This window comes from Poecilia formosa, unplaced genomic scaffold, assembly GCF_000485575.1.
Source record: "Poecilia formosa unplaced genomic scaffold, Poecilia_formosa-5.1.2 Scaffold8, whole genome shotgun sequence".
In the NCBI taxonomy this organism is placed as follows: domain Eukaryota; kingdom Metazoa; phylum Chordata; class Actinopteri; order Cyprinodontiformes; family Poeciliidae; genus Poecilia; species Poecilia formosa.
This window is the reverse complement of record NW_006799947.1, coordinates 5,370,628-5,495,115: the sequence shown is the minus strand read 5'-3', so window position 1 is coordinate 5,495,115 and position 124,488 is coordinate 5,370,628. Positions and strand designations below refer to the sequence as shown.

At 40.5% G+C, this 124,488-nt stretch overlaps 6 protein-coding genes and 2 long non-coding RNA genes across 16 annotated transcripts; 5 read left to right on the top strand and 3 right to left on the bottom strand.

The window, feature by feature from the left end:
• Nucleotides 1-14,775: 14,775 nt before the first annotated feature.
• Nucleotides 14,776-58,244, top strand: LOC103155287 (single-stranded DNA-binding protein 3). 3 transcript variants are annotated; one of them, XM_007576935.2, is made up of 18 exons: nucleotides 14,776-15,079; nucleotides 25,683-25,755; nucleotides 27,577-27,638; nucleotides 30,966-31,050; nucleotides 43,209-43,298; nucleotides 48,147-48,230; nucleotides 49,330-49,389; nucleotides 49,478-49,541; nucleotides 50,093-50,157; nucleotides 50,255-50,316; nucleotides 51,297-51,342; nucleotides 51,877-51,912; nucleotides 51,997-52,048; nucleotides 52,313-52,383; nucleotides 52,592-52,670; nucleotides 52,768-52,796; nucleotides 52,904-53,005; nucleotides 55,356-55,385. In XM_007576935.2, the coding sequence occupies exons 1-18, from the start codon at nucleotides 15,024-15,026 to the stop codon at nucleotides 55,383-55,385; spliced, it is 1,146 nt and encodes a 381-aa protein (XP_007576997.1). In that variant the 5' UTR covers nucleotides 14,776-15,023. The 3 variants fall into 3 exon arrangements, with proteins under 3 accessions (XP_007576997.1, XP_007577006.1, XP_007576989.1); XM_007576927.2 differs by having other exon boundaries at nucleotides 15,024-15,079; nucleotides 51,997-52,051; nucleotides 55,356-58,244; XM_007576944.2 differs by lacking the exon at nucleotides 48,147-48,230 and having other exon boundaries at nucleotides 14,777-15,079; nucleotides 51,997-52,051.
• LOC107833576 (uncharacterized) lies at nucleotides 16,152-37,496 on the bottom strand. The gene is made up of 3 exons (XR_001659340.1): nucleotides 37,485-37,496; nucleotides 37,279-37,283; nucleotides 16,152-17,883 (listed from the first exon to the last, which is right to left on the bottom strand). It is a non-coding gene; the product is annotated as an uncharacterized LOC107833576 (long non-coding RNA).
• Nucleotides 58,245-58,498: 254 nt separating the features above from the next.
• Nucleotides 58,499-64,138, bottom strand: LOC103155280 (ankyrin repeat domain-containing protein 34B). 3 transcript variants are annotated; one of them, XM_007576920.2, is made up of 5 exons: nucleotides 62,735-64,138; nucleotides 61,920-62,137; nucleotides 60,930-61,112; nucleotides 60,624-60,840; nucleotides 58,499-59,845 (listed from the first exon to the last, which is right to left on the bottom strand). In XM_007576920.2, exons 2-5 carry the CDS (start codon nucleotides 62,130-62,132, stop codon nucleotides 59,133-59,135), a joined length of 1,326 nt encoding a protein of 441 aa, XP_007576982.1. In that variant the 5' UTR covers nucleotides 62,133-62,137; nucleotides 62,735-64,138; the 3' UTR covers nucleotides 58,499-59,132. The 3 variants fall into 3 exon arrangements, with proteins under 3 accessions (XP_007576982.1, XP_016518697.1, XP_016518698.1); XM_016663211.1 differs by having other exon boundaries at nucleotides 58,499-59,842; XM_016663212.1 differs by lacking the exon at nucleotides 62,735-64,138 and having other exon boundaries at nucleotides 60,930-61,108; nucleotides 61,920-62,006.
• Nucleotides 64,139-66,459: 2,321 nt separating this feature from the next.
• On the top strand, nucleotides 66,460-77,471 carry LOC103155270 (RNA polymerase II elongation factor ELL-like). Of its 2 annotated transcripts, none has more exons than XM_016663175.1 (12): nucleotides 66,460-66,779; nucleotides 69,166-69,210; nucleotides 69,295-69,416; nucleotides 70,425-70,585; nucleotides 72,850-73,148; nucleotides 73,269-73,393; nucleotides 74,468-74,956; nucleotides 75,052-75,149; nucleotides 75,231-75,297; nucleotides 76,162-76,333; nucleotides 76,438-76,482; nucleotides 76,582-77,471. In XM_016663175.1, exons 1-12 carry the CDS (start codon nucleotides 66,645-66,647, stop codon nucleotides 76,708-76,710), a joined length of 1,887 nt encoding a protein of 628 aa, XP_016518661.1. In that variant the 5' UTR covers nucleotides 66,460-66,644; the 3' UTR covers nucleotides 76,711-77,471. The 2 variants fall into 2 exon arrangements, with proteins under 2 accessions (XP_016518661.1, XP_007576972.1); XM_007576910.2 differs by having other exon boundaries at nucleotides 66,461-66,779; nucleotides 74,468-74,957; nucleotides 75,056-75,149.
• Nucleotides 77,472-78,190: 719 nt separating this feature from the next.
• On the top strand, nucleotides 78,191-84,301 carry d2hgdh (D-2-hydroxyglutarate dehydrogenase). 2 transcript variants are annotated; one of them, XM_007576892.2, is made up of 10 exons: nucleotides 78,191-78,367; nucleotides 78,684-79,004; nucleotides 79,098-79,155; nucleotides 79,830-79,969; nucleotides 80,048-80,241; nucleotides 81,029-81,197; nucleotides 81,277-81,420; nucleotides 82,095-82,237; nucleotides 83,371-83,536; nucleotides 83,616-84,301. In XM_007576892.2, exons 1-10 carry the CDS (start codon nucleotides 78,355-78,357, stop codon nucleotides 83,876-83,878), a joined length of 1,611 nt encoding a protein of 536 aa, XP_007576954.1. In that variant the 5' UTR covers nucleotides 78,191-78,354; the 3' UTR covers nucleotides 83,879-84,301. The 2 variants fall into 2 exon arrangements, with proteins under 2 accessions (XP_007576954.1, XP_007576961.1); XM_007576899.2 differs by lacking the exon at nucleotides 78,191-78,367 and adding an exon at nucleotides 78,397-78,593.
• An 892-nt stretch (nucleotides 84,302-85,193) lies between these two features.
• On the bottom strand, nucleotides 85,194-91,893 carry acvr1l (activin A receptor, type 1 like). 3 transcript variants are annotated; one of them, XM_016663197.1, is made up of 11 exons: nucleotides 91,679-91,893; nucleotides 91,300-91,459; nucleotides 89,865-89,948; nucleotides 89,261-89,503; nucleotides 88,944-89,149; nucleotides 88,754-88,853; nucleotides 87,966-88,112; nucleotides 87,600-87,875; nucleotides 87,248-87,445; nucleotides 86,990-87,120; nucleotides 85,194-86,526 (listed from the first exon to the last, which is right to left on the bottom strand). In XM_016663197.1, exons 3-11 carry the CDS (start codon nucleotides 89,935-89,937, stop codon nucleotides 86,395-86,397), a joined length of 1,506 nt encoding a protein of 501 aa, XP_016518683.1. In that variant the 5' UTR covers nucleotides 89,938-89,948; nucleotides 91,300-91,459; nucleotides 91,679-91,893; the 3' UTR covers nucleotides 85,194-86,394. The 3 variants fall into 3 exon arrangements, with proteins under 3 accessions (XP_016518683.1, XP_016518688.1, XP_007576919.1); XM_016663202.1 differs by lacking the exon at nucleotides 91,300-91,459 and having other exon boundaries at nucleotides 89,865-89,943; XM_007576857.2 differs by lacking the exon at nucleotides 91,300-91,459 and having other exon boundaries at nucleotides 91,679-91,892.
• On the top strand, nucleotides 87,229-109,055 carry LOC107833573 (uncharacterized). Its single transcript, XR_001659337.1, has 3 exons — nucleotides 87,229-87,248; nucleotides 97,059-97,063; nucleotides 108,027-109,055. It is a non-coding gene; the product is annotated as an uncharacterized LOC107833573 (long non-coding RNA).
• Nucleotides 100,971-107,644, top strand: otomp (otolith matrix protein). Its single transcript, XM_016663223.1, has 10 exons — nucleotides 100,971-101,078; nucleotides 101,287-101,403; nucleotides 101,519-101,655; nucleotides 101,928-102,030; nucleotides 102,502-102,687; nucleotides 103,099-103,273; nucleotides 104,002-104,069; nucleotides 104,870-105,054; nucleotides 106,250-106,421; nucleotides 106,608-107,644. Exons 2-10 carry the CDS (start codon nucleotides 101,322-101,324, stop codon nucleotides 106,616-106,618), a joined length of 1,119 nt encoding a protein of 372 aa, XP_016518709.1. The 5' UTR covers nucleotides 100,971-101,078; nucleotides 101,287-101,321; the 3' UTR covers nucleotides 106,619-107,644.
• Nucleotides 109,056-124,488: the final 15,433 nt, after the last annotated feature.

Sequence of the window (124,488 nt, the reverse complement as noted above, 5' to 3'; positions counted from 1 at the left end):
TAGGCTATACAAAACAGAAACTATTCCCCCAACACCCGTCCCAAAAAAAAAAACAATCATTCTCGCATTATGAGATTTTTACCTGGTTAGTTCTGCCTATTTTGAGCTTCTTCCACAATGAGCTGTTTTAGACCTCTGTCACTTTTATGCAAATAAGCTGCTGCTGGTCACGCCTCCAACTTCACGTTTACAATTTATGCACATGAACATGGCTACAAACAGATACAATTGTACAGCTGTACATCTGAATAAGCAGTTTCTGAATAATAAGTCAATATTCAGTGCAAAGGTAAAGGTGTCTGTTTTGTTATTCATTTTTTAAATTTAATTATGTATCTTTCGTGGTTTTTACTTGCAGCCAACATCAAGAATTTTTTTTTTCTAGTAGCCATTGAATAGCATACAGCAGTAAAACCAGCTGACCAAATGTGCTGGAGCTCCGTTTGGGTTGCTAGGCGACTGTTTGGGCTGGCTGGGGTTGCTAGGTAACAGTGTAGTACCCAATGGTACTTTATACTGAAAAGTCTCATTTCTGAACATCAACGAAGCATTTAGTTATTGCCAAAAAATAGCTGAATGTTTTTTTAAATTTTTTTTTAATTTTTTTAGCGCTTGAAATATTTCAAGAAGCAACAAATGGAAGTAATAAAATGTACAAAAAGACAAAATTTTGCATATTAGATCCCCTTTGAAAAACATCACAAACCTCACACAGGCACTTTTCCTCCAATTTTCCTGATAATTGACTAAATTCATTATGCTACATGCTTCAGATTTCCTGTGCCAGTCAAAGTAAAACAGTGCCAGGGCATTACTAAACCTCTGCCTTGCTTCAGTGTCAGCAGATTTTGCTTTTCAGAGTACTCTTCATCCCTCCTCCTCAGCGTCGGCCTGAAAACTTCCAGTTTAGCTACATCAGGCCACAGAACATGACTGGCAAAACCGCTCTGGGTTTTTCATGTAGTTTAAAGCAAATTAGAGTTGACTGTTCCCGTGCCTTTTGGGTCAGTCGTGGTGTAGGTCCTGGAGTTCGGTTTCCATTTGGTACGCGTCTCGCTGTGGCAACTGAGACGTCGGTGGCCGCTGAGAGCCTTTGCTGTCGTTTCGAATCCGTTTCCTTGTTTCTGCAAAGGAAGGATATTTCTCCTGAAGTTTGTGGACTGTGATTTTTTTTTTGACTCAGCAATATTTTAGCACACGGTCCAGGTGTTGGAAGTGTTCAATCTCAAGCACACCATGCAGCTATCAGCTCTGGATTGACTGCCTCAGGTGTTCCTGATGTTGTCTTCTTTGGGAGAATTTGATTCGGACGGTTCTGGTGCCAACCTGACGTGGCGGCACCAAAAATATTTGGAATTAGAATTCACTTCACCATTTTGCTTATGCAATTAAAATATTATAATTAATAATCAATCATTAATTGAAATTATTGATCAAATTAACTTAAAGTTGGTTATGCAGAGAGCTTTTTCAAGTTCGAAGGTTTTAAAAGTCCTCTATTTATGTCCAGCAGGTTCGTAGGAAACATGTGCAGAGCCGATGTGTCTCTGTTGGAGGCTGACTCCAAAGACGAGGCTTTTTCCGCCCAGGTCTTTATCCGCTCTTATCTGATCAGCTTTGAGTTTTATTGCAGGGAGGGAGTTTTGGCTCCAGCACAAGGAATGACCAGCTCGCGAATAAAAATGGAGTCCAACAGGGTTGAGCAATTAAAACTCGCCGTCTTATCTACGTTATGTACAGTTGTTGAAAAACTAGATTAAGTTAAAGGAAAAAAACTTTTAGTTGCATTGTTGCAGTCAAAGGTTAATAAGTGATAATTCTGACATTACACCAGTTTCATAATCCCCCCCCCCCACATCCCCTAACCATCAATGTTTCATTCATTTTTAAAAGAAGTTTATAAACTTAAGAAGACACAGTTTCATGTATTTCATGAGCTTTTTGGGATAGATGTTCATGTCTGCGTTCATTTTGACAGTTATGATAATTGTTAAAATGGACAAAATCATAATGCAAAGAAAGTTATTGTGTTTGCGTCTCTAAGAGAGAAATCAGACATTTAACTGCTTCACAGCACATTGGACGCTCACTGATTAGCTCAGCTGTTTGCTCCTACATGTGAGAAATATTGTTCAGAGAGTATGGCTGTATTGTTGTTAGATGGTGAGAGTTCAGAGCCATCAAAAACTTTGTCTTTTTTTTTTTTTTTTTTTTCCAAAAGCTGCATTTATGTAACCGTTTCATCTAATAATACATAATGGAGAAATGCTGTGGGTGGAGATCACAGTATTTACTCCAAATTACATTTTTCACAGTAATGATGGAGGGAATTTGTATGATAGGAATGTCTTCTGTAGCTGTCTGCATGCTGGGAGATAAACTTGAGATTATGTTTTTTTGTTTTTTTGCTGTTGGTTCATCTTATTAAACAGCCCTTCAGATAATTATGCAGTCAATGATGCCAAGGTTCTTATTTCTGAATGTTTCTTTCAGATTCTGGGGTTATTTGAGTTGAAAAAACAAAACAAAAAAAAACCCAAACAGCTGAAGCCAAGTCAGAAGGTTGCAGTTATTGTTAAGGTGTTATTATTTAGGCATTGAACATATGACATTATCTTTCCACATAAAAACATGAGGTTGGTGCTGAACCTTTGTGCTACATTTTAATGGAAACACCAAGTCCAATAAGTCCAAAGTTTTACTTAAACATTGAAGAAAAGACACAACTTTTTTTGTTTTTACTTTTTTTTCCACGTTTCGCTAAGCTATGCAGTTGCTCAGTCTGCCTCAGTGAAAAATCATGAGCATTCAGCAAGCTTGGAGTAGCTATTACCGATTACCTATTTTATAATTAATTCAACAAATAACTACTTGACCATTTAGAACCACACACTGAATGCTGATGGAGCACTGAATGTTCACACATTCTGTGTTTTCCAAGTGACAAATATTTAAAAACAACGGTTACAGCAGGACCTGGGATTTCTGACTTTATTGTGTTTTTGTCAATAAAAACATAAGAATAATGTTTAAATGTTCCTTCTCAGACGTCGTATTTTCAAGATGGATAACTAGGCTGTCTGAGATCAGATTTCAAATGAAAAGTCACCAAACCAAACTACAAAATCTAACATTATATTATGCATTTTAAGAACTCTGTGACACTTCTTTACTTCTTCTTCTTTGTCTCTAGGTCTCCAGTGTTCGTCCAGTCTTAACATTACAGAGACATTTAAAATTAGAAAATGTCATTCAATAATTGCTACCTTAAAAAACAAAACCTTGGTTGTTTTCTGCTTGGAGCTGGTACGACGCTTTGAGACTAAGTCCTAGAATTTGGTTTTATATAATTACTGATCACTTTGTTGTATTAACATTCAAAATAAAGTTTATTACAGGACATGCAGAGATGTTATTTTTCTGATGCCACTGATCTCATATCATCTATAAATGATGTGAAATGCCTGGTTTTCAAAAAGGCATTGCTTGGCTGCTTTTCAGCTGTTATCTCCTTTCATGCTGCTTTCCTAACGTACACTGAAGTTGCTGTGCTCTTGCACAATAACCAGCAGGTAAGTTTGTGACTACAAGCCATGAGAAGAGACTATAAAATAAAAGGACAACTGTGAGATCTCTCGATGACCTTTGCTCCTCTTCCTAGGTGAGTTTTAAGAGGTCTGAAATAATTCAAAGCGAGACTCATCAGAGAAAAAGATGCTGAAACTCCTATTATTGTCCAGTCATTAAACTTTCTGCCTCTTTCAGGCAGAGGGTTCTTTGCCATCCCTTTGCTCACACTGGCAACACCATTGATTAGCTAAACTCTATAGGGTGCAGTCTCTGTGGATGCAATCTTACTTACCTTGAAGTTTTTGATGGTCCAGAAAACCTTCCACATGAGGCACATCATATAAAGTGAGGAATGGTTTACCTTTTTCTTTTATAACTTTCTAGAACTCTAAGCAACTTCTTGCTGGTATTATTGGAATTACAAAACCCCTTTTCCCTGTGGAAAAGAACATGGAAGGTAACTTTGAATTATTGTGCGTCAAAGCAAGTTTGAAATGTAATCCTTGCTACAATGAACCAATGCATTGTCAGTTTGACGTATCCAAAGAGACTAAAACTGCAAGGAACTGTATGAAACAATAATTACGTGCAGGCAACAAGCAGCAGACTTTAGAGCGCTTCTCTCAGGGTTCCTCTGTTTATTTCTTTTGGTTGCATGTCTGCGTGGACATCGTCTCCGAAAACATCCAACAAACTCAGGTCGTTTTTGCGAGAGTCAAGCGTGGACGTCCGTTGTTCTAAACACCGGTGTTCTGTGATGAAGTTCCCCCGTTTCTCAGACAATGTCAGCAGGGACGGGACCGCCTGACCTTCTTCGAGGTAAAAGAATTTCTCCTTGCCCGACCTCACAAAGGGAAAGACTGTTTTTTACAAAAGCTCGCGCACAAGGAGAAGGAAGGAAGCGGCTCCAAAGTGCTGGAAGGAGTCCCGCGTCTCTGTAAGAAGCCAGTGAGCTCCGATAGAGACATCCCAACAAACCCGGCTGATTGGCATGCCAAAAGACGCCATTCATTTAGAAATTGAACATGCGAATTGGAGGCTTCTGAGAGGAAGCTGGAGTGATGAAAAATACAGGTTTGGCATGATTGAGCTCCAACCTGTTTGGGGATTGCACATGTGTATGGGATTGTGTGTGCATGCGTGGTGTGTGTGTGTGTGTGTGTGTGTGTGTGTGTGTATACACTCTCGCTGATAGGATGGGGGGGCTTCGTTAGGGTAATTACAGCTTTGCTATGTAAATAAGCCCGTCATAGTGGAGAGAGACACACCCACCTCTTTTTCAGACCCAATTAACCTAACTCCCCTGGAATTTGCATACCTAACAATCTCAATACGCCCATATGTACACAGAAGAATCCACCCCTTTCACGTTTATACACTTTATTAAAGCCGAATTATGCCTATCAGTAAATTTATACACGTGCTAAACTTCTTGTTTCTACTCAGTAGTCGCACCAGGGAGCACGAAGTGTGAACTTGAGGAGTATTTTGTGTGTGTTTTGTTGATCTTGGACGAGCGAGGAGACTACAGGCAGCCAGGTGATATCTGTATGCATAAGGCATCACCCGGGGCTAACTGGCTGCTGGAGTTGTGGTGAGCAGCATCTATCATCTCAGGCCACTGATGAATGTCTTTCCTGAATGGCTCTCTGGCGTAGTTGAGGGGAGCAGAGATAAAGCACGAAATGAGTCGCGGTGGAAAGAGAAAAGGGAGAAGCTGGAGGAAGCAAGGTGGGAAGACGAGGAAGGGTGTAGGCGAGGAGGGAGGAGAGAAGGAGCAGCAGACAAACGTATGAGAGAGGTAGGAGAAGAAGAAGAAGAAGAAGAAGAAGAAGAAGAAGAAGAAGAAGAAGAGGAGAGACCGAGAATATCCAATGACTTCGGAGGAGATGCAAAGGAGTGACAAGCAGGAGATGATGCAGGGGAAGAGAATTAGAAAATGTCGGGTGGTGGAAAAAAGACACTTGGAGAGCCTGAAATGACTGCAGAGGAGAAGAGGAAGGAGGAAAAAGTAAGAGATGGGGATGGAAGGGTGAACAAGGAGAACTAAGAGGATGACAGCATGTCAGAAATAAAAGAAGAGGTGGACAAAGGGATGACGTTGGAATAACAAAAATTTGAATGGCAAGACGCAGTATTATTGAAATAAAGGCTTTCACAGAAAATATTCAAACATATTTGTAAACCTGATTAATTTTACTTTTTCGAATCTGAAACATTTTCATGTAAGAGTGTCTGATGGTTGCTAACCAGAGACTGGATGGCCTTTCTAAACTGCCACTTAGCCTGAAATGAGCAGTTTTGACCTTGTCCACACTGACAGGGGTATTTTTAAAAAGCATCCATAAGCAAACTGAGTTTTCATTAAGAAAAAGAAAGAAAAAAAACACTTTCCATAGTGAAGATTTTTACTCTGTGGAGCAGAAGTCAAACTGTTACCCTTTAAATACAACATGAAGAAGTTATTGACTGAAACAAAGGTCAATAAACACGAGCTACAACAGTGACTGGGTGAGAAAGTCTGTTGGCACCACTGAGAATCTTCTTCTAAATTTTGGTGTTGGTGATGTTGACACCGTTGCTGCCGACTTTCACAACGACAAAACAATCATTTTTGACATTCCAGAAACTGTGTTAATGTAAAAGTTTCGAAAAGGAAACGATGTCCACAGTAATGAAGCCAGTTTTCAGATTAATACTTGTGATTTCTTGAGATAACGCTTTGCTGATGTGACCATGACGACCCACCAGGGGTGGAAAGTAACTACTGGAACTTCCCGACTACAAGCTGCTACTTTTTTCACTAATACACGTTTCTGAAAGTCTGGACTCCTGCACGATGAAGAGGCAGTTTAAGTTTAATTAAGTTTAAATTAGTTTAATTTATACTTAGTTAGATTGGACCAGTCATCCAGCGCAGAATTATTGTGGTGTATATTAAATACTGTGACCATGTAAACATTAACAACAAATGTAAAAATCGGTTTCATCTTTTGCCAAAAATTTCTATTGAGTAAAGCTGACATCAGAGGACAAACTGCTTCTTTTGGAGTGAGTTATTTAAAACTATTAGAAAGGAGGGATGGTGAATAAGTTTGGACAAAATGACTGGATGAAGGTCAGAACCGCCTGTTTCTGAGGAAGAGGAAAACCACAGAGTAGCTTCGTAGTGAAGGTTGGAGTGGAAAGGTGCTGAGATGGGTACAAAAGACATGAGAAATTTATTTCCCATTGAAATATTCATGGTTTTATGTGCTAACATGTTTTATTTTGTGTTGCATTTTTATTTAAGAAGGTAATCCTTTAATTAAAACTGTTTGAGAACAATATGTTCTTGTTTCTTTCTCCTGCTCACAAAAAAACTAAGTAACGTGAACAAGAGTAAAATTTTAATGAGTTTTCTGCTTTTATTTGAGTAACATTTTACACTGGTAACTTTACTTATATTTATTTATTTATTTATTTTTTTATATAATTACACTTCACTTTTACTGGAGTTGGTTATTTTTCTGCTCTTTCCATCTCTGCTGCTACTTTGTTCTGTCCACTTGTTCAATGGCTTTTTATTACAAACGAGGAATCAGCCAATCATTTTGCTGCGACTCAACGAACTGAGGCATCTGAGACAACCTCCCGAAGTTCAAACCGAGCATCTGACTCGAGTATTAAGGAGATTTAAAATCAAACACAAAGCTCAAGAGCCATTCACTACAACCCAGGTATGCAGAATACAGCCTCTAAATGCACATGTTGAACCCAGATGGGCTACAACAGCAGAAGATCACACCTGGTGCCCTTATTGTCAGCTGAAACCTGGAGACTGAGGAACCAGCTTCCTCAGGCTCACTAAAACTGAACAACAGATTGGAATACAAGCGAACAAACAGAAAAAAAAAAACACTTTGCTTGAGCCATTATTTAACCACAGTATTCCAACGTTAAGGTCAGGATTTGTCATAAACGAGATGAAAGTACGGATCGTCCTGCCTTATTTAATTGTTCACGGTGGTTTGAAGGTATGCAAGGGATTTTACGGGCAATTCTGGCGACGTGTGTAGAGTAATTGTCCTGCAATTGAAAAGTCGTGGGCTTGATTTCAGCTTGCTGTCCTCGTATGTTGACGTGTCCCAAGGCACCAACTCGCCTACCAATAACTTTTTATTTCTTTAGTGTGAATGTGGACCTATAGTCTAAAGTGCTCTGGGTAGTAATTAGGACTTGAAAAGCATCACATAAATTTGGTCCTTTTAGCTTTGGCACCTTGATATTGATGCCCTGCCTTCTCGCTTTTCTGTTTTATTTATTTATTTATTTTCTTGTTCTGATCTTGTTTGTTTTGGATTAGTTACATTTTATGTGACTGACAGGGTTTTTTATATATATATATAAATTTGTACAGTTTTTATGAACGTATTACAGAAAAAAATATGTTAGGTTTTACTCTTAATTCATGCACCAGTGTTGTGTTTTGCTGTGCTCTGTTCTATCATTTTGCCAAAACTTGACATTAGTTACTATAGTAACTAATGTATATATATATACATTTGTGTTGTAAAGCATTTTGAACTGCTTTCTTGCTTAAAAAGTGCTACACAAATAAACTTGACTTGATTTTTTAGTTGGTAAGTGTAATTTTATTTACAGGTATTATAACACATCCAAAGTTATTTCTGTAAACTTTGTTTGAATTCAACACTTCACTTTAACAAAGATTAACAAAAAATATGCTTGAGGTTCCTTAATGGTTGATTCAAACAAGAAAAAAAAACATATTTTTGTAAACTTACTGTGCTGATTTTATTTTATTTTTTTCTTTAACAATTCAAACCCACATTATCTCTGTAAAATATACCAGCTACATATGGGGAAGATGTACAAAACAGCACAAGACTGAGAGAAACAAGAAACAATGGACGAAATGGAACATTTTGAAATCAAATGGACGCCAAGGGGACAAAACGCTAACATCCCGATCTGTGTCTTTGTATAACAGAAAAAGCAGAGACAGAGAGAGCACACAGTGTCCTTGCTTATCTCAACTCTGTGCAAAAGACGAAGAGCCAAGGTTCCCCAGGAATTATTGGGTTCTTGGATCAATAGTGGTGCTATGATAAGACAGTGATAGAGTTTGTGATCTAGGGCTTAAAACACAGGGGTGCACTATCTCTTCTTCTTTCTCTGCTTCTTTTTTTTTCCACAGCAGAGTCAGCTGAATGTAAGCTTTTTAATAGAAACAGAAAAACAGAAAATCACAAATAGTTCATTTAAGTCTCGATGAGAAAGGTAAGTAGTATAAAGAATAGACTTACAAATTATTATAGCGTGTATGTAAGATCCAATATGGTGACAAATGTTCTAATATAGCATAATTTTCATGATAGGTTTTAGTAGAAATGCAAAGGTTTCACATTTTTAAAAAAGGAATGTACACTAACATGCAATCCCTACTGCTGCTAAACTAAAATAAGAATAAAACAGTTTTACCTTAATAGGATTGAGGGGTGGCAGTTCTACAGTTTGTAAACGATTCTGCCTGTTAATGACTGGAAATGTAAGTAACCAAATTTGTCTGACTTGTAAGACAGGGTAATGTGTAGGAGTCTTCTTGCAGCCAGCTGAGTGGTAGTGTGCAGCAACAAGTGGCTCCAAAGCAGCACTCTGCACAGAGGAAACTCCAGAATCACGTTATTTATAACGAGGAGGGTTTGCCAAACAGCTGGATGTGTCCCTCATGTAAGTCTAGCAGCCTTTTTTCAGCCGTCTAACCAGCAGAGCAGATGTGTCAGAAAACTCTCTGGTACAGTCACTGTCATTTTATTATAAGGACTTTAAACTGTAGAAATTGTTTGAAATTATACATTGATACTAATAAGTGATTCATTAGCTAATATACAAACAGCTTATAACTACACAGCAAATTTGGAAGTGTCAGATTTCCAGTGCAAGTGTTTGTATGTTAAAAATAGTGTTAATTCTACAACATGAGTGTTAGTATTAGTTTCCCTAACACTCACTAAAGAGTTCCAAAGAGTTAAACAAAAAGCAATCCAGTCCAGTGTTGATTTCTAAACTAACTCCAACAGTCTAACTCAACACTCAGTCTGGTGTTGATTTAGAAATCATCATTAGACAGTTCCTCCCACAATTGTAACATATTTGTGACATCACAACAGGGAAGGAGCAACAGATAGGGTGGGGGTTGCTGCACGTCTCTATCTTGGACCTACAGGGGGCCCATATGGGAGGCAAAACATGCCTTCAGGGATTCAGATTTTCTTTATAACATCTGATGAGAACTGTAAAGGAAAGCCCTCTGAATGATACCCCCAGTAGGTGATATAGTAGGGTGCCCCATTGTTGACTCATGGTTGCTAAAAACCTTACCAGACTGATTGATTTTAGTGACATAGTGAGTGTAAAATATTGAATAAAATGTTGTGCCACATGACTGGCTTTATTTTCACTCTTATATTTAACTTTATGACACACAAAACTACAAATGAATCATCCTTATTGTCTCCAGGTGCATTCTGGGTAAAGCTTGTCACCAACGTCATCATCAGTCACTTGGCAACAAATGGCAAACTATCTAGAGCTACGGAACGTTAACATGTTTTGAATTTGCGTTGTTTCATCATTAGTGACCAGTAGCCTGATGTTTCTGTTCTTCTCTTGGTTTGTTGAACTTCATGTCAGATGGATTTCAAAATGACAGTCGCTCTCTGTGGTGATGAAACTTGTTAGCTCTTATCGTGAGCTTTATTATTTGAGCCCGGTCATTAGCCCCGCCCCCCGGCCCACGCCGGCTTGTTCCGCTAATGTTTTTTCTTTGTTAGTGTGTCATGTTGGTGACTGAAGCATGTTATGATGACTCCAACACATTTCTTCAGACAGGTTGGCACGACTTTTATTGCTGTCCAAAATTTTTTCTATAAGTTGACTAATTTCTTTAGTAATTATTTCTGACTTTTTTATGCTTTAGCTTGTAAACCAGGAGGGCAGAGTAATTTGAATGAATATGACGGAGATACACACAGGTGAGTCTGATTAGTTTTGGTCACACTACTTTTTAAAATATTTATTTATTATCCTAATGTTTCTGCTATATTTCTTGTTTTTCCTTCCAGGCTGGAAGTCTTCCTCCTTCATGTTGGCGAAAACAAGAGCAGCACCAAAGACACTTCACCATCAGTGATCACAAGACCATCCATGGCCGCTTCCAATGAACTTTCAAAGCACACTTCACCTTCAGTGCAAAGTACCATGAATGTATGACCTTTGTTATATATTGCTGTCAGTGCTGTTTGATGTTTTGAAATAAAAGTGATTACATACTGCAACTGTTGCTGGTGTTTTTGTAGCATCTAATGCAGCATCTAATGTCTTTTAAAATGAATTTGGGGATTATTGATGGCCAATAGTTTCTGGGGGAAAAAGGTTTTAATTGCTCTAATGGCTTTTATTTGGTAGTAAGTTGACAAAAAAAGTGGGTAATGAGAGAAGGGGAGGACAGGGAATTGAACCCATGACAGCTGCATTGAAAACTAGAGCCTCCATATGTGGGTTGTGCTTAACCCCTGCACCACCACAGAATACCCTGCCAGCAGTACTTTAAAACTCAGATATCTATATTAATATGTACTTTACACCGTTCTGTGTTAGATTAACACTTTCATAGTGTTAACTTTTGACAATATACACTAGTGTTGGGTAGATTAACACTGAAGTGTGTTTGATTTCAGCTACTGAGTGTTGATTCAACTCTATCACAAATAACACTTTCAAAAGTGTAACTTCTCCGCCATCCAGAGTGGACCAGTATAGACACTTTCAAAGTGTTGAATTTAACTCTGTAGGAGTTGATGGAACACTTCCAAATTTGCTGTGTACTTCCAGATAAAAAGACAGTATTTAATCTGGGTGATAAAAATTAACACTTAAAATATTTATTTTCAGTTTATGTGTGCGTTTAGGTTAGTAAAAACAAATATCAGATTTTTGCATTCAGTTGTCATTTTTGACATGGATTATAAGGCTCACTGCCCAGGGCAGCACAGATTTCTCAACTAGGTTATTGCGTTTTTTTATTTGTATTTTTTTTAACATCATAACCACCCAACAGGTTTGCCTTTTATCAGTTTATCTGTTTTGAATAAATGTCACAAAGTTTTCAAATTATTTATCATGGTCTCAATTTTTACAGCACAAAAACCTTTTTTAACAGGGGTACATATACTTTTGCATGTACGCTTCAGAGGGGCGGCATTACGTAAGATTAACTTTTTTGAGCTTTTACACCATTTCGTTCCCTGTTGCTTTGACTTTCATGCAAGTTTGAGAAGTCTTTTAATCTCCATGGCAACCGTTCAGCTGTGCAAAACGCCTGGGGAGACCAAGCGCCGTCTTTGCCGCCTCTTTGGAGCCGCAGTTTCCAAGCCATGCTTTCGCATTACGGTGCACCGCTCCAGCGCAACTTCCTCACTCAGTTCCTTCAGACTAGCCAGCAGCATTAGCAAACACCTGGTGGAAACCCACACCCGCTGAGCTCATTACACAAGCTATTTTTCAGTGAAACGCTGATAAAAACGTTAAAGGATTAATAGAGCAGCGTTGTTGTGATGACTTCCTGAAGGTGGAGTGCTAGAGCAGGAATTTTTAAAGAGACAAAGTCTTAAATTGTGAATTAAAATGTATTTTAAGTCATATTTGTTATGTGCAGCATTTTTATAACAAATGAATGCAGCATAGTTACTTGATTGTTCTATAAGATGATACTATGTGGCTGGAAAACACATACTAATGAACTTTTAAAATAATATCTACCTTACTTTCTATATTTATTAAGCTAATTACTCAGATTTTTTTATAAATAAAGGATGGGTGTGTTAACTTTGTGCTCAAAGTAAAATCCAAATAATTTTCTGTAACTTGGAAGATAAAACAAAAAAACTTCAGCCAATAACATTGTACAACCGTTCCCCACTTTGGACTCTGTACAAATTAGAATCTACATCATGTTATAGTGGAGCATAAGGAACTCGTAAAATCCTACTCTGTTTAAAGTATATCTGTTCCATAACTGAGGCCATCTGCGCACTTATTTGTTATATAAACAAGATTATTGGGAAAATGTTGATCCTTTATAAAATGATGCCCCTCGCTCCTTTTCTATCTCTTTTGTTCCTCTATTCTTTTATGAAAATGTCTGCTTGCGAGAGCAGGTGTTTGTATCCTCATATAGTAGAAAGCTTTAGCGCTCTCCCTCTTTTTCTCTTTCTCTCTCTCTCTCTTTCTCTCTCTTGCAGACAGAAATACATGTGCATGTCCAAGCACATATACACACAGGGGCGTGCGTGCAGACAGACAGTCAGCTGTGCCCTTCCCACAGCAAGTAGCACGAAAACAGAGCGCTGCCTATCCCTGCCTTACATACATACACACACGCACACACATATATATACACACACACACACACACACACACACACACACACACACACACACACGGACACACAAACTCTACAAAGAGCTCTCCACATACTCTTAAAGGGACATGACACACAATTAAACTTAGCCGTCAAGAGCCGGCACCACACCTGGACAACAACAAAGTGCATGAGTTACAGCCGCGTCGTCACTTATATCTGTTAAATGTGACTATTTGTGATTCTGTACTCAAACAGAAGAGCATGTTTGTATTCCAAAAAGTTGATTTAAGTAGACTTCTATCACTTTTTTCTTTCAGGTTTTGCATGTTCATAGTTTAGATTGATTGCAAGATGTAAAAAAACAAGCAAAAAATCACTCAAAATCAGCCTGTTAAGAGCTGTAGTTGTGACACCACAATCTGTTAAAGCGCAAACATTTATGTTCAAATCAAGAAATGTTGTCTGGATTTAACTGTAAACGTGCTGAAAATTAAGCCATCTGAGCAGCAAAAATAGCAACTCATAATGATTGTGAGCAGTTTAATGAGGAAATTTTGGAGATATATGAAACATATCTTCAAATTTCACATGCAGTTCAATTGAATTGTAAATTATTTTCTACAACATGCCCATTAGAACCTTTTCCTTTCACTGTAGCTCTTGTTCCCATTTGGGCTGGCTTGACTCTCATTGAGAATGACCCCTGATCAAGCCAAAATAACTCCAAGTGACCTTCTGCTGTTAATATGTGTTGAATCAACGTGCTCACATTTTCTTACAACAGTAAAGCAATAAGCAATAAATCATTACTGTCCAATGCAGGTTTGAATCTTCCACCTGGTGGGCACAAATTAATAATCAGAATGAAATGTAAAGTGTAGGAAGGTTAGGGGCCAGAGAGAGTGGAGCAAAAAGAGTCTAGTGGAAGCACACTAAAACCGGTTTGATCAAAAACTGTTTTTTTATTACCTATTATAAGCTGGGTTCAGGCTGTTAAGTTTCTATGTAGCAAATAAATTAGTTGACGTCATCAATTGAAACTTGTTATTTAGCACCTGCAGATTTTTGTATGCATTGACTTAAAAATATAGAAATTCACCTAATTTTTGACCTAAATAGTTAGCGTGATCCTGCAATCACTTGAGAGAGAGAGAGAGAAAGAGAGAGAGAGAAAGAGAGAGAGAATGATCAGGAGTGAAGGAAATACATTTAAAGAGAAGAAACCAAATAAATAAATAAATAAATAAATAAATATTGATAATCATTGATTGATTTTCTTTTCTTTCTTAAATAAAATAATAAAATGTTATAAAAATGTATAATATAATCTGATCAGGAGGTCAGTGGTGCTGCTGTGGTTGATGGGCCCCAAACTATATTCTGCCTAGGACCTCATTCAGCCTGGAGCTGGATGGGTCTGTGAACATCAAGATTTAGCTTTAAATTAATTTATGAGGTAAATTTTTAAATTGAAGGTGGTTAATTATTGTTTAGGGTGCACAAATATGACCAAAGTCACCCATTACTTCCTGTTAATATTATATATTTAGTACATTCTACTGTTTAGAATGATTAAACATAATAGTAATAGTTAAATGCAACAGTGTGACGCTGTAGATTGAAAAAAAGGGAAAAGTTGAACGAAGGCCTGAAGAATAGAACTTGAACTTGAGCGAAGTCTGTACAAACTTGGACACTGTGCCTTTAAGAAGCCCCCACCATCTCACAACAGGGGGGGCGTGAGCTGAATCCAGGAACAGCGATTGAAAAAAAAAAAAAAAAAAAGCTCCACCACTGCACTGTTTCAAGTTCCCCTCTCCGGCTGAAACCCTGCCTGATTTGTGGGCAATGTTGGGGATGTAGAAAAAAAAAAAGAGAAAAGGAAACCGGAGCAAAGAGAGCGTAAGGAAGGGAGAGATAGAGAGACAACACTAACTGGGTAGCTATGGAGATAGTAGGTTTTCCTGGTTGCTTTCTTTGACAGGTGTCGAGTGGGATAAAATAAAGTGTGAGAACAGCCTCCAAGATGTACGGCAAGGGTAAAGGAGCTGTGGTCCCCTCCGATAGCCAAGCGAGAGAAAAGTGAGTAAATTATCGCAGTGTCACAACAGCAAACCCCAGTACAGAGAGAGGAGTGTGCTAGGTGGCTAAACTTGCTAACTGATGTCGAAGCAGTTCAGCAACTTCAGACTCATGCACAAGTTTGTTACTTTAACTTTTCTTCTGTTTCTTGCAAGTGAAGCCGTGCTGCTTGTGTTTTTGCCACTTCTCCTGTGTGTGTTGTTGCCTTTTCTCGCCTCTTCTTCTTTAGCATCCTCCAACTTGCAGGCATGTCTGCTAAGTTAGCCCCAGCAACTAGCTGCAGCCAGTTTCACTCTTGTATTTAATTGTTTTGTTGCTCATGTTCAACCTAAAGCGGCTGCTAAAGTTGCGCCACTTTCTTTCCCCTCTTCTTTACACGCGTGTGTGCTTTAAATATCCAATAAGGAGCATGGAAGTGGGGAGGGATCCCACTCGAGTTTCTTCCTTTCTCCTCAGCCCCCCCACCATGGGGGAACAATGCATTTGGATTTATTGTAGCTGCGCATTTGGTATTGTATCCGATTGCCTTTTGTGTGCGTGTGTGTGTGCATATGTTTGTCTGCTCTCGGTAAAAATAGGATACAGCTGTTTTGTGGGGGGGCTTTGTTACACACTAGCCGTGTTCGTGGCTTGTTCGCGCAGGGGTTGCGAGTCTGCTGGCGCTCGGCTGCATTGGATCCACGCGTGTTTTCGGCGACTCTTCGTGCAAAAGCGGAGCGGCGCTTTGTAACTTTTGTACCCCGCTCCGTGCAGATCTTCCCCCTGGCAGCGAAAGCGACCCGCGCTGCTGCCCGGAGTAGGCGCTGATCGGCGGGGTCTTTGCAAGGGAAGCTGCAGCCCCCTCTGAGCCTCTTTGTCTGCATGCCTCAGTCTCGCCCAGCACGCAGCTCCCCTTCTCAACACTTCAACAAGACAGATCGCTTCCAGATTGACCTTAAATATCAATTCAATAATCACCCGGTGCATTAGCGGGCCAATCAGGGGCCACTGACCCGGGTGAGCCTCCCTTGATGTCATCCTACTGCTATCCCGATTTGGTTGGTGTTAAAACTTTGTTGGACTGAACTTTTTTTTTTTTTTTTTTTAATGCATTTGCAATCAAACCGGGACAGAACCTGAGTTTAGATCAACAGGCACCTCTTTGTTTTCTCAAAGCTCTTCCTCATCTCTTTCTTCATCTGCTGCACCTCAGTCCTCATCCCTCACATTGCTGTTGAATTATTGAGACTGACCGAAGCAGCTGCTCTCAGCTTTGCGTCAAGAGTTGAGAGAGAGATGGAGGAGAGAAGAAGAAGAAGAAGAGGAGGAGGAAGATGTGGTGGGCAGACTCATCCATGTTTAAAGAGGGGGTTTTGTCGCGAGCCCTGGGCGAGGTGTCAGATGTACTGATGGAAGAGAATGCGTTTGCGCGCCGATGTCTCCCATCCTAGAAGTTTCGAGGGAGAGAGGGGGGACGGGGAGGTCAAAGGGCACCGTGCTTTCCTCTGTTCTCCGCGTTAACTTTTAAACTCGCTCCGCTGCTTCGTTTGTCCTGCAGGAAGTGGAATCTTTCTCCTCCTCTTTGCTCCTGGAGTGGCTCATCTCCTCAAACTTCTCCTGCTTTTCAGTGAGCCAGCTCGCAAGCTTTAATAATGCAGCAGGCCAGGTGCATGCACAAGCAGCCCCTTACACAACACACACACGGACACGCACGCATGTCGACACCACGCATAAAATTTTCATCGTAGGTCTCATGAAGGATGGGAGGGCATCGGCAGCATGATCCTCCCATCCCCAAACATGCGAATGGAGTCCTTAAACATCTCCTACTGCGGGTCAAACTCCTCTAAGGATGCACATGTATCAAGCCTGCACAGAGCAGGGAGATGGTATCAATATTTGAAGACTTTGCTGGATCCTGCGAGCTTTTGCCAGGCATCTCAAAACTCCTCCAAATCACTTTAAATCTATAGGTGTTTAAATGAGATTGGGCACCAGTATAGTTGCTTGAAGGGTGTAATGTGTGTGTGTGTGTGTGTGTGCGCGTGTGTGTGTGTGTGGGCCAGTGCTAGACTGACCTGCAAGTGGCAGTGACTTACACTCTACACCAGCGGTCAAAGAGAGCTTTGTGACCTACAAATTGCTGGAAACCTCAGAAAGTGGTCAGATTCCCCTGGCTGCAGTGGTCAAGTGTTTTTGTTGCTCAGCGGAAGGGAAGTCTCCATCCTCCTGCCTTTACTGGTCATTTCTAGTTACGAACTCTGACCCTTGTTCAATCGGGTAGTAGTTAAAGTAGTTGCAGCGATGATTAGCTTGAATTATTCTGGGAAGTAAGGAATTCAAGACGGCTTCTGCGTTGTCTCGAAGGCGTAGTCCACATGTAGCCGGATATCTCAGGAAACAAAAATAATTTTTATGCTTTATTCATTTAATATCTCTAAAAATAATTGTGAATAAAAACTCTGACCAAAATGGAGTTTTGGATAAAACTCCCAGTTTGTGTGGACATGGGAAAATGGAGATTTAGGGCCCCGTGCATTACAGTCTGTGACAAATAGTGCACGGATATATCGGCATGTTTGCTTTGACGTGATTCCCAATCAACATCGTCTTGTATTTTACTGACTTTATATTCTAATCCACTATTTAAAAGTAGTTCAACCTATAAACCTTTATATATATCTTTCCGCACAAATGAACCTCCTACCGTCATGTTAAGTTCCTACTAGGAAGTCGTGGTGGTTTTGAAGCGATATGATTGGCTGACATAGGTTTTAGCTTTGCGCTACACTGCCCCCTGTGGGTTTGGCATGTTTAAAACAACGCTCAGGTGTTAAACAATGCGGCGGAGATATTTGTTTTAATAAAGACCCAGCTACATGTGTACATTTCCTAAGTTTGAACTGCCTTGTTGCTGAAAAAGTGCTTTATAAATAAAACTTATTCTTCTTAAGTTTGCCTATTTGTATATCTTTTTTTGTATGTTAGTGTGAAAGCGAACCCTCTGACAGACAGTTCATGGTGTCTATGTATATAAACATGGACAGATTGAATCTATCAATGCATGACACTAAAGCCTACTAATGTTTAACCTGAACTGACCCATTTACAGCCAAACACTGTTGTCAGTGTTATTATGGAACTGTAGTCGTCCAGATAGAGCGGGAGCGTTCAAACGTTTTGTCACAAGGGATCAAAATCGTCCCCTCAAAAGTACCTGCTAGCCAAAAATATATAAGTTTTAAGAACTAACATCACCAAAAATATTTTTCTTTTTTTACCTAGTCAGCGACAAACTATAAACCATGTTAATGAATGGAATAAAGTAATTGTTTTTCTTTGTAGGAACAGGATCATTCATCCAAAACCTCAAATAATTTCATGTTTTCCTTGTTAAATGAAAGGCAACCAGTTTATTTTGTGCCAAATTGAAGAAAACTGTACAAACCCCCCCCCCAAAAAAACCCACATTTCCGCAATAAAAACAGGATTTAGGTCAGTCTTAATTTGAAAACACTCACCAGGTTTTCATACAGCAATTGAATGCAGATTTGGCTGAACCAAGGTGTACTTTAGGGTATAAGGCAATGAGTAGTTGTGGTCCTATTTACAACAAAAATTTGAAGGAAAACAGAAAGCTTGGAAAAGAAAACTTTTTTGGGGTATTTTTATGAGCAGATTTTAATTTAAAAGTTATGGTTTTGTCCTAATTTGTAAATTTATTTGTTGAATTGTGGTCTGGAGGAATAGGGAAAAAAAAAAAATAGTCCAGGTGCCACAAATAGCTGGTTGGTCACATTACGAACACCCTTGACCTGGAGTACCGCATGGCACTGTTATTTCGAATCTTGTTAAAAATAATCTTAATTTTCCACTTGATTCAACGTTAAATCACATTTGGATTTGAAAGCTAGTAAATACAGAACCAGTGGTCAGTTTTGGGGTTGATTTCTGAACACTGATTTTTGTAGAACATTGACCTGTTATATATTAAGAAGAATAATCTTGACTTTTGACTTGGCCTTCTCGTGTCAGGGGTCAAATTATTTACACCGTTTTTGACTTTTTGTCGTTTAAAACAAAAGCTGCATTGTTCTGGAGTTTACACTTTAAGCAGTCTTTAGCTATTTATATTAGCAACTAGAATAAGTAGTGTGTCTAGACGCACTAATGTAGATTCCTACTATAAAGCTGATATTTCCAAACATATCCAGCAGGCCTCGTAACAGACTCTACTGGATGAAACGGAGCAACTTTGCTGTAATCCATTCAGCCTCCCTATTATCTACTAAAAGCCTCGCTCTCCCTCGGACCCTCAGTAAACAGCGGACATGCCTGGACATATAGTCATATAGTGGAAATAGAACAGTTTCTATTTTTTTTTACAACTTTTTGTTTCTCTGTGTTTTACTTTAAGTTGTCACTGTTACTTTCTCTTTCTATGCCAGCTTCCATATTGAAGCGAGTTATTGTAAAAGCAACCTGGTTGCCCTTGGGTGTGGTGCGTTCGCTGGTTGCCCTTGGCTGTGGTGCGTTCGCTGACAAAAAAAAAACAAAACAAAAAAAACAGATATGTTTTTCCCTGACATTCCAATTACTGTTTAGGACAGATCAAGCTAAAAATTTACTAATTACAATGCCTTGCTGATTTTCCAATAGTATGCACATATTTCATTTAGTTATCTCAAGGGATTTTTTGCAGTGTGACCTTTTATAAACCAGTTTGATATTCATTACATGCACAAGGTGGCATTGGAGAAATGTCCTCACGAGGACCAAACTGCTTGTGAAGGAACGCTATTTTAGCTTTTTAACATCTTGATCAATAAAAATCAGTTTCCGTTTCCTCCAAACAGTTTTTTTCCCCCCAATACAAACTTAAATAGCGATTTATCAATCAATCCACTGGTAATCAAAATTTGAAACATCTTATAATAATAATGATAATGAACATTTTATTCTTTTATCAATTACATCAAAATTAAAATTCACACTGTTCTCAGTCTGTTAACACAAAGGTTGTGTTTTTTCATTTCCCACCTGATTCAAGGACACTCACTCTCAGTATTCTTGATTAATGTTTACTTTTTTTGTTGGACTAAAATGAGAAAATCCTAATTTGGCAGGTCAGAACTAAGAGAAAACAAATAAAAGCCTACTCGGCACATTCCTGAAACATCTAAAATGTGAATCAGAACCAGAGTTGTGGTCCGTTTTCACGATAACATCGCTCTGTAAATGGGCAGAAGCAAACTGGACAGTTTAATAATCAGCTTTTTGAAAAGTCAAAACATAGATCTTCAGTGTCGGAGTTATCAATTAAACCTGTTTTCCATAATTGTGCTCAGTTTATAAATAAATTGGGTCATGCCAATGATTGATTTTAAGGTTAAACAAACTCTGGGATAATTATATTGAAACAGAACTGAAAACAAAACCCTCTTAAATAGAAACTCCATTGCTTCTAGATGCAGGTCATTTTTGCTGTTAAATCTTTAAACATATAATTTAGTTTTATCTTAAATTACTGAGAAACAGACTCTGATATTGGCCTGTTTGTTGGAAATGCCTGTGATTCTGTCTAGGGCTAAGATATCATCATGTAGGAATCATTGGCTCGGTGTTTGCCTATTCATATCTTCCGCAGACTACATTTGCATACTAACAACGTATTTGCATACTATTGGTAGTAAGTACAGGTCAGGCATGGGTCGTGTCTGTTGTAGCACTTTGGAGCAGTGTTCATTTCTCCTCCCCTGTGGCAGAAATACGCAGCATTCACGACACAAAGATTCAGCTGGAGTCTTACAGAACCTGCGCTCTTGTTTTACTGCGACACGTGTGAACAGTTATTTTGTGTTTCCTTCATACATGAATGTCATCTGATGTTTCAGCAAAGATAGTTTTTTTCAGAATCTTGGATTAAACGGGTGTACTTGTGATTAGTAGAGGCAGGTGAGAAAAATTGATTGACGTTGCTGTTCCTGTTAGCTTCAATGTTCCGAATTGACTCGCCGGTGCTGCAGATCGTTTTTTGTTAATGACTTTCTGTTGGTGCGATGAAAACCCTGAATGTCAACTACAAAAGTGGAGTGCTGAAGGTTTGCGGTTTTAACACTTGGTTATTGTACACCATGCAAATACGGTCTTTATTAAAAATATTGAGGAAGATGCCCTTCCTTGTTGGTGTTATGCCAGACTTCATCAAACACGGTGGAGCTCTCCACATCCTAACTTGAGTCATGGCAAGATTTGGGGAATATACATTTATTTCTCCAATATTAGTTTATAACTCTACTTTTTTACAACAGATGCCTCCTGCTTTGCAAAAAGAATTGGAGCATTCGACATAAAACCCGACGTTCTTAGCAAATATTCAAAAGTTTTCAAATCTTACTGCTGAAAGCTACCAGTTTTCACTGCTCGGGTTTTAGCTGTTCTTTCAGAACCACATTGAGGGTGATGATGACATAATAATAACATGGGGTAGGCGGTACCTGTCTCTCATGGTATCTGCTACTGGGAGAGGCAAAGCTTCACACTTTATCTACTAAGTCGGACTTGTTTCCGGTCAGAGTTGTTCTTTGTCACCGATTCTACTCGTAACCTTTACCGACAAAATTTCTTGACTCAACCGAGTTGTTGAGAGGATCCATTTTTCTGACCTCAGGATCGTCTTTTTGCAGATGATGTGGTTCTTTTGGCTTCGTCGGGTCGTGATCTCAAGCTTTTACAGAGCGGTTTGCAGCTGAGTGTGAAGTGACCAGAATGAAAATCAACCCCTCCAAACGTAAAACCATCGTCCCGAGCCCAAAAAAGGGTAGAGTGGCTTCTCAGTCCCAAGTGGAAGAATTTTAAGTTTCTCAGGGTTCTGTTCACAAATTAGGGGAAAAATTGAGTGGTACATTGATGGACCTGTGGACGGCACAACAGTGGTGTTGTTGAAATGGCTGGTCAGGATTCCTGTTCTGTGGGCGACCCACTGGGTCGGAGACCCAGAGAAAGATTTGGGGCACGCTGGAGGCGCTATGTTTATAAAAACAAAACTTAGTAAATTAAGAAGAAGTTTGTCCTTTTCATTTAAGTCTTAATTAAAATGAAAAAAACAGATGTTGAAGGTAGTATAAGTGCAATGATAAGAATCAATGCAGAATCAAATTCCAGTCGTTATTGCGGTATCAGTGTGGGCAATGCTCAGTCGCATCTCTAGATGCAGTGTTTGGTAGGACAGACTAGTTTGGGTGCATTGAACCTGGCTTTCCATTGTTATTTGCTCTGTTTGATGGTCTTTTATGTAACTAATGTTTGTGTCCAAGATTCAAAAATTTTAAGGGGAAGAAAAGAGTGAAAACATGTTTGCTCTCAAGAAGCAAACTGATGAAGACATTAAGGCAGTATTACAGTTAATAATCTCTCTTGTAGTCATGAAGATTATCAATGCGCTTTGCATTTGATTGTATTGCAGCCATGTTTCAATTCAGCAGATAGGAAAGCAGAAGATGTCTTTTAAGTAGCTGTAAATTGAGTCTCTATACGGTGCAGTACAAAGGGAAATCCAAAGAGCTATCATTGTTTAAAAGCAAAGCTCACAACAGCCTGATTATCTCAGAAACCATGTTTCATTGATCAGCTCATTGACTGCTGATGGTGACAATGACACTGAGCTACTGTCCTTCTCATTAGGACCTTATTGGCCTGTCAGAGGAGTGTCTGCTGTGGGCACACAGGGCACTGTCATATCCACACTCCGGGTCGATTGATGGTCCATTAACAGCCTATTAAACATGACTAAGTGAAGGAGTTTGGAGTACAATGTTGGGCCAATGGGGGTTTCCCACTCTGCCTGATAAGATTGGTGGATTTCCATTTTTTAAGTTTTGTTGGGCTTTTCTAGCAATGATTTATTTTATGTCTCTTTTTAATTGTCAGACCAGAGCTTTTTCTTTTTTAATTGTTGGTAATGGCTGTTTGTCTTGCTGCAGTGAATCATTAAATTAAATTATAGTTATTGCATGACTATCAGTTTTGCATTTATTGAAAGTTGGAGAAAAATAAATGTTCTCATAATGTTTTTTTTCACCATCTGTCTGAGTTGACCTAGTTATGGAGATTATGTTGTTTGAAAAGTCTTTAACATAATGCCAATGCCCTGTCTGCTGCTGTGGTGTCTCATGGCATTTTAGAGCTACTTGACTATAATCAGAATCACAATTTTACCCAATCTGAGCAATAATAAAATGGCAAAGCTCTGATTGGTGCAACATTCGGTACAATCTTTATAGCAACGCAATAAAAAATGTGCTTGCCAATAACAGATTTGTTAAATTGGATGGGCTATCACTCTTTTATCACATCTAGGTGACCTAGATGGTAAAGGTCAAGTAGAAGGTTATGGACTAGAAAGTGGCTTAAATTCAATCCTCTTGGATTATGTGTGTCATTCAGGATTGATATCCTCATCCTACATTTAACAATAATGTTGCATTTTTATGTGTTTCCAATCACGTGCAGCTCTGTTCCAGCTACGGTATTTGTTTGGGAATAGAGACATAGTTTACATTCGGTAGCTGTAGCAACCTCTTGCAGATGTTTTCTACTTTTAACTTAGTGTTGGGGAAATTATAATTTAATTTAAAGACTTTTTTTTTGTAGGAGGGGCAGGAAAATAAGCAAGACGACAGACACGTCAGACAGTTTTATAAGAGATATTCTAACTGGCTATATTGTGATTGTATGGGCGCATCTTGTAAAAACTTGAGATAAGACATTCCTGGTGTGTATCATAGTGATAGCTGACATCAAAGATTTTTCACAGATGCAGAATTTTTCTAAACATGATGAAGTGGATTTTTGTTCTGGAACGTTATCTGAATTATTTCACTTCAGTCCAATAATACTCATCTATCCAGCTCATGTACTTCATGTACCAGTAGAGGAAACCATCTTTGTGCTGCTGGTGATCTCTACTCAAACCCTTCAAACTCAAAGACTTATTCATCATCCTAAATTGACTTTTATCTACTACAGTTAACTAAGTATTTGCATGAAAAAGAAATTAGAAAGGTGGTGTCATTTTTTCACTATTTCAAAAGGGTTGGGGAAATATTTAGAACATTGTTAAATATTGGTTATCAGCCACAACGGCGAAAATATTGTACATCGATATCGGCCCAAATGTTCAAATTGGTGCATCCCAAATTCACACCAGTATAAGAATAGGTGCTTCTTTCGAAAAGCAGTTGTTTTTTGAAACAAAAGATTGTTTTTTTTTTTTTTTTTATTAACTTGTATCTGTACCTACTACTCAGAAAACTTCCAGTTGGGAAAACCACATAATAAATCTCTATTCTTTCCAAACCAGGCGAAATCACCACATGTTGACAGCATCTCAATATTAGCAGGATATTGAAACAAAAATGTAGAATATGAGCATATATTTGTCTGAAACAGAAAAGCACTGAAACATTTATTGCTGCTGATAAAATAATCTAAAATTCAGATTTTTTTTCTTTTATGGTTAAAGAAATCGTATATGTCGTCTTAATCCACAGGCCACATTCACAGAGGAATTTCCAGCTACTCCAGTACTTTCAGGTGTCTCTTTAATGGGGTTTTAAAGAGGAATGCACCAAATAAATTAAGATTTGTATCGGTCGGTGTTTTTAACAAATCAGTTCTGAGAGTAAAGCTGGGCTGACATTATGCGCTCTGTTTTTTTTATTTATTTATTTTTACAATGTCAAAAGGATGGTGAAATATATAAAAATATATACTGGTAAACATCAGTTATTGGCGATAAAAGCATAATTTACATCTGATGGAGACACTGACCTAAATTTTCCTGGATAAGGTGGTTCAGTTGAGGGAACTAAAGAAACAAATTAAGGAAAAGAAAATAAGACATTCCAACAAGTAAAGAATATTATTTGAAAATGACAAAGTTTTGATTGAACCAGAGATGTTTCTCATCTTGCTGCTAATCTGTCCGTCTGGTTTTAGGTAGTAGCTTTATGGAAATTTTCTTATCGTTCCTGTAATATTGTTTTTATGTTTTTGGCTTTACAAGCTCGACTTGTGAACAAATGTTTTTTGTTTGCAAAAAGTACCAGAAGCTGTCAAATACAATTTTGACCTAACTTGTGATTTACTGGTGCATCAGAAAGGCATTCTGTGTTGTCAGAGTTCCCATGCAGATTTGGAAATTCTTGAAAAGAATTTACTTTTATAGTTTTCTAGCTCTGGATACAATTTGATACGGTGGTTTTCGTCAGTAGTTTTATTCACTACAGTGGAAAAAATGCACACTCGAGTTTAACAACAACTTTAAAAAGCTGAAGCCATTTTCAGTATTCTCTTGTTTTTTAATTTGTGAAACCTACAGAAGATGAGACCCGATTACTAGTGAAGAAGTTACAGGTTTCCATTTTATACCTGGCACTCTGTCTAGAATATTGTGACAACTTCAGGAAAAAAAAAAATCTAGAAATTTTAGTCTGGAACGGTATTTTAATTTTGAAATTAAAATGATTTTGAAAGTATGCTTTAAATCGTTCCCTTCCGATTTCCAATTCTTGTTTTGCGCAACTCTTAAATCTATAATTTCTTTTTTTTTCTCTCATTTCAGGTTAGCGTTATATGTGTACGAGTACCTGCTACATGTGGGAGCACAGAAGTCAGCACAGACCTTCCTGTCTGAGGTAAGACGGCGTCTTCGACTCGGAACACATTTAGCTCCGACCGAACGTTCAAAGTCCTCCCGAAATGTTGTCTTTCATTGGAAATCACCTCTGCTTTAAGTTCAGCCGGCTCCTGTTGAAACATGTTACCTGCAAAGTGGGCCCAAGTGCTTCTGAAGGCAAACGGCTCTCTACATTCCTCAGTCTTAATGCAGATCTAAGCAAATACACACTCTTTCAAGTTTTAGCTTTTACACAGCAGGATAAACACCAGTAAGGACATAATTAAATGAACAGCGTGTCAATATTTATTAAAAGCTCCGGGCAGGTGCTGGTAATTTATAGCTAAACCAAACAACTTTTTACCAACCAAAATGTACTGAACAGGCTGTGAAGATGTGGCCAATTATCTCAGAAGACATAAGTGTGGGAAAGGCTAAGAAGGACATTTTGGACAATTTGGATTCCTAAGTGAAAAATGCATGGTGTAGTATGAAAGATTATTCACAAAAAATGTAAAAATGTCACAAGTTATTGTTGCATCGACCCGTTGACCATTGATTGAAGTCTTCAGTCTTTCTAGCTGCTTTTCAGCATATCTGTTACAGAAATAAATTCAATTGATTCGATATATCTAAGCTAAAAACATGTTTGTCTATAAGAAAATCAACAACCAGTGTTCTTTGATGCTCTTTGTTTAGAGTTTAGTGGAAATCGTATAAAGGTAGGAACATATGCTTTGATGAATAAATAAGGATAACCTTGTATCTGTTTGCTCTGCAGCACGTTTCCCTGATTATTTTTGTTCTCATGTTGCCGTGAAATAAAAACAAAGTTTGCTCAAATAAAACCGAACCTTTTTCATAGACCGCTAAGAGAGAATTGTCATTGTTCAGTAAAACATGACCAGTTCATCTATACCTGCATATTTTCTCAGAAGTTTTTCCACAGCTTCATGTCCTTTAGAGGGAACTTTTATAGAGTTGTACATGAACAAATAGCTGGTGGTGTTAATGAGCCGAGGCAACGTTACATAGGAAGAAAAATCAAACCTGTGCAAGAATGTGATTGACAGAAAATATGAAATAATGATGTTACTTCAAGTATTATCAAGGATGGAATATATATATATATATATATAAACAGAATAATTGTTGTGCAGGTTATTTTCTAGAGTTTGATTTTTGAATCCTTACGGAAATCGAGGGAATTACAAGATTGCCCTAGTTATGCACGCAAACATGTTCCTAACCTTTTGTTTTTTTATTAAACTCCAGATAAAAAAAGTTCTTACATTTAACTGATTTAACGACCTTTTGATCACCCGTCGGAACCAAGGGGAAAAATTTTCAGATTTAAAAAATATTTTTATTTCTTGACTTTTCTCTCTCACAATGGTCTGATTAAAAAAAAAAAAATTGTTAAGTCGGGTTTATTATTTCTGTCTCAGTAATGTTTTTTGGTTTTGTTTCTGTGCGGTCAGTTCAAGGATCTAAACATGATCTCCTGGTGCAAGTTGTTACGTAATGCTTTAGTTTTACACCAGATCCTGCCGACTCTCCGCCAATGAAATCTGAAAACCAAAAACAAAACCGAAGTTCTTTTGGAGAACTCCATTTTTAGATGTTTGCATCAAAATACTTTCTCAAAGCGTCTCTCCAGTCGTGTGGGAGCTTTTGAATCTGGATCCACGTTTTTAACATGTTCAGAGCAAAACGTTAAAGAATGAAAGCTGATGTCAGAAGCTGTTCTCGGTTTTACGCAGTGATTACACTTTCTTAATCCCAGGACCTACAAACCAGATGCTATCTCTCATGACTCTCCTCCTTGTTTTCTTCTCAGATTCGATGGGAGAAAAATATTACATTAGGGGAGCCACCCGGATTCCTTCATTCGTGGTGGTGGTGAGTATCCCCGTCACGTTTATCCCTGCCTTCACGAAACCAGCGACTGAATAAGCAGGTTCTCCAGGCCTGTTTATTTGTCCTGACCTCCTGCAGTGTCTTACTATATCAGTGAAATCCACAATTGGTGGATACTTTCCCAAAAACAAAGATCATATTATGTAAATGCGCAGAAAATGAGATTCATGTCCTTGTCGATGATTTAAAAATGTCCTCCTGGAACTGAAAGTCCAGCCGACCGTCAGCCTTTTTCTTGACCAGACTCAGCGAGGCCCTGACCCCCGCTGCTCTCTCCTCCTCCTTGGCCCCTCCTCCCGCTCCCCAACCTTCGCCGCCGCTTCTGAAACAATAGATCCAGATGGTTGGGGAATGGACCCCCATCTTCGCTCCTCCTCCTTCCCCCTCTCCTCACCCTTTGTGTTGCCCCCCCACCCTCCGACTTTACCCCCTTTGTTCACACGGGAGAGGGCTTTTTAGCAGATTAACCCGTTGCATTCCAGCTTCCTTTGTGTCACCTCCTTGTCATTTCTCCCCCTCTATCAGACTTGACCTGTTGGGTCAACACCTTAAAGCCCCGATCAGCATTTTCACTGGATTTTACTTCACTGGTGCATTGTGGGATACAGTGCATTCAAACATTTCTTCATTTACCCCTCCAAAAAAAGTCACAAAAGCAGCTTGTTAAATTTAAAGGAGCTATAGCTCACACTTACATGAGTTTTTCAGGTTATTTATGGCTTCTTTTTAAAATTTCTAATTTCTCAATAAGTCGGCATGTGATAATTCAATTGTGAGACATATGCAGTAGTCAAACACAAGAGCTCAAATGCATTCTTTAAAAATGTTGTTTATCTTTTTTAGTGTTTTCCAGCTCTGCATAAATTTAAAACCACTATGGGAAACCGTTTGATACCAAATTCACCATTTTTATAATTCTAAAAACAAAAACTGTAACTGGTGTGTAAGAGAAGGATGGGCCTTCCCCACATACCAAAAGGTGGTGCATGCCAATTATTGAGGTCTTCCTGTTGCGGTGCTCTTTATCGACGCTCATCTTGATACAAAGATGTGGTTTTGTGTTATCGAACAGGTTATTCTGCCACCAGGAGCTGGTGGAGTTACACAGATTTCAACTGGGACTCCAAAATGACAGAATTAACTTTTTTTTAAATATACATATATGTATAATTTTTTTAATTATGCAATCGGAGAATAATCCAATTGATTTTCCAAAGACATTCACATTTGTTTTGGTGACATTTTCTTGTTTGTTTTTTTACACCTCCTCGGATCTGCAGCTTCCGAGCTTCCACCTTGTCAGCCCCCACTCAGCTCCTTCAGACTAGCCAGAAGTAATTAGCAAACACCTGGTGGAACTGCACATCTACTTCTCAGTGCAACGCTGGTAGAAAAGTTGCTTTTACTAACAGGATACTAGACGAGCGACGCTGTGATGACTTCCTGAAGGCGGAGTTTCAGAAAGACGAAACTCCGAGTTTTTAAAGAGTTAGAGGCCCAAATTTAAGACAAAGTCAGTTCTCTTTAGTCGTTTTAAAGACAACAACTGAATGTTGCTTTATGGCACTATGTGCCTGGAAAATACATAACACCGCCCTTTAATTTATAATATTTCTTTAGAATTTTTGGTAAATAAAAAGTTGTCATTGCTTTTTACTTTTCCTCACAATGACATTTTTGCTAACATAAGCCAAAAACCCATTCTTCTCTAAAGGAGAGAATTAAAGGAGAAGAAACAAACTAATTTGTGATCTGTTTAGTGAAATAAAGGAGAAGATGGAGACGCTGAAGAAGCCGCTGTGTTTTTAGGTGAATGAAAAAGTGCAACTCTCAGGCGTTTGGCATGTTTGTTAGCATTGCATTCTGCTGATGTGAAGTGAAGAGTCTGGCTGATTAGCCCTCTCAGTAGTCGTCTTGCTGTTCCAGTGCCTTAATAGTGTTTTTGTTAAATCAGTGCTCAAAGAACCTCTTACTGGATCAGGTATTTAGCACAATTATTAGCAGCTTGATTGTCCTCCCTTCTCTTAAATGTCGTAGAAAACCTGTCCTCAGATTCCCCCACTGTTGTGCTTCTGAATATCGGGGTCATCTGTGGCCCAGATTTGTAAACGGTATGTAATAACTGGCTATGTTGTTTCAATTACATTCACTTGAGCAACTTTTTGCAAACTATGTACTTTGAGTAGTTTTAGTGCTGCGCCGATGATGTTCCCCGTCCCTGTGGCCTCTCATCAGAGGAGAGGCAGAGGTTAATTTCAGGTTTATCGTTACCTGCAGAACATCACTTCACTTCACTAAGTTCAAGTCCAAAATAATCCTTCATAAGAGAAACCGTGAAATGTTACGTTTGAGATGTTCATCAGCGAAATATTAAAAGGTTTGCAATTATAATTTAGTTTTTCTTCTTTATTTTTTGTTTCTTGATGTTTTTACCTATCTTGAACAAATCAAGTAAAGAACTTTCTGTCTAGTAGATTGTTCATTAATCCATATTACCTTTATGGAGAGTGATTTAGGAAAAGAAACCCTGCAAAGCTGCTATGTTGAATGTAATTAGGGTAAAAAATTGTGTGCATCTAAATAAAAAAGTTAGAAACACCAGTTCAACCAGTGTAGAAAGTAAGTCTAGATCCCTGATCAGCCAAAGTTACCCAAACTTAATGATTTCAGGGCTGATTATACAGTAAAAAGTATGTCCACATGGTTGTCACATGAAGTGTTTTACCCTCCTCACACAATACAATATTTACGCTACATGCTGGAAGTATTAACTTTAGAAGTTTTGTATTTTTATGGGGTTTTTTCTTACTTTATGTAATACCAAACTTGTATTATATTTCACCGTCTGATTCCACCATTAAAAAAAATAATAAATCAAATATCATATATTTGATATCTACTAAATTCATTTTTATTCTTTCTTGATCATTTTTATCTGGATAGCTACTTTTTACTTGAGTAAATCCACTTTTTTATTTTTTTTGGCCGTCTACCCACCTCTGACAGTAACTCACCATGGTGTTTCAGGGATGAGACCATTTGCTCCTTTTGCACCTTATAGTAAGACACAGGCCCTGGTATGATAATACAAGTACATGTGTGTATTTTGAGTGAGTGAGGTGCTGATTGAGAGGGTGACACTGGCATTGTGTCCCCCTCACAAAGACGCTCAAGTGCATAAGAGGTGGTTTAAGAGTGCTAGGGAGATAATGAAAGTGTGTGAATGGGTTATGATGAATGGCTGTTACACATGGGCTTGGAGCGCTCTGTTTGCTAACCTCTGACCTCTCCTTTCCCTCTTCATTTTAGCGTATTCTGGGATTTGTATTGTGCAGCTCCAGACCGAAGGGAGACGTGCGAACACTCCAGCGAGGCAAAGGCCTTCCATGACTATGTAAGTGACAAATATTGAATGTCGGCTGACGCTCGGCGTCGGTTTATCTTGAGAGTGAAGCTCCGAAATGCTAGCATCTTCTTCAGGGACATTTGGCTGAGAGAAACGCGTGCAGCTAGGGGAGATTTTATTGCTGCCCCGTGGAAAGACGCGTATAAAGACCTGAAATGAATAGATTTTTCACCGCAGCGGCATAAAATGGTCTCCATTGAAGGCATTAATTTCACGAGGTTGAAGCATAAATATTATTGTTGCTTTAAGACCATTTTCAACTAATATAACGTAATATAATGCTTACACAAAGACATTTGTATAAGTAATGCTGGAAGTATACCTTCAAAGGTCAATAAACTTTAATTTCTAAGGAATATTTAACATTGGAGGACATTTTAACTATCCAAAATAAATAAACAAAATAACCGATACAACAAATAAAATGGAAACTAGAGTCTGTGCGAACAAAAGGATAAAACAGCGAGAGAAGCAAGAAATTATTGGGCTCGTTTTAATTTAGACAGACTTTGTGGTCATTATATGAGTTTTCACAAATTCATTCTTAGTTTTCTGACACACAGCTACGAGTTTTTTCTTTCTTTAGTTTTTTTTTTTAACAATCTTCTTCTCAAATCACAGATTTACATTTTGTTTGTCTTTGTGATGGTAGGAGAGAACAGGTTGATGTTTTTTTTTTTTAATCAATCAGACCACAGAGAGCCTGGGTGATAAGATGTCACATTTTGCTGCAGTTTCCTAAGAATGAGCTTCAGAGGTATATTTTTATTTTTATTTTTTAGGTTAGTTCAATGTGGGTGAGAGCAAGATAAATATAGATCCTCGTCCAGTCTGGTGTTCCGTTGCTAAAAGAATGGCTGGCTGTGTCACATCGTTATTTATACCCTAGGAAACTAAAAGTCATGGATTACTAATCAGATGTTCCTAGAAATTAATCTGTGATTGGAGAAACAGGTGAAGATTTAGAGGTAGACTTGTTGTTAAGTTTACGGTGAAACTACTTCAGTTTACTCACTAGTCTGGTCTTTTGGCAGCCCCACATTTACCCCTCAGTGTGTGTTTCTCATCTGCGCGTCTCCCAGATCAAATGTCGCCTAAATGAACTTCATGCTGTGGAGAAAAAGCTGCTTTCTCTTGACTCTTATTTTAACAAACTCAGAGCTTTGTGTCTTCGCTCAAGAACTTCCACAAACATCCGACGTTTGTTTGTGTATTACTTTGCATATGTCTGAGGCCGTCTAACGGATTCAGCTGAAGTTTTACAAACTCACATTTCTGCAACTGGTTGGAGACGACTGGAAAACTGACATTTACTCTGACCATTTTCCAGCTCTTAGTTTTGACTTTCTGAAGGGGTTTTTTAAAAAAAAAAAGTTTTATTGGTTTATATTTATTGACATTCTTGAGAGTTAATTTGATTTGAGGGTTGGAGTTGAACCATTCCTCAACACCCAGTGATATCTGGTTGAGCTTGGTGTCGCGGTCTTGATGCAAGCTGCCCAAATGCCTTCAGTGCTTCAGATGACAAGTTATTGTGTTGATGATGATGATGATGATGATGATGCATGTTTTACTGCAATTAGAAGGAACCTGAAAAAAAAATCATGAGGCGTCTCTGCTCTCCCTGCTGCTGCTTGTCGTGTTTCTCGTTCAAAGTCTCTTCAGACCTTTTCATCTCATGACTGGGACTTCCTCCTGAGGTGGATCAGAGATATCACAGGGTTTTTGTTTTGTTGGAAACCTTTTAGCTGATCAAGAGGCATAAAGAGCAAGTGTAGATCATAGATTGGGAGGCTTCAGATGTCACACGGTGGATTCCAGGGTGACAACTCTTAACTTTTTTTTATTATTTTTTTTTTTATACATATATATAAAAGCTGGAAATGCACTAATCCGGCTCTTGTGGTCAGATTAGTGCAGAAGGCCAATATTCCCATTTTTCCTTTTGTCTCGACCTCCCAATTCTGACTTTTTAAAAGTTTCCATGCATTATAAAATGCAGACGAGAAAGCTATATGCTGCATGTGCATTGCTTAGCAGTTTTGAATCCAACTAGATGTATAGAAAATATGAGATTATCCCTTTTATTCAACAAAACACAAGTCATGAAGGACTTGCTGTTGACTGATGTGTCTATAGACCAAAAGTTATGGGAGTCTGATGCATTTAATGAATCAGAGGCGAAAAAAGAAATCAAATTTTTCAGCCTTTTACTGCTGATCACAGATGAAAACTAGTAAAGAAAACGTTGTACCGATTCTGGTGTCGGGGCCGATTTATTGATGGATCTCTGGTTACAGTAGCTGTTGAAGATGTTGACTGATTATTCTCTTTATTCATTAGCAAATTGCTTGTTTTTTGTTTTGTTTTTATGTGAAAACGTTGCAGAAGTTGTCACGATCGATGACCTGATATTCTAAGACGGCAACCATTACAAAGAGAAGAAAGTTTTCCAAACTGTAAAAAAAAAAAAAAGAAAGAACATGTAAACGTTTTGTGAAGAAACGTTTGTGCTGAGCTCTTATCCCAGCATTGTGTTTGAAGCCTTTTGGTGAACATGTTGTCTTTGTAATATGCTACCAATTTTAGTTGTTTACTCATTAGCAGTGATTTTCTCACGGCTAACAATAAAGTTAGGTGTAATATAGTCACGATATTTTCTCACTACAGTTAAAGAAACTCTGTAACTGTGTGGTTTCATGTGTAAACATCAGCTGCTGTGATCGACACCGTTGTCTGTCTTCGGTCTGTCCTCTCTGACCAAGACTATGCGTGTGTGTGTATGTGTGTGTGTATGTACTGTATAGTGTGGGGAGATAATGGAATAGAGTTCTAATCCGGTAATCCCAGCACTGGGCCGAGGCTAAGCCAGGGATTTGTGTGTGTACGTGTGTGTTTTGATGGTGGTGGGGCATCTTTGGCAGCCTGCCCATAAGAGGGTGGCTGGGCTCACACCCTCCTCCTCCCAGTTAACGCCGTGTATAAATGTAGATGGGCATGTGACACGGACACTTGCTGTCTGCTCCCTGACGGCGATAAAGCTCGGAGACGGGACCGGTTTAATTTTGGCTCCAGCCCCCCGAGGCTAGCCTCCGAGCGCAGGTCCCCCTCTCTGCTGGTTTCAAAAGAACGAGCCAGTTAAAGGCAGCGCCGGAGGAAGAAAGAAATTTCACCTCGAAAGAGTTTTAGTCCTGTGAACTTGCCGGATCGCACGCTGGCATTAAAGACACTCTATCACTGCTCTCGCTGCTGGATGCAGAGAAACAGCAGAAGTTGCCTCTACAGTAACTAAAACTCTTTGCAAAGGTTTTGTTGTAGCTGGTTTTAATAATTGAATTACAGACATCACATGTCTGATTTACAGGGTTTAACTTAAAAAAAAAAAGTGGAGTAATTGATTTCTTTTTCTATTAAAGCCCATTAGATCTAATTCAGTGTGTTTATCTTATCACTATGATTGCCTAAATACAGATGCAGAAACTAATTTTAGATCAAATGTCAGGAGTCGGGTTTGTTGAGTGTTTTCATTTAATTTGCCTGTTAAATGTTGTTAATCCTGCCCTGATTGTATGCAATATGTATGACTAATTCAAGTGTTATATTACAACAGTTAGTTTTTATTCAGTTTATTTATATGGCTCAGATACACCGCACAACTCAAATGTCAAGCCTCTCGCAATAAATCAATTAATCTCATGATTGATTAAAACGAGCTTCCATCTGCTCTCTTTCTATTAAAGACAAAAGGTGGATTTTCTCCACTAGCTTCTGTTTTGATGGGCGGTTTTGTTTACAGAGACTTCAGCATCCATCTTATTTATTATTTCCGGAGTTTTGTTGATTTATTTTGGATATTTAAAACATCTCCTAGCTCCAGTGTTAAATGTTTGTGAGAAGTTAAAGTTTATTAATCGTCACTTGCATTAGTACTTGAAAATGATCTCAAAATACCACAGTTGCCATTTATCGCAGTAACTTCTGGGACAGTTTATCATCCAGTAACATTTGTTATCATGATATGCCTAGTCAAATCCACTTAATTTCACGACAGTCCACCCATACAGTCTATTTTCAGATGATCATGTAATGCCAGTGAGTCAGAATTGCCTCTCAGCCCAGCTGACAGCATCTGATCATTGACTCTGCAGCAATGCCTCATCCCTTGCAAGCATGTGGCGACAGTAAGGAAGAAGCACCACTTTTTAGCCGAGCCAGCTTCAGCGTTGGTGGTAATCTGCTTCAGTTGGCTAAACGACAGGAAGAACAGGAAGGACACACACATGCACTGGTCCAGGGGAACTTTCTATGGCAATTAAACAAAGATTACATTAACACTGAGGATTCAAAATGGCCGATAGTGATTACTTTTCATGGGTAGAAGAGCAAGATGATTTATAGATAATGTCAGAAATGGCTCCATCTTAAAGAAAACACACAATTTGAAACACTAGCCCAGGTATAGTTTCTAGTGGCAAACACAAATGTAGAGCAAGGGTCAAAGGGTAATTTGCTCTGTCAATACCTGTTCTCTGGAAAGAGATGGAGAGGAATGTTAAATAAAAAAATGTGAAGTTTTCATGTCTGAGTGAGGTTCTTCGGTTCTCTATGGATCCCTCTGGAAGTTAGCTGCATATAATGCTTAAATAAGAAAAAACCTGGCTTGCTATTTAACCCTGTTGAAATTTTAATTGATATTTCTGCTGAAAATGTGGTTTCTGGCTTCTGCTCAGGTAGTTTATTTGTTGATGAGATTCTCACTCTCCACTTGCTGAGTCCCTCGGGATGATCTGCTTAAAGCTTATAAGCTTCGTTCACACCTGGCATTAACGTGCATCCTAACTGATCCGATCACAAGAGGACAGCTCTTTGTTCACTCCGGCATCAGAACGTGCCGCCAGTAACTTTTAAGTAATCAGTCGTGATTGGATCTCGGATCTTTGCTCAAAGACACAAATAAACACGCAGCCTCCGTGCTTTTATTTTGACGACCAGGACCTGAGTTTGTAACGCGTCGCCTGCGCTCGAGACGGGCAAGTCGCATCAAATTATCAATCTTATCCGTTTAAACTTAGTGTTTTAATCAGGATTAAACCTGTAGAGAGCATAATCAGTCGCATCACAGCGCTTGTATTCGCTTTTGTTCATTACGCTAAAAGCGCAGTGCAGAAGAAATGGCTTTGTGAAGGGACCGGTTCCCTATTGGATCCAGGAGTCTGCTGGTGTGGAAGCGCATCAGACTGAGACAGGTGGTGCATCGGTGGGCCTTGAAGCGCACACTGCCGCTCTTTGTGCTTTAGGAATGTGCCTTATACAGCCCACACTGTCTCCAAATGCCGTCTCGAACCTGAACATAAAGCCGTCTGTTTTTGTTCGCTAAAAAGACGTGATGCCACACATTCAGGCCAAATGTGCATCCGTAAGACGGTCACAAGCGGACACAGGGATTGTTTCTTTTTTTGTTTATATATCCCGATTGAAATTAAAGGCGTTAATGTCTTGCCTACTTTTTTTTTCCCTTCTCTTCCCCTCAGCTTCCTTCCCCCTCTGAATTTCTTAAACTTCAGCTTCTTCACGTCTTGTTCTCCTGCAGCTTGGGTTTTCTCTCCAGCGCCTACACATTACGTTTCCCACCCAGCCATCTCAACTATATCTCCTCTCCCCAACACTCCAGTCTACCGCTGCCTCACTTGGCTTATCACTTTGTCCTTCCCTCAAACTTTCCTGCTCTTTCACTCTCACTCTTGGCTCCCTGTGTTCCTGAGAAGATTGATCACCTAATCTGGTGGTTTACCTACAATGCCCTGCAGCTCTTAGGAGAAGCGACCAGTGTAGAGAACATAAAGATGGTTGGACTATAGTTTGTAGTTTTAGCAGATTTTATTCCCTGACAGTCAGTATTGGTGTAATGTGAAAACGTTTAAACTGAATGAATATGGGTGTAGTGAGATGTAGCAAGAAAATACTAAGTGCAAAAAAACAAACAAACAAAAAAAAACTGAACAACAAGTTGGAAGATTTAAAAACTTGCTGTTTTCTTCATAGCTTCCTGTCGGTACTCGGTTAAAGAGCTATTTCAGAGTTTTACTGAGACTAACCTGGATTAAAATGTCTTGATTTTTAAGTAACTTTTATTGTAAAAATGTTTTTTTGTTTTGTTTTTGGCATTAACACCAATCTTAAAATCTGAATAAATAGGCTAGTCAAACCTGGATTAACATATTCTACATCCATTACTAGGTCGGCACCAATCAAACTTTTCTGGCCTGTTCTGATCTACTTTGAGGTCTGACTGGCTAATTCCTGTTTGGACTGATTCACGTACATGTAAAAAAAAACTAAAAAACATTTACCTTACAAGACTATGCCTATTTATAAGTGGCATCATATATACATACATGTCCTTTATCTGATTCTTGTTCAACTTAAAAAACAAAAGTATGCTATTTGATGAGGTGTTTATGAACCAGAAACGGCGGGAGATAGTTTTGATTTCTCACTTGAACAGGAAACAAGTGTTTGGCATCTGGTCAATGATCAAATAGTCAGTCAAGGGGAAATGGTGAGGTTCTGAGTTTTGGCTTTAAAATCTTTGTTATAGAATCATTAAAACAGTTTGTTGACTTTTTTTTTTTTTCCTTTTTTTTTTTTAAACCAAAGCAAATAAGGATTTTCTTTAGTTTTTCCAAAATTATTCTCGACTCTAGAAAAACAGTTTCTAGATTTTAATACAAAATGTGCTGAGGCCATTTCTGCCAGCCGTGGTGTAAGAAATCTAAATATTTTCAAGCAATGAATTTCATGCCATCAGATATTCTATCAATTCTGGATTATATTAATATTCAGTAATAGTTTATCTAAGTCCTGTTTTTGTTTTGGGTTGCCAGCAGAAATGTTGCTCAACGTGTTTGGGACGTGGAGCTGCCTGTGCAGCACAATCTGAGTGCCAGCCATGCACACAGAAGAGGACAGTAATGACTCACCTATATAATAAGATACCTTACAGACCAGGAGACTATATATAGCAGACATGACTCTGGTGTTGCGTTTTCTGTCTTAACCCACTTTTCACCTACTTATCAGCAGCAGCTGAACTCTTACTGCTATATTCGACTCTTACTGCTGCTGATTAAAAAGGAGGAGAATAAACGAAGCATCAGGAGAAACTAATGTTGCTTGTAGTGTCGCATGGAAATAACTTATTATTGTTTACAACATATATTGGTGTCAGAGTATTTTGTCCCATACATATTTATTCTGCTTGACCTTTTAACGTTGTATAAAGTTGTTGATTTACAGTGGCTGCATTTTCTGCTTATAGGTTTGTAGAAAATAGAACCTGTCTATGAACACAAAGTAGATTAAAAGATCTCAGAAAGCAACACATCATTTCCAGGTCTAAGGAAATTAAAAAGCAGATTTCAAACAAAGTCATTTGTATCATTAACAGTTTCAAAGCCTATTTGTAAGGCTGCAGTGAAAGCAGTTTTTTTTTTTTTTTTAAATTGAGAAATCAGAAACATTGATGAACCCTTCTGGAATTGACCAGCTTTATTTTCTCTCCCACGTCCGATCGAGGAGGTCACAAAAGAACCCAGAACAACTTCTAAGGCTTCCGAGGTTGGAGGACAAATGGCATCAATGGGAAAGTTTTAAGGCAGAAACCACTGCTGTCCAAAAATAAAACACACCTCATTTCACGTCTGCCAAAAATATCTCAATTACCCTCATAACCTTTGAGTAAATATTTTGTGTAGTGACTGAAGTGAAACTCTGTGAAAGCTGCATCTCCCGGTAGATCTGATGCATCAGGACGATGATCCGAACCACGTCTGCAGATCTGCCTTTGGAAGGTTTTGGAGATGGTTTCTGAGTGGCCTAGTAAAAGTCCAAGCTTAAATTTGGTGGCATGACCTGAAACAGATCAAATGTATCCTGATCACGGCAGTTCCCCAAAAAGAGTAGGAAAATAAAACTAGGGTATACAAATACTTTTTACTGACGGTAAATGCTCACGGCTCATGGTGTTACGAGGTAAATACGAGTGTGAACATCAAATCTTTAATGTTTCAGGTTTGAGCATTCTGGTTTTGTTCTGGTTAGGTTCTGATTTGCTTGTTTTCTTGCAGCCACCCCTGCCTTCTCTCCAGAGCCCCGGCTAAGTGGATGTTGTGTCTGCAGAGTTATTAGCGCTGCCGAGCGTTTGTGCACACTCCTCCTCCTGTCTGGTTGGGCGCTGCTACCTTGGCAGCAGCCTGTTGTGTGTGTGTGTGTGTGTGTGTTTACGGTGCGAGTTGTGCCAGTTTTGAGGACCAGCTGGGTCTTCAGAGATGGTGTTTGCACAAGCATTTGTTTCTCAGACGTGATTGTAAGAGTTTCAGCCGTGTCCTGTTGCTTGTCGACTAAAACGCTCCGTTTTGATGGGGCGGGTGAATCGCCTAAATCATAACTGTCAGCTTTTTCTTTTCTTTTTTTTTTTTGGGCGACCACCTCACTCCTTCACCCCTTCAGGCTGTCCCCCTCCTTCCCTTAACTCGTCTCCTCCCCACCCCTTCTTCTGTGTGCGCTAAGGACAGCAGGTCAAGGAGACAGTGATGAGGTACATATCAGTGTGAACCAGAATGTAGATTAGTACCTCTCCAGGCAGGGACACACACAAATATAGACACACACACACATGAACTCGCCATCCCTTCCTGCCTCTCCCTTTTTGCCATCCAGTGTTTATGTCTCTGTCTTTATCCCTGTGAAAGGTATCAGGCGGAGGTCAATAATGTGTTGAGCACTATTGATCTGTCCGGTAGGACCTACGGGTGAGCGAGGGTAAGAGGGAAATGGAGAGGTATGGATCAATGCTATTCTGTATAACCCATCTACATACCGCGCTCTGCCACCCAATCAGATCCCGAGTCTTTTGTTCTCTAATAGATTATTCATCAGCGTTTGGGATCTGTACAGTGGACGACAAGCAAACACAACATGACGGTCCTCGCAGTGAGCCAAAGCCCAGGATTAGAAATGTCTGAGTTGTAGTTTTCTGCCATAAGAAGTAGACGTTCCAGTGCTAAACCAGCGCTGGGCGAGTTGGCTTCAACCAGTTCTTCAAAAAGTTAAACACCAAGTCGAGACATTCTCAATCACAACGTCTGAGCCAGTAAATGTTTTATCATTTCTCTGTTGCATGCTGCATATTTGAGCTGAAATGGAGTGAAGATAATATTTAACCTACATAAGTCACAGTGTCACCAGGTTTCATATGGAGTATGACATTTCAAGTGTGGGAAAGTATTTAGAAACTTTGTTCTTAACTTTGTTTAAAAGGTCCATCCATCCATCCATCCATCCATCCATCCACTTGTTTGTCTGTCAGTCCGATAACAAGGATGATAGAAAGCAGTTGCATTTGAGGAAAAAATGGATGAATTACAATTTATATTATCAGCAACATTGCTGTTTATTAGTTTTCTAACTTCAAACATTTAATTCACCTGCCTGATGGCAGTACAGAGCTCACACAAAACCTCCTGTGGTTTGTGGTGATGTAGTTTTACTGTGGATATATTTTTTTTAAACAAATTTCTGATCAGCAGTGAGATCGTGATCAGATTTTAAGCTCTTAGCAGCATTATTGGATTCCTGCTGGTGATTTACTATATAAAAATCTATGGTAACCCACAGGTACGTGTTCTTGGTCCTAAACCGTTGACGTGTTTTCTTAAAGAATTCACAAAAATGAACTGAAACATATCCTGCTGTAATATCATCAGCAATCAGAATGCTTCGTTTCAGGTGTCATTGGCTTAAATGTGGTGTAATTGGTCGTTGCCATGGGGCACGATTTGTTTCTAGTACAGATGGGGTGTTATTCTCACCCAGGCTACATCAAAAAGCAGCTCTGGGAAGATGTTCCCACTCGACGCTGTGACACAGCATCCGTGCAGCTCCGTAGGGTAAGGCCATTAAGATGCAGTTTACGGTTTAAACAGCGTAAATATTTCTAGGCATTTGAAAATGTGTCCCATGGGTTTTGTTGAACTACCTTTAGCTGCTTTAAATGAAAGGAATATATTCTCGTCAGTTGTGCTTTATGCCAAGCATTAAAACTACTTGACTATGTGTTTCTTGCGCGGTTCTCAGCAGCCGACATTCCCCGAACTTGACGGCAGGAAGAGAAATTATTCAACTTAACTTTTAAAAATAAACTAATTAGTTTGTTATTAATGCCTCATTCCTCTACCTGCAGGTTTCTTTAGCATTAGAAGTCCTTGTTTACCTTCTGTGCTGACCGGACTTCCAATAGATTTACTTTCTGTATGAGTCACAGTTATTGCAAGCTACTCTTTTTCGTTATGAAAACAAAAAAGAAATCATATTGATGGCACAAAAAAAAAAAAGTCTGCTGGCTCCTTTAGTATTTCCTCAGGCCAGTAGGTTTTGATAAAGCCCGACTGCATGCTAAATCTACGCTCCAATCTCGCTGGCGGCAGTCGCTCGGTCTCCACACTTTTTAGTTTGCATTCGGTTTAGGTTGTGCAAATGTGAAAGTGGATGTGAAGAATTATTACCAATGATGCTCCATAACAATAAGAAAAGATCTGCAAATTGACTAGAACGACAAAAAAATCTTTTTTTTTTTTCTTCAAAATAATATCTGGGTTTTTCCTGCGAGTCCTCTTTTTTTCTTCTTCTTCTTTTTCTTTCTCACTCCTTTATCTCCAAACTCACTCTCTCTCTCTCTCTCTCCCTCTCTCCTGCATCTTCTTACTCTCTCTCTGCGCTCCTGGAGCGGGGGATGCCAGGGGGACAGAGTGCAGATAGGACCTGTCGCCATAGCAACAGCTTCTGCAAGCTGCTGACACCCTACTGTGGGGGTGGCGGGGGGATTGAGGGGGCTGAGAGGAGGAGCAGAAGAAAAGGTTGTGAGGGGGAGGCACAGTGTAACGGTCGGGGCACAAGAGGGGTTTGGGGTGGGGGCTGGGGGGGTCATTGATGGAGCAGAGGAAGCTGTACAGAGGACACAGGAAGAGTGTGGGGGGGGGGGTGTGTGTGAGGAGGCAAGGAGGCAGCGACCCTGCGTCTACCCCTGGGATTCAGTGCCCTGCTCATGTTCACAAGCAGAATTAGCATAATGATGGGGAGGGGGGGGGGGCGCGTTGTTTCAGTCTCTGTGTGTCGGTAACAGATAAAGGAAGAACGGAGAGTGTTTGCGTACATGTGTGTGCAATTAGACGGCAGTCCCGTCTTCCTGGCGTACAGTAGCATCACATGGACGCCGAGCGCTCTGGAGGTGTGCGTGCTGCCGGATCGGGGGTCTTGAACCCCCTCCACCCTTCTGTTCTCGCCCGTAGCCTGCGGTCCTCCCCTGTCTGTCTCTCTGTACCGAGGGGCTGCACTTTATGAGCCTGTGATGCAACTCTTTGTGTGTCTGTGTGATTTTCCCGTTCGTGTTTCTGAGTGCTGGTCTGATCTTTTGTTTTTGTTTTTTTTCCCAGCTTGCTTATGTAAGCACTCTGAACATGTATTTTGTTTTACGCGTGTTGTCAAGAACACACTGTATCATGTGTAGCCTGCTAGCTGCTCCACATCTCTTTCTGTGGTTTGTATTATTACAGATTTTGCATCATCTTCAAGTCTGGAAAAATATTGAATTTGATTTTAGGTTGTTTTTTTTGTGGGGGGTGAGTATAAAATTAATATATTTATATTCACTGGTTTTATCATGTGTTCATTTGTTGACATGACCTTTTTGATTTAATAAAATCTCTCCTACCCAAATGTTTTTTGTTTTAAGAAAAGATGCTGATAAAGTGTTATCAGTCTGTTCTTCCTTTCCTTTTTTGTCTTCATTCCTTCCTAGCAGGTTCCATGTTTAAGTCCTGAGTAATGCAGAAATTTATTCTAAGTATTGGAGGTTATGTCTTTAAAAAAAGACTGGTATACAGTCCAGAAAAGTATGGACAAATCTGTAGGAAAACGGCTTTGTTATTTGACTCTAACAAAGGGAAACTGTTGTTGTTACACGAGTTAAGTTTAACAAAGTCCTTAAATATTTTTGCATGAACTGGTGTAACGCCGGTTTTGTGATTTCATGCCCAGTGCGCCGGCGTTGTGGAGCGGAGGGTGATTTAGCTGTCGTCTGTGTGTTTCAGAGCGCAGCGGCGGCGCCGAGCCCGGTGATGGGCAACATGCCCCCCAACGACGCCATGCCAGGTGGTCCCATACCTCCAGGCTTCTTCCAGGTATAACCCGCCTCCTCTCTGCCCACTTGTTACATTTTCAGCGTCTCTCATTCATCCCTCTGACCACTCTTCAGAAAAGATTACAAACAACTAAATAATAAAAAATTTAAAGGCAGTTTTGTTGTATGAAGACTAATTGTTCAGAAGTTGTCCGCTGAACTTAATTTAACAAAATTGTTTTGTTTTACTGTCTGATACAGAAAATAACACATGGTTCTCTTTTTTTGTTTTTTTTTGTTTTTTATAAATATATAAATTCAAATCTGATAAGTGTGGCATGGACACACTTATCAGAGCACACTTGGCCCCTATTGATACTTTAAGATATGTAAAATAAAATCAAGTACAGCCATTACTTTCTGAAACCACCCTAATTATCTATTCCTGGAGTCAATAGAACATTTCTGCAGATGCTTCAGTGTTTTGAGATTGAGAAACAAAACAAAACTAAACCATATTTAGGTTATGAATCAACCTTCGAAGCTTTGAATATCTCACAGAGAACAATTTGTGTGCCTGTGTTTAGAGGTGCCAGATAAATGCAAAACACTAAACAGAGGTGTAAATGTTTCATGAAGTCGTTTTGATTTGTGAATATCTTTTATTGCTATTTGCAACGTTCTCAGTGAGCGTGGGAAGATGAGACACAAACTCAACAAAACATGTCTGTTTAAGCGGTTCATTGTAATTATTACTCAGGTTTGCAGTTCTGGGAGTTTTATTTACCTTCTGAGTAAATGAGGGCGATCGTTTATTCAAAACCAGCTAAGACTTACTCGACCCGACTCCGTCCATTCATCTGTGGCTCGGCTCTCACTCCATCGACGCTTCAACATCCCGTGTCCATCTCTCCGTTCCACCCATCCATCTCTGTTTCCGTCCCCTCTCTGACCCGTCCCAGCTCTGTAGCGCCAAACGGGGGCGGGGAGGGGTTTCTGTGTTGGAGAGCCTCTAAGAGCGAAGAGAAGGCAAGCACACAGATTGTGAGCGAGCACCCACAAACAAAAAAAAAACAACAAAAAAAACCACATGCTCTCACATCCTCTGCGAGGCTGCAGCGTGATGGACAGCGGTGGCATTTGGCAGGAGGCGCGATAAGGTAGCGGCGAAGAGTGGGAGCTAAAACGCGGGTGACACAATATAGGAGGGAGGAAGAAAATTAGAGTGGAAGAAGAGGAGGGAAATGTAAAAGATGGTTGCTCCCAGCACTGAGGCCTCACATCCTCGTGGTGCGCTCCCTTGTTGGTGGTGAGGAATAGTGAAAGCACGACTGTAAATAAGGAAGGAGGGGACGGGGGGGTGACGACGAGAGATGCGTGGAAGTGCTATTTTTACCGTCGGTGGGAGAGTGAGATTGGGCGCGGGTTTGTGTGTCTGTTGTGTTCAGGGGAACTTATTTTTCCAGAGAGCTGCTTTGCTTCACAACACATTATGCAGAATCTTGTTTCTGTTCTTATTAGTGCTGTGGTCAGTGGCACGTCTGACTCCATAAGGAAAAACATAAAGAGCATGTAAGAAGCGACACACCTACAAGTTAAGTGTTGCACGGGAGGCAAATCCTGTTTTATCACAATTCAAACAAGATCAAGGCGACAGCTATAAAGATTTCTTCCACCTTATAGTTTGAGAGGGGCTTTTGTGCCAGTAAGCTTTGAGCTTTGATCAGTTTGTTGCTTTGATAATTAAATATTTGATAATGGCAAGCTCTTACTTGTGTTTTTATTAAGGGATCCCTTCACACATAACTTTGATTTAAATTAAATGTTTACACATTTGAAGGCCAGTTTAGCACATTGTTTTCTGAACAATATGCTTGTGCTTTTTTTTACAGAACAAATGCTCCTTATGGATTATTAAAAAGCATGACCATTTAAATTTCCTCCATATAGAGAAGCACTGACAACAGAGTTTTTTGTTGTAAGACTGTCATTTGTTTCCAACTCAAATTTCTGTTTAAGAGTAATATTACAAATATTTCAAAAGGTTTCTGAAATGCCATTTTTAGTCTTCATTGGTCATTATTTATGTAAAATAAGAGCAGAGGCAACGTCACATGGTGTTAGGAAAAAAAAAGGTTTGACTTAAATTGTCATACACTTTTAAACTTTGCAAATTGTCTTTACTCTCTGTTAGCAATTAGTAGATTTAGCTTGGGTAGCATTATGCGAACAGCTTTGTGTGTATATTCCAGAAAATATGGTTTGTTTTACTATATTAAAACATTTCCAAATCCATTAATCCAGAATGTTGGCTTAATGGTCGAAAGGGTCAAATTGTACAATCTGGCCTCTCATTCGCCTTCCTGTTGTCTGCTGAAAGTCTTGCTCTCTCCTGCAGCCTACGTGAAACGCAGACCTGCCTTCTTACACACCTCCAATTTTAAACCTTTCACTTATAAAGAACAAAGTCAGGATTAAGTCTTCTTCTCTCAGTCACTGCGGCCGCACTGAACAGCACTAGCGCTAAGCGTGGTGTGTTCACTGGTTGGAGGAAAAACGGTTGGAACTGACTAGTCTTCAGGTCTGGGGTCTGAAAAACAACCAATTTTGGCCAATTTTAGATTTAATTGTAGAATTGAAACAAATGTTGCACAAATGAGCTTGTGTGTTTTCAGGAAGTTGATGGGATTTGAATCAAACATCAAATTAGAAACCAGTTTTGACCAGTAAAAGCCTGACTGGGGCTGCATTGGGCCTGAACGTTTAGCGTCGGCAACCAGTTTGTGTCATAAGGTAGAGAGATGGCACCATCTCATGTATTTAATATTATTTATGGGTCACATTTTTACAATTTGTTTCATTTGAGAATGGAGTCTGGAAAACGTCTAGAACTTACTTTTCGTGTTTTCCAGCTTGAAACGCGTCGCTTATTAACACCTAATTATTTTTTTTTTTGCTAATGTCAATGCACTTTTGCACCAAACATTTGCATAACCAGTGCAAGAAACAACCTGCTTCAAGTGACAGTGTTATAATTGGAGACATTTGTTGGTAAAATGCCATTTTTGTAATTGAAGTCCTCAGCAATTGACCTAAATCCACGTTTCTGCTTGACTGAAAACCACCGTGTGTTTAAGAAAACTGACCCTACTCGCAACATTCATTCATTTTTGTTTTAATATGTTGAGGCACTGACCTCTTCAGGAAAGTCTCAATAGGCAATGATAGTAAAATGATGCAGTATTTACAATCTTTACTGGATGTTGCCATCTTTCTGTCTCCTCTTATCCTCGCACCGTCGTCTAAATCCAGTGTGTTTAGAGACAGAAGAGATGATCTGTCTGATCTGCAAATGTAGCAGCTTACAGTCTGTTTTGGTCCTCTGAAGAATTGATGTCAGGGATCATAGATCCATTGCAAAGCACATCGTAAATAAAATGAGTGCTGTCCAATCGGGGCTCATCTTTAACTCATTCACTGATAAGTCACAAGATTTAAACTGAGCACAATAGAAAAGGAGAGAGTACACGACAACTGCAGACCTTCTACGAAATAACTGAGCAAGGAGAGCAATAATCAGCGAAGCAGTCAAGAGGAACCTGGTAACTCTGGCGGAGCTGCAGAGATCCACAGCTCAGGTGGGATAACATGTTGACAGTGTAAGTCATAGACATAACAAATCTGGCCACTTTGGAGGATTTGGTAAGCAGATAGTTGTTGAAAGCTGTAATTAACCCCATTTTCAGTTTAACGTAGCAAACATGGAAGAATGCGCTCTGGTTAGACTAGACTGAAACTTTTTGTGGCTGCATGAAAAACCCATGCTGAGTGGTAGAAAACCCTGAAAAAAAAAAAAAAAAGATTTCCCACTGTGAAATATATTGGCAGATGCATCATACAGGGATTACTCAAACAAAATAAGACAAAAACTTTTAAAAGCATGTGTCCATCCACTGCTATGTGGAGCTCACACATAAAACCTCGTCTGGTTGTGAAATGAGAACTTTTTGCACTGTACCATTTCTGATGATACCTTTAAGAGCCCAAGCAGTGGATGTTGCTTTGAGACGTATGTCACAACAGGTTACTCTGAACTAGTTATTCTCTGGCTAACTTTGAGCGCACAAACTCCCAGACGCTCTCCGGTAGCCGACGCGTTGCCTCTCTCTCTCTCTCTCTCTCTCTCCCTCTCTCTCTCTCTCTCTTTCTCTCTGTGTGTCCGGATGTCTTGGAGGGAAAGGTGGAAAATTCCACTTGCTATTTGTGAATCTGACACTCATTGTTTAGGAGGGGAGAGCGGGGAAAGGGGGGGGGGAAGTAAAACATTGAACTTCACTGAAGAGGGTGTCGCGTAGTGACGTATTTATCAGAGGTTTTTGACCTCCTGTCCCGGGTGGAGAAGTCAGCGGTATGATCGTATTTGTGTGTTGGCACCGGAACTCGACTCTGTCATGAAGTAGGTTTCCAGAAATGCTTCTGTATTTTTGTTTTGTTTATTTTGTTTGTGGTCGGCGTTCTCTCCGGTTGCGAGTCTGTGCCTCTGCTTGGCTTGTTGTGGTAAGCCTTTTATAACACTGCCCCCGTGTGGTTGGAAGTAGAACAGTCGCGGGACATAACAAGGTGGTGGAAATGATCAGCGCTTGTGGTGTAACAGGGTCACTTTAAGGCCGTGTATAAAGATGATATTTGTCAATTAGTTTGGAGTTTTGATTCCCCCACCCCCCAAAAAAATAAAATAAAAATAAGCAGCGTTTTCCTCTCAACGTCCTCCTCCAACGAAAACGCTCCCTCCAGACTCCCTCCCAACATGGTTTTCCTCTCTTCTGTGACTCTGATCGGGTTCTTCCTCCAGGTGTGAACCCCACATTCTGGCCCCTCCCCTCTCTGATATCGCTCTTCTTTCTTAAAGGGACCGCCCGGCTCTCAGCAGTCCCCTCACGCACAGCCCCCCCCACACAACCCCAGCAACCCCATGATGGGACCCCATGGCCAGGTAAGAAGCAGCAAACACTTTCTCTCAAACACCCCGTCATTCCCTGACCCACACACTCCAGCTTCTCTCTTCCCATTTGCTACCTGCACTCTGTCCTCCGACCACCCTTGAGTCCTCCAAGAGCTACATTTGTTCAGGCTAACTCCCCACTAAAGGAAGTCCCCTGCAGTTATGAGCTCCTTTTGGTTTTTTTTAAATAAAAGAAATAATTAAAAAAAGAAAAGCCAAGCATCCAGAGGCAGGCAGTAGGGCAGGCTCCTCTCGAAGGCCGAGAATCGGCTGTCCCCGTGCGGGATGAATAATTCACTCCTTGCCCCTCCCCCGGAGCAGCTTGTGGGGGGTTGCACACTTATCTGCTCCAGCCTGAACACACACAAACAAGCTCACACACCTCTCCCCTCCCCCTCACTTACTTCTTCTTGCATCTTATAAATAAAAAAGCAGACAAGCAAAATTAACAATCGCATACATATCCAGCAGTTTCCTACTGAGTTTTTGGTCATCGACATGTAGGGAGTTCAGCCGCCACGTCTCAGCTACAGCGGCTGCAGACGCCGCTGTGGAGGTGAAGCTAGGCTTTAGCCCATTAACTGCGGCGGCTCGGCTTTTCATTCTTGTGGTTTCCAGTTTCTTTCTTGTGTGCGAGGGAGTGTGGGCACGCTTCCGCTAAGGGTTTTGAACCGTGTCGTTGGCCCGAGGCGTCTCCGACTGCGCCAAGGCAGACCACAGGGCCGAGTCGGCTTACCGGGAAGGGAAGACTCTCGCACACCCGCACTCGAAACGAGCTTTCAGTCCATCTTGTTGGGCATAAAGGGCACTTTATAAAGTTTATACCGCACAAGCTCATGCCAAGGATGTTTTTCCTTTTCGGTTCCACGTCGGACGTGCTGCTGATTCTGCAGTTTTCCGATGTTGTCATCCATTTTCCAGCCGCGCTGTGTCCATCTGTGTGTTCTCAGTGCTTCCTCTGTTTGAGTGCTTTTGGATTTATCAATAATAGAAATGTCATTTTCTCTGTGTCTCTTCCCCACCGCCCTTGTTTTTTTCCCCTCTTTTCTGTCTTCCGCTTTTGTTTTCTTTTTTTTCCTGGTCCCTTTAGCCTTTCATGTCGCCGCGGTATCCAGGTGGTCCACGCCCCTCACTCCGAATGCCAAATCAGGTAATCGCCTGTTTGGATCAAATTTACATTAAATGAACTATGTGTGTGTTATTATGTTGTTGAGTTTCCGTTTCTGCTCTCTTCCCAGCCTGGGGGAATCCCCGGATCGCAGCCTCTCCTGCCAAACAGTTTGGACCCAACAAGACCGCAAGGTAAGGCTGAAGAACCTCCTCTAGCTTCCCTTTTCTATCCAAAGGTGTTCCTCAGGGATTCTCTCTCATGTCGCTCTTATTTATTTTAATCAGAGAGAGAAAACACTAACTTTTGATGCTGACAATACTGTGGTCAACATCCATCAGTCTACTCTTCTGTAGACTTTCTGCCTTGTAGTTTATGTATTCACATTTAAAATCCTAGTCTTTAGGGCTTCAACCAGTTGCAACAACGTTTTAAATATTTCTGAAATCACCTCAATAGCTAGCTGAATCTAACCTTTAAACAATGCAGATTTTAAAATGGCACATTTGTTAATCTTCTAAGTATTTTTTTGGCCTTTTTAACTAAATGGTGGGTGTGTTTGACTCGAGGAGGAGTGTGTTGTGATTTTGGCGGTAGATTAGACCTTCTGGAGGCCTGCAGCTCATGGGATTACGGCAGAGCAATGTCTGTTGCATTGCTGACTTAATTCCTGACTTTTAGGAGCTGAGACATATGTGCCTGTGTGTTTATGGTGTGACTCTGGTTCTGTTCTTCTTTCTGCCAGGACATCCTAACATGGGTGGACCAATGAGAATGAATCCTCCCAGAGGAATGGCCATGGGCCCACAGGTACAAATAAAGGAAAATGGAGGCTTTTTTTTCTCCTTTTAGACTGATTCAAATGTGTTTTGAATTTTCTGACATTTCTTTATGTCCTGTTTCTTAGAACTACGGAGGCATGAGGCCTCCTCCAAACTCCATGGGGGGTCCCATGCCAGGAATGAACATGTAAGTCCGGTGAAATACCCTCTCATTAGTTCACAGGTACCTCAGTCAGCCTGTAGTTGCTCTTCTCCTCCTTTGAGTAGCAGCAGAAAAGCAATGCCTCCCCTCCTCCACCTGTTGCTGCCACTGCAGCTCAACAGCTGAAGGAAAGTTGCTACACTTTGGGTTACTTTTTTTGAAATGGATCATTCACACCACATTGGCCGTTTCATAAAGAATAAATAAACAGTCAGTTTGCATTTGGCACAACCTGCATTTACAAAGCAGTTCAGATACGACGGGATGATCCTGCATTGATCCCTGTTGGAGGAAATCCAGCTCACAAACATAAGTATCTTACAAATAAAGTATATATTCCATAATTTAGATCAAGAGTACTTCTACATATTCTAAACTGAGCATACAAATACTCCTAAGTGACTTTATGACTCCAATGAAAGAAACTGTTAACAGAAGTAGGATTATTAATCTGCATGTACAGACACTTCATGAGCTACACAAACAACCAACATATCATCAGCCGGTCTTTCCTTCAGCATGAATTTCTGCAGAGTTTTCCAGGTTTTCAGATTATCGGAGGAGTGTCACGGATCAGCCGTAAACTAAACACAATTCATCTTGAAACCTGGTTTTTGCTTTTCTGATTTGAAGCACAATTTGGACGCAGTAAGCACATTGACTTTGACGCTAGAATATTTGAGCAAGTTGAAAATCTACAGATGCTGAAATGCTTGGTTAATTTATTTTAAAACATAAACTGCTTCTGGGTCCACAATATTTTGCTTTAATATTCTATTGTCCTTTATCGTTGCATGAAAATGGACTAGAGATTGTTTTGTCTAAGACAGTTGCAGATTATGACTTCTCTTAATGCAGTAACAGCTGCATGTTTTCTTCTAGTTAGTCTTTCATCGTCATCTCAGGTGTTTTCTCCTTCTGACCAACTTTTTCTACACATTTTCCTCTTTTTGTCTTTTCCTCAGGGGTCCTGGAGGAAGGGGGCCATGGCCAGGACCTAATGCTAACTCAGTGAGTCCACATTTTATATGTAAAATATGATGACTGCAACTGAGTCCAAACAGGCCCAGCTTCCCATTTCAGTCACAGCTAAAACTATTTTAGCTAAAAGAAGATTTCTCTTTTCAAAATGTTCCCAGTTCAGTCACAACTTCAGCTATTTTTAGGTCTATTCACAGATTTTCAGTTGAAATGATGTTTGGTCTTTGACTAGGCCATTCTGTGCTTCATTTTGAACAATCCCATGAGACTCTGACCGTATGTTTGAGGTTGCTGTCCTGCTCGGACCTAATCCTCCTCTCCTTGAGAGCATAGAACAAGTTTTTCTTCCATATTTGCCCGGCATTTAACGTAACTCTGACCATGCAGCCACCACCGTGCTTCAGTATGCTTCACGCAGAGCTTTGAATGTAGTTTAGTTTTGCAGCGAGCCAAACTCGCATCATTTCAACAGGTTTAATTGTCAGAGTAAAGTGGGGCTGAATACAAATGCACACTGTACAGGTTTTTACTGTAAGTTGGCTCTGACCACTGTTCCCTCTGCAGATAGCTTACTCCTCATCATCACCAGGAAACTATGTGGTGAGTCAAACTGTAAATAAAGCCACTTTATTAAGACATGTTCTCTGCTTATGTGACTTGTAAACCTTTAATTTTGTTTCCCAGGGTCCACCGGGTGGAGGAGGGCCACCTGGAACTCCCATCATGCCCAGCCCAGGTGGTGCGTCACCCAACTGCGTCCCCTGTCACAAACTCTCATCTGTCTCTCAGTTCATTTCCTCACTCAACAATCTTCATTTTCTCTGCTCGCCACCAACTGCTATTGTTTGTTTCTCATTTTCCCCGTCTTGCATTGTTTTTATTTTGATCCTTTATCCTTCACTCCATTAAATCCTTTTTTTAAAATTATTATTATTATTATTTTGTGTGACGTCATCATTTAAATAACTTGTCATTAATGTAGTTGCGTTATTTTTCCTAGATTCAACCAACTCCAGTGAAAACATCTACACAATGATGAATCCTATCGGACCTGGAGGCAACAGACCCAATGTGAGTTTTTTGTTGCAGAATCAATTATTTGTGGCAAAGATGAAAATGTAAATGTTGCTCTAACTGCATTAGTGTTGAGAAATGCTTGGATTAATCCGGGGAGTCTGAATTAAATCACTTCAGCTTTGCCTCCAAAGATTACAATTATACCTACGAGTCCGCAGAGAGAAAAAATGATCTCAAGTCATTCATAATTCCCTCTCACCAGTTCCCTATGGGACCGGGGCCTGATGGGCCAATGGGAGCTATGGGAGCCATGGAGCCACATCACATGAATGGATCACTAGGTGGGTTGAGACACAGTGGGACTTGGCGACTCGCATTACGTTTTTTTTTTAATTATTTATTTCTGAAAGTACTCAAATCTGTGCTTTACATCCTCAGGGTCTGGGGATATGGATGGGTTGCCAAAGGTGAGTAAACATCTTCTTTAAGCGTTTCCTCTGTGCTCCAGCGGCGCTTCAGTCAGATCTTGTGTTATTCCTGTTTCGACCCTCTCTCTCGCTTTCTCTCCCACCAGAGCTCTCCTAACAATATGGGAGGCATGAACAATCCTCCCGGGACGCCGCGGGACGACGGCGAAATGGGCGGCAACTTTTTGAACCCATTCCAAAGCGAAAGTGTAAGTGGAGTGGAGCGTGTTGGCGACATTTCACACCCTTTAACGGTTTGTCCTCTCAATCCTGACATACACCAGTGGAAGAATGCAAGCAGAGGGTTTGAATGATTGAAATTTAGGAGTGAAATAAAGTGCTAATATGTCCCTATTTTGGTAATTTAAGAGAAACTTTTTTTTTTTTATAGAAATCTCAGTTTTACAGACTTTATTTTTTCTTTGTATGTATTTTTACACTGTCTATGTTTTCTGAAGTTCAAAACCAACCAGGTAAATCAAATCAAAGTTGAATCAAACCCTTTTGGGACATTTTAAAGCAGCCTGGATTCATGGGCATGAGGCCGTATTTATTTTAATGATTCATTTGGACTGTTCTTCTTTTAGAGTGGAATGAATTGTAAAGCAGCTTCAGTGAATCTTAAAACGCAAATCAGAAACTAGAATTAAATCGACCAATCCAGGAGCGCCAATATTTTTCCTGAGTGCTGATTGGTTGAACCCCCAAGAGCATCCCAGGAAGACTGCAGATGCTGGTTTCTGTGGTAGCACTAATACAAATTTTAACTTTGTGTTTGAACTATTAAAATATGCCATTAAAAGTGTTTATAGAGGGAGTTTCAAGTATCTGTGGTTTTTAGTTATTCTCTGTGGTTGTGAACCCCAATTCCTCTGAATACTAGGAGAACACTGTTGAGTCGAGGTCTTCCTCATTCCAGAAACTTGGGACTGACAGTGTCAGCCCCTCAGCATAACGCTGCCCACACCGTGCTTAACATTTGCACCATTATATTTCACAGCCTCACCTTCCTCCTTCAGATTTTTCTGAACTTCTTTTGTCGTTATGACTGAATAGCTTAGTTTTTCGTAGCCCTGCTGAGGACGACAGACGGTGCTGACTCTCTCCAGCGTGGCGGGGATGAGTGAAGTTAAACAGCTTTAGTTTTAAAACTTATTTAAAATGTTTGTTCCATTAAAATGAATCATTAAAAGCTCTTAAGTTGTTAACACTCAGTCCATGATGAGTGAATATTAAGATCTGAACTCGAACAGGAATCCATACCTACTGTAAAAAATGAATCTTAATTGTGAGATTTTTGGTTCCCTGCGTATCAAACTCAAACATGGCTGTTGGATATCTGGGCCTCAAGATCCAAAATAGACTCATTTTAGAATCAATCTCTTTGTAAATCTCAAATATTTTCTAGATTTAAGCTTCTTTTTAAGCTGAACTTTACATGTTGGGACGCAGCACTCTAAATTTTGTCTTTAGCGACAACGAAACTCACTTTTATCCACGTTGACTCCTTGTAAGAGCTTGTGTTCTGCTTGCATTGTGGCCGCTTACTAATCTCTTAAAACTTCATTCTGTGCCCTCTGTATGTGATGTGATTATAGCCGATTGATTGAACTGTATCTGAAACTCAAAGCAAACACCTTGGTTCTGGTTAAAATGGCATAGCGGGCGGGAGTTGATGGGTTTGGTTCCCTGCGTTGTGTAAAATTTGTGACGCTCTCTTACCCTCGACCTGCAGAGCCACGGGGTTCACGGGACGGCAACAAGCTGAGCTCAGATAAAAGGCTGCAGCGCTGCTGTCAACTAAAAACAAAACGCGTCTGATTCGCTGTTGGAGCTATCGGGTCGTTCTCCGCATCGAGCCGGGTTCCTGTGTCAGGGTTCCTCCCAGTCTTTTTGGCAATCTAATAAATGTTGTAGCCTAACAGGAATTGCAGCTGGTGAACTGTAGTTAGTGCTGTTATAAAAGGCTTTTTTTTCTGTTTTAGAAACAGAATAAAGATATCAGGAATCATAAAGAGGTGCTTTATAGAATCTATTGCCCCTTTTCCACTGGCCTACATGTTTTTGCGAATACCAATTCATTCCAAATGAACATCTGAAAAAAGCAGGGAGGACAAAAAGTGCCTATTTATCTCACTCTCCGAGTAGAGGCCAACTTCAGGAGATTTGTGGGAAATTCAGGAACTGAAATCCAAATGGTTAAACATCTGGTGCTCAAATATCCAGGATGGTCTGAAAACTAGTCGTTTTGTAAATTTGAGTCTGGGAAATTGAGAAAGGAAGCCGTTCTGGAACCCCGACCTGAGAGCGCCGCTGTAAAGCGTGCTTTATCTCTGGAAGCAGTTTGACCTCCCTTCCTGTTTGTCGAAGACAACAGAAACATGACAGCGCTGACTGATGGAGTCTGTTGTATAAGCAGCCTGACTCAGACCTCAAGTCTGTGCTTCCTGCAGCTCTGCAGGCCTGGGTCTGAGCGCCCTCTAGTGTTTAATCGTTGTCGGTGATATCTCCACTCATTTCTGCCCTCCTCCTCCCCCCTTCCCCTCTCTCTCTTTTCAGTATTCACCCAACATGACGATGAGTGTGTGATTTTCTTTTTTTTTTTCTTTTTAATCTTTCTCCCCCAATTTTTTGTGACTCTGCACCTGATTTTTTTTTTTGATTTTTTTTTTTTAAATCATTTTCTTCAATCCTAACTTGACCCTCGGACTGACCCGCCTCCCCTCATCGCACACACACACCTTTTCTCCCCTTGGCCCCCCTCCCTCCTGACGGCATCCGTCCTCCACCGCCCCCGACCCGCCCTCTGTCTTCCTCTCCTCCCTTCGGGAACTGCTGCGGCCACGCAGCCTTCCGGGAGCGCCCTGGAGCATGCTGGAACTCTAATTAAGACGGGCCCTCCCGGAGCGTGCAAAATGGCCGCCGGCGTGAACAGGAAGCAGTCGCAGGGCAGCAGGAAGGGCCTCCTCTCAGACTCCGGCCCCAGCCTCCCCAGCTTTCTCTCGGGGTCCAGACAATGAGCGAGGGGATGGAGGAGACCGGAGCGCGCCGCCGTCCCTCCTGGACTCTCTTTGCAGCTGCTGAGAATCTCATCAACCACAATGTTGGATTTTTTTTTTTATTTATTTTTTTTTCCGTCTTTACTGGTTTTTGTTTTTGCTCCCAACAGATTCCACAGAGGGCCCTCGATGTCCCTACAACATTGTTTTTTGTTTTTTTTTCTCTGTACGTGTACATTTGTAACAGAGTTGTTGTGATGATCAGTGAACATGTTTTTCCAAAATTCTTTTGTGTATGTAATGTATCATTGCTATTTTTATTTTAATTGTATTATTATTATTATGATATTGCTATTATTTTAAGATTAAGGTTTTTCTTTTCATTTGTTTTTAGGGGCACACTGTTTAAATGAAAACAGCACATGTGCACACACACACACACGAGTCTCAAATACAGATTCCTCTCATTTAGAATATCGTTGGAAAGTTAATTCATATCAGAAATTCAATTCAAAATGTTAAATTAATCAGAGTTGAATGTTGTAAGTGTATATTTAAGTTAGTGGTTATAGCTGAAGGCTGATGAAAATGCGAAATGCGGTTTCCAACAAAATTTGAATGAAAACATCAAAGAAAAAAAAAAAGTTACTGAAAAGTTTGTCCACTCATTATATGCACTCAGTACTTGACCTGGGCTCCTTTTGCATTAATTTATGCATCGTTAGATTCACTGCAGGGGTTCAAGTCATGCAAGTTTACCAGCTCAGACTGCACAAAAACAAAAAGAAATGTGCTGCTGAGCAACAGTGCAGCATTTGTTCTGTTGGCTTTGTGTCGGCTTGATGAATGCGACAGCTGTACTCCATGTTGGTGCATGCAATCATGCATTAGCACTTTTTTTTTCTTCCACCCAGTTTTCCATTGACATGCTTACAGCAGCAGGGTGCTTGATTGCCGTCAGGTCAGAGGTCGCCATCTTAGCAGAAGCTGCATTTTGGATTTTTTGTTGGCCGTCGACCTTGATCAGCTGGATAAATATATCACTCTGTCAGTTTCACATTTTGAATTTAAACACTGAAGTAAATGTTTTGATGATATTCAGACTCGCTGAGAAGCACCTGTAATTTGCTGCGCGTCACATGGCTTTCTGTGAGCACACTGCCCCCTGCTGGTGGGATTTTATTTCGTCCATTACGGTACCTATTGAGCATTTTTGAAAACATCCAGATCTTTTTACTCCCTTGCTCACCAGCAGCATCTCTGCCTCCTGCTTTTGTAACTTTGCTGCAGTAAAAAAAAAATAATAATAATAATAATAATAATGCACAGCTCTATTTATTTATGTACTTTTAATTTGTTTATAAATCCTTTTCTTTCTTTTTGTTTTCTTTTCGTTTTTGTAAGTGTCATCCCTGTTTTTGTCGCAGAATTGGTAGCAACTGTATAAATCTGCAGATGCGCTCAGCAGAGTCCTCCATCTGAGCCCGAAAGGTTCTGTCCACGCCACTCCACCCCACCTTCCTCTGCCAGTATTGCGATCCTGTTTGTCCGCCTGTGCTGTTTTGGAGCTTGCTTTGCTGAAAGGAAGGTTTGGGAGCCCCAAATCTCTGCTCCGTTGACTAAAAGAGCGACGTCCCTCCTCCTCCTCCTCTTCCTCCTCTTCCATCCTTCTCCCTTTATTCTCATCTCTCCATCAGGCTGGCATTCTTACACAAACACCACTTTTCCCCCTCTCCTTCACTTCTGAATTTTTTTTTTGTACAACTCTCCATGTTTTTTTTTTTCAATTTGTTCTGTTGTTTTTGTTTTTTTTTTCTTTTTGTAAATACTGTAAAATGCATTTTGATATCATTGACATGTTTTGATATTTCAAATCACAACTGAACAGTTGATCAGTAGCGTGCTGATTCAGGCAAGCGGTGTACTTTTAACCAGAAATGATATGAAACTTAAAAACCGGAGCTGCTATAGACGATTATGCTATTTCACCTCGCAACCCATATTTACGTGGGGGATTTGGGGGGGCCTCTCTGTGCTGCAACTGAGCAGGACAAAAGGAGGGAAATTACCTGTAGTTAGTTCTGGGATAACTCATCGACACGTGTTTTAAACATGATGCATTTGAGGTGACTACAGAAAAATACAAAGTAAGAAATTTGTTTTCTTCTTTCTTTTTTTTTCTTTTCTTTCTTTTTTGCAATTTTTGGCAGAATTTTCAAAGACCAGGTGCAAAAACAAATGACACGTGGTCTCGGATGCACTGCAGCTCAGCTTCTTTTGACTTGACAACAAAAAAACAAACAAACAAACAAAGCAGGGCACACAGGACACTGGCTCTCAGTCCAGCACACCGGAGATCAGAGTACATACTTTACTATGAAGGATTTTCTAATCTATTTAAAATCAGGCAAGAGAAACGTTTGTGGAAGCAAGAGGAAGGAAGGAGAGAGAAAAAAAAAAGCCACATGGACATATTTGTTGCTAAGATGAGGTAGAGAAAGTGCATCAACATGCGTTTTCTCCCGTGTACTTTAATACTGTTGTATAAAATGCAGTCCGACTTCTTTCTGTCCTGTAAGCAAAGCCGTCACAATGTTGATCATTACTGTATTTCTATCGTGCTGATGTATAATACTGTAACATTAAGGAATGGGGAGGGTTAAGACAGGACTTTGGGGCAGAATTGGGAGTAAAGATTTTTTTTTTTTTTTCTGTTCGGTTCCTCATTATTTCCTCCTGATGACAAAGCAGTATTGAATATAAGGCAGGAAGTTGCTTTGTATATCATGTTAGGGTAGTTTCAGATCCTAAATGTCTTGTGTAGTTAAAAAAAAGAGGTTCCTTCGTATGTTTCTTTATATTGTAAAGTTACTTTAGACAAAAAAAAAAGTTGCTTATTGAAAAAAAAAGGTTGGAAATCTACATCGATGCTGATTAAATGTACTTTATTTTATTGTTTTGTTTTAATTTCCATCAACTTGTCGGTCGTTTTTGCCTGTGTCCCTCTTGTTGTAGATACATATTAAAAAGAAATAAAATGACTTCACTCCTTTTGCCATGAACACTAGCTCCTATGTTCCTTCTAAATTTGAAACCAGAACATTTTTCTTCTCAAATATTTTTCCATTAGGCTACAAAACGACATTCAAAAACACACAGACTGAGTGAAAAGATGTTAACTAGTTTTGCGGCTAGTTCTTACATCTACTTCATAGAAGGTGAAACTCATTCAGATCGAGAACTGATACAAAATAATGCAGGAAGCTGCAGATGTGGCTGGACTCGACACTTATTTAAATAAAATAAAACCAGACCGCAAACCTATAGCTTCACAGTTTCAGAAGTCCAAATTATTTTGTTCCAACTGCGCCGAGTGGCGACGCGGTGACCTCCCGCTCCTCTCCCTGTGACTGAAGCCAGCAGGAGCGAACAGAGAGGAGGCCTGGGGCAGCAGAGGGAGCAGGGCCGCTCTGGCAGAGGTCAGGGGAGAGGAGGAGCAGGGCGGGCGCGGCTGAAACCAGGACACGCGTCTGCTGCTTCCTGCAGGTAAAACGTTAGCTGGCACCTGCAGGCGAGAGTCCGGTTGCTTCGTTAAGGGCGGGAGGTGAAGGGGAGGATTGACCGCAGCGACAGAGGGGAGGGTGTTCCTGCGGAGATAAAAGCGACGGGATGAGCAGGCTGAAAGCTTCGTGTCTGACCCTCCTGGTGACAGAATCCTCTTGGGGACACCGCCGTCTGATTTAGTTGTAACCGAGTCCTTACTCCAGCATTTACGAACGTCCCCGGTAAACCCAGCATCCGGTCTGCGCGCCACGCCGTCCTCTATCTCCTCATCTACGTCCTCGTCTCCACATTCTCCCTGCACCTCTCCTTCCTCCTCGAGGTTCCTCTCCCTCATTCCCCGTTCATAAGCCCTCTGCAGGGAGTCCAGGTTGTTGATGGCCAACCACGGTTCAGACGACACCCTCTGTCTGGAAGCCGGACCCCTACATGGACTTGACTGACTCAGCTCGAACGACGAGCGTCTGCTGCCGCTTCCGTGTTTGCCTGCTGGACATAAACGAACAGAAAAGCCCGAGTCAGAGTCATTACTAAATGATGCTATTTCTACAATTCCAAAATTACACTCTTGTCTTTCTTCCAGGAACAATCTGACCAAACACTGTCGTTTAGTCGATGTAGTTTCTTGCAAGATTCAAAGCTAGAAATTCACATCCAAGGGACATTTCTACGTTGCAACTTGGAAATTACCCAGCATTCATGGAATTAGTCTGAACCAACTTTGAATGCAGTTGCGATTTGAAATTTCCTGGCTAAGAATTTTGCAGACAGAGAAATTTAAAAGGAAACTTTCTTCTGAGGGCATTTGCTAAATGTTAGCCATTCCTAACCCAGTGTTGATGCGAGGCTGATTGATTATAGCAAAGTTCTCGTCTTCTAGCTGTAGATTTTAGATTAAATAATTGTGAGGTAGTTCACCTTTACCAGCCAAACAACCCAGCAGTATGAAGCTACCACCACCATGCCTGACAGTGGCTACAGAGTTACTGGAATTAAAAGCGTTATTTCGACCCGTCCAATAACATTTCTCGTCAGCTAGCTGGTTCTGCCTTTATTATATCTGACTGTAAACCATTTCTCCAGATGACTTTAGACTTCTCCAGATGGAAAGCTGCCCATTTTAGGCAAATGTCATTCGTTCTTGTCTTTCATCTGAGGTCAGTTAACTGAGACCTGAAGATGCGCAACCAGTTCTCATGATTTTAACCAATTTCTGACAGGAGGATAGGTCAAATGTTTTTTTTTTGTTTTTTTTTAAAATCCTCACTTGTTCCTCTGAAGTTGAAGATGTTTCCCCCCTCAGGCGAGCTTGGCGAGCCCGTCTTCAGGATGATGTCGGACGGGGACATGCAGGACACTGGGGAGGAGTCCGGAGACGGGGGGACGTTCAGGTACCTCCTGGTCACTGGGCCTCTGTTCGCACCCGTCTCCGTAGCAATGATGATGATGTCACGACCTTTGGCCCGGCAAGCGTCTATTAGCACCTGAAATAAAAGTGCGGCATGAATCATCTGTGGTACTCTTATATCTTTTTAGGATTTTTCTCTATTTTTTTTTCCGTTGGGATAATAACCTGCACTGTGGGTTGGTGCTGTGCGTTGATGGCGTAGACCAAAGCTGAGGCTCCAGAGCCGTCCTCTATGCACGGGTCAGCTCCTGCAGCCACCAGGGCGGACGCCACCGGAGCGCCCGCTCTCTGCATACAGGTGTACATCAGAGGAGTGCGACCCTCCTGGTCCTGTGCGTTGGGATCTGCCTGATTGTAGGTGATGCTGTTTAAATATTTCTGAAATTCAAACTTTAGCTGATCTAAATGTCGTTTGCTTCATCTTCCCACCATAAAAAAAAAAAAAACAACAACAAAAAAACAACTGCTCTGGGTCTGTCGGTTTTGCGTTGTGGCTCTTGAGTGAAGATGCACAAGCAAAGTGTCTGTTTCATAATGCACTTTTGGTGAGAGGTTTTGTGTTCCACAATGGACAAAACGTTCAAGAACACACACGTGGGTGGATGAAGTACTTAAATCTGAGGCTTATTTAATTCATTTTTGTGCATTGTAAATATACAACACTGCAAAAAAAAACACCAAAATTTTACCAAGTATTTTGGCCTAGTTTCTAGTGCAAGTATGTTAGTACACTTGAAATAAAAAAAAAATAAAATTAAAAATACTAACTTATAAGTAACTTTTCAGCAACATATAAGCTTGTTTTGAGACAGTATGTCCTTAATATTGGTGTAAAAAGTACTAGTTGGAAGTGAAATAATCTTCTAGTGGAACAACAAACTTTTCCATATTCCTCTGGGAGATTATTTCACTTATACCCAACACTCTTTCATCAACATTAAGGAATTATTCACTTTAAACAAGCTCATATATATCAACGCTGAGAAGCTACTTATAAGTTAGTTTTGTCCTATTTCAAATGGACTAACATATATGCACAAGAAACTAGACCAAAAAGTACTTAGCAGGATTTTGTGTTTTTGCTGTGAAAACCGTCACACTGCCGTCGCGCATGTGTTTTCGTGAAAGGGGAAGTATTTGTCACCACAGTTTGACCTTATTCTGCAGCAGGAATCTCAGGAGTTTCACACTCTCCTTCCCGGCTGGCTCTCCTCTCAGGGCCTTGCAGGCAGCCAAGAGGGGCGTCTCTCCTCTCTGGTTGCTCCCGTTCACCTGAGCCCCGCCTTCCACGAGGAGGCGGACCAGACGAAGCTTCCCGCAGGAGGCTGCGCTGATGAGGGGGCTGGAGTCTGTCAGAGGATCCCCCATTTGCCCTGAGAGGCAAAACAGAGTCAGGCAGGCTGCATTTTAGTCGCTGACCCGCTGAGAAGTTTGCTCTTCATCAGCGTGAATGTCGTAATCGTGTTGGCGCTTTCGATGGTCCCATTGGAATTGGTCTGAAAATGCAGGATATGCAACTCGAATTGAACGCAAAAGCTTTTTTTTTAATTACAAAGATTTCAAATGATGCATAGTCAAACAAATGCGTGCAACACCACCAACAGAAACGGATGTGGGGGGGGAGTGAAATTTGCAATTCATCAACAAGCTTCTGGCTCCACATTCGACCAATCTTCTGATCTAAGACGATGGAAATCATTTATATTTGTTGGTGTCCAGCAATAAACAATTACTTTTAGGAATAGTCTGTAAATTTCTAGATCTAAATGTCTTCACAAAGAAGTTTTTTGCAGTCAAGGGAGACCAAAAAAAAAAAAAAAGGGTATTTGGGAAGGATTGTATTTTTGTTGTCTTTTTGTATATTTTTCGTCACCCGCTAAAACGTCCTAAATTGAAATATAAGTTGAGAACAAAGATGGAGAAAGACATCGGTTGATGTGTATTAAATTAACAAAAAGCACGTCACTTACCTTATGGTTCTTTTTGCTGTCAGTTCAGCCGGAAAGAAATCATTTCACACCGAAGTCGTTGTTAATCCTTTGAAACATTTGCCTTTGTTTTGTTTTTAGAAGAAGAAGAAGAAGCGCCTTCATGCGTCGCTGCGATCTGCAGAGGGAAAAGTGAGTTTCCCTCAGCAGCCTCCCTCCCACCTGCTCTCCTGCTCCCTGTTGGCGCAGGAGAGGTTCGGCTCAGGGCGGGCGTTCAAAGTCACAAACGGTTTCCAGCCCAAAATGTCACCTGTCGCAAACACAGCATCACAAAGAGCCAGAGGGCCTTTGATATGAGTCAGCTTTGAACGGCTCTCATCTGCCCTGCGACCACCGTCTGTGTTCAAACAGACGCAGGGAAAAAAGACAAAAGCAAACAAAAACCCCTCGGCATGCACAGGCTCTCTGTTCAACTCTCAGCAGTTCATTAAAACTGTCTGCTGCTGCTGCTTTGGAGTTGGTCATTTTCAGTGATTCAGCTCCAAAAGTGAAACTCAAGATTCCTGAAGCAAAGAGTGGAATATTTTAGGGGTTTCTTTCTGTTATTTATTTTTATTTTTATTTTTTAATAAATGTGGCTTGCAGGATTCAGAAAAAATCCTCAGACATTTGATTTGTGGATATTGGGCAAATACTATGTTATGAAATCTCTGATATTCCAGAAGTCACAGTTCTTTTTAAAGCATCAACATCAGTATATCTGACAAATCTTTTGAATACCATCAGCTTAAAGCTATTATCCTGAAAAAAAATCAGTGACATACTCCTTCAGTGACTGACTGTTGCATCCCAGGTGCACAAAGGAGCATTATAGCAGGTCCTTCTTCCCAGCAGCTGTACGACTATAACCATCACTTGCTGTTTTTTTATGTCTTTCCCATTTGTTTTAAATGTCTGTCTTTTGTACGTTTCTTAAAATACCCTATGCAGATGCAGATTTTTTGCATGATTTTTTTAAAGTAAATATAGCGTATGCTATCTAATAATTCCATAGCATTTTATGCCGTAAATCTGCCCTCATTGTACAGTCTCATTTCCTACTTTCTGTTTTTATTTTAGCTCAATTTAGTTAATTTACATACCAACAGATCACAACACATGACAGCTGAAGGCCCTTTAATGTACATTTTTACCTAGATGTGAAAGTACATTCTTCTACTTGGCTGTCACTTTACTGCTGCTTTATTGTCCTTCAGTGATTTTCTCACTGAAGGACAATAAAGAATATTTCACTTTAACCTGTCCACAAAACAGGACGATGTAGGTCTGAATGTTTACAAAGAAAACATGCATAATGTTGTGCATTTTTGTTTTATTTAACCTCCGTGGAGTTTATTGCTACCTCCATTAGCCCCACCACAACCTGCAGAATCGATGACTGCGATACATTTATGGCTTTCCTAAAAGAATGTGACTCCTTCTACGGCTACTATGAGACCAGAAAGAGAGCTTATGCAGCATTCTCATTCCCAGGTCTCCTCGCTGCTAGTTAGCTCCATGTTTAAGAATCAATCTTAAGATGCTTTTAGTCACTTTTGAAGCCATTAAAGGTCTTGGGAGGAACAAAAACCCTCAGTGGTGCATAATTTTCCTCAAAAAAAGGCAAAAAGCCTTTCTGAAGACTCTTTCCCAGGGGAGGCCATTGATGTTTTTAAAAGCAAATTTGAGATTGATCTTTGTGGTTTAGGGTTTTGTTTGATTTTAGGTAATTATGATAAACTGCTCAGCACTGTTTGGCTTTATACTGATTACATTTTTAATGTACTTTATTTTCTGTAATTTTCATGATTTACTCACTTTTCTCCTGTTTTAGTTCATTTCCATCTCATTTGTTTTTTAAATTAATTAATTGTTAACCTCTGTTAACAATGCATTTTTGTACATTTCTTCTTTTTAAATCCATACTTGTTGAACACATTAATTATTTTTTTTATATATCTGTTTGGTCATAGATGCTGCCTTATGTATCTAGCTTATGTAAATCACTTTGCGTTCCCCATTAATTGCTTGAAAAATGCTCTGTAAACAAAGATTGACTGGCTGCTGGTCGGGAGCACTAAAACAGAAAATTTAAGCCATAACACAGTCATGTATGTCCCATTTCTAACCTATCTATACTAGCAGTGTAATACAGCAAATCACATTTACAGCATCTATATCCTAGATAACTCTGATTAGGTTTCCACTGCACTTCCTTCTACACCTACTTCGTCACGTAAACACACCCATGTGCATTTATATAACATAGCTTTAGTCCTCAAGACAAGTATGTCACTGACATATAATTGCAGTTCAACTGGTTTTATCAGTGTGGCTCAGACAGTCTTGTACTCTTTTACCACCATCCCTTCAGCACAGACAGGATTTAGCCTTTTTTTCTCTCTTTTTTTTTGTTCTGCCTTTCAAGCATATTTTTTCCCCCCACAAAGAAACACAATAATACTGAATGAATAAGTGCCTCATCCTGAAAGTTGCAGCTGTCTGTAATAAACCAGGTTGGAGCACATCGTCATTGTTTTTGTTATTTCACAATTACAACAGTTTCATGATGTGGCCTTTATGTAATTCTGGCATTAAGAGGGTTTAAATGCTGAAACTGTGAAGCTGTAAAAACATGGTCTCTTCTCAGACTGGTTGGAAAACTACTTTCCTATGTAATTATTTGACAAGCTCTTTTAAATGGATGTTTATAACTCAGTCTTTTTTTTTTTCCTGTCGCATAAGCACCATCTAGAATTCCTTTACTTGCAGTTATCATCAGAGTTGCCACAGACATCCCGCTTCCATTAAATATGTGTTTTGCTAATGGCTCTACGGTGCATCTATAGGACTTTTGCCTCGATGTCAGGAGGTATGATAGATACTGTAGCATATTTCCACAAACTTTGCATATTTCTGCAAAAAAAAAAATAATAATTTGATTTTGGAAGAAACTAACGAAAAAACTTCTTTTCTCCATTCAATATATAATTTCGAACATGTGGCAGGGATGCACATCCAGCTCATGTTGTGAAATAAAACAATGTATTTTGTAAAATATGTATCTTTGAATAAACTGATTAAAGTTTTACGTACTGTACGTGTTAATTACCTAACCGGGGGCATCGTCACAAACTATTGACTACAAACAAAGCTTGTCATTTGCACCGCAGTACATTCTTTATTGACCTGTACTTCTGGACAGCGTAAGCTATTTGAAAATGAGTGTTGTGTCATTAGTTGTGACTTATGACAGTGAAGTTGGAAACTTATTTGTAGCTTACAGTGTATTAAAGGATTAATGCACTGGTTTTGGAGGAGGAACCTGGTCTGCATTTGATCACCTTTAGTTCAAAATCTAGGATTCTCGGACTGGTTAAATCTGTATTTTTCACTAAAAAGTTTAATTTTTATCAAGTTGAGATTTATTAAACTTGAAGTTGTTTAGTTTGTTTTTATTTATTGACATATACTAATAGAGCTAAAGATTCACATCTATATCTAAATATATCTTTATATATCTGCCTTTAGCGGTCTAATGATGGAAGACCACCCTCATGGCCAGTGGTTTGAATTGTATCTTATTACGGCCTGCCATAGCCCTTCGCAAACATGAGTCTCCCCCGTTACCTCATGTAAAGGACCATTAGCATAGCGAGACGAGGACGAGAAACCCAACAAAAAGAGTGGAAGTGGTTACGTAAGACCTACGCAATGGCTTGTGCGTGTCTCTCGACCAATAGGATCCGCTTTGAGTTGAGCCGTAATAGCGCGCCGCGGAGCAGCAGCAGAAGCCTCACAGCTCCGTGGAGGTCTTTCTTTGGATCCGACTGGCCAATGTTTGCCCATTTATATCTCGTCGGGCTGCTTTGGTTCGGAATAATTCTGACCGGGACGGGAGGATTGTGGCGCGATGTCGGCTCTGAGGGAGAAGCAGTGTTACGGACTGTCCAGCGGTAAACTAGACCTCGGCGGCAACGTCTCTGTTTTTCACGTAAAACTCACTGACAGCGCGGCAAGAGCCATTGGTACCTTTCAAAACGGCAAGGTGGGTCTTCACGCTGCTCTTCCTCTCGGTAAATTGCGCCGCATGAACTTGTTACGGGGCCTCTCGCTTGCTTTAAAAACGAAGCGACGGGGGTTGTGCTGTGAATTTCGGCCGAAGTTCACCGCCACCTTCCCCCGGAGGTGGTTGCTACCAACGAGCCCCCCCACCACCTTTTTTTGTTGCCAATACATGTTGCATAATGCAACGCGGAAACGTGTGTGTTGTGAAGCTTGTAGCAAGCTGCTGGCCAAGTCCAAACAGGCTTCTGGCAAAGTGTGAGGGCAGCTCATCAGTGAGGAGGACAGGAGAAGGAAAGTGAGGGAGGAGAAGCTGTGGGGGTGAAGGCTTGTAGTAGGAGGGAATATTTGGATGAAACTCCACGCTGGTCATTGACTGATATTATACTTTTTTTTTTCTAAAACTAGGCCATGGCAGAGTGACTGAACTCAAAATTCACCATTTAACCCAGTTAATCACCACTGAACCAGATGCTGCAGGAAGTCTAACGTAACAGACACTTCCTCAAATCAGCAATTCCTTGTAACGAGGGTTGGAAACTCCTCGGTGAGGAAATTACTGCCACCTCTTTGAAAGCTTAAAGGTGAACCCCCCTCCGATCGATTTCGTCATAATTGGACCTGAAGTGGCGATGAGACAGAACGGCTGGGGGGGAAATCACCTAAGCCGAGACTCGGAGCTTTACGGCTCTTCAGATCACACTTGCGCGCATCACGCAGGAAAAAGTAAGACATCTGCACATGAAGCAGGGCCAGACCCTGCGCTGGCTGCCAGCTCACACTGCGCACTCAACAGGTGGACTCTCGATTTAAAAAGGTCACTTAGATGGTAGTCACTGCATACTTTCCATCAGGGCTGCAGACGTGTCACTCCTGAGCTTTTTTTTTTTTTTTTTAATTTCACTCAATGTGACAACGCATTTTTGTTTATTTGCTGTGTCATGATCTTTGAACAGATTTATGATGCTGAATCTGCTGTATGTTTGCATAGATAATCAAAATGATGTTTTTTTTAAATCATTTGTTTATTGGTCATAAAATCAAAGATGAATCTGAGGGATGGTTGAAATGTTGCACAGACATGGGTCATGGATGTATTTACTGTAAATAAAAGGACTTGCTAAAGAGTTTGTGCTTGAACTTGCTCACATTGTTGGCATATTTTAGGCACAAACCTCAATGTTATTCAGGTTTTATGACCAACACACAATAAATGATTGTTTTCTTTTTTTTTTTTTACAAAGAAAAATACATTTATACAGTAAAACTGCAGAATACATTGCAAATACAGCCTCTTTGTTTTTGCAAAGGACTGTCTGGAGAACAGCTTATATATTCCAAGTGCTATGAACTTGCATTTTAAATGCTAAGGTAATATTTAGCCAGCTGGACAGAGTCACACGACATTAGATGATCACCGATCAAATGAAGCTGTCCAAAATATCAAATCTCAAGAGTGTAGGAAGCATAGATGGAAAAGACAAAGGAGAAAATAAGCATATATCACAATTGGTAACAGATTTACCAAATCCAATCGCCATTGCAAGGTTGCAGGCTGGACAAGAAGCAAAGCAGAGAAACAGCCATGAAGGAAACCTGCAAAAGAATCAGTCAGCAACTTTTAGTTGGGGATCTCACAGATTTCTGCTTTATTTAGTGACGAGAAGGAAGTCATTATTGAATTAAAGCGATAAGAAGAGTGGTGTCAAACGTGACCAAAAGTACATTTTTTTGGCAAGTGACGCGTGCGTCAGAAAACTAACCCGTCACATTATTATCAACATGTTGACCCAAGGTGAAAGATGGTGGCATCATCAATCTGCATGGTTTTTATTAACCAAGGGCAGGGAAGTTGGTCAAATTGGAAAGAAAGATGGATTGAGCTAAAGAGAGGGCTATCCCGAAAGAAAACTTGTAGGGTTGATAATCACCCTCAGACGGGGAAATGACCCTCAACCTCCAGCCAGAGAAACAATCGAATCCAGAATCTGACAAGAGACGCACTCTTAAAGACCTGCAGCTCCAATGGCAGCAAGTACAGTAAAGATACAGAAGTCTGAGAATGAATGCATGCCACACTTTTCAGATATTTATTTGTAAATCTTAAGAAGGATACTTTATAAGTTGTCTTTTCTCTGCACTTGAAAATCAAACACTTGCATTTCGTTGGTCTGCCATACAAAAACCAAATGAATTGCACTGGTTTGTTTATGTAAAGTAACAAAACATGGAGGAGTTTATTGCTTTTTCTAAGTGCTGTGTGTTTATGTCACACTCGTACTGAATCACTACGCACAAAATTCAGCTTCTCTTGATATTCTTCACAGCTTCTGTTTTTTTTTTTTTTTTTTTTTTTTAATCTTCTTTAGAGCTGGTCTTCCCGTCCTACCATCACCTTCAGTGGAAATCAAGGGGTAAGATGACCTGCTATTTCCGCTCCCTTAACACTGTGTTTTCCCTCGTATTGTATCTTAAAAAATATCCAATCTCCGTTGTAGAGAATCGCCGTACCTTGCTCAGAAAATGGAAATGAAGCGAGGATCTTCACCTTCGGAGTGACTAACGTCGCTCGAAACAGTCCGCACGGAAGCTTCGACTGCGTCAAGCAGCACGACGCGGGGTAAGCCATGAAGGAACGGCCAGCAGAAACGCAAATATCGACTGCTTTATTCATTCTGAACAAGTGAACAGCCGGCTTTTCAAAATGACAGCCACCGTTGGGACCTTACATTAGCATTTAGTCGTAGCGGTTAACGTTACGTTGACGTTTAGCTGTATATTCAGTGGGATGGTAGCTGCCAACGTTTCCAAATTCCATATGTTTCACGCCAGACTGTGATTAATAGGAAAAGTGCCTTTACTATACTCTCCTGAGCCTTCCTGTTATCCACTGAAAGTCTTCCTCTCTGTTGCCGTCTTGCAGCCTGAACAAACAATAAGCTTTTTTTGACCTGTTGTAGAAAGTCGTTTATATTTGAAATAGTTTCTTGCATTCGTGTGAGCCCTTCAATCACGAAGCACCTCCCTGGTATTGAAAATAGCAACTTTTATTGTCTTCTTCCCAGTGGTTGTTTTTTAAGCAATTTGTCCATTTAAAGTGTTATTAGGTGAAGAAGGCAACGTTTTGAGTTCCTACTTGTTGATCTAGCCATTTCTCTGAGTAGAAGATGAATAAAAGTTGGACTTTTTAATTCTCTCTAGTAAAGAGAAGTTTTTTATTTATTGTTGTTTTCCTTTTTTTTTTTTTAAATCAGCCACAGTTGGGCTTCTGGTTAGGCAAATTACTTCCCTCAACAGCTAACAGGTCGTCTCGTCTGCAGCAACATTATCACATAAAGTTGCATTGTTGACGTTATCTTTGGATTTGATTACCAGAGGAAACCCGGGAAGCAGAGAAGAGAATTTAAATAACGTCGAGGAAGAAAATTAAATTCCCCGTGTCTGATTCAGAACTGACGCTCTTCAGAGCCGTTCCTAAAAACCGAATTTGGACTCGGCCGGCGAAACGGTCCGGCTGATGCAAGCGGGCATCAACTTAAGTAACCGGGTTAGGTTTTTATTAGGAGCATCAATCATGGCAGGCTGAATGCTGACTGTCTTCCCCCCCACCCCCACGTTGTGCTCTCAGTGCTGCCGAGGAGCTGACATGTCTCGGAGTGATTCAGAAGAAGATGACAGTCAACGCCACAGATGACTCGTATGATAAGGCTCGCCAGAGCATGACCCAGGCCGAGGAGGAGACGCGCAGCAGAGGGGCCATCGTCATCAAGAACGGCGCACGCTACCAGGGTAAGAAGAACGGAAAAGGGCTTGCATGTCTGCAGTGTGCGTGTGTGTGTGTGCGCGATTATACAACCAGAAACCCAGCGCAAGACAGGCGCTCGGCCTGAAGGCGATTCTCTCTCTGATATCCTGAAAATGCTGTCAGCCATATTGCATTGGTTGCCTTGGAAACATGTGTAGTAAACAGATATTTTAAGGGTTGCTTTCTGTTTTTTTGTTTTGTTGTTTTTTTTTGCTCTTCCTGCACATTTTGTCCCTTTTCTTTCTTGGTGATTGCATTTCAGTTTAGCACAAAAATGAACAGTGCAAATGCAGGACAATCAGTTTTGCTCTCTGCGTTGTAGAGCCAGCGCTTTAGCTTTTCCTTGTTCTACCACTGTTGTTGCATATCCAACCACCACACCACTTCCTCCTGAGATGATATGTTAGTCTCTGTCATCATCTCTCAGTGAACCTACACAGACACACAAATGGAGTTTAGCATGTTAAGATATGATGAGTCTGTTGTTTTAGAGGAAGCTTAAAGAGGGGGGGGGGCAAGAAAATCAACATTACTCATGCCAGGGTTGTGCAACAGTGTGGTTATGTCTTAAATTAGATTGCTACATCTGCTCGCTGTGCTCTGTTTGTGTCTTTCTAGCCTGACTGTGGCTTTCTGGTGGGGTGAACTGAGGTCTTTTCTTTTTTTATTCACAACTCTGCAAGTGGAGAAAGTTAAGATAGAACAACTTCCTCCTCTCATGTCTAATCTTGTCTAAAATGATTTAACAACCTCATTGTTGATGCATATTTAGTATAGACTGTGGGGTTTAAGTAACACTTTTTTATTTAAACTAACATAACATAATATGGGATTGATTGCCTTTTGAATTAAAAATCTTTCTTGGTAAGGGCCTGTTTTTTTTTTTGTTTTTTTTTTGTGGATAACCTTTTTAACTTCCGGCCTATTAAACTGAGTTTAGATCAGTCATCTCTTGGCTCCCATAGACTGATTGCTCAACACCCCTGAATTGCAAACATTCTTAAGAAGGTTGTAACATAGACGCTCTTGCACACAGGAAATTATTATAAACCATGAATAATACTAATTTGCTTTTCTGCTGCAAAATCAAACTTCTTCGTTAGCTCTTAAGGATGTAGTGGCACAGAGTTATTTACTTGGTTTACTTACTTCTCAAGTATCACATTTTATGGGTGATTTGGACATGGATAATTAGGATATTTTGTGATGTTTAATGCAAAAACTTGTGCTAACTATAAAAAAAAGAAGCAAAGCAAAAAAAAATACAACACTTTTTGGCAGTGTTTATGTATTATACTGCTCTTTAAAAGAATTGTATTCAGCTTTTTCTGTTATCTTTACTTTTCAAATGTATCTTGACAGTTTCCCTAATGAAGAAGTTTCTGAAACGTTCAGGCTGAATAAAAATCAGCCGAGAACTCGGCCTTAAATAGAAACCTGTGAGACTGAATCCTCCAGATTGTTGGAAACCTGGATTTTCTGCAAGCATCAAACCCATTTTTCACCTCTTTACACAAACTTTCTATGGGACTGAAATCAGGACTTTGTTTTGGCCACTTTGTTGTCCTTAAGACCGGTGCTGTGCGGAGGGTCAGTGCTTATCCATGTGTGACGACGTTTTGACTTCCTGGCTGATCTCTTGAGATTCAGCTTCAGTATTTTATCATAATCTTCATTCCTCAGTCCCTCCTGCAGCCAAACAGCCTCAGAACATAAAAGTGCCAGCTCCGCTCCCCACTTTGAGGTGTGCTAGCTTGGTTTCCTCCAAACCTGACGGCTAAACACGTGACTTTAGTTTGATTAGACCACGAGACGTGTCTCTACAACTTGGGGTTGTGTCTCTTTTTGTGTATTTGCAAACCATAATCTGGCTTGTTGTGTTGCTTTTGAACTAATGGCTTCCTCCTGTCTGAATGGACCGTGTCTGTACAGGACTCGTCTCACCGTGGATAATCACGCTCTCTCGCCAGCTGCAGCCGGTTCCTTCACAAGGACCTTAAGCCTTTGTTCTGGGCTTTTTGCACAAATTTGCCAAAGCACAGTCATGTCTGGGACTCTGCACCAAAACTTGCCTGATAATGAGGAGGTTTTATTTTTAGAACAGTATTTGAGTGCGGTGCTCTAAGTGTAGCAGTAAGGAATAAATTGACTGTTTATCTGGAAGGTGCTATGAACACAATTTCTAAACGTACTTATTGCTGATGCCTTTTTTTGTCTCCTCTCCCTTTTTCCTTATTTTCTTTCTCAGGCAAGAAGGTGACGGTGCGAGCTCCGGCTCCGGCGCTGGCCAAGCTGACCAAGCCCAAGCACTCGTCTCACTCCCTCCTCAACAACATCAAGAAGGGGGCCAGCCTGCCAAGGCAGAGGAAGGGTCCCTGTCCAGTGAGTAGGAAAAGTGTCGGTGACGTTGGGGAGCGGCCCCTCAGGGAGAGAGTGATGCACCTGCTGGCTCTGAGGCCGTACAAGAGGCCCGAGCTGATCCTGAGGCTGCAGAAAGACGGGATGGCAGACGGAGACAAGGACGTGCTGGACGCCGTGATGATGGAGGTGACGAAGTTACTTTGACGCTGTGGGAACGAATCCAATAAAACATCTGAATAAGTTTACTGCCGTTCGACGTGTGGTGCAGGAAGAAATTCTGACGGAGGTGGCCCGTTTGTTTTGCAGGTGGGACAGCTCAGTAACAGAGACAGCACGTTCGTCCTGAAGGACGGCCTGTACAAGGAGCTGCAGAAGGACTGGCCAGGCTACACCTCAGGGGACCAGCAGCTGCTTAAACGGATCCTCGTCAGGTAATAAAAACAAATCCTCATTGTTTGCTTGTTGTTCTATCAAACAGTTATTTGCCGTTTATTATATTTATCAATGCCGGTTTTCCAGCTGTTTGAGTAGCTGGAACACCTGTAGGGTTATTTTCTAACCCTATAGAAAATAAATCTCTAAGTAAGATCAGAGAGTGGTATGTTGTAAACAACATTACTTCGGTTTTAAGTCACGCAGTCATGCTGAAAGGCAGCTTGAGGATCATCATCATCAGCATCCTTCGGCGTTGCGTAAACTGACTGTCACCTGTATGAAGTCACTCTTTACCTGGAAATGTGTTCTGCTGGATGTTCTTAATAAAAATGGAAATGAAAAATCATTCAAAATGAGCAAAACATGAATCAAAAGGACAACATTCTCAGAACTGAAACGGCTTAATAAATCTAATAAGGTGCTCTACCACGGTAGGTTCATTTACATGGTTGCTCTACTGCAGCTCAGCTTTAGAGAATCCTGCACCAACAGACGCATGAAGTATAAAAGCCACATCGCTTGATCGGCTCGCGCATGTTGAACACAAACCACTGACGGCGTGACGAGAACTCAGCCTTAAATAGAAACCTGTGTGACTTTCTATTTGTGCCACCAACCTGAGTGCACAGTAAGATTGATGTGAGCGCATATCTTGTATATATATATTTTTAAACTGACTTTACTTTTAGTGTGACCAGCATTAAATAGCTTGTTTTAAGATCCGCTGGCTGTTTATTTAATTAGAATTTAGCTGAAGTGCAAAAAACATCTTATTTATTTAAATCATGTTTTTTGGTATTTGTTAAATATTGTCAATAATGACTTCCAGTAACCCTAACCAGATTGTTAAGTTTTATATCAACTTTTAACATGTCTTAGCACAAAAACACAGTTGTCTGTTGCTCACCAGCGGGCTTAGCAAGTTTTCTGGGGGAAACTCTGCGGCGCATCTGTCATTTACTTGGTTCCTTATTTTTGTGTTTTCCTGTTTAACCAGGAAAAAGCCGCAGCAACATTTTATTTCTGCTCCCTTCCTGCTTGATTGTTGATGTGCAATGCTTCCCTTGCAGGAGACTTTTCCAGCCACAGCAGAACCTCCTCACTGTCCCCGAGGCCCAGGTCAGCCCTCTTCGAGAGACCCCCAACTCATCACCCGCACACCGCCCAAAACACTCCCTCCTCGATGAATACGCCGATCCTCTGGCCAGCAAGAAGCCCAGAATATCTCACCTGACGAGCAAATCACCAAGCGAGAATTTCAGACTGAGGTCTTCTAAACAGGAGGCTCTGAAAGGCGCCGAAGCAGCAGCAGCAGCAGAGGACGGGCGAAATAACTCGCTTGACCCCAAAAGACTTTTTGACTCGCTGTCAGCAGTTTGTCAGCAGGAAGCAGAAGTGGCTAAAAGACTGGAGCAGACGGATGCTCCTCAAGAGGAACCTAGAGACCCAGAGGAGCAGCAGAAACCCAAGTCGGATCGCCCCCCTCCGCCTCTGATGGTGCCCGACCTGAGCAGACACACGGTCAAAAAGAAGAAGAGCAAACACAAGCGCAAAGATCAGGTGAGAAAACGGGTGCCTGCTTCAAGGTGGTTGTTGGGATTTCCATTTTAGGTAATTTGTTGATGTTTTTTATGTTTTTTTTTTGTTTGTTTTTTAAGGAGAAAGAAGAATGGAGAGACAAGAAGCATAGGAGAAAAGACAAAGATTGCAGTTCAGATTATTCAAATAACGATGCTCCTTTGCAACGCACAGGTGAGAACTGCCAGACTTGGTGAAACCGTTAATTCCTCTGTACTTTTCTGCTCACTTACAGCTTTTCTTTGTTTCTTTCAGAGACGAGTAAGCTAATGTTTGACTCCAACGTACCTCAAGTTGACACTGACTCAGCAGACTATTTATCGTAAGTTGTTTGTTTGACCTAGTTGCGTTCCTGCTTAAGCAATAGTTACAGGGCTGTTTGCTTTCCTGTTCCCCTGCAACCTGCAGGACAGCAAACACAGGAACGCGTCTTTGCAAAAACCTGGGTCTTCCCTTGAGGCCGTAATTTTATTCAAATTTTATGTGGAAGACGTAAAAAGGAAAGCGTTCGCAGGGCACCAAAATGTATTTTTTCCCAAACTAAAAATGCAAAAATCATTTTTAATAAAACGGGTCATTCAAAACTATGTGAGTTATCTCTTTCTATAAGGAGAAATATTTACATTTTTATATTCACTACTTCACTTTTAATAGTTTTAACTTTTGCAGCTTATTGTGCTACCGTTTAATTTTCAGATGTTTTAAGTGCTCAAAAATTTGAGCAAGCAACACATAAGATGATTAATATGAAATCCAGTTAATTATTTGCATACTATTTATCACAAAATTATATTGAATCGAATCGATTTCAAATTTAAATGTAACCCAAAGAATCTAAATTGGAGTTTATTGATACCCAGCCCTTGTGATTATTCTTTTCCATCTCAATAAAAATCTAAACACTCTTTTCTTTCTTATTTTTTGCTCTTATAATTCTGTTCAGTAGTTATTTTTTTGTAACTCTCTAGTCGACTTACAGATACGACTTTCGGGCATCTGTAAGTTGTGGTAGATCCACACCTTCTGAAGGATCCCGTTTAATGAAAATCATGCCATTTATTAATCTTTTTGGGTCGATTGTTTCACCTTCGAATAGGACAGAAAGCATAAACATAAAGTCAGAGCTACAATGGATGATTTTCTGCTCAAACCAGTATGTTTTTTTGTTTTTTTTCCCTTTGTGCAGGAAGTACACGGCCATTTCCAGCCACAGCCAGAGACAGAGCTATAAGCTGGACTTCAATAAGGAGTACAGCGAGTACAGAGACTTGCACGCTCGCATCGACAGCGTCACGCAGCAGTTCATGGACCTGGACACTCAGCTCAAGCAACTTCACCACGAGTCGCATAAATACAAAGTAAGCTATACGAAGAAAAATACACGGTTTAGCACATTTTATTGAAGGTGTGGATATTTCCTGCTCGTTCTGATTTGTGTGTCGTTGTTTTTTCTCTCTCACAGACGGTTCGGAATAAAATCCTACAAGAGTACCGGAAAATTAAAAAAGTAACTCTCCTCTTTCTTCACACTGCTCCTCAACAAATGTTTCCTCTGGTTCGCCTGGAGGTAATCGATTTTCTTTGTTTTCCTTGTTCGTCTCTTTAGTCCAATCCCAACTACAATCAGGACAAAGTTCGCTGTGAATATCTACACAACAAGCTGGCCCACATCAAGAAGCTCATATCAGACTTCGATCAGCAGCAGATCACAGTGGATCACTCCGGCCCCAAATGAAGCGCCCGGCTGGGGAGGAGAAACGTCCCGAGGCTGCTGAGCTCAGCGCCATCAACCTGCAGCCGACGTGGCTGGAGCAACCTGCTGTAAACATCAAGCAGTGTTCAGACTAAAGAAAAGTGGCTTATTTTCTTAGAAAGCGAGGAGCTCTGCACCGACGTGGTGCAGACACGAGAAGTCGCTGCAGTTCTGTTCAGGCGGTTCAAACTGGAAACGGGCGATGAGATGAGCTGCTGACCCTGAAAGCATTTAGCAGGTCCTCATCTCTCGTTACACTTTGGTTGTGAAGGATGGCTTGTATGTTCTGGTTGCCAGGTTGGTGTTCAAGTTTTAACCTGAGAAAACTGCATGCTGTACATATCCAGAAAGTCCGCATGATTTGTCAGGTGAGGGTTATTTTTTTCTCTTAGTGACGGCAGCTAGGACAATACAAAGGCCTGACCTTCAGTGTTATTTAAGCTGGCTGAGCTCTTCATCTGTGTTAGCTGTTCATCAGTTTGGATAAAATCATTTAAAAATTCACTTCTACCCAGGACTCATTGCTCATCAACTGCGCAATCAGGGAATGTACTCTTGACATTCGCTGCAAGTGTAAATTACAAATGGTTGAAACTAATGTACAGAGCCGTCCATACTGTAAGCTGAGATGACTTAAAACACTGAAATGTGAAAATAATGCATGTTGTGTACTTTACAGACCGCATGATGAGTAAAACTAAAGGTATTGTCAAAGTTTCTAATAAATAATTTTGTATAGATTCAAGTTCTCATTTTTATTTTCTTGGATTCTTACTGGTGTGGATAACAGGATGTTATAACTTCTTGTGTTTTCTTTTGTATCAACTGATGATTGCCTTGTCCATTCATTTCTTTGCTGTTTATTATAGTTCTGGACGTCGTTAAGATAGACGTCATATGAGCATTTTTGACGGATGTGCTGATTATTCAAGGTAAAACTAGAAGCAGATGAACAAGTTTAAATAAGCTGGGGTTTTTTCTAATCTTCACATACAATATCAAGTTGTACACATAGACAAACACTCCACTAATAAGTGGATAAATGTTCAAAAGGTTATGGTTGCATATTTGAAAAGGGAAAAATCACCTCGGTAGTTTAAGTTTATGGGACAGACCTGACTAGTAGTAAACATTGTTTACAAATTCTAAATGAGGTTACAGTTGCAGGCCAATGCAGGTTTTGGAGTATTTATATTAATTATGGAATATGCATAAATGCTTTATACAATAAAAAAGTTAAAAAGTGACAGGATGGGAAAAGAAGACTTATAAAAGATAAATGTTATAATTTGAATAACGGAAAGAAATTGCTCGATTTATTTGTATTACCTGGAAGACTCTAAATATTTAAAAAACAAAAATAAAGCGTAGTGAAATAGTAAGCAATGATTGGTTGTTCAGTTACAACTGAAGCCTCGCCTATTGGCTGAATGTACGAGCGGCCTCTTGATTGGCTGCCCCGGAGCTTTTTGCCCTAGTTACAACTTCCGGCTTTTGTTAGCATGCTAGTGGTAAACACATTGAAATCTGTAAATTACTAAGCTGTCCTTGAACTTTATGAGAGACAGCTCGGGGTGATATGAAGGGAAAATACAGACGCACGGAAGGGGAAACGTGAGCAGTGAAATGAACGCTTACGGTGGGTTAAACATATTTTTATGTATAAAGTCATTTAGGTCAGTGATAAAACACTCCAAGCTAATAATGCAGGTGTGTGTCGCTTGTGTGTCCAGCAATTTTATTTAGTAGGACAGCTTGTGTATGCTGCATGACCATTTCAAGAAAGAAATCTGTGTTACTAGCAGCGGTTGTAATTTTTTAACATAATTGTTATAGCTCACTAACTTTCCTTGTACCACTACCAGGTAAGAAAAAACAAACATGCAAATATGTGACTTTCTTCCCACTTTTTTTCTGTGACTTCTATCCACACCTCCTCGTCCCCATCTTCTCAGTCATGTTAGGAGTTTTCCAGACGTCACAAAAGCTGAGGACGTCGCTGAGACTCCTGTCCAGAGCGGGACTCCCACCTGTTGACCTCCAGGTGCAGCTTCTTCTCAGGGGCCGCAGTCCACTAAGTGCGACCTTCTCCCGTAAGCTTCACCTTGGACCTGATGGACCCGCGTCGTCCCCGGCCGCTGCTCCACGGAGGCTGCCTTTCTCCAGGGTAACTGTGGAGGATTTGACCTTTTTCAGGAAGACACTGCCAGGCAGGGCCATCACTGACCCGGACCTGGTACAGTCCAGTAATGAGGACTGGCTGAAGTCGGTGAGAGGTGAATCCTAGAACTGCATGTGTCATTTTTTATTTTTTTACTTTATTTGCTTCGTTTACTGCATGTTTAGATCCTTGTGTCTGAGTCCTGCAGGGTCAAGCGAAGTGTTGCTGAGACCTCAGACAACACAGGAAGTGTCACAAATTCTCAGGTATATTAGTGACTATTTAATGCTCTGAGATATTGTTCCATATTTTATCTCTTTAAAAATATAATATTTGAACACACTGCACAAATTTAAACTGGAGAGATTATTTTTTAATATTTGAAAAAAATCTGAAAGCCCACCAAGACCCAACTAGTCAGCTACACTGACATGATGGAGGAAGGAGAACATTGATAATAAAAGCATCCAAGAGGCCTATTGTAACTCTGGAGGAGCTTGAGAGAGCAAGACCAAGCATATTCTGCCTTTGAGAGTGCAGTGACTGAAAGCAATAAGACGCTTACCACAAGCTGTGTAGTAAACCTAGAAGGTAGATGAAACCACAGTGGCAGGCCCATCTTTTGGTCTACAAGCAAAAAAAAAAAGAAGAAGCTGAAAATCACCTTAAATGCATCACTCCAATGGTGATAACATGATTTTGTGGGAAGGCTTTTTTTTCAGGAGTTATAGAAGCTGCCCTCTTAATGGAAAGCCACATAGATGACCAGAATAAAAATCCACAACACACTTCTAAGTTTTTTGTTTTTTTTTTAACTGCTTTGTTTAGGTGTGTCAATATGCGACAAAATGGGATACAAACTCAAGGACTGTGGCTATTTATGTAAGGCCCTGTAACCACATTGCCACTTTTCATGAGGACTTGTGTTTTCCTTCTTTAGTTACTGTCACAGTCGCAACCTGGCAGTGAACCCTCAAGGAGGTAATACTGGTCTAGTCGGCGGCAGCGTGCCTGTGTATGACGAGATCATCCTCTCCACCTCTCTCATGAACAGCATACTTTCCTTTGATAAAATCTCTGGTAAGGTTCAACCTTAAACCAGTCCCCGGTTTTAAGAAAGGTCGCTTGAACAATAACTCTTTAGATTCTCCTCCTCAGGTATTCTGACCTGTCAGGCAGGTTGTGTGTTGGAGAACTTGTCCCTCTACCTGGAGGAGAGAGACTACATCATGCCACTGGATCTGGGAGCAAAGGGCAGCTGCCAGATCGGGGGCAACGTGGCGACCAACGCAGGCGGTCTGCGGCTGCTCCGATACGGCTCCCTGCACGGGACTGTGCTAGGCCTTGAAGTTGTGAGTGGATGCGTGAGCCCACAACAGACGCACTCGGGTTTCACTGTGTTTATTCTAACAAGGGAGAAAATCAAGTTGGTGGCTAACATCAGTCCAGCAGCTTCTACCCCGGGTCATTAAATAAAATGCAATAAAAAAAAGAAGAAGAAACAAACAGACTACAGAGTAAATGGCTCCCAATGAACAGTTGATAGCAGTTGTAAAATTAAACACAGCTAAAAAGTACATCAAATATTAATGATTAAAAACAAATATAATGCATGGTAAAATTACCCATGAAACACTGCATGTAACTCCAATTGTCTAATATATATATAAATTTTTTTAGCTGATCAATTGTAATTTTCTCCAAATACAAAGTTATTTGAAAAATACATCAGTAGTATTGCTCTTTAGGGGTTATCTGATGTCACAATATTTTTTTTTACCTGCAAGAGTCGTCTACAGTAGAAGGAGGGACCGGGTCGGTTGGCATGCTTTTTTGTCTGTCGGCCATATTGGATTTAACAAAAATAATTTCTTGCATTTGCAGCTGATGGCCAGTAGTTGATGGTGTATTTTATGATGCATTAGTGTCCACTTCAGTGGTCTGTGTGCTTTTATAACATAAAAATCCACAAGATAAACTAATTCTGACAAACTTCACAACTATAATATTATTAAAATAAAACTCGGACACAGATGTGGCTTTTATACCCGACATTGTTTGTTTTTTTTTTTTGTTTTTTTGTGAGGATTGTGTAGTATTTGACCCAAAGCTCAAATTTTTAACGCATGTCTTGTTTAGGTGCTGGCGGATGGTCAGGTGCTGGACTGTTTGTCCACGCTGCGGAAGGATAACACAGGATACGACCTCAAACAGCTGTTCATTGGCTCAGAGGGCACTTTGGGCGTCATCACTGCGGTCTCCATCCTTTGCCCTCGAAAGCCAAAATCCGTCAACGTTGTTTTCCTGGGTAGGAGCTTCTCCGCGTTCGTCTCCCGGGTGTAAAAACGACAGAGCAGAGCAGTGAGTGTTTCTGCTTTCCTTTGTAGGCTGTGAAACCTTTGACCAGCTGCTGAAAACCTTTCAGCTCTGCAAAGGCATGCTGGGAGAAATCCTGTCAGCCTTCGAGTTCCTGGATAGTGAGTGTATGAGGCTGCTGAACACACACCTGAAGCTGGCCAATCCTATCTCTGGTATGCACACACATGCCAGTAGTTTATAAAAACGCATGACTCGCATTCTTTCACGTTACAACCACTAGCTTCAGTGTATTTTATCGGGAATTTATGTGACGTACCAACAGAAGGTAATGGATGCAGCTGCTGCTCGTCCAGTTGCCACGAACCTCTTGGCTACTTTTACTAGGAATGAAATCCTGGCCCTGAACAGAGCGGGGGGGGGGAATCAAGAGGCAACAGGGTTCAATACATATGACGACAGATTTTGCCTTCATTAATTGTCCCTGTAATTATTGTAATAAACGATAATATTTTAATAATAGTCTTTTTGAGACTGTTTTCAAGTAATATATTGATAATAACATAATGATGCAATTTCTCCCTCTCAAAGATGAATAAACCTTAATTTTGTACAGAGCACTCAGCATAGGAACAGGAAGATACTTAAAATATCGAAAATAAAACACAACAGTACATAAATAATACACTTTTTTTATGTGTAAAATTTACTATTTACATCATTTTATTTCCACTTCACAGGTATGTACTGCACTACCAATTTGCGTTGAGGCACAGCATATAATCCCAGTCACATTTCTTGAAGCTGGTGGTTGTAATATGACAAAACGTAATCAACGTTCTGGTGGTGTGAATTCTTTTACAGTATATCCGTTTGCTGTTTTCTGCAGATTGCCCCTTTTACATCGTCATCGAAACATCTGGATCTGACTCAGACCACGACTCGCAGAAGCTCCACAACTTTTTAGAGGAAGCGATGACGTCGCTATTAGTTACAGATGGTACTGTAGCAACCGAGGAATCAAAAATAAAGGTAAGGGGACGTTCTTAACACTTCACCTGTTCAACCAAATGTGACATAAAAATAATAAGGATGAACAATATTTTTATCCAGACTCTTATATCTTTGCATCGTGGAGCGGTTCTCGTGTCCCTGGGCTTATTAAAAGCACATCGGACGCCTACAGTCCTGCAGTGGGTGACTTGTGTTTTCATTCTAACAAACTCAGACACTGTGGTCTATTCTGAGTCACTGAGTAGAGAGTCAAAGCAAGCCCTGAAAATAGTCTCCAAACCACTGCAACACACCACTCAAAACTTTAAATGAGTGAAGTAATCAAAGATTGTCTCATCACAATCTTTGATCAGACTGTGATGAGACACAATCAGTTTTTTCAGTGCAGAAATCAGCTGAGAAACTTTTGGTTCAGGTGATTATGTTGACGTTCCTTCAAAATTTAACCATCACAGTCGGTCCTTTTGAACTAGACACACACAGAAAATCAACCAGTGACTGAAGTCGACCCATCTTTGGCTTTTTGATGGGAAACTCAACATTTGAACTTTTTCCAGGCAGTACACTTTCAAATCTGTTTTTGTAATAATCATGATAAAAGCTAAGATAACATAATGAAGATAAAAACAAGCTAAGTTTTTTATTTATTTTTATGTCAACTAGCATGTATACATGTAAAACACATGTAAATAGTTCTTAACCTCATGGGAGCTTCTTGTTTTGGACAATCATTTATGTTGTCTGGATTAGAAAATATGTATTTCCTAACTTTATTCCCTGTCCCATATTGTGTTAACATTCATGCCTTTCTTCTTTGTCGTCCCTTTCTTACTTCTTCCCTGCTTTTTTTTCTTCCTCCTTTCCAAATGTCATCCTTACCTCCTTCATGTCTCGTCTTTCTTCCAGGTTTTATATTTAAAGCCCGAACACTGTACACACGTCTGCCATAAATTCACAGTGAATGCATTTCATATTTTAAAATGAATGAAAATTATAGAGAATTATGGCTAATAATGGTAATATTCTTGGGAGCCTTTCTTTCCTTTTTTATATTAATGAAAGTCAAGCCGCGTTTCCTCCTGCTGCTGCTTTAGTTTTGAGAGCGTGAGAGCTGAATGACTTATTCAGACTTTCCATTTCCACCGCTCCAGACGCTGTGGTCAATGCGCGAACGTGTCACCGAGGCGCTGACTCACGACGGCTTCACCTACAAGTACGACATCTCCCTTCCAGTGGAGCGGATCTACCAGCTGGTGACGGACATGAGGCAGCATCTGGGAAAGCGAGCCAGGAGCGTGGTGGGATACGGACACGTCGGTAAGACCACGGGACGGGAGGATGAGTCGGGAGGTTTTCCGTCCTGTTCTCACGCTTCTTCTCGCATTCCCCCTTGTAGGTGACGGCAACCTCCACCTTAATGTCACCTCTCCTGCAAAGGATCCCGCCCTGCTGGCGTCCATTGAGCCGTTCATCTACGAATGGACGGCCAAGTTTCAGGGCAGCATCAGCGCAGAACACGGACTGGGCCTTAAAAAGAGGAATTACATCTATTACAGTAAATCAAGGCCAGCTGTGGCCGTCATGGGTAAAATGAAGACGTTGCTGGACCCCAAAGGAATCCTGAACCCGTATAAGACTTTACCAGATGATCTGAAGTGATTTTAGATGGAAATGTTCCAGAAGCCATCCTTCACAGCTTACTGTCTGCAATCTTCTTCGTAAGTTTGTAGTTCAGAGCTGCCACCTTTGCACGAAAACAACAATGAGATGTTTCTGGTAAAATTGTTGCAGTCTAACATTCACTTTGACTTGCTTAGGTGTGGCTTTTAAAAAGGACAGGGCAGACCTTTCAGTGTGGCTCAGAAAGAAAAGAAACTGTTAATTATGCATGTTAGTGTAACCTTTGGGCCATCATGATGCACCAGAGTAGAGCGATCAGCATCGGGTGACGTCCTACAGGTTTGTGTTTGCTTCAGATTGAAGTGGAATGAAACTGAGCAAAGCTTGGACACTAAAACTATAATAATCAGTTAATCGTCAAGCAAGAATGCAGTAAATGTTTTATTACATGTAAAAAAAAAAGAGACAAAGCGGTATTTTTCTTCAAAGCAAAGCCAGCACTTGTGAGCTTATTCCTTTGTACACCTAGGCAATGTTTTAGTTTTGAACCAGTAATATAAATAAGTGTCCAATGAATATGGAGCGTTTTCTTTTCCCTCCAGTTATTTAGTTGGCCTCTGCTGCGTCGCATTATTGAAGAGACTCGTGAAAAATCAGCTGCTGTCGTCTGGATGACGGAAAAAGGAAAAAGTAGCTCAACACCAGCAGATCCCGTCTATTCCTTTATGCTCGAGTTTCACACATTTAATGTGAGAGTGTGTGTTTCATTGCCTTAATGTAAAATATTAGATCTTACTACTTGCCTATAGTTTAGGTCAGAAGTTTCTGAACCTTCCATATGGACATTTATAATGTTATTTTGGGGCTTTTAATGGTTTTTAATTTGACAACTTCATTGTAGAGAAAAACAAAAGACTGGAGCACCGATTTGGATTTAGTTTTCTGCAATCAACACATGGTCAAAAGTATACATACAGGTTCAGATATAAATATACAAGAAATGTAATTATCACACTATCAATATGTCCTTTGCCAATTAATGCACATTGTGCCTGTAATATGCTTGACATGTTTAATGCAGCATAAAAAGTTTTCGAACATGGCGAGGTGGTCAAGGCATTAAAAAAACTACAACTGAAATATTTCACAGGCATCAGCTAAAAACTTTTGTTTTTTTAAATAAAACCTTACATGGAACAATTTTTTTTCAGGAAACTAGATTATGCACTTAATCTGAAGTCTGTTTGCTATGAACTCTTATTCACTCACCACCAGTCCCTACAGTGACACTGACCAATATTATAAATGGCTTTTCTTTTTTTGCTCAACATATACATCCTAATGTTTGTGGAAAATGTTTTTTTTTATTTTATTTAATCTATATACCAGGTTAAAGCAGAAATCAGTTGCACATTTGACCACCAGACCTCCTTGTGAAAAATATTTGAGCTTATTTAAATTGGTTGAGTTCCTGTATAGACCTGGATTTTTTTTAAGCATCATTCAAAAATGTTTTATATAATTAAGAAGCTAATTGTTAGCCTGCTTCATCCAATCTAAAACCAGTAAAACCTTGGAACTGATTATAAACTATAAAATGCTTCAAAGTATATGCATGTATTCATTTGAATCCTGTTCCTGGCAAAAGGTTGCATAAGTTTGCCTAATCTTTGTTTTTAATAATCAGTGAAGTATGTTGCCAACTCATTCCATCACAGAACAATTTAAATAAACAATTAAAAGCCCCAAATTAATATAATATTCTTCCCAATTGAGAATGTAATTTAAACTTCAAACAGCGTAGTGTTCTCTCTTTATACTCGCCCACATCCTGTTTCATCTCATTTCTCAATATCAAAAAGTCAAACGTCCTTCTGTATTTCTCAGCAAATTATTTCCTACTTGGTAGTGATGATAGTTAGTCCAATAGCGTTAATGCCTATGTATGTTCACATCATCATCGTCATACACCAGTCTTGCATAAATCCTCAGTAGTGTGGGTAACAGTGGAGGTTCAATACATAAATATCACTTTTAAAACGGGACTAAAAAGTTTTGATTCTATTGGCTCTTCTCCTTTAGTAAGTGAACATGTCGAGTATTCGTTGGCTTGTTCAGATCACGCCGAGTGAGTGGAGCAAAATCTGATTGTCTCTCAGCAGAATGCCACAAACGCATGCCAAAGAAAATGCTTGGCCGGAGATCAGACGGTGGACTCGGCATGTAGTGTTTGGTGTGTGTAGAAAGGCCGGACCCAGAGCCGTGTGGACCGTGCATGGAAGCAGTATGATCGGGTACTATAATATGCCAACCTTTCACACCCTGTAACAGTCCGCGGCGGTAACTCGGGACGCGTCCCACGGCTACGGCTGGTTTGTCCAAATGCGACGGCTCCAAATGTCTTCAAGTCAAACAGAGGGATGTTGGTGGAAGGCAACAGCAGAGAAAGGAAGAGCAAGAGAAGGATAGAAGCTTTCCTGTCCGTCTCCATCCTTCGGATTGCCTCTCATTTCAACAAACTCCAAGCCGCCTGACATCATGCAGGCGCCTCCGTCTCACGACTCCTTGCCCTTCTCCAGGGAGCTGTGGATCTTATCAAGGGTCTTCTTGATGCGCAGCGCTGTGAGTCTGGCAGAGGGGTTCTGGTACCAACACTCCTTCATCAGTTTAACCAGAGCAGAGAGCGTCTGAGGGAGACAAGCGTGCGTTAGAGGAAGCTCCACAATCGATGTCTTCACTACAGCCTTCAGATAAAAACAATGCGTTGGATGATTGCATCGGAAAACTGTTTAGTTCTTATGGGTAATTTTAAGAAGCCTAGGCTCATGAGCTGATACGGCAAAACCTCTTGGCATCTAATAGTGCAGAAACCTCTCGCATACATGAGAAAACAACAGATTGTGAGAAAAAAAAACCTTAGTGCAAACCTGACACTAGTGTTAGCAGAGTCACGACTGCAAAGCCAGTAAAGCAACTTAAGAAAAACTAAACAGAGCACTTAAAACAGAACTAAGTCATTGTAGTTTTGTGCTGTCTTACTAAAGTTACTTCCTTAAATGCTCTTAAAGCAATTCATTTTCTAACTTGTGTCTTTGTGACAAATGTGAGTTAAAAAAAAATAAATACTAAAAAGGTTTTTCTTTTCCTCACCGGATCTGAAAACCAGCGATTAGGAATGAAAGGCCTCTGCTGCTCCACACACACCACTTTCCTCATGTCCTCAAAGCTGGGGTCGTTTGGCACCTGATCGTAAAATGGAGGTCTGTACTCTTCGACGATACCTGCAGTCAGCAGAAAAAAAAACAAAACAAAGAAAAAAAGAGCGAAATTACAAAAACTATTCTAGTCTGCACAGAAGCTGGAACGATTGCGTCACCATGGCACCCGAGCTTCACACATGGCGCTCACCGTTGCTGTACGTGCGCCTCGCTATCTCCCACAGCACCAGTCCGAAGGCCCATATGTCGACCCTCTTGTAGGCGTCGAAGCAGTCGGTCTGAATGGTCTCATCCAGCACTTCAGGTGCCATGTAGCGCTTGGTGCCAACCTTGGGATTGTTGCCCACATCCAGCAGGTTGTCAGCCTGAGTGTGTGTCACAGCCAGCCCTGCAAGTCACAAACAGGATCACAGCAAAAGAGCAGGAAGAAAAGGAGAGATATGTTAATTACACACAGTCTACAAACCTGCAAGTTGTGATAAGGGCAGAATCTGTTATATAAAAAAAATAAATAAATTACAGGAGATGAAGTAAAAACTAACCAAGGTCTGCAATGCAGCAGCGCAGCTCCTTGGTCACCAGGATGTTTTTGCTCTTCAGGTCTCGGTGTGCAATGGCCGGTTTGCCCTCGGTGCCAAAGATCTCGGTGTGCAGGTGAACCAGGCCGTTGGCGATCGACGCCGCCATCGCCAGGCCCTCCGACGTCTCCACGGCAACTCGCTGCAGGTAGTCGTACAGCGAGCCGTTTTCATGGTACTGAGTGATGAGCCACAGCTGAGTGCTGGAGTTTCGAGAAGTCATGTCGGACGCCATAAATCCTGGGAGACATGAGCAAACCGAACGAAAAACTTTGAGCACTTGATTCTTTCAACCGTCTGTTTTGGTTCGGTGGTTCAAGTTTAACTCACCAAGAATGTTCTCATGCCTTAGCAGCACGGTGTTGTAGATCTCCGTCTCCCTGAACCAAGACTTTTCGTCTCTGGAGGAGAAGATTTTCACGGCAACGTTCTCCCCCTGCCACTGACCGCGCCACACCTCTCCATATCGCCCCTTACCTGAAACACAAAGAGTACTTTTTTTTCTATTCAGGAAGTATTCTTGGAAAATGGCTGAACGGAAAAAGTGGAAAAGCGGCCAACACTCAATTTATTAGGTACGGTAAACTCAATTTGTCAATAGCCGCATTTCCATCCTGGGGGGTTTTTTATGCGCATTTTGAAGAAACGTGTTAGAAAAGGTTGACGGAAACAGCCAAATTAAAAAAACACAAAATGTTTCCACACTCACTTGAAGTGGTTATTATTTTGACCAAAAATTTTTTGATTATTACAATGTTTTAATTTATATGTAGATATGTGGTGCTTTTTGTCACTGGAGTGAAAAAGTTACATGCATTCATCTGCTTGATGTGTGACGGCACGATATGGATTCTCTGTCTCATTTGCTAAATACTAATTAAACTGAATAATAATAGAAATGCATATATAAATATGTCATTTTTATTTCTAAAAAATGACGAGTAAAATTAAGAGTATGATGGATTTTTTTTTGGTCGCTTTTGTCAAAATGACAGACAACAAAAGGCACCAGAGGCACAGACGTAGAAACTTTCTACATATCCTGATTGAGTCGCTTCAAACCAGTAGAAGGAAACACGGCTAATTTGAAACACGGCTGTTCAGAGAAGTCCACTTACCAACACACTCCACCAGGCTGATCTGCCTGGCTACAGTTCTCTGGACGAGGAAGGGAAGACCTGAACCACTGCCTGAAGTGCACGAGTGATCCAAAAGATCCTGCAGGAGAAAGGACGAGCAGATGCTCAAACTGAATCCTGTCCTAGTTCACTATTACTTTTTTTTTTCATTAATCTGTACAACTCTTACAGCTAGAGTGCTGTCTCCCACATTGGAGGTGATGAGACCATCTCCCTGCTCGGTGTCAAACTCTTGCAGCCTCTGGAGGCGGCCACGGTGGAGCCTCCTGCAGGCCAGCACCGACACCACAGACAGCAGGACCAGAACCACCACTGGGGCGAGCACGAAGAGAGCCAACGTCTCCACCCGGTACCGAACCGGTTCCCCTTCAGGGGCTGTGGGAAAACAGAGGAAAAAAAAAAAAGAGGAGAGGATGCTTATGAGAACCTCCGTCACCCGGTAAGGCGCTCGTTCAGATTCACGGTCCCGACTCCCTGCTGTCTGACCTGATATGAGGAGCGACATCAGGAAGCTCCTGGTGGTGTTCTCGTTGCACATGTGCTTGGAGCAGCAGTGGACGGCCTGGTGGAAGGACGGCGCCGTGAAGCACTGCAGTCGCTCTTTGAAGCAGCCGTGCTCCAGCAGCACCTCGCCGCCGCTCACTTTAATGGAGGAGAAGCACTGGGTGCCTCGACACTCTGGGGTCTGAGGACATTTGGAGCCTTCGCAAAGACACATCAGGTGTCCTTCTGTAAAAGACATGAGGTTTAGGTCCAGCGCACAAAGAAGGGACTCAAATAATCCAAGGGAAAAAACCCTCTGCAGAAATAAATACTTTTATGTTTTAGAACACCTAAGCAGAAGGCCTCACATCTTCACCTGACATTACAGGAAAAGTGTCTTGTAGATATCTTGCAGTTTTCACATTTTGTTTTTCTTCCGCTTAATAATTAGGAGCCACTTTGTGTTGCTCCATCACATAAAATCCCACTAAAATGCATTAAAGTTAGCAGTTGTAACAGGACAAAATGTGAAAACCCTTCAGTTTGGCTACATTTGCACACTAATGCATGAAAACCTTCACAGGTTAATGAAGATGTAAAAGAGTACCTGAGTCCTCAGCCGACGCCTGTAGAGCCTGCAGGAGGAGCAGCAGAAGGACGTGGAAACTGCCAAGATCCATGTTTCCCTTCGCTAACAAAACAGATGAAGAGATGCCAGAGATGGAGAGAGGTCAACGAGGACAGACGCAGTGTGCATAATCTCATTTACCGCCCTCTGTTCTCTGACGATCATGAATTCAGACAGAAAGAAAAGGACAGTTTAGAATTTTAGCGAACTTTCAGAGGCTCAGAGAAAACACAAATCTCTAATTGATTAGACGAAGGGTAACATGAGGTCTGGCAGCCAAAGGCTGAATAGCCTGAGATATGAACGGTCCGTTTAAGCATCAAACGACTAGAATTGTTACAGAAGAAAATCAAAATGCAAGTTTGTCCTCTTTAAAATAAGATGTGAAGCGTCATGTTTTTAGATTTGGATTTAGAAATCGTGGGACAGACAAATGGGATCCAGCAAATTCAGGACAGGTGAGGACTATGCGAGTTACAGACACACACACACACACACACACACACACCAAAAATACAATTACATAAACTTAGAAAGCTGAGCTAAAGTTCTGCAATAAGTATCACAGCTATATTTATTTATTATTTTGATCTTGGTACATAAAAAATGAATACCTGCTAAATATGAAACAGACTCTGAATGCTTCCTGCCCAGAATCAGCAAGTTTATTTCAATTTTCATTTTTCTACCTCAACCTGCAATAACCCAGCTTCACGTACAGGACTCTTTCACATGTTCTGAGCAAACACTGAACGGTCAGGAAAACCTTTGCTGCCTTTTTAGTGGGGATTTTAGCAAAATCCTAACTAATAGCCTCAAAAGAAACAAACTAAACACTACACGTACATACAGAACTCGTGTCTGATTGAAGACAAAACTAACTGATTCTTTGCGAATCAAATATTCTTTTAGTGAATGTTTTTAGGTACCAACAGGCATAAATAAGTAGAAATGATCAACAAATGTGATGCACATGCTTGATGCTTGATTAACCGTACATGCCTTAATTTCAGGATTCAACCAAGTTAATGGAAACTTAAATATTTTCTTTTTAAATTTTATTTTAGCTGCTCTCAACAAATATATTCTCAAGTAACAACACCCTTTTGCTAATTAAAGGGTCAATTACAAATCGATTAACTAACACGTATTCTAATAATTATGTATTGTACATTCCAGTGCAGTAAGTATGGAAACATTTTGAAATGTTCAACTATTAGAAGTACTAATACATTCGACAGTGGCATAATTTTACGGTGCCCTTCGCTTTAATCGTTTTGGCGCAGAAACTAGTTTAAAATGTTTATAGCTTACTTACTTCCAGTCTGGGCTAAGCCCCCCAGTGTTTACAGAATCTAGCATCGCGCCTGCATCAAATCGCAATACAAAAATGACTAAAATAGAACAGCTTTACCTCAAAGTATCATATTAATGCAGTTGAGCCGCTGATAAAGACGCTGCTCGCTGCACAGACTGGTTTTCAACCAACTTTAACAGATTCTCCGCAGTCAAGAGCAGCGCGGAAGACGAAGATTTCCCCTTGGAAGCGAGTAGCTTAAATCCAATGACGAAACCTTTAGAGACGGATAAAGAAACGCCACCAGGATGTTTTTGACGGTAAAACTCAATAAATAGAGGCCTGCTGGTACGCTGGAGCCGTTCACCGACTGATTTATTGTCCGTCCACAGCCGCCTGAGAGGCGCCAGTCGGACAGGCTGTTAGCCCAGCGAGCTAAGCCATCTCTGGAGCACCGGGGACAGGAATGATAAAAAAACAAAAAACAACCACATACCTGGCAGAGGTGCGCCCTCTAACTCATTCTGGGAGCTCAGTGTGTCCACATACGAGGCTCAAATATTCATAGCCACGTTATCCGCAGCGTTGAACGGTCCTAAAGCAGGGCTCCAGCCCACCCACTGGCTGTTTTCGTCTCCAGACGTCACCAAAACATTATCACCGAGAAGCATTGTGGGGCAGCAGAGTCCTCCGACAGCCTCCGAAGGCAAGCTGGCACTTCACTCAATTAAGACTGAATAGATAGCAGTTGATAACATGTTACTTAGCACATTAGAACACCAGCTCAGTTAAAAACCATGTTTGCAATGAGTCATACTGGTCTCGTGGATTCGGATCGTTTTTGTTCGGCTTAACTAAAAAGAGCCGATTTCTTCTCCTCTCCAAAGGCTTAGCATTTGCTACAAACTCCAACATGCACTGACTGTAGATATTTCGTTAAGAAGCGAACATACATGGATTTGCAGTGTTTTGCAAAGCCACATGCGACAAGATAACACACAAGTTCAAGCTGAATTGATTAAATTATGTTCAGAGTTCACCACCTGAACTGCAATCTGGCATCTGAACGCTGACCACTGTGAGAAAATCACTATGATTGAACTTCCTAGTTTGATATGTCATTATGGATCACATCTATATTGACGCTTTAATTTGTTTTGGATGTATTATGAGCTCTCTGTCTAACTTTATGTCTCTGCTTTTTAATTGACAGAGATAAATAATGTTTTGAACTGAATTGAATTAACGGCATTAACATGTTATATATCCTATTTAGTGAAAAAGGTTAGTCTTATGATCGGAATATTTACTGAATTAAAATAATATGAAACTAGATTCATATTCTGGGGGTTGATAAATGACAATAAACTATTTTAAATACCATACACACCAACTCCTCTAGAAGGAGCCCTGACATTTGTGATAAATGATATGAAAGCATTGCACTGATAATGTGAGAGGTGAGCAATAATTTCAATCTATTCTGTATTTAGAAACAGGGTACAGACTTCCATAAATCACTAAACTCTTGGTGGATAGTCTGAGCAGCAACTCAATTTCCTTCCTCCTCTGTGAAAGAAAAGTTTAATTCTGTAAAACAAAAACCCTTTGTAATCCGCAATGCTAGATCTCCACTCTCTTACCGCTTCCTTTACATACATTGCTCGATCTTCCTCAACAAACTCTGACTCTACCATCCACGCTGAGCAAAAGTCATGCCTGAATACTGAGATCAGAGCTTAGAAGAACCGCATCTTTTCGCGCCTGTCTTCTTCCGCAGATGCTTTGATCACTTCCACTGCTCACTTTGAAGCTTCCAGAACCTCTCCTAACACCAGACCCACCCAGCTGAACAGCCTCACAGCATAACTAATAAGAATAATAGTTGGCTCTCTGTGAAAGCTGCATGCCTGGACAACGTCTCAGGCTCTGTCCTCGAAGACACCCCACACCCGCTGCAATAGGTACTGATTAAAATGTTCTGCATATTTTCTGTCCGGAAAGATTAAAGCTATAATTGTACTTGAAATGTGCCACTATTCTCCCCCTTTCCAAACGCATCTTCAGCGTTAGCAGTTATAATTGCATGGTGGCACTTAAAAGCACAAATCTAAATACGTAGAGACAAAAATTAAACTAAGTATTTGTAAATATATAATAATATACTCAAAATATGAAGTTCGGTCTTCAAAGCATTTTATCAATCCAACAAATTGTATACCATGTAAATTTCAGGTTTAAGTACTCACATTTAAGTCTAAAAGGTTCTGAGGTTAGAAAAACAGCAGCAAACTGGTTTTAGCGTTTCTTCATCCCTAAATCAGATTATTTATGTGTAGTGGAGGAGTGTTGGGTATGATTCACTGTTACGGCTTAAGGCAAAAAGCTGTGACCTGTCCTGTAGTTCCAGCTACATGAACAGTGTTGCATTTTGCCTCATGTGGGTGAGCTTTTACTGACTAATGCGTAAAACGCTGCTTCGCAATGACTAAAACCTCGAGGAGCGATTCCTAGTTGACCACTTTATTGAACAGTGCAGATGAGGCCAAGACAACAGCAAAAGTCACTGGAGTTTGCCAGGATGTAAACTCCAGTGAACTAAGATCTTTGAACTAAGATCCAATAGATTCTCTCATTTCCTTCTGAATCGGTAATCACTCATTTTGTGATTCACCAACGTATTTGTGCTGACGCGATGCACCGGGTCAGATTTAGCAGTAATTGTTGCACAACGCTTGCATGACAGGCACACTGTAAGTCAATGAGACAATGGTGAATAATTTATGTAAGAATTTTCGATTCAAGAAAGACACGTTATGTGTATTAGCTGATTAAATTGTTGACGTGTAATCAGACCTGGTTTGAATGGGGAGTCTCCAGTTTAGCCTATAAACTACCATAGTCCTTCTGACCCCCTTTATTTCATCAATGCTTGGTTTTCTGGTTTGTTTTTTGTTTTTTACTGTTAATATTTTTACGTTCTTTCATACCTGTATTGAACATAACTTGTAGAGTTACCGTAAGAACCAATGATAAATTAAATTGGCTATATGCTAATGTGCTTTGATAAAATGATCTATAAAATAATTATATCAAGGTTTCCTGAGCATAGGAGATAAATAGATTACAGTTATTCACTGAATGAGGCATTTGTATGTAGAATTTTGAGGAAAGAGAATAATTTAATACAATTTGAAAGAAGGTTCAAATTTACATTCTGCACATTTTCAATTAATTTAAACAAGACACTTCAGTTCCAATGGTATCAATGACATCAACAGTTATGACATCACTCTATGAAAGGCAGACGTCCAATCATCCAGGGACATCCCAGGAAAGACACACCTCCATGCAACGAAGGAGGTCCAAGGAATGCCATACACCCATGCAACCAAGGGTCTCCATGCAAAGATATGGACCTACACAAACAGGGGATCACAGAAACATCAATGTTAATGCAGTTAGAGGTCCCGATGAACACAGAAGACATCCAAACAGAGGCCATTACGCCAACTCAGACTACACAAACCCAGGTTATGCAAACTCAGGTTATGCAAACTCAGGTTGCCCAAATATAGGTCACTATACAAACTCAGGTTTTGCTAATACTGGTCACTATGGAAATGCAAGGCTTTACACAAATCTAGGAAACCAGAAAGGACACAGGCCTCGACGCAAATAAAATGGGTAACTCCTAAAACAATGGAGAAAACACAATAAACACAAAAAATAACTAAACAAGATCAATTGCAGAATTAAAAACAGCATAACAGACCTTATCACATTGGTCCTATATCAAAGCTGCAGTAGGTAAATTTGATAAAAACTAAATTTATCCTAAAATGTGGTGCAGTGGTGCAGTTGGTACCATTGTTGCCTTGCAACAAGACAGCAACAGTGCTTAGAGATATCAATTAGAAAACCAGAGCACCCGGAGAGAACCCACACATGATCAGCGAGAACATGCAAACTCCATGTTCAAGTCTGACGCTAAGTCTTGTCATGTTCTCCCTGATCATGTGTGGGTTCTCTCTCCGGGTGCTCTGGTTTCCTAATTGAGCTCTCTAAACTGTCCTTAGGTATGAATATTTTATAAAAGTGTCACAATACAATAGTATTTTACATATAACTCTAACCAACACTAGTCTATTCCCAACTGTAACTAAAACTTAATTGGAACCCCTGACCCAAAACAACGACTCCACTGTAATGTAAGATTTGGTCCCCATAACGCCAATCAGTGTTCAGAAGGTTAGTAAATATATTCAAGAGAGGTATGTAGAACAGCTAAACAAGTACACGCAAACACACACACACACACGCACGCACACACACACACACACATGCACATGCCTACACACAGGTGTTTGGATTCAAGTATTTACAGATGCACTCTATTTTGAATTGTGGTTGCTCTTGTATACTTTTCAGTGACATTATTCAAGCATTCAATCTCTCTCTTTTTTTTGGAAGTGCAGAATAACTTCACTGAAAGCATGCAGAAGTAACACAAGAGGTATTTAGCAGGAACTGCAATTCAAAATAGAGTGTAACTCTAAATACTTGAATCCAAACACTAATAATAATAATAATAATAATAATAATAATAATAATAATAATAAATAAACAAACAAACTTCTGAATGAAAATAATTAAGCAATTAATTACTTAATTAATTAAGTCATTTGTGACACTAAATAAGTGTCACAAATTAAGACACTTAATCAGTGTTGCGGGAAAAGTGACGTGACCAGTCACGTAAAGAAAAAAAAAAAGCAATGTGATTCTAATCACGCCAGTGTTGAAGTTCTACTTTGGAAGTCGACACCCTAAAAGTGCTGCGATGGGTCCAGCAGGTTTACTTGGATGTGTAGAGACACTTTGATGAAGTAGATCAGCGCGCAGTTGTGGTCATAATCACCACTGGGTGTTTGAACGGGAACCAGTCCAACCAGAAGATGAACGGCTGGTTATCAGTAAAATGTTTTAGTCCCAATTACATAATCACAGCTCAAGCGCGCTGCTTTCTCGCAAGGCATGTGGCTTCTTCCCCCAGCATCTCTTTCATAAACAGCACAACGTAGTCTACCCGCAGCATCATAAACAACATCATAAAGATGTCACGAAGGCGTCACGAGGTTTTCCTTTTTTTTTTCTTTTTTTTTCTTTTTTACCCAAAACAGAGTTCATTAGGCCAGTCAGACGTTGCTTTTCTTTCTCCTGTGTCGCCACTAGATGTCACCAAAACGAAGCTGTGACTGAATGAAGCCTCTCAACCCTTGGAAGTGGAACAATCTTTTCGTTATTTCGATTTTGATTACATTCACCTTTGTTTGTTTTTTTGTTGAGATGCTTTAAATCTTAACAAGGGATTAGATTAGAGGATTTTTTCCTAGCTGATTAACAACAAGAAAACGCACAGTAGATCCAAAAGACAAGGTCAAATCAAGACAGAAAAGATTCAGCAGACAGACACTGAATCAACCTTCGACTAAACTCATCTCAGAACCCAGATTTAATCAGAAATCTGGGGAGAGGGTTCGCTACAGACTTTCCTGCTAAATACTTAAACTAAGGGCTTGATATTTCTAATGTTTTCAGGGTGAGATTATGCTACTACGATAAATTGCTAATTTATTTCAAGGTTTTTACACATCGTCACTGCGAGTAAATGTGGAGGAATATTACTCCCCACGTTTCTATTGGTAAGCTTTACCCCTCTTTTGCCAAACTACTGCAGGGGAAGGAGTGAAAAGAGCTGCAGACGTAGAGTTTCACCGTCTCACCGTTGCTTATATAGCAAGTCACCTCAATCCTTACACCTGTCCTCCCCCCGCCCCCCACTGCTTCTAAGATATTTGTTTCAGGAAAGAAAGTTCAGGTGGTTCCTGCTGAATGCCAGATGTATCAAGATAATCTGTGTTATTTTTTTTTCTTCCTTTTTGTTACCTGGCAGAGCTCATAATGTTATGTCACTTAGTCTGATTTGACTTTAACAGAATTCAGAATCGCTGAAACATTTTATCACAGTACCATACTCTATAAACTGTTAGGAGTCTCAGAATAAATACTGTATTTTAAAGTTCACATTCTTCCTGTTCTGTTTGCAACTTTCAGACCCAAATTTGCAGACAGAAATGTGAATAAATGTTTTATCATGGAAAAAAAAAAAAAAAAAACACCACAAATTTCGAATTTCACCTATAAATAGGCCCGATTTTTATTTGATGACATTATGCTGATCCTGGAAATTCTTGAGTAATGCAATACATTCTTTTTTTAAAAAATTAATAAATCCAACATTATTTTGGCTATAGCGAAGAAAGCCTGTTCAAAATTAATAAAGATAGAAGAATGTTTTAGTGTAGTTGGCAAGGGTCACATACAAATAACAATAACGTAACGGCTGTTGCCATGGAGTCCTTGAACCTACAGGAGTGAATCAGTCTTAACGCCTAACATTCAATTAAACAAACTCTGTCGGTGAATTCAGTAAAGGTCCCAACTATTCGTTTTTTTTTAGAGCTGAGGTTTGACTAGTTTTGGACCTAAATACAGCTTGCGTGCAAGAATTTCCAAACTCCCATTTATATTTGAAAGTATTCATGCGGTGAGATCACAGCAGCTCCTGGAATTGGCTGTGATCGCTGACGTAGATGACAGCGATGGTGGTTAAAGAGGGAAGTAAGTGCCCATGCAGGGTGAATGCTGATGTTAGCGAAGATGAAATAAGGTCCAAAAGACACGAAGCAGAGCAACATTTTGTAGGAAAATAGAAAACGAGCCCTGTGGGGAGATGAGAAATCTCAGCAACTATGCAGATGTAAATGAGCTGAATGTGTTCATCTGGACTTTACTTCTGATGTTCAGTTTTTAATTAAGACGATTTTGAATGGATAAGAGATGCTTTGTCCTTTTTATATGAAGTTTCAACTGTTTAATTAGAAAAAAATCTATCTTTACTTAGTAACCCATCTAAGCCAAAGTTATTTCAATTTGTTTTCATTTTAGGATAAATTTAGTTTTTAGCAAGCTATCACAAAGGGAAACTTTTTCCCTTTTCTGTAGCAGAATTCAAATTAAACATAAAAAATAGACAGTTTGACAGGTATAATCCAACAAGTTGATTTCTAAAGGTGTATTGGCAAAATAAAAACTTGAGATATAGTGAATGTTTTGTGTGTGTATGTGTGTGTGTGTGTGTGCACGCGCGTGCGTGTGAGTGTGTGTGTGTGTGTGTGGGTATGTGCGTGCGTGTGTGTGTGTGTGCGTGTGTTTGTAATACTTTGTGGGGATGATTTTCCTGACATATACTACGTTGTGGGGATCATTTGCTCCTTGTGGGGACTGAAGTCTGGTCCCCACAAGGGGAAACCCTGTTTTTGGGTCAGGGGTCAGAGTTAGGACTACGGTGTGAATTGAGTTTTGGTTAGGGTTAGGTATGTGATGGTTAGGGTTAGGAAAAGGGTAAACGTAAGGTTTAGGCTGTAGAAATGAATGGAAGTCAATGGAAAGTCCCCACAAAGATAGCCACGCAAACGTGTGTGTGTGTGTGTGTGTGTATGTGTGTTTGTTGCAGTCAAAACAAGAGGCAGATTACTGTAAAAGTATCTTCCAGTTTTTTTCTCCAGGGGGAAAAAAAGCAATGTTGGGTGTTTTTGTTAGGATGCAGTATATTACAACCTTATTCCAGTTAAATGTGCTGTTCACTGGTAAATTATGTGCACCATCACACGCCTTTGATTTTATTGGTTAAATCAGGATCTGGTTGTGTTGCTGCTAATACAATCTCTTCTTCTATATGTCCCTGTTGCTCAAATTAAATTCATATTTTCCCGCCTTACAACAAACTTCATCGATTTAAATCTGAATTTTATGTCATGCAGAGCATGTTTTTTTTTTTTTTTTTTTTAACAAGTTCACAAATATTACTTTGTGAAGCCTCCAAATCAATTTCACCTCAATAAAACAGAATATTTAACCTGATTTAATCTGATCTGAGTAGAAATGCAGCGGCTCGCTGAAGGGACCAGACGTTGGTTAGAGAACATTAGAGAACAAGCCGAGGAACATGGCAGACGGATCAGAGAGGAAACGGAGGAGAAGCAACAAGGACTCCCTTTGTGGAAAGAAAGTGGGAACGAGCCAAACATGGTGGGGGGGTGGAGTTGATCCGGTCAAATGAAACCAAACTTGCACTTTATGGCCCAAATGCGAAGTGCTGTGTGAGGCGGAAATCTAAAACACAACACATAACTCCAAACACAGCGTAGTGAAATATGGTGGCAGCAGCATAATCCTGACACAAAGTAACTCTGGAAACCCATTTACTCTTTAGACTGTAAAATGACTCGTTTGCCAGCCAGAAGCAGCCATTTGTGAGAACGTGAAATAAACCGAGTGAGTCTGTGCGTGTTTAAAACAACGCAGGTGCAGGTTGACTGCTCCTGACAGCGGCTGATGACGGACGGGAGTAAGTAGTTAAAGGTTGGAAATGAACAGAGAGCTTTGCAATGTGACAGTGACATGACATAATGATTTGAGATTTGGCAGCTAATGTTGAAATATGATAGAGATAACCGTTCTTATCGGGAAGCGGTTTGTCACGCAGTTTTAGGATTTCCTCTCTGCATTTTTCCGTTTGTGTTTTTTTTTTTATAAGGCCAAACAAAAGTACCATCCAGATTGTTTTTACTTCAAGACGGTAAAACAATCACCTAGAAGTAGTTTTTCATTAAGTATGATTGAGTACGAATGCTCAGTAAAGTGAGAATATAAAGTGAAGTACTCAAATGCAGAACTCTTACTTGTCAGTTTAGCAAATTTCTGGTGGATCACGCCCTATTTTTTTAGACACCACACTAGAAATGATTCTGCCCTGGTTTTGAGTCAACGAGAACCTTTGAGAATGCTGAAACCGGGCTGCGGGACAGAAAGACGTCATTTTGTTCTTCCAGGCCTGGAAGGGAGAAAACAAACCTCTGTGTTCTTGTGGAGTATTTATAGGCCGTAAATTGTTCCCGAGGGCCAGATGAGCCTTTATGTCCTGAGCCAATGCTGTGGGGAAGCTTTTCTTCAGTAAGGACTGGGAAGTTAAATGGAGCTAAACAGAGAATAAACCTTGAGCAGAACCTGTTGGGAGCTGTAAAATACCCTCCACTTGGGGAGGAGTGGGTGGAGGTTCACCTTCCAGCGAAACAGTCGCCCTAAACACAGAGGTTTAAATCAAAGCAATTCCATGTGGTAGAACGGCCCAGTCAAAGTTCAGATCGAAATCCAATCGACAATGTGCGGGAATGGCTTGAAAACTGCTGTTCAGAGACCAGCTCTGACGAGGTATTTTGGAAACATTTAGTGGAGGCCTGCTGCTGCGACTGCTGCAAAAACACCTTCTAAATCTCCATGAAATTTAAATTGCATCTAAAAAAAAAACTGACCCAGAAGATTCGGTTTTGTATTCCTTCCCAACAGATTTACATAGATTTATATGGGTTTTTATGTGGCTGGATGTTGTTAGATGTGAATAAAAGACAGACAAATGGTTTAATTTTCTGCAGTAGGTGATATGCGTTCCCTTCTCTGGGTCTGCTGGGCATGAACAACGGCAGACGCTGTTTGTTCTTGCTTTCTTGGAGCTGTGTACTCTGGTGAGTCGGAGCAAGACCTATTCGGTATCTATTCTCCACGAACACCGCTCCGGCACAAAGATGCATTGTCCGCTGCTTTTTTTTTTCTTTTCTTTTTTTTTCTTTTAATTAAAGACCCCTGCTCGAGTCTCTGTGCCAGGTGACCTGAGCTGCTGCGATGACATGAGCCAACCAGCACGGTGTCTACGGGGCTTAAATCTCTGTGGATAATTGGAGGAAGAAACACTACACCACTATCGAGAGACGGAGGTAAGGATTATCTGATGAGGACTTAGACTTAAGAGTCAAGGATGGAGGAATAATATGATGTTTTCTTCTCTCTACATCCAATCTCCCTACGACATTCCCCTGCTTTATACCCCCTCTCTCTGTGGCGAGGTTACGCGAGAGGGAGGAGGCTGAATTATTTTTTCTAACCAATGAATCCCACCTGGTCCTCATCTCTGCTGAATTACAGAATCATTCTGAAGCCGGTTTCAGACCAGAGTCGACATGGAGAGAAGATTAGCTGCGACCTTCCTGCTTTTGCTACCTCTTCTGAGCGTCGACTGTGTCTCCAATCAGAAAACCACAGGTACGCCAGTCGAAGGCTCTCAGGGAACATTTGTTTCTAGAGAATACAGACATTTTCATGTGATCTTGCTTTAATGGATGGGGAAAAAAAAAATAAAAAATCTTCTCTGATTCAGTCTCCTGGTGTGTGCTATCGGACGCCGAGGAGCAGAAGTGCCTGGATTTAGCCGGCAATGCCACGGCCAGGAATGTGAGGGGATCGCTGATGTGTGTCCGCGGCCTGAGCACCAGAGACTGCATGGAGAAAATCAAGGTGCACAAAGACGGAGATGGGATACCTGTGCTTTACAAACCATTTCTAGCTCTGTGCAAAATACGCAGCAACAATTTTGACTGAATTCTTTAAATATCATTTTCGGTTTTCACAGTGTGGTGAAAAATAACACTGCAATACATATGCAATAAGATGTTTTATTTTATTTTTTTTTATAAAAAACAAAATAAATTATAAATCTGATATTATTTTTGCATTTAGTTGTTAGTTGTACGTTAGTAGGATACATGAAGGCATCTCTGTTTTCTCAGAACGGCACAGCAGATGCAGCTTCGATGTTTGCAGATGATATCTACGCTGCGGGTCTCTGCCATGGCCTGGCGCTTGCAGCAGGAGAGTCTCATAATGGAGTAGGTAGGTAAGCCACGTGTTGGAGCACTTAGTACAATTAGCTCACTAGGGATTTTTGCCTGATTATATCAACATTTATGTTTTCCAGTAGAAGAAGAACATTTGCCAGAGATGCACTGATCAGGCTTTTTCTGGACGATAACGATTTCGACTTTGGCCAGTTTGATTTCTTTTTATAGTAAGGATTTTTTGGAAGTAACAGGCAGATTTGTTGATTGGGGTGGTACTTTAGATCTCAACAGAAACTTCAGAACGTCTTTTTATCCAAGTGCGTGTCTCCAAAAAATATATTAAATTGATATTTAACTAAACCAAGTGCATGCAAGTTGATAACTAATGTGTTTGCAGATTAAAAGTGGTGTGTGATTTTTTTAATTTGATGCATTTAACACATTTTTCAATGCAAAACCAGCTAATTACAATCTTTGCCTCATCGATTGGTTTCTTAACGCGTGTCCGACCGCCTTATTCCAGATGGAATCAGCTACTATGTGGTGGCAATGGCCCGGCGCTCCTCTTCAGACCTGTCCTTGCTGGAGATGCATGAGCGCAGCTCCTGTCACCCCGGCGTCCGGACCACGGTGGGCTGGACGGTTCCCATCGGCTACTTGGTGAACACATCCCAAATCAGCGTAGGAGAGCAGTGCAATTTCCCCAAAGGTGAAGCCGAGCGTGACGGCCGCGCACGGCTGTGTGTGTTGATGTACGCTGATGCGTGGAAGGTATTTGAGAGGTCCGGAGGCAGGAAGTGGGGGAAGCAGAGAGGTGGGAATGGATGGAGGTGGGATGTGGAAATGTGGGAAAGAGATGAAACACTCAAAAACACTCTGAAAGAACAGAACAGGAAGATTTAGTTACCAAAAAACACTGTGTCCTCATTGTGTATTTTTTCTTGGACTTTAGTTTAAATGTAATCACATAACATTAAATATGCAGCTGCTTTAGTAAGATACTTTAAATGGCAAATACTGATAACTAATTTGACATAAGAAAAACAAAACAAAACAAAATATGCAAAAACATTTGCTAGTGTCTAATTTCAGCTGACTTGTCCTCCGTTTCTCCTGCCAGTGGTGGGGAACTTCTTTGGTTACAGCTGTGTGCCCGGCATTAAGGATCCTCTGCATGATCCCAGAGGCAACAACCCGAAGAACCTCTGCGAGGCTTGCATAGGAGACGAGAACGACAGACACATCTGTGCCAACAATCACAGGGAGAGACATTACGGAGAGGCAGGGGCCCTGAGGTACGACTCCTTCACCAATAGCCCACTAACAACACCTGGAGTCGAGGTATTTGATCGTCTATGTCCGATAGATCCACTGGAACCTGAAAAAATTTGCCTGCTGGGAAAGAAATAGCCTTGCTCAAAAAGGCAAACCACAAATTAGAGGTACTTGTATAAGAAGGACGTTTACCCATAGGCTTTGTACGAACTTTTAACATAAAAGCACTTGTGTTTTATAATATAAGCTATACAATATGGAGAACAAACAAAATCAGTTCTACGCACTTACGTACATTATGAGGCATTTACATTGCACCACATCCAAATGCTGGTTTAGTTCATTAGATGTTTCTTCATAATATCCTGGTATTTCAGGGTTTGTTGGGTTTATTCAGCGAATAGAAACAGGCCTGCATCGTCCCAGGTGCTCCTCCCCATACCTTACAGTTAGCATGATGTAGTTTTCTATACACTGAAGCCAAATCCAGCTGGATTCCTTGTAGTCAAAAGTTGTAGGTAAATTATCAGAAGAGTTAAGGGAAATCCACATCTTCATGTTTGTGATGGTAGGACAGAAAAGTCTATTGTTTTAGCGACACGTCTGGACTTGTTGCTTGTTGTAGGTCATAGAGAGAAATACTTATCACCTCCCTTACTATTCCTATTGAGTTTGAGAGCCAAATAAAAGTCTGGTTATGTGTTTTTTTTCATAGGTTAAGTGGATTTAACTGTTTTTCCCCTCTCAGGTGTGTTGCTGAGAACCTCGGTGATGTTGCATTTGTCAAACACACAACAGTCTTCGACAATTCGGATGGTAAGAGCAAAAACAATTTCTTGAATGTTCCACAATAGACAAGTGGTGATGAAACACTGCTGGTGTTTGCCTGAATCCAACTGGGCTTGTAGTACCCAAACCAGACACAAGATGTCACTGTGGCACAAAGCATTTCTGCTTTTTAAAACTGTGTGCAATCCAGGATAAATGAGAAGATTTCACTGAAATTCAACGAGGCACATCAGTATGTCTCCCTGTGAGATTTATAAAGACAGAAAGATGGATGTAAAACAGGAACTAAAAAAAAAAAGAAGAGAGAAATGATATCATAACAAACAGATGTCCATGCATTTTTCTGTCCAGCAATAGCATCCTAATTCTCAGCTTGGTGCATCTGCTGCTTTGCTTTGGGCAACATCCAAAATTAATGGTGATCATTATCACAGTCATGCTGCACAGACTCTGCTGGTAGACGAGAAGGAGCAGCTTGGCTCTGGCTCCACGAACACTGCAGCTGTTTAACGAAGCTTGCTGCATCATATGCTTTAGAAAGGTCCAGAGTGGCACCAATTAGGGCAGGTCAGGAGAGCACAGAAGGCCTGGGCTGATGTCTAGGGAGAAGTCAGCATCAAGGTGGTCTACCTCTTTTTTACAAAAACATCTGTTTGGATGTGGAAAGGTAAAATTTTTTTAGGATTAAGAAGGCAAATTGGAAATGTTGCACTCAGAACACGGATCTTGATCAGCAAGAAATATAATTGTAAATATGTTCATTTACCAGCATTTCCCGCTTTTTAAAAAAAGAAAACTAAACTCAGTTTTGCTCTCCTTTTGGTCAGGCAAGAATCAGGAATCCTGGGCCTTGGACTTGGAGCTGGACGACCTCAAGCTGCTGTGTCCGGACGGGACAGAGGCGGGTCTGGATGAGTATCTGCGGTGCCACCTGTCAGACGTCCCCGCCAACGGCGTCGTGGTGCGCGTGGAGGACAAGTGCCGCGTCTGGAAATACCTGGAGCGTTTACAGGTAGAACGCATCAGCTACCAGTAATAGTTTGTGTTACGCCCCCAAAGGCACTCGCCAGCCACTTTATGGGGTGAACCTGTTCAATTGCTTGCAACAGAATTAACAAATAAGCCAAGCTCCATGGCCTCAACTCAAAGCATTTCGAGTCTTATGTGATGTTGAGGACTTGCTGGACTTGAAACTGAGCATCAAAATGGGAAAGAAAATGGTTTCAGATTCATGGAAATGGGTCAGAAGAGAGAAAACATCTTTTGAGGGGCAGCTGTGCGGATGAAAATGCCTTGTTGAGGTCAGGGGAGGCTGGTTTGAGATGCTAATGCAACAATAACTCAAATAGCCAATCATTTCAGCCATCTCTGAATGCACAACATGCTGAAGGTTGAAGCAGACGAGCCACTCTAACAAAACATCCTAATAGGTGCCACTTGTGTAATTTAAGAAGAGAAAAACAAGGCCAAATTTTGACCAGTCTTTAAAAAGTTGGACAATGACAGACTGGTTTGGTCAGATGAATCTGGATTTAACATGCAGGTTAGGTCGCCTCTAGTCTTAACCACAGGAATCCTGGAATCCAATCTGCCTTGTGACAGCAGTTAAGACTGGAAGTGGTATAATGGTTTGGGGGTGTTTTCTTATCACACTTTGGGGCCCTTGTTACCAACTAAGCATCATTTAAGCTCCACAGTGTTGTTGAGTGTTGTTGCTGACAATGCCCTTCCTTTATGACCAGAGTATCTATCTTGTGATAGCTTCTTTCTGCAAGATGTCACAAAACTTAAATCATCTCAAACCAGTTTTTAGATAGTTCATTATCACTCCAATTGGCCTCTACAATTTCTGTCCCACAAATCTGTAGCAGCTATCAGGTCTGAAATCTCTGTTAAATCTATGAGATTTAACTAGTTAAACCTCAGCAACACTGAGGTTTAACTAGTAATGTGACCAGTGGGTGTGTATAAATCTCCAGAGTGAATATCATCGCTCTGTGCTGCTCGCTGTGGAGATCCTAGCAGGGAATCCTCTCTCCTCCTTCCTTCCTCGCAAGAGAGTGTGTGTCAGACTGATACGTCCTGCGCCATTCCTCCAGCTGCACATGCCCTCAATCTCACAGCCACACATGTTCCCTGAACACGCCAACGCACATCCATGCATGCCCTCATGCATTAAGTGCTGTCACACGCTGTCTCTCCTGCAGAATGTGTTTGGCAACGCCACCGAGGGCTTCAGCCTGTTCAGCTCGGCGGGCTACGGCCAATCCGATCTGCTGTTCAGCGACGCTACCCACCACCTGCAGAGAGTTCTGGGTAGTTACACCTCTTGGCTGGGCCCCAGTTACACCGCCATACTGCAGGCCTTCGAGTGTGAGGGTAAGAGTGATGATGTCTGCCTATTCGCCAGTGTGCACAATCGGGTTTATGTGGGTTTGCTTATGAGGAGTGGGTGGCTAAGTGGCTGGATAAGTGTTTTCTGCTTTTTATATGTGCGTGTGTGTGTGTGTGCGTGTGTGTGTATCCACTGCAGCTGCTCTCATTACTGCTCTTTTCCACAAACAGGCTTCTGCTGATGGAAGAGGGGGAAGATACCCAGCGCATCAACTTCCACCCCATCCTGCTGTCTCCATGCTAGTGTTCTGCCTTCCCGCCCTGCCATCTGTGCCCCTCTGCTTTAACACCATTTTCTTTTTTTTCTATTGCTCTGCATTTTATATTTGTTTTGTTCCTGAATTTCGCCACCCATCTCTCTCATTTTAGTCATTGTCCTTCACTAACTTGGTGTGTTGTCCAACAAAGCCAAAAACCGGCTAATCAACTTTTAAAAACTCTGTAAAACAAGATGTGGGGGGGGGGGAAGAGGTAGAAAATATGAAGTAATTGGGTAAAAATACATGATAATAATGTAGAATGTAATAGTTATGGTACCCCTGGTAATTACAGATGATTTCTCTTCATTTTTTAAATCAAAAGTTCAAACAGTAACCATTGAGTTTGACCCTCAGAAACCATCTGAACACCTTAAAAACATCCTGCCAAACTGTTTCACTCCTGTGTGTCTGCTGGGGAATTGCAGCCTTCTTAGTCCAAAGCTTCAGCACCACCACCCTCCCACCTCCTTCTCACAGGGTCCGTCTCTGGCACTGAACAACTGGGTGCTATTAACGTTGACATTAGGAGTCTCAGTTACTGTATCAGTGTGTGTGTGTGTGTGTGTGTGCGTGTGTGCGTGTGTGTGTGTGCTTGAGAGAAGTACGCACGCTTTCCCACAGCCATTATTGCCCTAATTGGCAGTATGGTGTATTTTATATCGCTGGTGTGTGACAGGAAGAAATGTGTGTGTGTGTGTGTGTGTGTGTGTTTATGTGTAGAGTTGCTTCTCTCCCATGGCTTGTGTAGCTCGCCGTTTTGGATCAGCGCTTTCTCACGTCTGGCATGGTGGGCCGCACCGTGCCAGCACACTGTGTATTGTAACGCTATGCAATTTGGAGGGAGAACGTTGAGGCTTGCGTCGCCTCTATTGCCCCGTTAGGGATTCTTGACTGAAATAAATTTTTTCATTACTTCGCATCATCAAGATTTCCTCAGTTTTACTCTTCAAAATGTGCCTGCTTGTTTTTCTTTCTTTCTTTTATTTTTTCCTTTCAAAATTATGAAGCCCTTCAAGCTTTTCCACATTCTGACAAAAGGGTGCCCACAAACTTCAGTGGGTTTTATTGGGTTCTTAAGAGGAAAACCAATAAAATCACTGCCTATTTATGAAGTGGAAGGAAATTTAAACAAACAAAACAAAACAAAACAAAAAATCTGTAAAGAGTATATTTGTATTCCTGGGATCAATTTGTTGCAGAAGACTCTGCAGTTAAAGCTGGGTATGTTGAGCTTCCTGCCGTTCTTCTTTCCAACATGGCTGAACCGCAGTCAGACCAGAAGGAAAGCGTCTGTGAACAGCAAGTTTTAGGTTTTGCTTCAGCGTCCCAGAGGGTGGCACCAATTCTTCAAACGAGAAAAGTCGTCCATATTTGTTGCACCTTGAAACCAGATTTCCTTTCCTCTTTGGCATGACTAGTTGGTCGGTGGGCAGGGATTGTGCCTCCCGATCAGTTTTTCTGTCACAAAAAAACACTTGTGCAACAGCCAGAATGATCACATTTAGACTTTGACCAGCTTTCCTGTCGCATCTCCATGAAATGACACCGCCACCACCATACCTCACAGGAGAGATGTCATTTTAAGGCGCGGTGTTGGTTTTCCAACATACATTTTGTTTTTAGTAGTTGGGCAAAAAAAAAAAAAAAAGTTGACATAGGTATCTGACAAAACAATCTCTTTGCAGAACAACTGTATTTATTCTGAAATGTGCTGAGTAAAAGAGGCAGAGGTTGGTGCCACACATTTTGAATTTGTATTGTCTCTGTCATATAAACTTATAATAAGCTAAAGTTTGCCATTGCATTATAATAAAACAAGGAAAGGTTTGAGAGGTATGAGTAATTTGTAGCTGAATGTTAGAGCTGAAGGAGCTGCTTACATGATTGCGCTTTAGGCCGGGTTTGACGCTCAATATTAGTCGGTTAAGATCTTTTTGGTGATCATTTGTAATTCTGGTTATAGAATAAAGAGTCACGTTTGGCAACTGCAGATAAAATCACTTACCACTTTATAGCTGCTTGATCTTCTGGATCCTCTTCTGCAAAAGTCGGAACGGTCAATAAATTTCAGCCTTTTAAGTGTCGCCTGCTTTTGTTTCCCACACCGCTTCCGACATAAACTGGGCGAGGTTCTTCCCATCGGACTGGGCTTTTTGAAGTCTCCTTGCGTGAAGCACTCACAGGTGGTCCATTGGCAGGATTTTCAAAGAGCTCTGTTTTCTTTCGACTTGGGTTTTTATCATTGGTGCTTTTTATGCCACTGCTTTAAACAAGGCTTAACGTAAATAAGTCACCTGTGCCTGACTGTGTAGAGCTGCAAACTTCCCCTTTTTTCAACCAATTAAATGATGATGAAGAATAATTCTCCCTTCGTTTTGTGTCAACTATTCCGCGCAATCCCGATTTGCCTGAAAACAAATGATCCTTCTTGTTTATCACACACACACACACACACACACGCACACTCAAGGTTTCACTGGTAAATCAGGGACAAAACCATTATCATCAGTGATCCCAGCAAAAAAAAACAGACCTCTTTCTAGAGACCCAATACGCCTTCTGGCAGAGCTTCACCTCATTTACAATATTAATCCTATAGAGAAAGCCTCCACATGATGGAGTGGAACCATTTAGCAATGACCAGATACTGTAGATTGAACTGCACTGCAGCAAAATGCTGCAATCACTCTCCTTGGATCTCCTGCTGCTCCCCTTCTTAGCCGTAACGCTACGATAAAATCACGAACAGAACAGCCTCGGTGCAGCCCAAGTTCTCAGCTGAGAATAATTAAAGAGTTATAAAAAGTGTAGATTTGCATGCTTTTTTTTATTGCAACAATCTGAGATATTAAAGAGGGTGGTAGCTTTAAACAGCAGGACACACAGCTAGAACAAAACAACAATAATGGAAAAAGAAAAAAACGTTCAGGAAAATCTAAGCAATTCTCAAGCAGTTTTCTGGAATTGCAACACTAAAATAAGATTAGGAAACGCAAAACGGATTTACAAATTATTGACACGCAGCTATAAAAGGAAAACGTTTCCATGGCAGCAATGAAAACATTCGACAAAGGATACTCGTACACCTGAGTGGTCAGTCCATCTCAGTGCTGCACCTCCATTTAGCTCAAAAGTTGTGAATTTTGAAGAAATCTTAAAACATTCAATATTTTTGCTAATCCTTACCAACTTTACGCAGGAACGATTGGTCCGATTTAGCGTCGTAGCATCCTCTTTCATACAGCGTCTGGAAATATGTGGTATCCATATAAACCTTTCAAGCATATAATGTGTATAACGTTTAGACATTCCCATTTTATAATACTTTGTTCTCAACAAAACACAAGACCTATGCCAAACATTGTAAAGTCGAATTACTTCCAGAAAACACAGAAAACGACTGCATGTTCTGTCACCACTTACACTAAAACGTATTTTATTTATTCAAAATTGGCTGCACTTCTGACAGGTCAGAGTTAGAAACTCAGTGTGCATGGCATACACACGAAATGAAAACCTTGTGTGACTTTGCTAGTGTCTTTATTTACGCTGGCACGAGGGACGCCCCGGACGGGACGCCATTTGACCAGAGGTTGTGGGGCGAAAGCGGCTCAGAAGAGAGAAATGACAGTGATGGAGGGGGCAAAGATAGAGGAATGACAGGTAATCCATCAGGAGGATGACTGTCATTATTCAATTACCACCCATCCTTAGCTCTCTTGATAGCCACACACACACACACACACACACACATCTCTACTCTCACACATTTGCAGTGAGAATTTGCAGTGGGTTGTGTGTGTGGGGGGGGGATCCCCTTACATGAGGTGGGTGAGTGCTCTGTGGGTGGCGAGGTGAAGCAGGATATGGGACTTGGCTCCAGTTTCTTATACGCTTTTAGTGCAACAGACCCTTAAATCTCTGGTCCTCCTTCCTACATCTCTCATCTCCATTCCTTCCCTCTTCCCATTGCCTTTCACATCTAACCCATTCACCATGCTTCCTTCATTCCCTTCCTCGTCTCGTTCCACACAGTTCATTCAGGCTCCTTAGCCCCTGAGATGATAAGGGACATAGAGAATGATTAGATACCAGTGACACCAGGCTTATCACTCCACTCCCACACTGCTCTCCAGATCCTTTTGCATTATGAAAACCAAGCAAAGCAAGAAAACACACACACTTCATATTCATATTTTGAGTGAAACTCTGCAACCCTCAGGCGTGTGTTTTAGCCGTCAGCAACATTTTTTTTTCTTGCTTCTGAGTTCAAAGTAAGTAGCTACTCCAGACAGATGCAGGAAGCTCCGATGTTGAAGAGAAATTCCCCAAAGGTGACCAACCTTTTATTTACCTCGTAGAGTCATGATAATTTTTAGGTAGAAGATTTCTTATGATCAAATCTTACAACATACATTTTATGAAGATGGGAAGTGAAATTATTGGACTTATATGTTATTAGTTAGTCTGTCAAATTGTATTTTTTATCTTCAGAAATAACCATTATTTCTGCAAACATCCTTTCTTCCCCACTTCTTATCATCTGTTAGACTCCCATTGCCTCATTCAGTCCATATTGGTCACACTTCCAAATATCCACCAATTAAAGTCGGAGAAAGAGGAACGTTTAAGAGATTTTTTCACTGGCATTTACCTTCCTGGTGTTTCACTCAGTTCGACACTTCTCCCTTCGCAGTAGAGGATGGCTGTTCATAATGTGGGAGATTTCCGGTGAGATTCACGTCGTTGCAATCGAGCTAGCGCATTACATCCGTTACAAACTTTAGCTACTGGAAAAATTAGATCCAATCGTTTAAAACTTCAACAAAGTCCACGTCTTTTTACCAGGCTAATCATCTGTGCTCTTCTCTTTCTTTCTTTCTTTCTTTCTTTCTTTCTTTCTCTATGCAAACTTCTTTCTCTGCGTTTCTTGCCTTCTAATACTCTTTATCCATTAAATGTATTTCCTTCTTTCTTCTCTTATCCTCATGGTAACCGCAGCCCGCCCACTTTCCTCATCCGTTACTGGGTCCTCTCATCTTTTCGCCATCTTTTTTTATGTTTATCCACTTTTTCCCCCTAACTTTTGCATTCATCTTTTCCTCTCCTCATCTCAAATTCTCTGCTCCTCTTGATCTTTTTCTTTTCATTAACGTTCTCTCAGAGCCGTATGCAGATCCTTTTGAAGTACCCACACAACAAGTACTAGCAAGTAACAGCGACTCGTTTTAGTCGGAATAAAATTATGTTCATACATGTCAAAAGATTAGGATGATTAGGTCTAACATTAGAGTGCAAGCTGCTTGTTACAGTTTTAATTGGATTAAATATTCAAAATTTTAAATGACTCTAGTTGCGTTGCAGGCTATTAGATTTATCTCAGGACAATTAGACGATGAAATTGAATCCAGTATTTTTAGATCTTTTGTTAAATATTTAATCATGTTGAGCCGAAGTATTTGAAGGAAAATAAATTAATAAATGAATAAAAAAACTGTACTCATTAACTGATTTTCATTTTTTAATGCTTCCCCAAATAATGCTGGACTATTTCACATCTTTTCTGATTACAACAACAAACTTCTATGCATGTTATTTAGAGGTTGTTTTTTGTTTTTTGAGCTAAGAAAAGATTGAGAGTGGAAAAAGTGTGAATTAGAGGAAAATAAAAATAAAAACCTGAAAAGTTTGGTCCACATTTGCATTCAGGGCTCTCTACTCTGATATCCATAAACAGAACTGATGCAACAAATAGCCTTTTATATTGCCTAATTAGGACATAGTCCCATCCTGTTTGTGTTTTAATCTTATTAATGCAACATTAAGGCCTCAGAGAACATTAGTGAACAAACAGCCTACCAAGCACACACTTTAAAAAAAGTTAAATTGATCCACACTGGCAGTCTCATGCTTTTGTTATGATTTTCTTGTTTTGATAGTACAATTGTTGCATTTTAGGCAATTCTGAAAAATAAACTCTTTCAGAGGCTACAAAAACCAGGGGTTGTCACTTTTGAATTTTCAACCAGACCTACTATGTAGTCGGTTTAGATCAAAGCCTTGCAAAGACCCTGGAAAAAAAAAATGTCCAAAATTTAACCCGGTTAAAAATCTACGCAAAGACTTTCAAATTACCATTCACACACACACACACACACACACACACCCATACACACACAGACACACACACACTCTCAGTCCCATCTAGCAAAGCTTCTTCAAAGAAGAAAGGGAAATAGGTTGATTCTCCACACCCAGAAATGTGTTGACTCAGAGCTACTGACACGTAAAACTTTTTGGGAGTCATAAAAAAAAATTGTGAAAACTTTCACAACTCGCTCCTTAATGTTGATTCGGTCACATAAAATCCCAATATAAATACCCTGAAAAGGAAAAGTTGCACAAATTGATGCTGTATCCATTTAGGACACACACACACACACACACACACACACAGTCAGAATAACATTTAACATCTATAGTTTCCCCGAGTTCCCAGTGAGATCCATTAATTCTGTGTCCCTTGTACCTTCAAAGAGTCCTTTTTCCTGCCTCTTACTTCTGTCCACTGCCTACTTTTTCAATTACTCTCCCCTGTGTTCCTTCTACCTGCTCCCTTTTCCATTTGCTTTTCATCTACCTTTCTTTTATTCTTCCCTTGTACTTTTTTCTCTCCCACGTTTATTTTATTTTATTTTTTTTCCTCGGTGCCTCTATCCTCCTGCTCCCTGTCCTGGTTCCCTCTCTCCTGCTCTCTCCCAGCCTCTCCTCCATGGGGCAGCAGCTCTGTAATGTTGTTAGGACATGCTCTCATTAATAACCCACACTCTGAGAGTCTTTGCTAGTGGAGCGTGAATCTCTCATCCGTTTGGGGACGAATAGAGGGTGTTGTGCTGGGTGTGTGTTGGTGAAGGGTGTACGCATGAAAGCCAAAAAAAGAAAAAAGAAAAGAAATCACTGTCAAATGAGAGAAACATGATGTTTTATGGCATTGCTAAAAGAGTGCTGGATCAGTTTAAAGTTTTCCCTATCCAAAAATATGTATATATTTTACGTGTTTGAAAACTGTGCGCACCTCGGGCCCCGTGAATCGTTACTTGTGAAAGACCGGAAGAAAAAGTTGCATGCAACAGAGAGAGCATGTTGCAATCCTCCAATTACGTTGTAGGATCTGAGAGAGAAGCGCCGCTGCCTCATAAAAGAATCATTTGTGACCGACCATGTCTGAACCTCATTAAGGAACCGGGAGAGATTTGAAGCAGCGTCACGGATAAACATGAGAGCTCAGGTGAAGGCGGCTGTCCGGCAATTAGCGGTGACGGAGGGGAGGGGGGGGAACTTAAGAGAAGTTATTGAAAGTAAGTGTGACTTTAACAAGGTTATGTGCGTGAATGTGTGAGCGAATGTTAGATTTATGCTCGATGTGCCACCTCTGTCTACTCCTGCACACCGTAACAAGTCGACAGGTGTATGGGACGGCATCCCGGACAATGACTAATGCAGTGCTAATGGTTGAACTCACGCACACACACACACACACACACACTTGGAAAGAGAGAGGAGGAATGCATTGTACAGTGAGTGTTGTCTAACCTTAGCAGTGCATTGAGCATTGAAGCCAAGACAAAGAGGAGAAAGCAGAGGATGGAGGGAGGGTGATTAAATAGTCTTGTTAGTCCACAGAGTGGTTCAGAACATTAAGAGCTGGGCCATTCATCAGTATAATGCACACACACTCACTATGTATACGCTCATATTGATTGGGCATGTTCGAAATGTCTCTCTGGTCGGCGAGTCTGGGAATTCTCATCGGACAGCGGCCTGCAAAGACACATTCACTCTGTACCCAAAAATGCCCACACACACACACACACACACACACACACACACACACACACAAACCTTGTACTTCCCCAACTCGCTTTCTCTCAAACAGATTAATTTTCCATCACTTACCCCTTCTGTCACGAGTGTGAGCGCTGGCTCATTAAAACTCTCGAAACTCCCTCCCACACCTCCCCCATCAGTCTCTCCCCTCATAAGTGGACAGAGCTCTGCCGTTCTACGGAGGCGGAGATGGTAAGTGAGAAAATAAATTACTTACACACACATACTTAGAGACGTGGGCAAGATGAGGGGGTGAAGGCAGTTTGACTGTCAGGAGAGGAGATGAGAGAAAGAAAAGCGAGAGGAGGGGGAAAAAAGGGGGGGACAAAATAGGTGGATTGTTAGCAAAGACAAACTAAATGAGGAAGGAGGAGGAAGGATTCGTGCAAATAGGATGAAAAACGAGCAGACAAGGGAGGACAAACGTTAGGAAAATGGAAGGAGGTTTAGGGACGTTAAATAAAAGAGATACAGAAATAGAACCTATGTGGATAAATGCGTAAGATTAATCAATGAAGAAATTAAAGTGTGGAGAGAAAGCAAAATGGCATGTTTACTGAGAGACTTCTTCGGTGGGCGATATAGCTCCCCCAGAGCGCCCCGGTGCAGTTTTCTATTGCTTGTTTGCAGGTCCAGTCGATGGGAGTCAGACTGTAATAAAATCCATCCATGCATGGATTCATGAAACTGAAACCTGGGACTGTTTACCAAGCAGTCTTTTACTCTGATCTCTAGTTCAAAGCTGAAACACCTAGACTGGTCAAACTCTGCGTTTATTAAATTTTTATTCTATTTTTGAAAGTGCAAAAAAAAAAAAAAGAGAGAGAGAAAGTTTTTATGTTTTTGTCACTATAAAATGAACTGACACAACCATGAAAACGGCAAGGTACAAATAGGAAAACATTGCACTATATTATGCTAAACTGATCCCACATTCTTGATTCTTGAGTTTTACAACTGACTGGTGAAAAAGAAATGATAAAAAAAGAATCTGAAAACGCTCCCGCAGGGCGAAGTTCACGCCAGAGATCTGGCAGGACAGAAATGTTCTCCTTGGACCTCCCAGCTATCCTCAAACCCGAAGCCCCTTGTTACCACTGTTTAACTTTAATCTTCAGTCTAACGCTTTTAATTATCACAATGATGCGAGCTGTTACCTCTTCGGTGCCGGGGATATTATGATGAATGCATTCTAAGCAGGCCCAATATTAATATGATCACTGCGTACTTTGGGATAATCCGTCAGCATGCTGCTCATAATAACTCCTGATTGTTGTGAGTTAGTCTCAATGCCACAGCAGCTGGAGGTGCGTTTAAGGACCATTAGTTACGCAGAGAGAGGGAGGGGGCGTGAGCGGGACGAGCACAGGGAGGGAAAGGGGATGGAAACAAACAAAAAAAAGGAATGGCGAGCTACGAAAGGCAAAGAGAGGAAAAATAAGTGGGTGAACCAACAAAGACTGCATTTCACACGTTTGCTTCAGTCTTTGTTGATCATTACCGTAACAGACAACAAATTAGCGTTTGGTCATCTGGGTGTTACGATGCTATAATAACGTCGTCAATCAGTTTTAATGCAACTACTGCGAGCCAAAAACACAACGTTGTCCTTTGAGGCAACCTTTACATCGGACTAAACCACAGCACAACTTTAAAAACGATCCAGAATATCGAGGATCTCTGCGGGGTGTGGAAGGCGCCTGATAGGTCGTGTCCAATCTGTGTGTGTTCCCCAGAGATGAAATTCATTATCTGTGTTAAACATACACAGCGCTTTGTGTTATGATTGTTCACTGCAACATTGGCAGCATATTTGGATGTTTACTGCTGCAGGAGAAAAAATCATTACAGATTTTACTTCTTTTGCCAGACTTACTCTCCCCTTTACACTAAAATACTACTTTAGTTTTAGATTTACTAGGGACAAAGATGTTAGCGTTTCCTGGGATTACTGGTCTCAAATTCAGTTTCCATCTTTTTTTTTTTTTTTTTTTTTTACATAGCATTGATATGACAAAAAAAAAATCCCTGAAAACATTCAAAGTTTAAACTCAGGTCTCCAACTTCTTGGTAAACTTGAAAGTACAGAAAACCCTAAAATTAATAAATCAGGCTTTTAAATGCCGAGTCCAGTGTTCTTGAGGCTTCTCCATATAATTTACAAAATCATAGAACCGCGACTTTTCATGGCAAGAATGGAAACAGCTAAATTTGTCATGAATCTCCAGTGATTTATTTAAGACTTTCCTTCAACCGATGACCATTCTGCAGGTTTAATAGTCAGCATTTGGAAGCCATGCATAAAATAATGAAACAAGGACACGTCATTTTGAGCTTATTCAGCTATTTTCTATATGTTCTTGGCTTACGTGAGCACCAGAATAGCTAAATTAGCTCCAAAAGCCCTTTATGCTCTGTTGAATTTGCAAGGACTATTTGTTTTGACTCCCCCGCATCACCTTAATCTCTTAACTTGCAGAATCGTTTGTTTGGAGAGCTGCTTAATAAAGCTGAACTATTTGTGACTCCTGATTACAAGCCCCAGTTCGCTTGTAAATGGGCTGTTGAAGCTAAAGGGAACATTTACTGAAAATGCTTTGAAGAGAACTTTCAAACTGTGCCTTAAAAGTAGGAGCAACTTCTTAAAAGTGCTTGCGCACTCGTATTATCTCTGATGAAACACTACACGAAACAAGAGTGGACTTTGGTTCTTTGTGCGAAGTTCGTCCATCGGTGCCACGCAGAGTAAAGTTGTGTGTGCAAGCACAAGAATGTTGATCGGCAGAAATAAACCCCAAAAGACATCATGCACCCCAAAAAGAGTTTTGTTTTTTTCTTCGTTCCCCAGTAGGGCAGCGTCCTGCTGTGGCGCACGACGTCAAACGAGCTCCCAGTGCACTTCCTGCTGCAGCCTGGGAGAGCGTCGCATGCGAGAACCGGAGCATAAAGAACAACAGAGTCGACGCTATCTGACACAACTTGCATTAATATTATATTAAAACACCTTTCCAAAAGACCAGATCAGTGCACACACTCACACCCATCAACATCAGAGAGCGTTGCTCTCCTCATGAATATTACACCAGTCTCGGTGTTAAAAGCTTTTTTTTTTTTTTTTTTCCCTCCGGCGTTGCTGGCAAAATGCTCCACAGCTGTCGAAGCAGTGTTGGAAGGTGAGAGGAAGGTGTTGGGCTGAACAGAAAGTAACTGTAATTCAAGCGTGAGTTGATATGTGTTTAAGATGATGGAGGAATTTCAATTTCTTAGTATCTGGTCATCATTTTAGTGCAGTGAAGAGTAAAATAAGGCGGATTATGATGCATCAGGCAATGAGTAACCAGGAATAAACAAGAAAACTAAAAACTGTTAAAAAAAAACATTTACGAAAGCTTGATCATGTTATTGATAAGTGTAAATCTTTGATTTGACTGTGATTGAATATACATTGTCCAGCTCTGTAATATTTTGTGTATTATTACGTTGTAGCTCACAGAATAACAGACAATGCCCTGCAAAACACAAAAAGTGTCTTTTCCTAAAGTGGTTGTGCTCGATATGTTCACAACCTCTGGAGCAGCAAGGAACATTTTTAAAATAATAATACAATGATTCTCAAAGTTACCACCGTTGGTAACTTTTTTCGTGCTTTTTTTTGCTTGTCAGTGCGAAATGATGCTCCGTGCTTTACACAGTGTAAAGAACAAATGACCGGTGAAAAGTTGGTCTCTGATTTTAAATGATTTGAGGTTAAAGGAAAAGATTGAACAGATTTAAGATTCCTGCAACTTTTATTCTATTAAAAAATAAAATCCAAAAATAAGCATTTTGACTTATCTTTATACTTTCCCATTTTAAACTGAGACAAATGTGAGAATCTGTGCGTCAACTTAAATCAACCGAAGTCAATATGTTTATGTTCTTTTTGTTAAGAGAATTTTAGCTAGGGAAGATTTTCTTTCTTTCTTTCTTTTTTATAAAATCAGCCACAATTTACACCTTTGATTTTGTATTATTTACTACTAAGTCGTGACTTGCATTTTAGATCCAGTTTAAACATTTTCTCAGACAGGTGAAAACACTCTCATACCCAAAACATGCAATTACTGTAGAAGAGCCTTTAAATAGCACTCTTCTTCTTGTCTTGCAAAAACATTCAAATATCTTGAGCTTTTCCACATTTTTTTGTCACTGCAACAATTTCAGATTTGGGTTTGAATAGACCAAGACAAAATACTGTACAGTTGTGAAATATAGAAAATGAAGCTTTCATTCTTTTTAGAAGTAAAATCAGAAAAGTGTGGTATGCGTGTTTTATTCACTCCCTCTGTGTCAATTCATTAAAGAAACACATTTTGTCACAGTGAGTATCAAAATTTGTTCCGCCATTCTCAGTTTTATATAAGCCTTGAATAAACGTATTTCTCTGTTCCTGCCCCACGCTGCTCTTGTTCCTGTTAATTACTGATTGCTTTCACCTGTGCTTCTGCCCTTATGTAGCCTTTACCCTGCTACTGGAGTTTCCAAACTTCCTGATGTAGTTTTGTCCAGGTTTCCTGCATATATTGTTCAACTCTCTACGATCCTGCGGGTGCTACAATCCCCAGTAGGCTGATATTTGTCAATTCCTCATCAGTTGCATCTTTAATAGATGATAGATGAGGACTTCCAGGTTAACCACCTCTGCTGGAGTCGGACCAAATACGTAGCTGCTGACCACCTTGCACATTTTCAATTTTGTAAATAAAACTTACTTAACCTTTCCTGGGTTCTGGATCTAAAATATATTTTTGTTGCACAAGCAAACACATGGAGCTCTGGTTGTGAATGATTTAATAATGATGCATAGCTGAATCATTCTTAGTTATACATTTACATAGTAATTACTGTGTAAAAGTTTCAAGGCCACTTTGACAAGTACCATAAAGCATCTGAGTGGAGTTTTTAAATTAAAACGCCTTAGGATCATAGAAAAAAGAACGGCACGTTTTCGACATCTCTCATAATAAAGACCTTCTCTAAAGGTGTGAAAGGTGTGTCATGGTAACTATGTAATTATGAAAACGAGTTTGGCAGCTGAATAAATCGAAGAAGTGATTGACAGAATGATTTTTTCTTTTTCGCTCTCTTCTTGCTGAATTCTTTGTCAGCATTAATGATCTGATGATGCAGATCTTCCATGACCGCAGCAATTACTAACTTTTAAATGAAAACGTTTCAAAATGAAACATCGTCGTCCTCGCAGCTCTCTGAAATATTTGTAAAAACATTTGCATCTCCTCTGAAGGCATCTGCTGGTTTCTTCTCCACTCCAGCCCGACGTCATCTCTGCTCTTCTGCATGCTCACACACCGCACCGCGCTCTCCCGGCGTCCTTGGACCCGGCGTCCTCTCCGCACCGGCAGCAGAGCATACATTAGGTTCTTCTGGGTTGCCCTTGAACCTCTATAAAGAGCTTTTTTAGAGTTTCCCGTCCACCAGCGCCGGCTGCTGAATGAAAACATGGACATAAAAGACTTGCAGCTCTTTATTCACCCGAGGGTGTGCTTTAAAGGCACAAAAGAATCTAATTTACGGTTGAATTGACATTCAAAATAATAGTTCATTTGAATTGTAAAATTAAAACACAATAGCACTTTCTCCAGGAGTGTGATTTTTACCTGGCAGGGAAAAAAATAATTTAAAAAAATCCTCTGCTTCCAGTGGATGATGCTTTTGGCTTTTCATACATCTTTAAATTCCATCAGCCTTTGTGGTGATGAAATCACATTTCATACCATAATTGCAGTTTTTTTTTTTTTTTTTTTTAGTATATCTTAACCATTCTAACATAACATTTTATGTTGCATATCGTAAACCCAGAGCTGAATTTACCTTACACAATAGGAAGTGTAATATCCATTGTAGTCCTGTGGAGGGAAGTCCATTTTTTTTAACTTTTGATATATTTTACACTGTCCTCTCAAGTGAAAACACACAACGATTAAAGCTGCAGTGGGTAACGTTTATAAAAAGTTAATTGTTTTACATATTTGTTAAAGCTGTCTCTAGAAATCTTGGCTCACATTTTATTGAACCGTTCGAAATCCTAAATTCATCTTTACAAACTGCGACCTCTGGGGGCTCCTGTGTATTCGTACAAAACAGAAAAGCAAATGAAACGCTTTAACTCTAACAAACATAAATCCGTGTTGTAATTAGAGACATATTTCACCTCACACGAAGCAATCACAATACATCGTATGACAACTTTTCCACTAATCCTCTTCATCAGTTGAACAAACTGCGACGTAGAATTAAACGAACGGGGGGCGAGTCGCCCAATGAGGTTGAGACTAATCTTATTTTACAAGGAAACATAAATCCCCTTGGTGCCTGAATGCTCCTGCACTCATTCCCTGCAGTTTTAAAGGTTAAGAACCCCCAATAAATAAGCGGGGCACCACATTAAGTTTCTGATCAAGAGATGGATAGACGAGGCCCTTGAGCGCTGTTGGAATGTGTCATGTTGCATAAATTCCCCGACTAAACTGACAGCGATTACTCCCTAATTAGTCCGCAGAGACAAAAGAGACGTGACGAGGGTGAACCACTTCTGTCAGTCGTATCGCAGCGGCGCTGTTGTGATGCTCGGAGCCGAAGCCTACTTGTGTCAAAAAAAAAAAAAAAAGTGACTCATTTGTGTCTTTGTGTCTGCTTTACAAAATACAATTTACTCAGTTTTGCTTAATTGACGGCATTTGGTGTCTGATTTTCGTGATTATAGTGTCGTTTTGGGGGTTTTTTAGGTAGGGGAAAGCTGTGCTTGGAGAAATTTATGGTTTAACTTATTGGGAGTATTCTACTTCCTTTATATGTGTTGGTGTAGAGGGTAAAGGGACCATCTGTGTTTCCATGCAGTGGCTTCTAATTAAACATTTAAGTGCTTTTGGGAGTCATGCTTTAATGTATTCTTTTTTTTCTCTTATCCCTCCTGTTGTTTTCAATATTTGGAACCTGAAGAGATGACAGCAATGAATATAATGAAATCTCAACCAAAGCATTTTTTGTTTTCAGGCTTGGCTGCCCACAAACTAATCAAAATTTAGTGAATGTAATTTATTTTTGTTGGGACTTTATGTGACGGACTGCGACACACAGTCGTGCAAAAAAAAAAAAAAAAAATCACACAGTTTTCAAACTATTAAAATAAAACGTCGGTGACTCAATGTGATCGTAAATCTGCTTATTTGATTGGTTTAACATATATTTCTGTGTATAAATCAGGTATTTTTTGCAAAGTGTTCTGAGAATATAAAACGGTGCTATTCGAGTAAACTGAATTGAAATAAAAATTAAATCCGAACAGTGTTGTTCGTTGCTGTTACACCCTCAGAATCAATACTTGAAATACTGCAAGTCATTCGGTTTCCATCCCCGCCATCTTTTTTTTGTTGCTATTCTTCATATTCAAACTCAGTCAAATGAAAAGTGTGTGTGAACAGCAGTGAACTGGATTTAGGTCTGGACTTTAACTGTTCTCATGTCCAGAACCAGCCTGTGTTTACATCCAATGCATCTTCCCGTCATCTTGGACCATCTTCTGTAAACAAAAACAAAAAACATCCTGATAACATGATGCTGCCACCACCCTATGTCTCTACGGGAACGATGCGTTCAGGGTGATGATCACTGTCGGTTTTCTGCCGCACTTGTAGCTTTATATACACCAAAATAAATACATTAAAATAATTTTTTATGCCCCCTTTATGGCTTTCTTCCAGCGTTGGCTTTCCTCTTGCTTCTCCTCCAAAAAGGCAGAATGAATAATCCAACTGAGCTGTGCATCTTTGCAGCTCCTCCATAGGTAATATGCACCTCTTGGCTGCTTCTCTGACTAATGCTCTCCATTCATCGTCTGTCGATTTAGGTGGATCATCAGAGTATGACTGGGTTACAGTGATAATAAACTCTTTCCACTTATAAATGATGGATTGGACACGAGATGATTAAAGTTGTGGATGTTATTTTATAATCCTCTGATTAAGTTTATCCCTCTTCTGTCAGATGTGTTGGTTGATCAGCATTAATTATTTTGTTCACTAATGTGAGCTTAGACACATCTTTGAAACGGTCTCACAACAACTATACAGTAAATATATTAAAACAAACACAGGCGGATATTTATTAGTTTAGTGAATTTTAAAGGCAGATTTAAAGATGCATCACTGTAAAAGGAGTCAATACAAGTTCAAACCATACTTTTCATATATTTTGTTTTTATTTAAAAAAAAAAGGTGTTAACTGTAACGTCACAAAAAATTAAAACACATTTTAATTTGTTTATTACTTTAAAAGAAAATAACATTTCTATTGTCCAAGTATTTATTTTCAAATTCAGTTGCAATTCTGAACATTTTACTTTAACACTTTTTTTTTTTGTCATGTTGGAAGTGGTTGAAACCGTCATTAGTATTTTAGATCCATCAAAAGCTGTTAATATTTTATCAAGAAAGTTAAACAGGAGCACGAAAGCGTCCCACTGTTAGAAGAGCTTCATCAGATTATATCTAATCATATGGTGGCGCTTTGTGATAAAGCATCAAAATTTGATTTCTTTGTCACTTTTTCCATTTGGCCTCAGCACATTGTTGGACTCCGCTTAATCAAATCAGCCCTTAATTAGTTTTTTTTTTCTTAAGCAATCTCCCAAATGCTTTGAGGAGTATCATAATTCAGATTTCAGCTTTGAAAACAAATATATTTTACTAATTAATTTGATTCTAATTTGCTTTCTCATTCATCTGCTGCGATGGATCTGCCTTCTTGGAGTCAGCCTAGTAAATGGAGGAAACCCAGGCAAGCCGAGCCGAGCCCCTCAGAATCTCATTAATGCGCTCACTCTCCTACATTTCCTCCGTCTCCCTGGTGGTGCTATCAGAGGAGTGAATCTGTGCGTCTTCCCTGCAGCTCTACATGAGCTCCATCTCCTCGCCCCACACTGTCTGGCTAAAAACATGCAACCCACACCGAGGCGTTTCGCTCGCTGCTAGTCACTTAGCTGCGGTCAGACGGAAAATCCATACAAAGACTGGGAATAAAAAAAAAAAAAAAGAAGTGAGAGAATACCTTTAAACGCAGTGTAGCCCATTAGGTTTTGCAGGATGAAATCCACACAGACTCGCTCAGAAGGATGATGATTATTATCTCTCCTCTCATTTTCAGGGTCTGATATGACCTTCTTTGTCCGTGCAACCTGGTGTGCTGCTGCCGCCGCTGCCAGGTTGAACTAGCCAGAGGGCACCGGGGGTCCGCAGAGGCCCTGTGATGGATGGTCGGCGCTCATTTATGGAAGAAAAAACTCTGCTCTGTAGAGTGTTTGGTTTTCTGCATGCTCCAGTACATGTGTATGTGTGTGTCTGCGAGAACTGACACAGGTAAAAGAGAGCAGGAGGTGAGGTGGGCCTTTGATTCTGAAGCGTGCCACAACCTTGACCTTGCTTCTGGGCAAAAAACAGGCCAAACTTTGTTTATATCTGGAAGAGAAAGCGAGAGAGCAAGAACTCAGCTGACAAGGTTTTAAAGGCCAGAGGATAGTCTAACCTTGGCAGAGAACAGACTGGACACCGGCCAGCCTCATCTTCACCTTAATCCCCACGCCTAATAAATCCTTCACCAGGCCCTGCAGAGACCGCAGCATATTTCACATCATGACCTGATCATTTTTCTGATAAGTTTTCACCATTACACCCCCAAAAGAGCTCGCTGAGAAACATCCCAGTGAAAGTTCAAAAAGGCGCAGCACTTCCTTCTTCTGACTGTGGGTGGCACTATTGAGCCACTGTAGCTTGAGTGGCTGGATCCAGTCATCAATAGTCAGATGAAGACAGGGAAAAAAAAAAAAAAAATCCCCCCCTGCCTCCCCGTAA

Bases quoted from the DNA above. Each gene is read 5' to 3' on its own strand.
- LOC103155287 (XM_007576927.2), top strand. From the start codon at position 15,024: ATGTACGGCAAGGGTAAAGGAGCTGTGGTCCCCTCCGATAGCCAAGCG. The intron at 52,671-52,767 runs GTGGGTTGAGAC...TTACATCCTCAG, and splicing joins TCACATGAATGGATCACTAG to GGTCTGGGGATATGGATGGG. The intron at 53,006-55,355 runs GTAAGTGGAGTG...CTCTCTTTTCAG, and splicing joins ACCCATTCCAAAGCGAAAGT to TATTCACCCAACATGACGAT.
- LOC103155280 (XM_007576920.2), bottom strand. From the start codon at position 62,132: ATGGGGGATCCTCTGACAGACTCCAGCCCCCTCATCAGCGCAGCCTCC. The intron at 61,113-61,919 runs GTCAAACTGTGG...ACCTACAATCAG, and splicing joins GATTCCTGCTGCAGAATAAG to GCAGATCCCAACGCACAGGA. The intron at 59,846-60,623 runs GTGAGGATTTTA...GTTTATGTCCAG, and splicing joins CTTCAACTTCAGAGGAACAA to CAGGCAAACACGGAAGCGGC.
- LOC103155270 (XM_016663175.1), top strand. From the start codon at position 66,645: ATGTCGGCTCTGAGGGAGAAGCAGTGTTACGGACTGTCCAGCGGTAAA. The intron at 70,586-72,849 runs GTAAGAAGAACG...TTTCTTTCTCAG, and splicing joins GAACGGCGCACGCTACCAGG to GCAAGAAGGTGACGGTGCGA. The intron at 75,150-75,230 runs GTGAGAACTGCC...TGTTTCTTTCAG, and splicing joins TGCTCCTTTGCAACGCACAG to AGACGAGTAAGCTAATGTTT.
- d2hgdh (XM_007576892.2), top strand. The intron at 79,005-79,097 runs GTGAATCCTAGA...TGAGTCCTGCAG, and splicing joins CTGGCTGAAGTCGGTGAGAG to GGTCAAGCGAAGTGTTGCTG. The intron at 79,156-79,829 runs GTATATTAGTGA...TTCCTTCTTTAG, and splicing joins GAAGTGTCACAAATTCTCAG to TTACTGTCACAGTCGCAACC.
- acvr1l (XM_016663197.1), bottom strand. From the start codon at position 89,937: ATGGATCTTGGCAGTTTCCACGTCCTTCTGCTGCTCCTCCTGCAGGCT. The intron at 89,504-89,864 runs GTACTCTTTTAC...TGTCTTTTACAG, and splicing joins GGCGTCGGCTGAGGACTCAG to AAGGACACCTGATGTGTCTT. The intron at 87,446-87,599 runs GTTAGTTTTTAC...TGTGACTTGCAG, and splicing joins CTGCTGCATTGCAGACCTTG to GGCTGGCTGTGACACACACT.
- otomp (XM_016663223.1), top strand. From the start codon at position 101,322: ATGGAGAGAAGATTAGCTGCGACCTTCCTGCTTTTGCTACCTCTTCTG. The intron at 102,031-102,501 runs GTAGGTAAGCCA...GCCTTATTCCAG, and splicing joins AGAGTCTCATAATGGAGTAG to ATGGAATCAGCTACTATGTG. The intron at 102,688-103,098 runs GTGAAGCCGAGC...TTCTCCTGCCAG, and splicing joins GCAGTGCAATTTCCCCAAAG to TGGTGGGGAACTTCTTTGGT.